At 46.1% G+C, this 118411-nt stretch overlaps 1 long non-coding RNA gene across 1 annotated transcript; it reads left to right on the top strand.

Moving 5' to 3' along the window:
- The first annotated feature begins 44844 nt into the window (after positions 1–44844).
- Positions 44845–97100, top strand: LOC120369769. The gene is made up of 3 exons (XR_005583388.1): positions 44845–44907; positions 45834–45915; positions 95021–97100. It is a non-coding gene; the product is annotated as an uncharacterized LOC120369769 (long non-coding RNA).
- Positions 97101–118411: the final 21311 nt, after the last annotated feature.

Genomic DNA, 118411 nt, shown 5'->3' with positions numbered 1-118411 from the left:
GCATTGAAAACCCGGTTTGGCAGATCTTGCTTAAGGATCTGCTCATACTGTTCTGCATGAGGTATTTGGGAATCTGTGCCTGGACGAGAGGTCGCAGTCTCTGAGTTACAGGTTGCAGACCGGTCATTGAATAGCTGTCCTGAGGCTTCCACCAGTTGCTGATTGAGTAGAACAATGATGGTTTCAAACACGCTAGTGTGCACACACCCCACCCCCTTACAAACTTCTGTTAGATTGAAATCACCTTTTTGTGGCTGGCATTTTGTGGTGTTCACCCATCCCTCCCCCTTCCGCTCCCATCAAGTGAGAATACCTGTTTGTTACTCTGTGGCCATGAATGAAACTTACCAGGAAAGGTAACCAATTTTTTTATTATTATTTATTTTAATCCTAGCCAAAATGCTGTCAAACCTGCTTCATTGGCTTGTCTCGTTTGCATTGCAGCCTGAAACTGCGTCGTGGTGGGTTGATTTTTATTTTATTTTTGGCTCGGCGGTTCTCTAGGCCTAAATATGAGTATAGTATTTAGACACGAATATTGTATGACGCGTGGGCTGGTTAATCCATAATAACGACCAAATGGATCCCCTCATTTTGATATGTGTCTGGGGAGGGGAGAAGGGGTTCGGATTCCGCTGAACCCCAGGTTTTGTCTGATCTAAGGGCCTTCAATTCCACCCCCAAACCTTGCCAAGGCGGCGGGGTTAACAGCGAAATATAGAAGAACGTTAACTCTAGAGGGGGTGGTATTTAAAGGCACCGCGGATAATGGCCTCTAATTACGGGGCTGGCTGACTCGGTAGGCTTGATCTTCACGGGGCATTATTTTTAAGCGGTCGTTGAGGATCGTTTTTCACGCCTCTCTGGGTAAAGGGGGGGTTATTTGTTTGTTTATTGGAGGGGGGCATTGGCAATAACCGATCACTGAACATTGTTCGCATTCAGGGAGAATGATTAGCTGTCCCAGCAAGTATCTTCCCCTCTTGCCAAAATCCTGTTATGAATTTGTTTGTTTGGAAAACTGCAGTTTAAAAAAAATGGGGGGTGGGGGGACGCTTTATAAACCTAGAAAGATTGAAGGCTGAATACATGTACAGGACACCACAGGGCCCGATCCTGTAGCTCTTCCTCGCTAGGAGTTTTTTGTCTGAATAACGACTGCAGAATCCATCCAAAATATAACCCTACCCAGCTCCTGTCTATACATAAAATGCCAGATGGGTTCTCCCTTTTGCAAACGTTTCTTTGGTGGATTGTTTGGGGGCTGTGTTCTTTTTTTGGCAGGGGTGGTGAGTTAAATACCGTTCTGGGATGTCAGGTGAAGGGACTTTCCACCGCTGGCCGGAAGATACTGAATAGTGCGGATGTTTCGATTCGAAGTGGGTTCATTCAAGCGCACCCAAAAATGTGACCCGTGCGATGTTTTTGTGTGTGTGTAACTCCCCCCCCCCCCGGATATTGCTAGGGAAAACTGTCCTCAGCAACATTTCTGTTTGCTAAGGGGGAGGCTCCGGAGTAACTTAACTGAACAAGAAATGTTGTAACACGTTTCACAACACATCCAGTGTGGAGGAAAACCCCCCTTTCATTGTTAAATCACCCCCACCTCCAGTCCTTGGCTAAAATTGAGTGATCACGATTCTTGGGCTAGAGAAAGCAGCGTCAATTTCGATCTAGCTCTTAAATCCACACCGCGCATCCCCCTCCGAAACCTCAGGCTCCTGGAATCACATTAAAACTCTCCCCGGGCATCTCCTCCTTTGGCAGGTTCTGGTATCCATTATTGCGATCAGAAGCCCGCAGGAGCGTTTTAAACTGATTTGGGGAATTAGGAAGGTCAGAAACCCGTTCCCTTCTCCAATATTTTTGTCTTGATGGTTAAACGGAGCGCTGAAAAATTATCTGGATTATGGAAAACACCTTTTCTAAACGACACAGATTTCCAGTGGTTAAACCCTCCTCTGATGGCCGGGCCTCTTTGGTTTCCTATTTCTGAGAAGAAACCCCCCTCCATGTTCACGCTTGCTTTAAATCTTAATTAGAGTAGTCAGTTTACCCTTTCTTAATTCACTTTCTCTGACTTGTGAATTAAGACAAATATTTGCAAGGGAGTGGACTATTCCCCCCTCCTAATACACAACGTTTCTCCCCCCCCCCTTTGTTTTGGGAACGAAATTGTTACCTTTTAAATTTTCTTAAGTTTTAAAATCTCCAATGACTATTGCTTTTGGAACACACGCGGCAAGTTATTGAATGGAAAATGTGATCTTGCAGTGTTTATATATTTCACGCAAATATAGGAGCAGCTGAGGCTTCCAAGTGGGGACTTTCTGTACCATGGCCTGGCAAGATTAGAAAGACCCTATCCAAAGACCTTTGGATATTGCAAGGGGTTTATTAACCATGTTAATTTGTGTCTCGTCTTGTTAGTTTTCTGAACTTTTTTTTTGTATGGGCGACCACCCAGGGGCTGTAGTTATAGGAAAAAGCAGACGTGCAAAAAACATAGAAAACGTGTTTATTTCTCTAAAGTTTGAAGGCAGCAGAGCCTAGTCCCCCGGGAAAATAAATCTATTTATAACCCCCTTTTTATTTAGGGCTCAAATCTGGCATATTTAAATCTAGACCCAAAGGGTCATTTTATTGGCCACTTAATGAAGTTTAAAACTTTGTCCAGCTTAAGGGGCTTTGAAAGCCCATTTGTGACAGTGATGGGGAAGGATTGTTGGTAGCGACGAGAGAATAATAGACGTTGTCAGTTTTACTCAGTTTGCAAGGCGGTGGGGAGGATAACCCCTTGGAATTGTTGAAATGAAATAAAGATTTATTGTGGAGCTAAACTTTTTCAGGGTGGTATTTCAGATCTCAGACAGCACCTCTGCCCACTCAAGCCAGCTGGAGTGCGAATATTTAGATATTTGGTACTTAATACGCCCGAATGGATTGAGACACGGGACATTTCTTATATAGCCTCAATTCCACGCTTAAATATTAGGCTTTTGTGGCTCTTCCGAGCGCAAATCAGCCAAGCTGCAAACTCTGCTCCCTCTTTTCGTGTAGCCTTAATGCTGCCTTGTCTTATGCAGGTTAGGTCAGAAAATACTGCAGGTCACAAACAAATATGCTTCGTATTTACACATGCACTTTATATTTTATGTGCCAGCACAATTGCAGGCAGCATTCCCTGCTTGAAATCGGAAGCTCAAGTTACAATGAAATAAAATGTGACTGTTTGCAGGGAAGCCAATACATGGTTTTTCACTGTTTGTTTTATTAAAAAAATCACCTTTTTCAGAGTTTCAGAATATAATGAATTTTGTGGCCGTTTTTAAAATCCATTTTAGTCTAAACTCTGGAAGCCCTCGCTGACTCTTGCCTTCAGAGCTAATTATATCGTTGTTTTTTTTTTACATGACACTTAAACAACTAGTTGTAGTTCATATTAATTACTCCTCCTCCAAAGGATCTGTTACAACTTTAAAATAAAGATAAATTGCTATTACATATCCTTTGCATCGTAAACCTGAAATCAGTGTGGATTTGGTTTGTAAAGGGTTTGGTAGTTAAGGGAAGGAATCAAACGATATTTTAAATAAGCTTTCTCTCCAGTTTTCCTTAATTTCATCCTGCTTCCTTTTTTTCCTCTGTCCTCAACTTTTTTTTCTTTTATTAATCTGGTCCCTCCTTGATCTGAAACTGATTCCTTACCACAGTTGCCAAGTTTTCTTGAAGTGCTACTTGTCTGCTGTATTGACTGGTCCGGTTATGTTTCATTCACAGCGCAGTGAATAGGAAATAATTGTTGGGGTTCACTTTTAATGACTGATCCTCAGTTAGGTTCGACGAACACCTGGTAGGCGAGGATTCTTCTTCAATTATGTAGAATTCCAATTTTAAAAAGCGGAGAGAAATTTGACTTGAGACACACAGCTGGCAGAGTTCAAATAGTTCCAAGAACTTTGCATCAAAATTAGCAAGGCCATGAATCTAGACAGGGATATTTTGCATGATCTTTGCAATGCAGCTGTAGTGCAATCATTGAATTTAGCCACCTCGCCGCGATTTTTTTTGTCACGATAAACCTATTAGATTTTTTTGCTTCATTGCCGTGGAAGGTATTTAAGCGGCTAACGTTGCAGAAAGATGCCCAAATAAAATCATCAACATCTGCCTTGTATAGGTTCCAGATAGTCGAAAGACTGCAAAGGGATCTCTTGTGACACATTCAGCTTGAAGGCTGGAGAGACAACCAAGGTATTAATGAACCTTTTTAAAAAATATGTACACTCAACAGCTGATTGTTTAGCAGAGTTTAGAATTTACTGGCGCATGGGAATTAGAAATGGCTCTATACCGAGATACTGAAATGTGAGCTCTGCTTTATAAACCTTACTACTCGACACTACAGCCTGAAAACACCTTATGCCTCTAATAGAAGCCTCTTTTTCCATTTAGCTCCGGCTAGCATTTCTTGAGCATTTGTGCTATTTTTTTAATAAAAATAAAATTAACCTTTGTGTCTATGTAGTTCATAGCAACAGGTGTCAGGATGGCGCATAACAAGCACCGAAGTCTTTGATCTCGAGTTTCCATCTCCATCTTAATTCAAATGCTAATTTTAATGGCTCTTGATGCTCCTTTGATGATACCCAGGGATAAAATGTTGATAAACTAAATCAGTGTGTTGGCTGTCTGATTATTTTAAACCTATGGAACACTGAAATAGACTTATGTACCAATCGAAGGCGCCTGGTTAATATTTAATACTGTTTAATTCCAAAATTTGGTTTGAGGAAAAACATCTCATTTTTCCCAAATCAAAACCCATGATATTTTGCCTTATTTTATAAATGTCTCGTGTTTATTTTGGCGAGGCAAGCGGGGTCATTTTGGATGCCCAAATAAATACATAGATTTAAAAAAATCGCAAGTTATTAACATTCGTTTCCAACGAAAGTTCATATTCTCTATCTGCCAAAGATAGCCTTGTAAATCAAAATGAAAATCTGCACGGAAGACTGTATATGGGGAAAGGAATAGAGATGTAGTTTTTTTTCCTGTGTCCAGTCCTGCAAAGGATAACTTGTCTCTATTCAATGTTTCAGATTCTTGTTAATTACACCCTCCTCCCCACTATTTCCTGGTTAATGAGGATCAGATTTACAAGTCAGACTGTGCAAGGTAATTATACCAACCACTTAATATAATCAAAAAGGAAATGATATACACACGCACATTTTAAAAGTTGGGCTAAGACTCCATTGACTCCCGGCTGTAACCTCATTTTCAAGGAAAATGACATTCTTATCAGCTATTTCATTTTGCTACGCTTTGGGGCGGGGGATTTACACTGTGAAACTAACAGGGCCGCTTCCTGCAGTCCTTACTCACGCAAAACTCCCACTAAGAGTCGCCTCCCATTTTTCCTGGCTCAGCTTCCCTGCGCTCAAAAGATGAGCCGGGCGTGCTCTGAAATTTGCGCTCATGAAGTGAAAAGACTCCTCTGCCGCTGAATTAAAATTCATCACAGGAAACTTCGCTGGGAAGTAGGTGACTTTGCCGTGTAAAAAAGTGGTTTTAGGTGTAGCTGAAGTACCAGGCAAAGCTCCCCTGGAAAGTCAATGGGAGTCTTGCCCCAGCTGGTAAATTGCACCAGTTCTTGAGCATACTCATGAAGCAGGGCATGAACCAGTGTTTCATTCGGATCTAACAAGGTCTTTCACTATGGTGAACAGATCCCCGCACGGATTTTTTTTCCCCATAACCCACGGGTAATTTTCTCTTCTGTCCCTCCCCCTCCCATTTCAGACATTAATATAATAAAAGACTATTTTCACCTCTCTTTACTAATAGGTTCACAAGGTCACAAATATATACAAGTTAAGCATGTTCTTTAGAAGCAATGTTTTTTTTAAAGAATTGCTTGTAATTCATTCCTTGGAAAACTTAATTTTTTTAACCAGGAAAAACAACAACCCCCCCTCACTTCATTGCTAGTAGGACTGCGTGATTAATTGACAATGAATTTTATTCGGTGCATTTATCTCTGATTTTCTGGTTCAGGAAAACGAAAGGAAAATACCGCCCAAATTATTTGTTTAGGGGATGTTTGTATGAACAAATTACCCCAATCGGTCTTGCGCTCAATAGTTGATGGGCACCAGGGTTAGCTGCTGTGCATTCTATCGCCTGATTGGAGGACCAGGGCCTGCCCTAACACCGCTTCGGCCGAGGTACGTTTGGTTTTGGTCACAACATGAATGGGGTGTGAGGATCGGAGTGAATTTCTCAGTGGTCTCTCAACCTGCACCCCCAGGCCGGCAGATTAAAAGGAGTCCCACACGGCTGCAGCAAAAGTGGTTGTAGATCTCCCTCGCCCTCAGCGAAATGATCCTGACTATTCTCTTACACTGAGAGGCTTGAGGGCTGCTGTGTGCTCCCCGGGTCGCTGTGCTGTTGTGTGCCTTGGTTTTTGGTTTTACAGAAGAAACAAACCTTCCCACTTTTAATGTAGGATTTTGTCTGGTTGGGGTTGGGAGAGCGAAGCAGACATAGAGCCTCGTAAGCATATAGATGGGGCGGAAACAGACCTCTACGCTTTCTCTTTAAACTTCAGCGAATGCGTTAAGGAAAAGCGCTGTCCCTGCAAACACAATCTGGTCACATTTCAGCCTCGTCGGCTCATGTCAACTCCGTCTTTAGACTAAATTATAGTCGCTGTTCTTTTTAACTAAAATTTGTTTCACATCCTCAACCATATCAAAGAGATTCCGCGCATAGTCCCGTCTTCCTTTCTTTCTTTCTTCACAGGGGAAAGAAAAGTTACATTTCCTACATTATAATATTTTCCTCCCACATCTTACGTGGACTCGCTGGCTAAAACTTTCCTTTCTGATTTGTCTCTCCGCCGCCATCTGTTGTGTGGTTTCGCTCTGGTATCCCTTCTGCCCCGTCGGTGGCTGTTAAATAAATAAAAACACAGCAAACCCCAAAATGCAAACCAGCTTTTGGCTGAAGGGCCAGATCCTGTTCCCAGTCACGCCCGTGCCAAACACTCCTATTGATTTCCAGGGTAGCAAGAATCCGGTTCGGGATCGGCAGACACAGATCCCAGAGCGCTGATGCCTTCTCAAAGTCGGATATTGGGGGCATATCCTCAGGCTGGGGGCAATTGTCCATTGCCCTCGATGGAAATCTGCGCCACGGGGCATTGAGGTCCTTGGAAACCTGTTCCTTAAATTGCTAGCCGCACCCAGGTTCTCTGGATCAGCTGAGCGACCTGTGAACGATCGTGTTAGGAGCAGAGATTTAATGTCCCATTTCTGTTGGCCACTTAAGCACATTGTGTTCAGGGGAAATAACTTGCGGCCTAAAATTCTACTTTTGTTCCAGCGACCGGCGCCTTCGCAGGGCGTTTTCTGGGGTCGCTCTGACAACTGAACGGGTAGAATAATGCGATACCGGGAGTTGAAATCCGTGTCTCCTCTGTGACTTACAAAGTAAATCTCAGTCTCATGACCTTCTCCCTTCCCCGGTCATGTGGGACACCAGTAAATGTATCCAGCCTGATGGAAATCCTCATGTCAGCAGCACGGCAGAGAAGGCTGGCACATTTCACAGGGGAAATTATTTTTAACCTCATTTGATTGCCCCTTCTCTGAATATAGGATTAAATCTCCTGCTGGACAGGTTGGTTGGTGTATCCACCTAAATAAACCTGGGCTCAGAAGAACACTTCAGCATAAGCGTTCCTGGGGCTTTGTTTTAGCTCAAGTGTAAATCAAAGATGCAGGTTGGGCTGGCTCAAGCTTTGATAAACTTAGCCAAGGGTAGGTCCGGTATCTCTTGCTACACAAAGCTGGAGTGGGGGTGGGGTGGGGGGAATAGATGCGATTTTGATATTTAAACGCTGGTGCACTGGGAAAAGCTTCAGCAATACACAGCTGTAAATAACTCCATTAAAAAGAAAAGTCACCTAAAGATTTTAGGGCGAAAGTTTCCAAATACACCTTGGTGCTGGTAATCAAGGGATCATTATAGATCGCTCGATTAAAACGGGGTGTTCCACTGATGAGTTCCCTAAATCTGGGCTCCCCCAAAGAGAGAGAATTACTTGATTTAAGTAACATCAGGCCGGAGTTTCTTTGCAAATTGCGTCTCTCGCAAACGTTCCCCGTCTTGCGCTAGTTGCTTTGTTCCGGGGCTTGGGAGGGAGGCGGAACAGAGAGCTACTGCGAAAGTGCTGCGCTGCGCCATATCACACCTCGAAGCCGTGGTGATGACAGGCTAGACAAGAAGCGGCCCTACCCGCGGAAGAAATGGCTAATCCAGTGAACTGTAAAGGAAAAGCTTTTGGCTTGTGGCTGGGGCTTGGACCCAAACAGAGCGCAGGGGAGATGATTACAAGATGTGGAAGCAAACGCTGCATTTGGCGTTCAGTGTGCGGCTCCCCTCCCTGCCCCCCGCCCTTCACTGCCCAGCGAACGGGATCTGCTTGATCTTGGAAGTCAAAAAAGTGTCAGTCCGTTTCACTGGGAGACGGCTAAGCCCCCTCCCCCCCAGAACGTTAGTATCATATGGGAACCGGGCGAGTTCCGTGGGCCCGATCCTGCCGCCTTTATTGCAACGAGAACTGCAGGATCGGGCCCTAGGTGGGGGGACTGAATGGGCGTCACTCCAGCCCGTTGATGGTAATTCAAGCCAAACAAGGGGGCGGGACTCCGCTGGCTTGTTTTCACCGCCGGAGTCTTTTACCTGAGTCTGCTGTGAAGAAGACAAGGTGGGTGAGACTATCTTTTAGGGGGAGCAACTTCTGCTGGTGAACGAGCAGCTTTCCGGCTCCGTGTCTCCGAGGCTTGTCTCATGCACCCCCAGCAACGGGTCCAATACAATATCACCCCCCCACCCCGAGTCCCGTTAGCATCCGGGGCCCAACACTGCAAACATGGAACAGGGAGGGGAGGGAGAGTTCTTCCCGCCTGTCCATTTGGGCAGTTGCAGATCTGGATGGAGGCGGCTGCTTTTTTTTTTTTTATCCTCGTGCTACTTTATTCAATGCAGCTACAGTGGGTCCCATTGCGTACCCCTCCCCCGCTTTATGCTGTAAAAGGGGCCGACCACCTGGGCACAGATTCCAAGCTAACCTCCTGGCCCGACCCGACCTATCAGACAAGCGACCTGCCGCTCTCAAGTCCTTCCCGCGAGGCTTCTCCTATCCACGCCGGCAGCGGCGGCAGGAACTACGGCTCAGAGAACAGGCCCGGCCCTGGTTCTGCAGGAGGGACATGGCGAAGAGAGCCTTGGCCAGTAGGGCTGAATCCCCAGGCTTGGAGTAGTAATAACAAGCACCCTCATCGGCACCCCCACGCTGGAAATCGTTCCCGCATCCTTGGCCGGAGGCGCTGGAACGCGGGGCGCAGCTGCACCCCGTGCTTGGAAGCGGTTCTCCTCCTATCAAGGGTTTGTTCAATGGCTTTCACAGACACATGGTCCCAGCGCCTGTGTCCCGACCGTGTTCGTTGAGCCCCACAGGGGCTGGGAGCTTATCACAACCCCCCTTCACCTCACAGCCTAAACAAACCAGCCCCCGAGAAAGAACCAACCCGCTGGGTCTCTGTGCATGTGGCTTTAGGCAGGCGGGGACAGAGGCATTGAACTACAGAGCCAGCTTCTGCCCAGGGGTGGAAGTGGGAAAAGCGCCTCGGACCAGGCTGTGCTTAGCCGTTCATTCCAGTTTGTATTTATATTTCAGTAGCGCCTAACAGCTAGGAAGCAAAAACCATAGGAAGCAACCCCCCCTCGCCCCCCGCCAGTCTCCCAGCGTTGCTGGAGAGCGAGGGCTGCAGGATCCAGTGTTATGTTACAACTGGAGTCGGGGCTGGGCCTGCAGCTCCGGATCCGAAGTAGCTGCTGAGTCCTTAAGTACAAGAGCGGCTTAGCTGTGAAGTGGGGAAGGGAAGGGAAGGGTGGCAAACCACACCGAGGACTGGAGGGATCCAGGCAAGGAGCTCAGATGGGCGAACACGCCCAGCAAACGCTCATTCGAGCCCCAGAACACGTCTGCAGGATGGGGCTGAACCCGCCACGCCCTGAAAGTTACAAAGGCAGGAGAAGGAGAGATGGAGGGAGGGAGGCTTCCCCCCACCCCCCTTTGCAGCCATGGCTCCTGAGCCCAGACTGTGCAGGGACCAAATCACAGCTGAATTCTTCTCCCTCCCGTGAGAGTGGACCCCCCGCCCTCCGCTCTGTATTCTTAAAGCGCGACGAGCCCCACCCGCCCTGACTAGCTGGCAGGAAAGCCAGTCTTTGAGAGCTGCGGCCCAGCGAGCTTGGCGGGGCAGGTCTCTGCCAGCATCCACCCCTTAGACCGGGCAAGGGGTGGACGGAATCTACACCCAACCGCGCCTCAAATGCCGACAGAGAAAGCGCACGTTGATCCCACGTGGCAACGGGGGTGTGACCATTTTAGGGCCAGATCTTGCCCCCACTTCTGTTGATAGAAAAGCTCCCCTCGCGTTTATTTCTGAGCAGGATCGGGCCCAGCATCTTGAGTTTTGCAGTAATCCTTAGTTCACAAAAAAATCTTATCCCCCCCCACCCCACCCATCATCTGAAAACGAACCTGTGTCGATCCAGAGCAGATACAGACGCGAAGGGCTTTGGCTCTGAAAAGGGAGTGGTAGGGGGCATGGCAGAATATGCATTTAACTTGTAAATAATAATTAAAAAATTCCCTCCCATTTCTTGACGTCCCCGGTGTAATTGAAAGCAGACTCGCCCAGCGGTCTCCTTCTGTTCTCCTCCCATTCACGTATGACTTGCAAGTGAAAACATTTTCCTTGGAAAACATCCCTTTGGTTTGCCCGATATGGACCCGATCCTGAAAAGCTCTTACTAGAATCATTTGGATTAACGTCAACGGGACGAGAGAGGGCTGAGTAAGAACTACTCGCCTGAGTAAGAGCGCGCACCCCCTGGCCTGGCGCACCTCGATTTGTCAGATGAAAACGTTGAACGGCTGGATGTGAAGATGCGTTCCTTGCTTTAAAATAGTTTGAAGGTGCGTGTATACAATATGCATCTGTATAAACACACACAGTTGGGGGCCGGATCCTGCACCACTGAAGAACAAATCGCACGAGACCGGAGGGGAAGTGGGCAGAATTCTCACCTTTATTGCGGAAATAAAATAAAATAAAATGAAAAAAAAAAGCCCCTCACAGCCAAAGTAATAAGATGATGCCTGGTTTTCAATTACGCCAAACGGGAGAGATTAGATTACAAAATTATCGCTGCAGAAATTGCTCGCTCATGTAAATCCGATGCACAGAACTCGTATTGTCACCAAATCGAACCCACTTGGGAAACAGGCTTCTCCCCCCCCCCCAAGATAGGAAATTAAGAATCGTAGCTGATCCATCGATGCCCCTCACTCAGTGGTATTGCTAAATTCATTTCCATAAGTAGCATCCAGGTGGTCTCCTAGGATGTTTCTAGTTAGGAGTCAGAGTTTGAAATCTAGTTTAGAAAGCAACATATTTCTATGGAAATTCCTATCTAATCTACAGAGATCAGTATCTATTTTATATCTATTTATGTGACACCCCCCCATCACCGTTGTATGACAACCGACATTTTAAATGTATCAAATAATAAAAATCAACCACTTCTTCTAATGAGGTCCAGTCTATATTTACATCAGAGCTGCGCTGGCCAGAATTTCAGTATTACCGTAAAACTGTGTCCTTTGATCATTTAATAAAGTTTTACCTTTATGTGTCAACTGTGTAGCTGGAAGGGGATCTAACTGTGGATAGAATATTCAAAGCAAAAGTTTTCTTGTAACATTAAACACTTCTTTTAACCCTGTGTCATCCAATATTCAAGCAAACAACTTGGAAATTACCCTGCAAAGGGATATTATTTCGAAAAAAAATCGGATATAAAAAAGTAGTTCTTTTGAAAGTAAAGTGACAACGCGATGATTTTCATTGAAAAGGTAACAAACATCTGCTTCAATCGAACCGAAAAGGAGCCTGTCTCCCCATCCCTTAAAAACGAGGCGTATCTTTCTGGTTATAGCTCCAGGCATATTCTGGCTCTTATTTTTTTTAAATAATCGGATGTAATAATAATATTTACCCAATTGCATGCGGATAGATTTGCGAAGGCAATGCAAGAGCCAAATAGGTTCTCCCACTCATTAAACTAGGGGCCCAATTTTGCAAACCACCCCGCCACTTCTTTTCCTGGTTTTCAGCGCCGAGTTCCGTGTTTTGCATCACTGGATCTCCTAAAACGTGAAGTGTGTGTGTAAGGGGGAAGAACAACACCTGTTTCTCCCTCCCCTTTAGTCTTCTGGTTTTGAAACCAGTTTTAACATCTTTCCTAAATGCCACTGTCTATTATCCACAAGGCAACGTTCATGGGCTTGGAAATATGTGACGCCCCCATCTCCCCTGTTGGGGTGTTGTTTTACAAATATTCAATGAGAAAGGGGGTGATTATATATTGTTATTCGTTATTGTGAATGATTATTGCGTTTATTAGTGTTTAACTTTCTCCACTGCCTGAGTCTATTGGGGGGCTCCGAACGGAAACCACTTGCTTGTAGGGGGTGGGTTTTGCTGGATATGGACTGGCTTAACTTCACGTGATGGTGTTTAACAGTTGGCTGGGTGGGAGCTGCCAGATCTCTTCAGCACTAATTTCCCCTAGTACTTCTGCTCTATCCCCGCTGTTAAAAAACCACGCAAGCCGCCTGTGCGATCACAGATGCATCACACTTCGCACTGGTCTCCTCCTGCCTGGTTGGAGAGTGGGGGTGGGCTCTATTTTAATGTCATTATAGTTGCCGTGGCAACCCATTGGCTCGTTGTTCCTGGGGTGAACCTTGTGACAATGGTTGGTTTAAGAGAAATCAGTAAATGTGCAGCAGAGGGACACAGAGATATTAGCGGGAACAACAGCGAGGATTTAACATGTGACCCTTCCAATTAAACCGATGGTCCCTCTGCACAGCTGCCTCCGCAGCCCTGGTTCTGGGAGGCGGGAGCCCGGTGCTCATTTGGCAAATCCAGCCAGGCAGCCGGCTTTGGCTGGGCGAGGCAACGAGACATAACACGAGCAGCGTGAATGTAATAATCAACAGAGACCAAAGCAACCCTTGCATGCTGCGGAAAGGCCGATGGCTCTGTCCTTCCAATCCCTCCCCCCCACCCAGCGTCTGCGAAGTTGGCAGGAAAGAAAATAAGGCTCGGCACGGTGAAATAGAGACATCGATACTAGCTGCTGCAGGATCATGGTTACAGGAGTTACATAGAGGCAATCCACATTACTCAGCACTTCAGTGCTCATCTGAATTCCTCTTTGCTTGGAATAACCTGGGTTTTAGTTGCTCTCTCTGTGTGTAACAAATTTCCCCAAATCCCTGAAATACAAACAATGAAATGACCAAGAATTAATATTATGGCTCCCCCACTTTTTTTTAGGATCCCCCCAAATTTGGCACGGTCCATGGTTCGTTTCCACAGAAAACCAGCAGAGGCTTGTGGTTTTTGTAAAGTGAAACGGGGGGCGGGGGGGGAATACAGTGTAAAAGGAAGAAAACGTTGCACTCGATCACGCAGTTTTTGCTGTACCGTGTGCCGTGGGCAGATGCGGTTCGCTCCGATTGATTTAATCCGATTTGAAAAGCTAGAGCTGCGTAGCGTGGAAACAGTTCCCTTCAGTTGCGGTGCACCATGAACCGCCCCCTCCAATCCCCCAAAATAACGGAAAGCATCGAAGTGGATGTGTGTGTGTGTGACTCACATGAACCAAGAGGAGGCTCCCTCTATTCCCCCCTCCCTCCAAAAAGAATTTTTTTTCGAGGTCTTAAAATATGGTTCAGAGAATTACAAGTAATCAGATCTGCGGGGGGTCAATAGTGCAAACTTTTTAAGACTAATGTTTATTTAGAAAAGTGAGTGGTGTTTGTGTTGCTTTTCTTGTGCCCCGGTGCCAAAATCCTAATGGCTTTAACAGACTTCCCATCACAAACTCCTGCTCCCAGCATAGGGACCACCGGAGGGAAAAAAAATAGAGACCTAACTCAGAAACGATGCGTTTTAAGGGAGGGTCGGGTCTGGGGGGGGTTACATGTAATTATCACCCCCCCCCATAAATCATTCCCAAGCTTTGCCTGGTTTTGCGTTTGTTTAGGAGCAAGTATCATGTAACCCGACCCCATAAATAATAATAAAGAAATGACTCTCGTCTTGTGTAGGCGAAATAACCCGGGGGTGGGGGTTGGAATTTAAGGAGATTCCGGATCTTTCCATTTTCCAATGAAATCTTGAAGCAAAGCCGTCTCCGAAACCCTTCCCTGCACCGACACACGAGTGGGGCAGCCGTCTGTGAGCCCCGTTGACTTGACCCCATGAAAACAGTCACAGGGCAGCAAAGCTGGGTTTCTCCAAGCTCGCTTTCCTGGCTTTAATTTGTGCTGGCTAGAAGAGTCTTCTGTACAAAAAAATATCAATTAGACTGCTGGTAACTAAGCACCCGTTTGACTGTGTGTATCCTAAATGAGGACTTTTATGTTTGTTTTTCTAACTGGAAACCTCATCAGAATCTGGGGGGGGGGGGGGGCTTAAAGGGTTTTTTGGTCAGTATCTTCCAAGGAAGATCCAACTGGCAAATCAATTTCCAATCCTTGTTTCTGAAGGGATCCCTCCCTCCCCTCTTGCTTTATTGAGCGATTGAGCCGGGAATGAGAGGTGACACACGTGGCAGGGCTGACTTCGCGATCCCCATATGGATGCCCGGTGTGAGATGCAGCCTCGGGTAAGCTCTGGGACTGGAGGAATGAGAGGAAAGAGCCTCGAGTCGTGTTTGAAACACGGGAAGTGTCACAGACCCGCGTGGCACTAGCAGCAGGTTTGGGTTCGGCGAGCACCTGAGAGCTGCCCCGGGCGCGGCGTGTTTTCCAACCCACCGAGCTGCTCCCACGCGGGGCGGCGGGGGGGGGGGCGAGCCCCTGCGCGCCCCTGCGCGCCCCGATGGCTTTGACGAGCTCCCACCCGTTTGCCTTACGGGGAGCCAGCGGATCGTTGCATTCCCCGGTCCGGTAACCCCTGCCTGGCTTGGTTGACCCAAGCCAGACCTGCGGGTGGCCGCCGCTTTGTCCTCTCTTTCCTGCGGACACTGTGGCTCCTGCTCGGAGGGCTCATTTTACGCAGCAACCCGCGTCCCTGATGTGACAGACACGTGCATCCTTCCAAAGGAGTTGGGACGTAGTTTTATCAGGGGCGCGCGGAGCTACCTTCTCCCCCAGCAATTGCTTGCTGCATTAAAGACACCCCTTTAACAAACGGGGCCGAAGAGAGCTTTATCCACCTGACTCTCCTTTGTAACCCCGCTCCTCCATGCACCTGGTGTACTCCCCGGGGACGGGGGAATGAATCGCTCCTCTGCAGAACCGGTGAGACCCCAGTCCTGTCCCCGTTTGTGCAATTGATTCCAATGAGAGCCAGGTGGTGACATGGATTCACTCCCAGGATAGGGAAACTGAGTTCTCAACTCCCCCTAAGGGGTCTGATCCTGCCAGCGCTTACCCGGATGAGCCATTCTTGCCAGTCAAGGCTTTCAGGCTGGGGCCCAGTTGGTGAATCAGTGGGAGGGGAGGTACTATACTTTTGGCCTGGTCTCTTCATACCTCCTCTTGCACGGCCTTATGGACAATCAACTAACGTCTGGGGCCCTGTGTTTATGGGACATCTGCCAAGTCACTCTGATCACCTGACAGGCACTTCAAGGAACAAATCTGTGTGTTAAAAAACGAGGAGTCCCTGTGGCACCTTAGAGACTAACACATTTATTTGGGCATAAGCTTTTGTGGGCTAGAACCTACTTCATCCAAATACATTTGTTAATCTCTAAGGTGCCACAAGGACTCCTCGGGTTTTTTTGTGCTGATACAGACTAACAGGGCTACCAATGAAACCTGAAGAGTGTGTGTGTGTGTGAGAGAGAGACTAACTGTTAATTGCCTGATGCTTTCTCCCCACTATAAGGCAGATATTTGGAGTATGGATAACACTGACATCAACCGCTATAAAACCATCCCAAACAAATCACTCCAGTACAACGGTGGCACAATGACTGTCGGGGGGAGATGGAGTCAGAGTTCGACTAAAATCATCCTTTCTGTGCCTGTTTCTGCAATCAACCTGTCTCCAGTGCAAAAATAGTTTGCTCGCTGCACAGACAGGCTTGTGGTGTGCTCCAGCCCAAGGAGCGTGCCAGTATCTATCTATCTATCTATCTATCTATCTATCTATCTATCTATCTATCTGAGATATACATATTATAATATACAACGTGTGCATTGGAGGGGGCGAGGAGGCTGGGGGTGGGGGAGGGCAGGAAAGGGGAGAAAAGGAAAGATCTGACCTCTGGAACAGCAGCAGCCTGGGACCTGGATTAACAACGTGCTTGCCTGAAGTACTGGCAGAAGAAGAGTTCTTAGTTCCGTTTTATCCAGGGCAGGTTTGAAGAGGGTGCTGTGAGAGATCCCATGCTCTTACAATAAGGGTTTTTGCTTCGCTGATGACCCAGACCCTTGAAATTCACTACATGTGCACCTTCCATCTCTCTCTTGAAATGCAAGTGCATTTTTTTTTGTAACAAGGGTGAGCTAACTGAAAACAAAGGAAGGGATAGGCCATAATAGGCATTATGTAGGTTTGCTTCCTGTACAGACCTTGCAGAGTTGCAATAAAGACGCACGAACTACACACCACACACATTTTTTTAAAGTGCATGAAACCGACTCAGGAAAAGCTTGCGTTAAATCTTTGCCTTGCAGATTTGCCGAGTGGTGTTTTAAAGTAGGGTCTAAAAAGGCATGAGAAGTCTGACTCATTTTCCAGTTAGGGGAAATAACTACACGGAGCTATATTAGGGGAAATGTCTAAACTCCCGCCTTAGAAATAGTTAAAAAAACAACAACAAACAAACAAAAAAAAACAATAAAACCCCTTCAGTGTGCTGACAGTGAGACTTTCAGCTAATATGGACCTGATTGGACACAAAATGCAAGTGCCCAGTAATGGAAGGTACATATACAATTCTTTGTTTATTACAATGTTGTTTTACCTTTTTTTTGGGGGGGGGAGGGTTATTCAGCGATTTTTACCCTGCACACGTTTAACGTGTCAACTATAACCTCCCCACATATATTCAGGTATTATCAATTTTTCCAGTATTATGGCACAAAACCCCCTTAAACGCCTATTTATATAAATCCTATTTATTGTTTTAAGTAACATTTTAATTGTATTTGTTCCAAATTAAGCAATCGAAATGTTATTACTATAAAACGCTGATGATTGTGCATATATATATAGGATATAGCAAAATACACATATGCACAATCATCAGCGTTTTATAGTGTATCTATCTATCTATCTATAGACACATATCCCTCAAACCAAATACAATTTAAAAATGCAATTTAAAAAAAATACAGAATAATGCTAATTGATTGTAACTGCATTTTGATATCCATGTCAAACTATTTAGAGGTTTAATTTCTTTCCCAAGCCAAAAAACAAACAAAACAAAAAAAAAACCCCAAACCAAATCAAAACACATATTGACAGTGAATATTTGTGGCTGTAGAAATGCCTAAAAGACACTTTCTGGACAGGAAAATTTGATGCTAATGTATTCGCTCTTTCAAGGTAAATGAGAGCAATGCATAATTAAGATTGATTTAAACTAGCAGTACACAGCATTGTTAGGGGCATACAAGATACATTTTGAAATGCAGAGCCCTGGCGTATTTAAAACAACCTCATATTTCAGCTGTAAATCTTTCATTAAAAAAAATCTGCTAAATTCGGACAGTTCTTCATACTGTTTCGTTTGGAAACACTGAACTCCCGATCTAGTCCCAGGGAGGTGTAACCCAGCCGATGCTGCTTGATAGTCCCTGGCTTATTCCCTCTGTTGGAATTGTCCAGCATTTTGCAGCTGGCCTGTAGCCACTGGGGAATGCGGTCACGAGCCCGCTTCACCTACACCTCGCCCCACTAGCTCGTTTATGAAGCTGCATCTTTTGTCTTTTTTTTTTGGTTTTGGTAGCTGTACTGTTAAAGCGTTGTGCCTCCTGCTCCAAGAACCATGTGTGCAAAGAACCCTGACGAGGTTTATATTTACTCCGGCTATAAACACACGCTATTTTACTGGACTCCCACACAGCAGGGGCAAGGTGGTGTCGTGGCAAATCCTGCTGTTTCTTTATAATAATTATAACTACTCCAGCCTCCCCTTTCACCCAGTATATTATCTTCCACCCGCTTGTAACCCTTTTATGAGGGTTGGACACGTTACCTATTTATATACACATCTAAGGGCCCTCTTTGCCCCGCTGCCCCATACACATCCATGCATGGTCTCTTAACGATTTACAAATGCAGGCTATCTGGTCACTCCCCACAACCCCTGAAGTGAAAAACAAGCCAGAAAGAAAATGTCCAGGGTCAAAAGAATCTCTGTCCTCCCCCACCCCGCCCCACGTGCTTTATTATATAAAGTCTTCTGTCCTTAGCTGTGTAGCATGCATGACTGTACTGTAATGCGTTGCATCTGCTGGGATCCAAACAGTGCTGGGCTAAATCCTAGGGCACCTCCGTTAGATGTGAAAATAAACAGATAGCTGCTGAATTAAATGCACATTTTCCTCTGTGTTCGCATGTGTTCTTTGGAGACCGACTTCTGGCCTCTTCCGGCCACCTCCCTCTGTAGATCTGCACCCTCCTTTCCTCCGCCAGAGCACAGCTGAGGATAGGGGAAGTATGTACCAGTGGATATAGGATCTGGAACACTCTGGGATTACAGAGATCTTGGCATTAATACATTGAGTGGCGTGCAGAGTTCACAATCTATTCTGTGACTCAGGGGTTCTAGGAGGGTAAAGTCTCAGGACTTGCAATCGAAACGCTATATAGAGAATGAAATAAAAATACCATTGATTTGGAAGGTGTCACAAACGAAAGTTACACACCGCAACCCCGCCCTTCAGGGAGTTCATTTTCCTGATAAAATTTGCCCTGATATTTATATGCAGATAGCCAATCTTCAACCCCCAGCCACCAAAGGCACCCAGAGGAAGATTAGTCAATATGAAGCATTCTGCACTAAGCAGTGATGAATTTTATGTACACAGTAATACAGCTCCTAGATTAAAAAAAAAATCCTGTAATTAGGGCTTGCAATTAGGCCAATGCAACTCATCAGTCAACAAATCTTGAATGCAGCATCTGAAGTATGTACTCCTGTTAGGAGCCGTTAAAATATCCAGAATTATAGAGGTGAGATGCTGGGTTAAGGAGGTTATTGAAACACAAATACTCCAAAATCAAATGAAAATCACCATTACACGTTGCCCACAAGTGAGCCAGAATAATTAATCCTTGTTTTGCATTTGTGTATGTTAAGGATTTTTTGGGGGGCGGGGAGCGAGGGAGGAAGGTGGGCATAAGGCTTTGGAAATCCTCATCACTTTTTACACACTGCATAGCAATTTAGAACTGAATTCTGCCAGACAAGGGGAGAGTTGTTTGGGTTAGAGCAGTGGGATAGGGCCCAGAGTAAGAACGGCAAGTTATAACTCTTCATGAAGGAGATCCAATGTTTTCCTTTCCCTAGAATTTCCTCCAACAACCCTCAAATAAGTGTTATGAATAAGGAGGGGAGGGGAATTGGATTCTGCTCCCGTTGAAGTCAAATGGGCATTTCCTGTTGATGCCAATGGGAAAGCAGGATAAACTCACCCCAGGGTGTGTAAATCAGGGCAGAACTTGACCTCAGCTATATCCAGATCTAAAGGGAGAGGACAGAATCAACTATAAAAAGCTACAGAACAAAGCAGGCTTTGAAAGCAAGCACACTGTTTAAAGGCTCCGGGCTGGATTGTGTTTGGTGCTGAGCACCCAAGGGCAAGTCAATTGGAAGTGCTCGGCATTGGGAAGGTTTGGTATCCCCTTTCCATCCTGGTCTGGCAATAAATGGGATTGATGTTTCAAAAGGCGAGATAAAATTCACTTCTATTATTTAGGCAGGGCTGTGAATGTGCATGGGATGTCCCGGAGAGTAAAGATGCTCTCCTTGGGATGGGAGGCCACCCGGCAAGGACACGATATCACCTCTCGGGATTTTGCCTTGTGTTTAACAGGTGATAGACCATAACCAGCATGTGGAGTGGTGGTTGGGTAAATGGAGAATTGGAAGGGAAATGTTTACAAAAAATGATGACCCAAGTGTGGTTATATGGCTGGAAGATTCTGTAAAATATAGGTAGGAGATGTATAGACACAACTCAGGCAGCACAAAGGGGCCAGATTCTGACCTGAAATAGCCAGTGGTAAATTCCACTTGTGAAGGGAAACTGTCCACAGTTGTGACTCTATCAAAAGTGGTTCCTGCAGGAGCCAGCCCCCACCCCAGTGCAGGGGGGTCTGTTGGAGGGGTGAGGAGGTGAGGGGACGGTGGGCTAAATGATGTGGTGGGAATAAAACTCTTAATAAATTATCCAGGGAGGTTGTGGAATCTGTCACTGGAGATTTTTAAGAGCAGGTTGGACAGACACCTGTCAGGAGTGGTCTAGAGATCATGCTTGGCCCTGCCTGGAGTGCAGGAGACTGGATTTAGAAGACCCATTAAGGTCCCTTCCAGTCCTATGAGTCTATCGTCTGAGTGGGCCAGCCTAATGCTGGAGCAGGGATCTGTAACCAGGATACCAGCAGAGCTCAGATGCAGGGAGTTGTCCATTACGTTCCTAAACATGTTATGCATGACCAAGATTTTTTTGTTGGTGTGCTGAGGGGGAGGCTGGTGGGTGGAGATATGGTTTTTGGGTGACGGATTTGGCATAGGCCTTTCTTTTGATAATTGTCTTCTCCAGCTCTTTTTTCTAAGTGTTTCGTCTGTCTATTCTATTGTCCTTGTAAGGAGTAAAACCTAGTTCCTCTGATTGTGAGGTGCTTTTTTTGTATTACATCATGTAAACATTAATCAAGAAGTAACATTAAAGGAAAAATGAACCCTTTGAGATCCCCCGCTTTGGGTCTGATTGTTACACTTGGACCGGCCGTTCACATTCTGATCTCAGATTGGCTGGCTTGTAGCAACAGTTTTCTAGATTCCACAGCTCTCTCCAGCTGAGGGAAAACATTACATTTATTGAACCGTTCAGATTACTGGGGAAATACATATTTCTGCCTCCTTTCAAAACCCCAGCAATGTACTTTCTAAACTATCCACATATGGCAGCATCAGGATATGCATGTGGGCATGATCCTGCATTCCTTTCGTTCCCAATAGCCCCACTCAGCTCTGTGCAAATGTTGACTGTGCAAGCTAGGGGTGTTCCGTAAACCAGGGGTTCTCAAACTGGGGATTGGGACCCCTCAGGGGGTCACAAGGTTATTACATGGGGAGTCGCAAGCTGTCAGCCTCCACCTCAAACCCCGCTTTGTCTCCAGCATTTATAATGGCGTCATAAATGAAAAACACTTTTTAATATATTCAAGGGGAGGTCGCACTCAGAGGCTTGCTGTGTGAAAGGGGTCACCAGTACAAAAGTTTGAGAACCACTGCCGTAAACAAAGATGTACCTCACAGATAACCAGCTACCATAAATATGTATTTATAGACGTGATTAAGGCATGTTTACATGAGTTTTTCCAATAAACATGTAATATAGCAGGGCTTGTGGAGCTCTGTATAGGGTATTGATGTTGCAGTGAGTCCAGACTTGCCAGATGCGGCACATTCTTGATTTCCAATTGATTTCGCTGGGAGTTGAGGGTACTCAGCACCTCACAGGATCGGGCCCAGTGCACATACAGGCACCGACGGACACAATGTGCTGATTTTTAAAGGCCAGGAGTTTGATTATTTCAACTGTTTATGCTAACGGGCCTGATTCTCTGCTGTGTGGTCACTTACACCTGTTCAATGGAAGAACAAGGGGGTATAAAACCCTACCCTTTTGATTGCATAAGGCCCCCCAAAGTCTAGCGCACCCATTGAAGGCCTACATCACTTCCCCTGGTAAGTCAGAGTCCTAAGGGTGGGAAAGGCCACTGGAAGTGTACATGAAGAGCAGGTTGGGGCTTTTTCGATGCTTTTTCTTTGGTCAGAAAATGCTGATTTGTCACAGCTCGGGTGACCAGATGTCTCGATTTTATAAGGACAGTCCCGATATTTGGGGCTTTGTCATATGTAGGTGTCTATTCGCCCCCCATCCCCGGTCCCGATTTTTCACACTTGCTGTCCAGTCACCCTAGTCACAACTGAAGCTTTTAGCAGAGCCATGTTGGTTCTGGCAACACTCTCGTTGGGAAGGTTTCTCAGGGGTAGGCTCGGGGAGTGGGAGGAAGACACAGCGAGAAACCCCAGCACACCAAACCCCAGAACAGCCAGTGGGCAGGGTGCTCACGTAGCATGTGGGAGACCCAGATTCAAATTCCTGCTTGGAATCATGTATCATTACCGGTGCAGTTACCACATTTCCAGAAGAGACACCCCCCCAAAAAAAGACTTTTACAAGTGATGAGCCCAAGCCTGGTTTCAGTGGAGTCACTGACAAAACTCCCATTGACTTCAATGGGAGCAACATCAGGCCCCATACATCCGGCATCTCTGCAACGCAGGATCAGTCTCCTCTGGGGAGGAGGGCGACAGTAATCAGTACAGCTGCAATGGAAGTTGCTGGGTGCTCAGCATCTTTCAGCATTTAAAATCTGCTGGGCAGCACCTATTTATCTGTCTGTAAAGATCCATGCACACTTCCGGCACTGTATAAAATGACAATGGCCTGTGCAACTGAAGCCAGAGGCTACAAATAGCTCTGCTGCTAAATGGACTGTGTGATATACTGCCGGTTCCTCGTTCCCCAGAGCTAATCACGCCAGTTCACCATTCCAAAGTGCGCGCAGGACAGTACTATCATGACAGTTCACCATTCCAAAGTGCGCGCAGGACAGTACTATCATGACAGTTCACCATTCCAAAGTGCGCGCAGGACAGTACTATCACGACAGTTCACCATTCCAAAGTGCGCACAGGACACTACTATCTGCACATGTGGCTGTTGACTGTTGCATTATTCTGCTCAAGCACATTCTGTTCTGCTGAATTCTCTCGGACATGTGGTGTTTCGAAACCATGAAGTGCTGTGAAAAAATATAGAAGGAAGATTCAGTCTGATCCAGATGAAAACACTTTTTCTTTTTGGTAATCCATGCATTGCTTTATGGCCCTCAGGTGCTGCAGGAAGTTTCACCAATCTATAGATGACCCTGAGCGCTGAGTTTTGCGTTTGGATCTCTGAATTAGCTGAAAGATGCGAAAAAACACATGCCAGCAGAAAGCTCCCGACTGGCCCCACAAACGGAGAACTCTCACGTGTGTCAGTTATTTTGACAGAGGTCAGTTGTAATTTGCACTCAGTTAAGGCAACTGGAGATCTGACCCTTTCAGACTGGGGCATCCAAAGAAACGAAGGACTAAATTCGGCGTGGAGGCTCGTGGAAGTCACATGCACACACCCAAGGTACACCAAGGCCTGAAGTAGTTTGCTGAAGCCACCCATCTCTTGATCAAGCCATGTGTGTGTTAGGGGGAAACTAACCTCAGACGTGGTGCTGTGATTCCTGAAAGAAGGCAGGAATCCCGTGGGACAAAAGTGACTCCCAGGGGGCCGCTGTCAGCCCTTTGGGTGTACAACTCATTCCACATTTCTGAGATACAGCTGATAGATCGAAGGGTGGAGTTTAGTTCTTGGTGGTGGGAAACGCGTTCACGTATGCACCTTCATTGTAAGGAGTGGCTGTGATCCTTGGAAAATAACATCTAGCTCAGGTGTCAAGTATCAGAGTGGGAGCCGTGTTAGTCTGGATCTGTAAAAGCAGCAAAGAGTCTTGTGGCACCTTATAGACTAACAGACATTTTGGAGCAAGGCTCTTTGCTGCATCTAGCTCAGGGGTTCTCAAACATTTTTTGCTGGGACCCCCTTTGAAAATATTTCAGACTGTGGTGACCCCCCCACCCAAATACCATGCCACCCAGCTCTGAAGGCAGCAGCACCACTGTGTGGAAGTAAGGGTGGCAATACCACAACCTGCCTACAATAAGCTTGTGACCCGCTTTTGGGTCAGGACCCTCCGTTTGAGAAACGCTGGTCTAGATGGTCAGGGCATTAGCCTTGCCCTTGGGATATGGGGGTTCAATTCCCTGCTCTGTCACAGACTTCTTGTATGACCTTGGGCTAATCTTTTAACCTCCCTGAGCCTCAGTTCCCCATCCGTCCAGTGGGGATAGCAGCACCGCCCTACCTCACAGGGGTGTTGTGAGGATAAATCCATTAAAGAGTGTGAAGCGCTCAGATACTGTGGTGCTGGAGGCCACATAAGCACCGTAAACAGCTAGTTTCCCCTACCCCAGTTCCTCACTTTCCCTCTGCCATTATGGTGGCGAAACATAGTATTTCATTGGAATTACACACCACATTTGGAGGCAGGTTTTATAGCAAGTTGCTACACTTGTCGGCGCTTAAGTGTTGGAGCACATGGCCCTACGTGTAAGCAGTTGGCATTCCCTCCCTGATCTGAATAGAATCCACACCCATGCCAGAGGGTCAGCCATATCCCTTCCATGGGTCTGGCTCTACGGGCAACGAATCATTATAAACCTCAGCTCAAGCTTTTCCCACCCCCAGCCCTGGCTATTCTGAAGGTTTCCTGGAGAACTTCTGGTTCCCCTGACCAAGAGGTCACCCACCTTTTGTATTGTGGTGCACGTGATGAAGTGCGCCTGCCCCACATGAGTCAGCAGAAGTTACTCAGCTGACTCCTGATCCGTGGAAGGATTCTGCATCCCTGTGCCAGGCTGAGATCCTGTTACACCTTGTTTGCATTTAAAATCTAGTGTACTCATCGCCATAGCAACGGAGGCCTCACACACTTTAATCTATTTATCTTTACCACACCCCAGCCAGGTAGGGAAGTGCTATTATGGGGAACAGAGGCACAAAGAGACATAGTCACTAGAAACACTGCAGTGGCACCTTGTGTAACACCCACAGACCCAGTTGTCGGTGGGCGGGATTGAATTTGGGACTTCTGGAGCTAAATGCATGAGCTAAAAACTACATGGCTCTTAGCTAAGGCTGTAGCAGACTCATGAATCTCTCAGTGGTCTCAGTGCCACTAGAGGGGACAGAACATCACATTCAGGACGTGTGTGGGATACACATGCACTGCTGTAGCGCTTTAGTGTAGACACTCAGTACAACCCCAGGAGGGGTTCTCCTCTTGCTGTAGTTAATCCACTTCCCTGAGAGGCGGCAGCTGGGTTGATGGAAAAGTTCTTCCCTCATGCTGTCTACACCAAGGGTTAGGTCGGCTTAATTACTTCATTCAGGGATGTGGATTTTTCACGCCTCTGAGCAACATAGCTGGGTGGACCTAACACTTTTAGTATCAACCTGGCCTAAGGCTCAGATTTGCAAAAGCCCCAAAGCATCTAACCTGCCCTGATTTCAATGAGAGCTAGGTGCCTAAATATCTTCGAGGACGTGATCTTAAGTGATTTGCCCAAGGCCATAGAGAAAGTCAGTGGCAGAGCAGGGAATTGAACACAGTTCTTCCACAGCCCCAGCTAGCACCCTAACCACTGGGCAATCTTTCCCCTGGGAACAAAAGGTAACAGCGTATCACCAGCAAGACTGACCCAGGGCCATGAGACCAGGGGACCAGATCCTCATCTTGAATAACTGGGCAGAGTTCTGCTGACTTCAATGGAGACGTGCTAATTTACACAGCTGAAATTCTGGCCCCTCACATATCTAAACAGAGATATTATTTTCCAGGGCTTGCTCTCTGAAACCAGAGCTACCTTTCAGTGGTGGAGGTGGCTCACTGGCCTAGCGCGATTATTAAGCACTGCCAAGAAGAAGACCCAGATTTAACCCTCTATTCCATTCTCTTTCTCCTGGAGAAATAGCTATTAGTAATGTGGAGGCAGGTGGGATTTCCAAACACCAGCCAGGAGCACTATTCTGCAAGGACCTGCTAGTTGGATGATACGTGCGGTGACAGAAGGCTTAGAAACATATGATCTTGCTGCACCAGATTAGGTCCATCAGATCCAGCCCCCTGTCTCTGGCCATGCAGTTCCTTATAGATCTGACCACTCACTGCTCTGTAATAATGAGAGAAACTATGGAGTCATTAAACTGCTGCAGATTCATCTCAGAGACATGGTTCTCCGGGACCCAGATCTCAGAATCAAACAGTTTCCTTCAGCATTGGGAGGAATTTGCTATATTTGGGAAGGGTCAGGTGGTTTCTGTGTAGGGCTTTGGTGGACAAATATTGATTTCTAAGGGGCCTGGGAAACGTACAGCCATAAGGGGAATGGGGGAAAAGAGAGGAGTGGGGCACAAATGACGAATTACAGCAGATGACGTCATTAACACACTTTTAAAGTTGTGTGCCTGATTCTGGTCACGTACCAGGCACCTCTCAAATTGCAATTGTCCTTGCAGGCAGGGAGCTGTCATGTGGCTTCACTGAGAAGATGAATATCCCCTAAGGACAAGTGTGTTGCATTTCTGTAGCACTTTCCATCTCAGGATCACATGGTGCGTTACTAACAGGGATCAACTGCATCCAGATGGGGAAACCGAGGCACATGAAAAGCGAGGACTCAGCCAAAGTCACACACAGTCAGTCATCAATCCAGGAAGGCTCCATTTCACCTCGGTCTCACCAGCATGCAGCACTGCCTCCCTAACCAGTGAAAGCAGCAAAGATGGGGGGATGAAAGTGGATGCGTAGCTCCAGCCATTTTCTTTTTGTGACAGGACAGCCCATGTATTCCAGGGCAATTCAGCCGCCGTGAATTGTCTAAGATGGAGCTGTGAGATGGTTAGCTGAGCTTAAAAAAAAATCTAAGTGGTTATTGCTGTGCATCATCTCATGCCTTTAGAAAAAGATGCTCCGGATAGGTTTGAGTAACTGCAGCAATAACTAGGAGAGCAGAAGTAATAAAACCAGGCTCTGTTCGGACCAAAATTCGACGTGCATGGTTAAAACTTGTTGATCCTCCACTAGGCTTTCTTCGCTTGGGTGCTGTGGAGCTTAAGCCTGATTCAACAGCCAAGAAGCTTTTCCAGACAGCTCGGCATAAATCAGGCTTTCATAATGCCCCCCCTGACTGGTATGGAGCAAGAAATCCTGCTTGAGCTCCTGCTTGGGGTAGTGGGAAAACCCTGTTCTCTGACATAGACTATGTGTGTATCCAAACGGCTTTGCCTCAGAGCTTCGCTTTCCAAGAACGTTATGAGAAATGAGCTCCGAGATGGGACGCCTGGAGGAGCAAAGAGACAAGAATGCGTCTCCATTGCCATAGTACAACTCCTCGGATTGCCGGTGGGCCAGAGCCAGAGTGGTGTAAATCAGTGCAGCTCCATCGGTTTCAAGGTGCTGATTTACATCAAGTGAGGATCTGGTACACTCCTCCAAACTACAGTTCCAATATCTAGCTGTAATCACAGTGAGGTACTATTAATGGGCTCCCTTTGAACTCTTAAGGCCGGATTCTGTCCTCAGTTACCTTTGACTCCAGTGGCGTTACTGTGTCATGGGGCAGGCCTGCACCCTCCTGCAGCAGACCACACTGTGACAGGCACTCCTGCTTCGGTTCTCCCTCTCAGGTAACCCAATAACGCCATGCGCGGCTTATCCTCTAGTCCAGCCATATGGGTTAGTACCGGAACGTAGTTCAAGACAATCCGGAATAAAAGTCCCAACTATATAACCCATTCCTCACTCCAGTCCTTAAAATTCAAAGCATCTTGCCTCCCGTGCCCTACAACACACACACCGGTGCCTTCGGCCACATCCCGACACTCGCTCAGCCCTCTCCCGTCTCTGTACCAGGACCGCCACCCCAGTCCTTCCAGCTGGACTGCAATCCCTCCCTTCCCAGCGGGAACACCCATCACATCTCTGCTGGGGAGCAGCTTGCACTCCGGCCTGCCCCTCTCACAGTTCCTCTGGGCCTGGGGAGATCAGCGGGTAAACCCCTTCGCTTGTCCCCTGCCGTCTGCCTTCTCTGGCCCTTCTCTCCAGCTCTCTGGCTTAGATCCAGCAGGCAACTCCTTTTACTGCTCTTCCGGCCTTCAGCCCGCTGCAGCTGCTGCTCCACCCTCTCACCTGGCCAAAATGGGAACACGTGCTCTGGCATTGGGGTGCTGGACTTACGTCATTTACAGGGGCCAGCCAGAATCTGGTTGCTTTAGGCCACTGCTTCCCAGGCAATACACGTATTTTAGCCTTTTGTAACTGGTACTCTGCATGTCTCTTGAGGATAAACCTCCAGGCTGAGTTCTTGGTGAGACCTCTTCCCAATTCAGTTATAGGGGCCCTCGGCCTCAGCTTGTGCTTCTCTAAACTCCAGCCTTGCTACAGGGCTAGAACACTGAATGTTAGCGCATCAGCCCTTTGTCCGTCAGAACTGAGATCTGCTTAACTGGGCTCTGGGGTCCCCTAAAAGTTGGGCGCCGTTGCTTAGAATATGGACAGCAGCAGTATGCAAAGGGTTAAAACCATGCTGGAGCCATTCCCTTGCATTTTACTAAGATCTATATAGTACATTAAAGTTATGAGTCTTATTATTGGCCATATAAAAAGTAAAAAGGAAATTAGAACCTTATGAGAGGTTCTTTTGTGTACACATGGCAAGGGCATCTGAGTCCAAGAAGGCCTGCCAAATGCGCCTATATTTTTTCCAGACAAAGCCTCCTGCTTTCTCCGAGGTTCGGTTTGTTTCTTTTCTGTTTGTAAAAATATAGATTTATCTTTTCCCACTACATTGTGCGCTCTTCAGCACAAATGCAGCTTTCTTGGGTCAGCGAGAGCACACTCTGGGGCTTGTCCGTCCCTACAGGATGACTGGTTGGTGACTGGTTAATGATGGGCTGATCTGGGCCGTGTTCGGTGCACAAAGGCAGCGCTGTGGTCTCAGAACTAAGGCACTGGGCTGGGAGTCAGGAGGCTTCAGTTCACTGCCTAATTTTGTCACTTAGCTGCTTGGGCTGTTTCGGAACCACTTTATTTTTCCACCCATAAAATGGTGCTAGGAGTGTTTTCACCAAGTGCTCAGAGGTCCATGGATGAAAGCATTGTATGGGAGCTACATGTAATGAGACACCCATTGGATAGGTCATGGAGCGTGAGAAGGAAATGAATGCAGGACCTCTGGATTTAAGATTGTGAGCTTCACACTGCCAGAGCTAAAAGATTCAGGTGTGGTAACTCAAAGGCTATAGGGACTCAGGAGCAGCCACTAGAGGGAGACAGAGTGCCACACTGAGTAAGGGTGGGTTATATGAGCACTAGCATGAGATTTGAAGCCTCATTCTGCAAGGTGTGGAATGCCTGCAACTCCCATTGACGTCAGTGGGGTGCGGCCCAGGACAGGTACAGCCAGGGGAGCAGAAAAATTGCCGGTAGCAGAGTTGCTTAGTGGATAGAGCACTGGACTGTGACTCAGGAGACCTGGGTTGGCTACTGCCTTGTTGAGAGACCTTGGGCAAGTCGCTTCCCTCCCGGTGCCTCAGTTTCCACATATGTAAAATGGGAAAAATGATACTGATCTCCTTTGTAAAGTGCGTTGACATCGGCTGCTAAAGCCCCTCTATGCCACCTAGGGTTGTTTTTATTGTATACACTATTCCTGCCTTTGAACTGTAACACTCCACCCACCAAAATCAGTAATATAATCAAATATTCATAGATTTCGAGGCCAGAAGGGGCCATTCTGATCATCCAGTCTGACTTCCTGTATAGCACAAGCCATAAAACTACCCGAAAATATTCCTAGAGCAGATCTTTTAGAAAAACTTCGGGTCTTGATTTAAAAATGGTCAGGAATGGAGAATCCACCACAACCCCTGGCAAATTGTGTCGTGACTCTCACTCTTCTGTTATACACTTTCATCACATCTGCTGTTCTCAGAGCTGTTTCAGAACCACTGATTAAGACTCAGCAACATCAGCATGAGACCGATATCATTATTCTTTATTTTACCAATCGGTAAACTGCCCCTTGCATGTTGAAATGACTTGCCCCGCAAGTTAGTGGCAGCTTTACACAGATCTTGGGAATACTGCGCTTATGATTTATATTACAGCAGCTTTTGAAGGCTCTACCTGAGCTCTAGGCCGCATTGCGTTAGGCCCTGTGCACACAGTAAGAGACAGTCCCTGCCCCAAAGAGTTTGCAATTGAAATAGAACAAGACAAGCAAAGAGCTGGAGGGGAAGCAGGCGCAGGATGGGAAAATAGGGTGACCAGATGTCCCAATTTTTCGGTGTTTTTATTAAATAGGCTCCTATTACCCCCACCCTGTCCCGATTTTTCACATTTGCTGTCTAATCACCCTATGGGGAAATGAGCTGCCCAAGGTCACCCAGCAGGGCTGAGCACAGAACCCAGCTGCCCTGACTCCCAGTCCAGTGCTCTGTCCGCTAGCCTGCACTCTCCCCAAACCGAAAGACAATGCTGTGAACAGTGAAGTAACCCGCAGCTGCTCTGATACTATTCAGACATAAAAAGGCATGCGCCGATTTTCAGGGGCATGTGCCATCACTTATAGTTTTACAATGGAAGGCTTCCTGCAGATTCATTGGTACAGGGAGCTTTGAAGAGTATGTTTGTCTAGGGGCTGGGCCTAAGGAAGGCTTCCAGCAATCTGCAAGTGAGTGCCTTGCCATCCGAATACGAACAGTTGAGAGTCCATGCCCATACATCTTCATGTTCAGTCATGCATTTATTGCAAGTGTGAGACGGCCACGATTTTCCTTTCCTCCATGGCACCTTTATCCCATGATCCAAAATGCTTTATAATGAATTAATTCAGCTTTACACCACTCCTGGGAGGTAGGTAAAGAATTTTAGCCCCATTTTAGAGAGAAAACGCAGGTCTAGAGAGGCTCCCGGGACTGCCTGAGGCAGGCACTGAATCGTTAGTAGAGCCAGGCAGAAAACGCTCGATTCTTGCGCCCCACTGGCTTGCCCTAACCACTAGGTAACTCTTCCTACAGTGGGGAGTTCCCAAATTATTACCAGACAGCGTTACTGACACTGAAGTTGTTTAAGAGCCTCCTCGTTAGAGGCACCAGTTGTGACACCCAGCTCCTCTGACATTTAATTTGTCATCTTCCTGAAGGATACGAACCAATAATAGCGAGACCCAGAGAACAGCAGAACCGTCAAATGCAGGAATCCAGTTGGAATAATCTAGGGCCAGATCTTACTTCCCTGAGGGCTGGGCTGGGCTGTGTTAAGCTAAGTACAGCTCAAAGGATTGTGCCAAGGGGTTGCATTCTCATCCCTTGAGCACAGGGGATTTGCAGGCTCTGTCACAGTAGGGATTGTCCTCTTCTTTCCCCACACCCCCTTGGGCTGATTTGTGCCTTGTTGGGCGTACAGAGGAATGGGAGAGACTGTAATTGTTTCTGGCCCTCACAGAGGGTGGAGCATAGGTGCTGGAATGAGGGGTGCTGGGGGTGCTGCTGCACCCCCTGGCTTGAAGTGGTTTCCATCATATGCAGGGTTTACAGTTTGGTTCAATGGCTTGCAATACCCCCCTATAAAAATTGTTCCAGCACCGCTGGGTGTAAGGCACATTGCACCATCCTCAGCTGGTGTACAGTGGTGTAGCATCATCTGTGGTGCCTATATGGCCATCACTGAAATATCTGAGCACTTCACAGTGTCTCTCCTTCCACACCTTTGGACAGTAGAGAAGTACAATGATCCCCATTTTGCAGATGGGGAAACTGTGCCACGAACAAGTGAAATAACTTGACTGAGGTCGCCTAGGAAGTCTGTGGCGGAGAAGTGAGTTGAACCTGGGGTCCGCTGAGTTCCACGTGTGTGCTGTCAGCTGTCCTTCCTTATCAGAGCTATACTGCTACATGCTCGCTAATGATCTGGCCCATGCTTTCTCTGAGACTTGCTTACACAGCTTGTTCCCTTACTTTATTGTTCAGACTCTTTAAAGAAAACTTGTAAAGCTTCTAGCTAATAATCTCAGGCTTAATTTTCACTAATAAATCCCCATTTTCACATTCAGCTGCAGTGCCTTTTAAAACGTTAGCTCGGGCTCAGATTACACTCGCGATAAAAGCATACACGGCAATATTAGTTTTCATGGAAAAAGTAATGCCTTGCAGCCTGTATTATCCATTTAGAAGTTGATGCAAATGAAGTTTAAAAGGGAAAAAAAACCCAAACCCAAACAAACCCCAAATCCTAGGTGAAGTGGGGCTCTGTATTTCCACTTACTTGAAACTGTGTATTGTACAATGTGCACATCTACAGAATCATTTTTGAATGTATTAACTTTTGCTGGTTAATGACATTGGGGAATTTAACTCCTGCTTTGGAAGCCCAGTGTCGCTATCAAAATTGCTCAAGACCCAGTTTAGCGTGTCTGGTAACAAATCAGGGAGTCAGATTCTCTAGTGCCCATTGATTGCATTGCAGCATGAGAAGGGGCTGTAACAACGATGTACATGGCCCTGTATAGCTGTAGTGGTTCTATTCCACCTTCCTCAGCCCCTGCTGCAGGGGGTCTGGCAAGGGAAAAGGAGCTCTTCCTTGTATCTAACTAATCCCAGGCCCGTGTGAGCTGGTGTAAATCAGAGCAACCTCGAGGCTGCTTTAAACTGTGCCAACGAACTGGGTTGGTGCCTTTTGTCCCCTAGATCAGGGAGCCATACAGGTAGCTTAAAACAATTTTTGCCACCTCTTCTGGGCTTATACCAAGCACAACTTGGTCATTCCAGTGAATCTGGGCTAGTGAACGGTCAATAACCTCCTTTCTAAAGACACTACAGTATTCCGTATTCAGAGCAGAAGTAAAAAGACCTTTGGAATGAATTCCATGAGGATTTCAAACAGCACAAACACTGATCCCTGCAAGATCGACCTCTCTGCACCAGAGCAAATAGCATGGATGAAATTCAGATCTGGTGAAAGCTGAGGAAACATTTGACTAAGTGTCATTGTCCCTGTTCTACAGATGGTTAAACTGAGGCATAGATGGGTTAATGTGATTTGCCCAAGGTGTCACAGTGTGTCTGTGGGGCCTTTTTCAAAGCCCATTTATGTCCAGGGTAGACTTTCCATTGACTTTTTTTGGGAGAGGCCAGTATAGAACTCAGGAGTTCTAACCACTAGACAGCACTCTAAAGGCTCCCAGAAGTAGAGTTGGGTGACATTTTCTGTGCAAATTACTATTATTATTTTTTTGGCTGAAAAAATCAGATTTGGGGTAACTGAAAAAAATGCCAAGTTGGGTCAATTTTGGTGAATTGTTTTTGTTGAATAAAAACCAACTTTTGGAAGTGCTGATGTGATTCATTTTGGCATTCTTGAAACAATATTTCGACTTTTCACTTTGTAGAGAATTTTATTTAAAAAAGAAAAAGGTTTACAAAGCCCATGCCAAGGAAAGGAAATGTTTAGTTTGGGGTTGAACAAAACATTTCATTCAACCCCCAATTTCTTTTTCATATTGCTGGAAACACTGAAAAATGTTTGTTTTCAGGTTGACCCAAAGGAATTTTTTGTTGTTGGTTCAGCCATGGAATTAAAAAATTGGGTAGTTGTCCAGTTCTCTATTGGAGACGCAGAGAGACCCGAGTATAAGTGTGTATTAGAATTCTAAGCTTGGGGAATGTTAGGGGGACTGAAAAGTCCCATGTAAAATGGTCTATATATTTAAAAAAACAACCCAATGCTACAAAATTACCATTGTTTTCAGGATGTGGGACAAAGAAAGCAACATGGCCATTCAGTTGCTGTTCAGTTCTGCTACACAGTGTTGGTATTAATACCAGCATGTGTGTCAAAATAAATTTCCTCCCCTGAAAAAATGCTGACTACTCTGTCACTCCCAATAAAAACACAAACAGCTGTTGGAGAGATTCATGACTGGCTAACGCATGTGAGCTGCTCCATAACTCTATGAAACAACACGGGAGGCTATTGCCGCTGACTGCAGAGCAGCGGTGGAAGAGTGGCAGGTGACAGAAAAGCAGTCATTAGTAGAACAGATGGGCTAGGCATGACATTACATGTTAGAGCTATTATTTACTAAGCTCTCATGTTTGTCATGCCTGAAGATGATATCTTATTAAAAAGTCATGACACTGCTGGATTTTGTTTAAGTCCGAGGGCCAAGAAGGCTAATGAATAACGATAGCTCTGGGAATAGAAGGAGGGGTTCGTTTTCCGTTCACAAATAGAGCTGACTATTATTTCAGAAACTGAATTAAATAATAACTTACAAGAAAGAAACTGCTAAAGCCAAAAGACTTCAAAGCGACGGCTAGAACTCAGCCCGTACCTCATTCTCTCTCTCATGCCTACTAGCAGCGGGGTGCTGTAGCATGTATTATCTGATAATCACCTGTCTCTCTGGTAGTACAGGAGAACCTCAGAGTTACGAACACCTCGGGAATAAAGGTTCTTCACAACTCTGAAATATTTGTAACTCTGAACAAACCGTTATGGTTGTTCTCTCAAAAGCTTACAACTGAACATTGACTTTGCAACTCGATTATGCAAAAGAAAAAGGCTGCTTTTAACCATTTTCATGTAAATGAAACAAGCACGGAAACAGTTCCCTCACCTTGTCAAATCCTTTTTTTAAACTTTCCCTTTACGTTTTTAGCAGTTTGATGTTTAATACAGTACTGGGTTGTCTTTGCTTTTTTTTTTTTTTGGTCTCTGCTGGTGTCTGATTGTGTATTTCCGGTTCCAAATGAGGCGTGCGGTTGACTGGTCAGTTTGAAACTCTGAGATTCTACTGTACTGTTCCTGTGATATTTGGATGTAACTTTTCCCACTTCTTTTTCTTTAGGATTAGGGGGAAAACAACAACTAAATGCTAAAAGCCACAGGAAGGAACAGCCACACGCCACGCATGTTTTAACACATGAATGTATACATGACCATGCATGCACAGATATGATGGAACCAGGTTCTCTGGGTGGAATTTTTTGGGGCCCAGAGGACTGAATTGGCTCTGGAATGCCCTCTTACAAGAGTCCCATCTGAACCGTGCATCTTACATAAGAACATAAGAACGGCCGTACCGGGTCAGACCAAAGGTCCATCTAGCCCAGTATCTGTCTGCCGACAGTGGCCAATGCCAGGTGCCCCAGAGGGAGTGAACTTAACAGGCAATGATCAAGTGATCTCTCTCCTGCCATCCTTCTCCATCCTCTGACAAACAGAGGCTAGGGACACCATTCCTTACCCATCCTGGCTAATAGCCATTTATGGACGTAACCACCATGAATTTATCCAGTTCTCTTTTATCTTATAGCCGTTAGAGGCAAATCCTGCCCCGTCTCTCTGGAGGGCCCTTGGGCAGTGGCACCAATGTATATAAGGGGAAACACGTGGCAGGTCCTGCAATGGATGTGTACTCCTTGCCTGGCATGGAGGGCCAGGGGGGTTGGAGCAGAGGCAGGTCAGAAGAGGAAGAGGGGAGGACAAGAAGTTCTACCACTCTAGGGCAGCTTCAGTCCTCCCAGGCACACCACAGAGGGGATCAAGGAAGCACGTGGAGCAGCTCCCCTGCTACTCCGAAGGGCAGGTTGGGGGTTTCCTTTTTCCCTTTCCCCCATGGTGTTCCTCAGTACCTACTTGATCTCCTCAGGATGGCCAGGAGGGGGTGTATTCCCAGATTCTTCCCTTAATACGAACCTCCTCTTAACCGAGCTGTGGATTCACCTCCTCCCGAATGTAAACAAGCCCTTTACAGGCCTGAGAGCGAGAGGCTCTGAGCCCTCGCAGAGGCCGTTGGGCTGATTTCTGGCCTCCTCCCTTTGTTTTTAGCCAGGGCTCCACCAAAGCCAACTCTCCCTCCCAGGACTGTTCCTTAGCCTTCTCCAGAGCAGGCCCAGCGCCCGTGACCTGCGATCGGCACAAGTTCTCGAATAACATCTCCCCTGTTAAAGAAAAGCACTAGGCACATTCCAGCCACTGACCTCTGACTCGCTTCAATATTGGGACGAGATTGGCTTGAAACCTGCATCTGACAAAGCACCAAGCCGGCCTTCATCACACACCTGATGCGGCCACAGTCATCCCCTGCCCCACCGCGCGACCCGTGTCTGCTTAGGACTGGGCTTCCAACCCTAACCTGCCCTGTGCATCTGCCCGCATTCTCTCCCCAAGCTATCCACAATACGTGTGGCCCACGGGCAGAGGAAGGGGCAATCTAGTGTCTTGGAATAGCTGGCAGATGAAATAATTATTATCCCAGCACTGTGCCTGCCTCCCTCACATTCCTCTGTGCTAGCGGCTCAGCTTATTTGGTTTTCATGCACAAATATTGACTCACTTGATTCTTTTCCTCCCGTGCCTGTTAAAAAGACATCACTCCCATTGTTATTATTGTCTTTGTGCTGCAGCTTCAAGAAGCGTCGAACAGGGGGCCTGCTTCAATGCACTCCAGTGCCCTGATGAGCCAGCCAAATAGGTTTGCTCTGCGTGAGGAGGTTTGCCTGGATCAGCATATTGTTCCTCGAATGCTCTCTCCTCTGATTCACCCATTGGCTTGTCTGTCTTCTGCTTGATATACTCGTAGGGTATGGCCAGCTCAGCGGCAAATACGTTGTCAACGCTTAATAACAATGACAAGGCAGTATGGCCCAGTGGGTAGGGCATTGGCCTGGAGCAATGGGGGGGGGGTCTATTCCGCTCTCTGCTACTGATGTGGCCTGTGACCTTGGGCAACTCACCTCACCTCTCCGTGCCTCAGTTTCCACATATGTAGAATGACACCAACCTTATTTCGTAAAGTGTTCTGCAGTCTAAGGATGAAATGCGCTATTTAAACATGACATATTATTTATGAATGCCCCACAATATGAGCAGTTATTCCACTGGTACAGTCCAGTCCAGTTTCAAAATCAGGAAAAAGTAGGATTTTTAAGGATAACGTGAGTTGCATCCTGCAGCCCAGGTTGCCTGATTCCTGACCAGGACTTTAGGACAGAAAAAGCAAATCTATCCCTGCTTTGTACTGAGCCCAGTTCGTGCGGAGACAGAATAGTGAGAGGGTATCAAGCCCTGTGTGAATACTCATAAAGGACCCAGTCCTGAGCACCTTAGACTCTCATTGCAGTCACTGAGAGATACAGTGCACTAGGGGCTGGGTCACCCTCCCTTCTGTAGCAAAATCTGGGGCCAGGAGGAGGAAATCCCTCTGGGATCTCCTTGCAGAGATTTCTCTATGTAATTCCACTGGAGGGGCTGGGTAAATCCCCACCTCCACCCAGGGAACAGGCCATGAGACTCTATGACCAAAACCCACTGCTCCATTCACATGGAGGCCCAGTGCCCCCAGCAAATCCACTGGAATCTCTTTATCGGGGTCTCTACCCCGGGGACACCCTCAAAGGCAGATCCCTGCTCTGGACTGGCTCCCCGTGACAGCTCAGACAGCCCCCTTGTAAACTATACTGGGCCAGAGGGATGGGGAACAATGGACATCCCGCCAAGACCCATCCTCCACCAGTGTGATGCAGCTCCCTAGCCTGACCACTTCCCACATTCTCTCCCTTTGTAGGTCCTGGGAGGCCTCCAGCTGGTGCCATGCAGGTAACTGAACCCCACTTCTGTGCTGGGGATGGGACCTCCACCTGGGGGGGGCTCCAGTGCACAGATGTCAGGGGAGAGGCACAATCCCGCACTCAGGAGCTGAGAAGTTCCCTTTTCTTCTCTTCCCACGGGACTCCGAGATTTGCCAACTTCCCAATTTCTGGAAACTGGACACCCCTGCTCCATCGCCACCCCCAGGAGGCCCCCCCCACTTCACCACTCCCCCAAGGTTCCGCCCTCTGCTCACTCCTCTCCCCCTCCCTGCCCTGTGCCCAGCTGGGGAGCGCCACACTCTTCCCACCCCACCAGTTACCTGCAGGTGAGGGGGGGGGGTCTCCTCCTGCTGGATCTGCCCCCTGGCACATTCGACCCCCCTGTCTCCAGCAGCCGGTCCTGGGTGCGGGGTGGCCTGCCACCACCACATACCACAGCCACGCTCTCTCTCCGGCAGGCCAGCTGCTGTGCTGGGGGGCTGGGATCTGTGGCCAACCCAAGGTGGAGCGGATGCTGAGAGAAGCAGATGGTCCCACCCCTTCCACTCCCCGGCATGTTTCCGGCTCACTCAGCCTCTGATCCTGGCAGCTGGGCCCAGGCGGGGATGGAAAGGGTGGGACCACCTATTTCTCCTGCCGGCCACTCTGCTCTGGGTCGGCGGGAGAGAGTCTGGCTCCTTTCCCCACCCCGGCAGACCAATCTGGGGGTCACTTGCCCCTGCGTGTCCCCCCTACGCAGCACCCTGCTCCTGCAGGCAGCAACTGGATTTTTGGTGTCCAGTCAGCGTTTCTGACCGGACACTGTCAGATGTCATTTTTTATGGGACTTTCTGGTAAAAAACTGGACACCTGGCAACCCTAGAGACTCCCTGTTCGTCAGCTGTTTGGGGCAGGGACTGGCTTTTTGTTCTGTGTTAGTGCAGCACCTAGCACGACAGGGTCCTGGCTCATGACTAGGGCTCCTCAGTGCTACCACAGTGGAAATAATACATCGTCATAGTAACAGGTATCTGGACTCCCATGGACGTTAGTGCCAGAGTAAAGTCTGAATGAAAATGTAGCAGCAGACTTCAGGATCTGGCCCCCAGTACAGGCATATCCTCAGTACTCAGGGGTAGTGAGTTCCCTGCAGCCTGGGACGATACAATTAAGATGAAAGCTGCATTGTACAAACGGCTGGATCCTTGCTATAGAAATCCTACACCATTGGGTGCCCCAGTCTCGTGCTGTCAAGTGACTCACTGTCTGTTTGGAGCCGCATGCGCCGGGGGAGGAGGGGAGACCCTCAGCTGCGGTATGTTGGCATCGCTCTGTTGAAGCCACCTGAGCTGCGCCCCTTTAGGCCAGCTGAGGATCTGGGCCCTGGATACGCTCGTGCCGACTTTCAGTGAGACAAAAAGGAAAGCGCAGCTGACGTGATGAGCGTACTTCTGTACAGGGAAGTCCTCTGAGCAGCTCGAGTGGCAAAAATGACATTATAGAGAGAAGCGTATGGCATTTTGTGCTGTATCGAACGTGACCAGCTCACATGCCACACGGGGCTTTGGTTAACCAGGTGGCCCTAAAAGAGCGTTCCACCAAGGAAGCTGGGATCCTTCTGCCTTCCAGGCCGCTGCCAGCAAGAACGAAGTGGGGCAAAATCCCATGCGGATTTCTGCCTTGTGCAAACCTCTGGAAGTCATGGGGCCAAATTCTGATCCTTTTCACCGGTGCAACCTCAGCGTTGCCTGATGTTAATGATAGCAGAATTGGGCCCAGTGGGTTTGCATGAGAGGTAAGTAAAGGCAAAATCTGGCCCTCTGCAGTCATGACTGAACTGAGAATATCTGAGGCAGGACAGACTGCAGCTCCCTCTCCCATAGCTGTAGGGCCTGGGCAGGGTTAACAGAAGCAAACACTTGCTTTGATCAGTAAAGGGAGCATGTATATGACTGGAAAATACATAAGCTAAAGGTGGAGCCTGGGTGGCTGGTGAGCAGATGCCCCCGGAAGAGGAATCCTTCCCTATCGGTGACAGAACACAAGAATGGCCATACTGGGTCAGACCAAAGGTCCATCTTCCGACAGTGGCCAGTGCCAGGTGCCCCAGAGGGAATGAACAGAACAGGGAACCATCAAGTGATCCATCCCCCGTCGCCCATTCCCAGCTTCTGGCAAACAGAGGCCAGGGACACCATCGCTGCCCATCCTGGCTAATAGCCATTGATGGACAATTGCATTGCTGCTCTGGGGCTGGATTTTAGCCTCAGGGAGCAGGTATTTTGAGTAAGCAGAGGCCATTTTTACACTACTACTTCTGTGATCGTATCTGCCCTGGAATATTTCAACAAGCCCCAGCACTCTCTATGGGACTGGGACGAGGCTGTGAGCAGCGAGGACTCTGAGTAACAACAGCAGATCCCCATCATGGCTTCTTGGAAGGTCACAGAAGCAGCAGGGAGTAGAACCCAGAGCGTCCGGCTTTGAAACAGCACCAGTGCGGCTTGTTCCCCCGCATTGTCATCGCTTTGGGAATAACGGCACAACTGACTTTTCCTGCAGCGGACATTCGTGGATAGCAAATGTCAAAGTCACAGGCACATGCATCTACTTTGGCAACCGTTACAAGCCTAGCCAATCAGAGAACAGCAACAACACTAGGTGAATTATCTGACCAATCAAACTCTGTCAGGCAGCTCACACTGGATCTGATTCAGAGTCCACTGATGTCAGTGGGAATCATTGATTTCCGTGGCTTTTGGGTCAGGCCCAGAGTAAATATTAAATACCTGCAGAAAACTCCTGGTGCTCAATCCATAGAGCTAAACTGGGGGAAACCTTAATTGACTAACTCTGAGGAAAGTGTGATCGCCCTCAGTTGTCATGCGAACAGACAAAGAGGCTAAATTTGCTGGATAAACTTAGTTGCTGCTAATTATTCACATAGGCCGAGATGCCAAAATTTATTCCGCACGTGTTGGCGAATCATTTCTGCAAGAGGGGTGAGGTGGTGGGGGTAATGCAGCCTGAGAGCAGAGTCCTGTACTCCTGACCTTTGCTCTCAAGGTATTTAGGATCACACAGCATGAGGTAATAGACCTTGGCCAGTTTCACTGGGATGCCATTTGCCTCTCATCTCAGCTGTCGCTAGTAATTCATCTCTGGCTTACCGAGTCTCAGACTGAGAGCATGCTCCCACGCCATGGCGCGGATCCAGAAATCAGACAGTCGTGAGATCCTGTCATGTCCCATCTGTTAAGATTTCTTATTGATTTTCATCCTGGTTCTCATTTCATTTGTGTGTGTGTGTGTGTGTCGCTTCAATGAATGTGACACTTCAGATGCTTTAGGTTAGGATGAGTGCTCATCGACGGGGCTTTATGTGCAAAGAGAGAGATGCTGCAGCTCAAAATGGCATCCTCCGCATCGTGTGTCCTGGCATGCATTGTACATGTGCGGTCACGCTGCACGGAGGACGCTATTTTCTAGAACACAATGGGGTCTTTGGCCCAGCATGACCTGCGTGCTCCATACGTCCAAGGCCACAGCTTGAGCCGCTGGCAGACGAGGAGTCAGGGCCGTGCCCTGGCATGAAAAGAGGGGCTGCGGCTTAGCCCTGGCACAAAGGAAGCTCTGTTCATCACTAAAAAGTTGAAAGATGAATGTGCAAGGAAGGCGAGTCCCTGGCTGGCAAGCACTTGTGTCCACATCAGCAGGGCTTTATTTAACCTGGGTGCTGGGCTCCCAACCTAACAGCACCTTAAAAAATACAGTCGCCCTAGTCGTTGGGGCAGATTCTATGAGGCAGTTTGTACCTGTGCCTAGCTGGGAGAGGCCACTGGGCCGAGCTGGAGGAGAAAAGTAGGGTGGAATCCAAATTTTGACTCCATTGCAGACCAGGCATAGTGACAACACTCTGGAGGCTTCCCCCAACAGAAACTGTAGCCTGTTGTTCCATGGTTGCTGTCCATGTGACTGTGCTTGAGCCAAGCAATTCACATGACACAATCCCCAGCCCAGGAAACTAACCCCTGCTTCTGGCAACACTAATCTCTGTGGACCTCAGCTCAGTTACACTGGGAGAAATGAGGTGTAACACCAGGATCTTCAATGGATTAGCTACAAGTTTGCAGAAGTATAAAATTCATCTCCAAGACACATGGGCACCATGATACCTATAAGAGATCAGCCAACCAGCAACGGCTAAGCTGAGGCACTTACTTGACTTGTTTATGGTAAGAAAAAAATAGCAAATATAAACACACCTGCAAAAATAATATCTACTTGATTGTTTTTATCACTCGTTACCTTTCGAATGACACTTGTCTTCTTAGATTGTAAACTGGCAGGAACTATGTCTGCTTATGTGTTCGTATAACTGGTAGCACAATAAAGCCTTGATCCTGACTGGGACCTCTAGGCACTACTTTATGGCTCATCAAAATCAGGACCTGAACCTGGGAGCTGTGATCAGCCAGGCGACAGGTGTCTATGGTTGCTGGAGTTGCACCGTTCTTCTCTAGGAGACATTCAATATAGGGCCAGAATTTGGCCTGGTGTCAGCAAGAGCAAAATGTTGGCCCATCATCCTGGACTCAGGCCCAGCTAAAAGACGAGTAAATGAACTGGGTCATTTAGAGCCCTTTCTGGGTCTGGCTGTAGCTGGGCTCCCCTCAGTTTTCCCTGTATAGCACATCACACCTTGGAATACATCAGGAACAAACAGCTGCCCACATGTACCATCCCAACCAGGGAGGTAACAGCTGGCTTGGAATTTCCCGCTTCTCTCTGCTCCAACAATTGAAGGCCACTAATGACTTTGCAAGGCTGCAGAGGGGGTACTGGCTGCCTCTGACACCTGCTCCGTGGATACCGAGGGTAGTAGCATGCTGGGAACCTTTTGAGGAGACCACACAAGTAGCCTGGGCAATGAGGATTCTGGTCTGGGTAAGATCATGCCGCGCATTCAAGGAAAGAAACTGTCCAGGAGAGAGCTTTTTGAAGTGAACGGCATTGCAGCTGTAGTTCACTTAGCAGAGAGAATGTGCAGTGGATGAGAGTCTTGTGCAAAGTATATTAAGAAGGTGGAGTGACATTTTGCAACGGCCATTGTCAAAACTCCTGGGCTGATTGTCCTCTCACTCTGGATTTACTCTGGTGTACACTCATGGACTTCAACCTCATCACTCCTGATTTACGCTTGAGTAAGTGAAAAGAGGCTCAGACTCTCATTTATTATAAAATTTGCTCCAGCCTGTGTTACTGATAATTCCAACTGGGATGGATTCAGAGTTTTCAGTTCACAGGGGATTGGGCAAAAATGTGTCAATAGAGCTGGTTGACATGTTTTACATGTAAAATTAATTCCCCCTTTCTTCCCCCAAAATGAAACATTAAAAAACAACCCTAGATTCTTCAATTTTTCACCAAATTGTCCATGATTTTTTCCTGTCATTTTTTAAAGCCTTTGGGGGGAGGGATAGCTCAGTGGTTTGCACATTGGCCTGCTAAACTCAGGGTTGTGAGTTCAATCCTTGAGGGGGGCATTTAGGGATCTGGGGCAAAAATTAGTACTTGGTCCTGCTAGTGAAGACAGGGGGCTGGACTCAATGACCTTTCAAGGTCCCTTCCAGTTCTAGGAGATAGGTATATCTCCAATTCTTAAAGCTTTCATCAAGGAAAAAACACATTTTCTTACTAAAAGTCAGCTCTAACCCCAAGTGTAGACATGGCTACAGAGGTGCCAACTTCCTAATGAGCTGGGGAGTGCTTGACCCAGGCCTCATCCCCACCCCACCCTTTCCCCCAAGTCCCCACCCCTGCCCTGCCTCCATCCTGCTCCCAGCCCTGCTGCACCCCTGCCTCACCTCTTCCTGACCTGTTGCCCCCTCCCCCAAGCCCACCCTGCCCTCATTCCTTCCCCCCCAACATCTCCTGCACACTGCAGAACAGCTGATCTGCAGTGGGCGGGAGGCACTGGGGGGAGGGGAAGGAGCTGCTAGGGGGCTGCTGAGCACCCACCATTTTTCCCTGTGGGTGCTCCAGCACAAGAGCACCCATGGAGTTGGCGCCTCTGTACAGCTAGATCAGTGGAAGACCTCTTCTGTTGACTCTGCTACAGCCTCTCAAAGAAGTGAACTAACTACATCAGTGGAACAACCCCTTCACTTCCCTGATACAGGGGAGAGAGAAAGAGAGAGAGAGAGGACAAAAAACAAAACAAATAAAACACAAAGGCTGGGTTGGTTGGTGGAGCTCAAACAAAGAAAAACACACGTACTATGGAGACGTTATGTGATGGTTTGTCTTCGCTGCAGTGTTAACTCAAGGTATAATTTGAGCCTTGCCTCTAACCTGACTCCCATTGACACACACAAACATTTCTAGCTCTGGTGGGGCCTGGCAATAGGGGATGGATCACTCAATAATAGCCCTCTTCTGTTCATTCCTGCTGAAGCATCTGGCACCAGCCACGGTCAGAAGACAGAATAGTGGGCTAAACAGACCATTGGACTGACCCAGTATGGCTATTCTCATGTTCTTAAGTTAAGCAGTGCTTTAAATTCAAGCTAGCTGGCACGGGTGGGTTGAAGCTTGAGTGTTGCTGATGTTTGAGCCATCAATACAAGGGGAGAATGTCACTACAAGCTACTGCTCAAGTTAGCACAACTCATCAATTGCTAATCCAATCACTCTGCATAGCCTAAGTGGTGTTTTACAGTGTGACCGTTCTCACTTGAGCTATGTTAGCTCAAGTGATGTAACTTGCGTGTACCAACTTGAGCTAACTGTTGCAGTGAAGACAAGTGTTAAGCTGCTGAATGAACATGCCAGCATGCATTTTTTGTTTTAATACAGCAGAGAGCACAGGTGATTAATGTATACAACATGCTTACAGAACACATGGAAAAATGATACAGAGCACATGGAAGACAACATACAAAAAAAGTGACAATATTTCCCTAAAGAAAACTTAGTAGCTTAGAGCTATCCTGTTGCTCCCTCTTCTCTAGAATTCACCTAAACTAAATGCTATTGTGCACAGGGCTCTACTTATATAGGGACAAGCTCCACCCACTAACTGACATAATTGTGGGAGGGGCTTATTCTATAAATGGATTGTCCTCCATTTTGATTCTCTCTTCTCCTCCTCCTCCTCACATAGTTCCTGGCAGGGCATGCAGAAACAGGTAAGCTTTTAAACAAAAGTGAAATAAATAAAATAAAAGTGCATAAAACAGGATAAACAAGAGGGGATTGGGAGGTGGCAAATGCTGGGAGAGTATCTGACCTGCTCTCTCTCAAGGGAGACAGAGGGAGAAGCAAGATAAAACCTTTACTTCTTGGAGCTCTCTGAGGGAGGGACCATTCCACCCCATGCCCTATTACAAAGCAGGTCATGTGGTGTTAAAAGCAATCAGAAGCTGGATGGATTCATAGCTTTTAAGGCCAGAAAGAACCACTAGATCGTGTATTCTCACTTCAGATTAGCTGTGTATTTTTTTGGGACTCAAACCCAGCTCTTTCACACGGGAAGCAAGACTTCTGCTTCTTACCCTTCAGCGTTCTTAATGTTGGTTTGGGCTACACTTCTGGAGAAGTTCTCAATCTGGATCCCAATGTTAGGGAAATCCAGATAACAAAGAGGTACCTAGCTCTGGTCGACGCTTTCCAAATGCTACATTTTTTCCATTGAGAAATGGCCTTTTTTTCCAAACTGGAAATTTTTGCCAAAAAAGGGTGGGGTTTGTTTCAATTTGTTGTTTTTTTAAATAGAATTAGAAAAGAAAAAAAATCCTTTTTTCATTTGTTTTTCCTGGTTTTGACCTCCCCCCATTTTTCAGTGGCAAAATGGCAAAGAAAAAAAGAAAAGGGTTAGAGGGTAAAGGAAGAAAAGGGAAAAATGGGAAAACAAAAAAGCCCCCAAATTCAATACTGAACCAAAGTCGTCATTTCTCTAAACCCGCAGAACAAAAACAACTGCCATTTTTGGGGGGCGAGTGGGGGGGAATGCTTTAGTGTTAACAGTAAAACATCTAGAGTTGGAGGAAAGGTTCTGAAATCTCAGAAGTATCTTAACATCTTTCTAAAACAATGCCATCTATTTTGTATGCAGAGTGGCAAATAATCACGTTTAAACTTTGACGGAGAGATGAAACCAGTTACACGTCAGATGAGTTCTCAAGCTCTGCTGGACTGTAAGTAACCTATAGAAACAGCTATCGTTTGGCTAAAGGCTTTATACTGAACATGAAAGAACAACTTGGAGTCTCAAGACAGGGGTCGGTGAAGTCTAAAAAATGTATGGAACATTGTCTGAATTTTTACCGAGTAATATTAGCGGCGAAGGGAGGAGATTGTAGTAGACGCTCTGGGGGATTAGGGGATGGAGTCTGGGGATGGAGACTCAGATTTGATCCTGAGTCCACAAAGTTGAATTGCTAGGTGGGCTTGTTGCTCTTCCGTGCTCCCCCCCCCCGCAGCCGCCGGTGTGTGGGCTGGACCCTTTGCTCCAGCCAGTTGCCTGGCACTAGGCATGCCACTTCAGGTGTTAGGAGATGATGGTGGAGTTCAGGCACCTGGGTGGGGCCAGCCCAGCTGTGACAGACAAAGTAGGGCTGGTGGCAGCAATCCCATTCCCCAGGCCTCTACTGCCCCCTGCCTGGAAGCAGCACTCCCAAAGCCGGCTTGGCCCCTCTCCGCCCCCCTCTTGTGGTGCCCCTGGCTTCAGGTCCTTCCTTGGCTCAGAGAAGAAGATAATTTCATGGCATAGTTGTCATATACTGTGAGTCAGACTGGTCCCCAAATGAATGGCTTCTGATTTCAGCCTACATGAATTGGCTACGACTTGAGTTCATCCAGTAATTTTCTCTCTTAGAGTTTGTCTGTTTTATTGCTCGGGGCCCTGGTTAGGTGCAAGCGATATCTGACAGCACAGAGTGAGCAGAGCCAGCAAATCCATTTTGGGCTTAAGTTATGGTCTCCCAGGTGAAAAGCGTTAGCTAACAAAGCCTGCCCCAGCTGTCAACCCAGATCTGCGGTAGGCGTCTCCATCTGGCAAGTCACTTGAGATAAGGAGGAAAACCCGACCCGTGTTCCTTTGCCCATTGGAAATGGGGGTTTGGCTGCACCTTTAAAGCCTCGACCACAAGGGAACTGTGTCGTGCATGCCCCCACCAGGCCGTGGTTTTGGAATGGGAAAGGTGGGTGCCATGAGGGTCACATGACCAAAGAAGGGAGCCTCACAGGGATTTTACAAGCCAATGTGCTACTCTCTCCTGTTCCCCAGACCCTGCTGTGCTCCAAACTGGGGGATCAGCAGCAAGGCTGGCTGCGGTCCAGCAGTCCGATTGCAAGACTGTGTGAACAGTTAGTAAGGGCAATGCCAAGGCCATTATTTTTAATAAGAAAAGGGGAAAAAAACCCAATTTGAAGGGGGACAGATCACCCTCATTTCCTCCAGCGACTGCCTCAGTGATGGACGGCACCACTGGTAGCGCTCATGAATTCTGGGCAGCCAGTTGCAGAGTAAAATGGAGCCGGTCCTGACAACGCTGATGCATTGCAGCTGCGGAGGGCCTGGGGGTCGGGTGGCCCCTTGGTACCAGGGCTAGGATGAAATGCTAGCGTGATGTTCACGGCTCACACGCCCCAGGTGTGGGGGATTATGAGCTACTTTGTACTAAGCGAGAGCTCTAGGAGTGATGATAATGGGAACCCAGTATGGAATTAGGGAAGGTTCCCCCTCCATCAGAACCCTGCTGGGTCTCCTCATCACCTCTCCTGTTTTTAGCAGGAAAGCACCATCCCCAGTTCCCCAACCTCCTTCCACAAATGCGCACACTCATTCCTCCCCCATGTTGACCCTGTCTGGCACTGAATTCCCTCCCAGCTGGTCTGGGGCCCGTGGGGTGGAGAAGGTCACTCACTGTATCTTGGGCTTTCTAGTAGACATCCCCAACTGAACAACTTGTCTGGGGAGCCAAGCTTTGCTTGAACCAGCCCTGGGTGGGAGTAAGGGAGAAGGATGATTTAGACTGTTTATGAGACAGAGGCTGTTTTGTCTCCTCTCTTGTGTTTTATCCAATACCGCTTTCATAATACTGAGGTGGGACTTACTGGGGGTGAACCTCAAAAGTCTGGAGCTGAGAAGGGGATCTGGTACGCACTGGGGCAGTTTGCGTAAGCAACCAAAATTACCGAAACTTTGGTAAACTATCCCAAGCCTTTTGGGTCTGCAAAACTGGGATCAAAGTGCCCACCTTCCTCCTAGAAAAGATCGTATCCGGAGGATCAGTAGCTTGCTTCCTCATGAGATTTCTGGTAATTACATTTGCTGGTTGGGTTAGATTAACAGATTTTAAATCCAAGATGAGTCCTTCTGATCATCTAATCTGCCTCCTGCACAATACAGGCCATAGATTTCACCCAGTGACCCAGCATCGAGCCCAAGAACTTGGGGCTAAACAAGAGCGTATTGTTTAGAAAGAGGCCTAGTCTAAAGACTTCAAGTGAGATTCTACCACATCCTCTGGTAATTTGGTTACCCCCACCATTAAAAACTGCCCAGTATTGCTGTATTCTGGTATGTTCTTGTCCAGCTGAGGCCCAGAAGTATAAAGGATATCTGGGTGATGAGTGCAGGATACTTACTTACTTTGGAAAGGAGTGGAAAAATGTTAACTCACCTAGTGCAGACTTGACAGATATTTTGGGTTTGAGTTTTGGATGAAAGGTTTTCATCCTCTGCGGATTGGTTTGTTTGTTCTTAGAAATATGCTTGAGCCCAAAAAATCTGGATCCAAATCCAGACCTGAGTTTTCCCACAATTTAAAGGCATTTGAATTCAGGGTTTTGGTTTGGTCTGTTACAGGACAGAGGACACAGCTCTCCCCTGCATCCCATCTCCACTTGGCACAGGGTGTGGGGAGCTGGTTGTAACTTCCTAGTTCTGTATCGACCATGCCCTGCCATCAGTTAAAGCAGCCTAGGGGCCATTCTAACTTTTGCCACCGGCATAAGGTCCCACATCACTGGACGACTGGCGTAGTAAAGATCTGCTCTGACACTTCCCCTCCTTCTCCCCAACATGCCTCCTGTGCCAGGGTCGGGGAGGAGGGTGGGCAGCTGGGATTGAGCTACCAGAGCATTCTTCTCTGCCAGGGAAATTCTCTGCCAGCCATTTATGCCCAGAATCTGACCCACTTCTACAGCCTGAGTGTCCCAAAGGGGCCGGAACATCCCAGAGAGTCTGGCCGAAAGTTCAGCTCTGGATCCAAACTTCCCCAAAGTTCTAAATTGCCTGGATTAGGGGTTTAATTTGGGTCCATCTCAAGTTTTTTGTCCTCTTTTTGCATGCAAGCTTGTATGGTAACACTGGGAAAAAATGACAAAGCCCCTCCAATCCCCACAGGTTATCCCTGTTGAAATGTGGATGAAAAATCCAAGCAGACGTACATGAAAGATTTTCCACAGATTTCCCCTGACTGTGCTCCTTGCCCTTGTATCTGTTACATGTCTCTGGCATGCATCGAAGTGAGGTAGACCAGCATTGGAACGAGATGCTTTATAAAATGTACGATTGGTGTGTCTGACCTGCTGTTAATTATACATGTCAGTGATATTGAAGTGGCATACAGTAGATTGCTGTGCCAGAGTTTTAATGAGCCAGGGTTTTCTAGCAAAACTGGACACACTTTTCACAAAAATAATACTGTTCTTTGGCAGTTTTGGCTTTGCCGCCTAATACCAGAGTCCACAAAAATGGGCAGACACCACTAAAAATCCTTGTACGTGTTATCAAGAGGAAGAATCTGTTCGTCATTGTTGTGCAGCACTTAAGAGCAATTAAAGTGATGGTAGATGGGGGAGACTGGAGAGGTAGCAGCTAATGCCCGAGATATCAGTTTCAGAATGGGTGTGTGAAATGCTCCATGTCATAGGTCTCAGAGGGGGAGCCGTGTTAGTCTGGTTCTGTAGAAGCAGCAAAGAATCCTGTGGCACCTTATAGACTAACAGACATTTTGCAGCATGAGCTTTCGTGGGTGAATACCTGCTTCTTCGGATGCATGTCATAGGGTCGATTTTATTAGAATTTCGCTTCGGAAGAAAATCAGAAAATGCTGAAACACCCCTTTGGGGCATCTTCAGAATGAAAAGTTTTGATTTTTTTGTTCTGGAAGTTTTATACTATATTATAGATTAAAGTCAAAAGAGAAATGAAGCCTTTGAATCGACCCCAAACAAAACTGTATTCAGATTTTTCCTTCATGGAGAACTTTGTCATTTTCATTGTTCTGATTCGGAATGAGGCCAGATTTTGAAATCTCAAAAACCTTCCCCAAATGCAGTGTCTGTTTTCTGCACGGCTCTAATGGGGGATCTGTTGTGCTGGGCTTTGTACAGACGCAGATTCATTCATAGCTTCCTAGATTCCAAGGCCAGAAGGGACAGTTGTGGTCATCTTGCTTTACAACACAGGCCAGAGAACTTCTCCACAGTGGGTCCTAGAGCAATTACCTTGTCCTGAGGAGTTTACAGTCTAAACAGATGAGACCAAAGATGGGAGAAGGACGGTTTTATTAACCTCCTTCTACCCTTAAGGTTAAGTAACTGACCCAAGATCACTCAGGGACACCTGTAGCAGAGGGGAGACTTGAACCCAGATTTCATGAGTTAAGGTCCACTGCCTTAATCTTAAAACCATCCTTCCTCTTTTGGCTAGGCTTATATCTGCTGCATCTTTCCTCTCACTCATGAAAGAGGTTTTAGGCTCTGTGATTTGCCTGGCTAGTCCTAGCCTGTGTGGATGGTCTCGCAACATTTTAAAAACAGTTTGTTTGAGAACTGTTCTCAAGTCATTTTAGACAAGCTAAACCCACACTGGAAAAAGGTATTAGCCAGTTGTTAAATGCTAATGATTTGGCTTAAAGATCAAAGCTGCATTCAACCAAAAATGGAGGGGGAAGAGAAGTTTGCACTTTTCTCAGGGCTTTTGTTTGGACCTGTTTGCTTGCAGAATCAATGAACATGGTGCCTTGCTGTGAAGGCAACCAGAAGAGTTAGACACTTGATTGGACTTTTCAAATCAAAGCACTGATGTTGGAGAATACTCAAATCTTTGGAAAGTATTCAGGAACAAAGACTGTGAATGGCTTACCAATTACAGAACCAGTTTCTCCTCCCTTGGTTTTCACACCTCAGCTGCTGGAACAGGGCCCCATCCTCCCTGATTGATCTGATCTAACTCCTCTATCTTGCTTTTTTTTTTTTTTATATATACACACCTGCCCCTGGAATTTGCTTTTGCTTGCATCGTGGGTGTGAAGTGGGCTCATGCTACTACAAAACATCTGTTAGTCTATAAGGTGCCACAGGATTCTTTGCTGCTTATTCAGGAACAGTCTCCAAATTCTGGATTTCTGGTATCCTAGGTTATAGCACTTGGGAGGTTATTTCCTGCTATTCACATCAATGTGGCACAATGCTGTGAGCGGGGAACTTGCGAGGTAGTATCAGGGGCAGAGCTGCACCAATGCAATGTAACGTAGTAGAGAATTAACTTCCTGACAGTGAGATGATCAAGGAGGCAATGGAATTTGTCTCCATACTAAAACAAGCCCGGACAAAACACTGCAATATTAATACCCTAGAGAAGTCATTGGAGCTGAATTTGGCTGTGCGTGCACGTCTAGGTGTAATACGTGGTATGCACATTATATATGACTCCTGCTTAATTGATACAAAAATACGCATGTTTCTGCCTTGAGCGTGCAAACTAATTAATCATCAGAGGGGTAGCCGTGTTAGTCTGGATCTGTAAAAGCAGCAAAGAATCCTGTGGCACCTTATAGACTAACAGACGTTTTGCAGCATGAGCTTTCGTGGGTGAATACCCACTTCGTCGGATGCAAGTAATGGAAATTTCCAGGGGCAGGTATATATAAGCAAGCAAGAAGCAAGCTAGAGATAACGAGGTTAGTTCAATCAGGGAGGATGAGGCCCTGTTCTAGCAGTAGAGGTGTGAAAACCAAGGGAGGAGAAACTGGTTCTGTAGTTGGCAAGCCATTCACAGTCTTTGTTTAATCCTGAGCTGATGGTGTCAAATTTGCAGATGAACTGAAGCTCAGAAGTGTCTCTTTGAAGTCTGGTCCTGAAGTTTTTTTGCTGCAGGATGGCTACCTTTAAATCTGCTATTGTGTGGCCAGGGAGGTTGAAGTGTTCTCCTACAGGTTTTTGTATATTGCCATTCCTAATATCTGATTTGTGTCCATTTATCCTTTTCCTTAGAGACTGTCCAGTTTGGCCTATGTACATAGCAGAGGGGCATTGCTGGCACATGATGGCATATATTACATTGGTGGACGTGCAGGTGAATGAACCGGTGATGGTGTGGCTGATCTGGTTAGGTCTTGTGATGGTGTCGCTGGTGTAGAAACTAATTAATGATTCCTTTGTGCTAGCACTTGCCCATATACAGTCATAGGGCCTGATTCTCCTCTGACTTTGGTTTTACACCGTTTTACACTGAGCACTGTGCTTCAGTCGAGCTGTTCCTGGTTATGCTGAGAAGAGAATCAGGCTCATATTGTTTTAGGCCTGGGTCCTGCAGCAGCACGGGCAGGTGTCCGTCTGCATGGCTACGATTCCAGGATCGGAGCCTTTGAGTGCCCTCCGTCAGCAGTGATGTATTTGGGAGGGGCCAGCTTGAACCTTAAACCTACTGTCTCACCAGCTCTTTTGCTATCCCAGTGCAGTGCTGAGTCCACATTGTGTTTTATTTTTTTGCGTCAGTGCTGGCAAACTCACCTGGATCCCAGTTCTTCTAGGTCATTTTTTTGTCTCTCTGGAAGCCTCTATAGCAGAGGTGGGCAAAGATTTTGGCCTGAGGGCCGCATCTGGGTATGGAAACTGTATGGCGGGCCATGAATGCTCAGTGGGGAAGGGGGACTCTATGGGGTGTAGCATGGGGGGCTCTATAAGGGATGTTACCAAGGTGGGGGGAGTGGGGACTTATGGGGCTGTGTGTGTAGGGGGCTCTACGGGGTGGTACTGGGGACTCCTAGGGTCCCTGCCGGTAGTGATACCAGGGCAGCCGTACCAGGCACCGCCACAGGCGGAGGTACCCTACCTGGGACGGGTGCAACCCCTGGGTGGTTTCGAGGCTCTCGAGGGCGAGGTCAGAGAAGACCGGGAGGGGATTGGGCGCTCTGCTGTGTAGGGGAGGGCTGCCACGTAGGGGCACGGTTCTGATCCTGGAAACAGCGCGGTGGAGTCACACCTGCGCAGCGTGGCTCTGCATGCTGGACGATGGTGCTCATCAAGGGAATTGTGAGCCGGGGGCTGGGGAGCACCGGGCGGACGGAGCGGGGCAAGCCCCTGACCCCACTCCCGGGCGGGAGCGCAGGGCAGCCGGAGCGGGGCAAGCCCCTGACCCCACTCCTGGGTGGGAGCACCGGGCGGCCGGAGCGGGGCAAACCCCTGACCCCACTCCCGGGTGGGAGCACCGGGCGGCCGGAGCGGGGCAAACCCCTGACCCCACTCCCGGGCCGGAGCGCAAGGCGGCCGGAGTGGGGCAAACCCTGACCCCACTCCCCAGCAGGAGCTTGAGGGCCAGATAAAAACGTCTGATGGGCCAGAAGCAACCCACGGGCTGTAGTTTGCCCACCCCAGCTCTATAACACTGAGAAGCAGAGGGCTTACTACTAACTAGAGAGAAATAAAAGAAGATTCTTTGACTTAGCTGAGATCACTGCAGTAGCTGATGAGAGAGGATGACTGATTATCTGGCAGTATTTTAAACACAAAAGCAAACCCCTTACTCTCAGGGACAGAGAAGAGACCAACCATTAATGGACCCACTAATACAAAAAGCAAGCTAAGAGCAATATAAAGTTGTATTGAAATCAGCTATAGCATAAATAACCACTGGTCAGGTCACTGGAGTAGGACTCAGGACAGCTGGTGACTATTGCTGGCTCTGCTACTGACCTGCTGTATGGCCTTGAGCAAGTCACTTCACCTCTCTTTCCCTTCCTGCCATTTGTCTGCTTAGATTGCCAGCTTTTCAGGGACTGTGTCTGTGCAGTGCTTAGCACACCAGGGCTTCCATCTCCCCATGTGCTGCATCAATACAAACACTTAATAATAATACTGTGGATACGTTGGTTCTTCCTATTTACCCTCCACAAACTCAAGAGGAAAACAAGCATCTCCAGCCACCCACCAGCACAAGTATCCAGCGTTTGCAGCTGGAACGAATCATCACATTAGACAAACAACAAGGGTTCATTAAGACCAAAGGTGACTTTAATTTAATTGAAATATATTTGGCAACAAGAGAAGAGATCCAGTTTACAACACCTAATGGGAGGTCTGGGGTGTGTGTGTGTATATATATATATATATGGAAAAGTTAATGGCTGTAAAAATATCCAAACAACATATTTGTGCACGTGTTACAGTAATAAACGGTGCCAACTACTTTTAATTTTAATTTAACACTTTAGTTGTCAGCTATATATATATATAAATGTTCTTAAAACAAGAATATATATGAACTCATATAACATATAAACCTATAGATGACATTGCCCTCCTCCCGGGGAGTTGGCTGAGGGCATGGGGTGAGGGGAATGTCATCTAGTGGTTAGAGCACCAAGCAGCTGTCGGGATGTGAGTCATGTTCCTGCTTGAAGCCACTGATTCGCTTTGTGATTTCAGGCAAGTCATTTACGCTCTGTGCCTCAGTTTACCCATCTGGCTAATGGATTTTTACAATAACTATTTACCCCTCCTCGTGAGAGTGGGAGGATTAGTTTCTGTTTGTTTCTAAAATATATTGATGCTTGTATGAGGCGCAAGGTGCTAGTTACATGCAGAGCGGGGCCGTTTATTTTATTTGTTTAGATTTAATTAGCAATGAAAAATGCCCATGAAATAAGCTCTAATCAGCGCACCCACCATTAATTTGATGTAAAATCACAAATGAGGACCAGCCACCAGCAAAAAGTACTCCTCTTTAAATAGTGAATTAACTCGGCCAGCTAATAAATCAAGGCAACAAAACATCACCTTTAACCTCTCCTCTCCCCTGCAAAACATACCCTCAAACTTCCCTCAAAATGCCATCCAGTAAACGGCGTCTATATAAACTAGTATTTATATTTAAGTAGCATGTAAACACATGACAGTATGCACTAATGAGTGGGCAGTGACATCATGGTACCAGTGAAGTATGAAGTGGGTGTATATTTATACCCATTTTTCCCCTGGGTTGTGTTTCATGCAGAGAAGGACCCAAGCTACATTTTGAGGGGAGAGGGGTGGATCTGTGCTTTGAAGGAGGCCCTTGGAAATTAATCTAAAAACTGATCCACTCCGTGATTCTTCCCCGAGGCTTTTTGAAGTATGCTATGGCAGGGTCTATAACTTTATACTGAATTCCATAGGATGGCCCATAAAACCTTATTTTCGGTTGAATTGTCGAAGAAGGGCCAGCTGGGATGTATACAGCTGAGTGTCAGGAGAGTTCAGAGGTGTCTGGATGTGGGGGACTAAATCTGAGGGGAGAGGATGAGGAGGGAAAAAACAAACGGAATGTGACAGATGTTAGTCACCTCACTTAATGCATCATTGGCAAACACTCTGATATAGATGGATGAGGGTGGCGCAAGAACTGGCCTGGAATGGGGGCGGGAGGATGGGACTCAGAAGACCGTGGTTCAATTCCTCGCTTTGCTGCAGGTTTCCTGTGTGACCTTAGACGAGTCATTTGAAATCAATGGGAGGTAGGCACCCAAATACCTTTGAGAGCCTGGGTCTTAAGGCTTGCCTACAAAGGGAAGTCAGTAAACAGTGGACGTGTTATTCCTTGACTTTAGCAAAGCTTTTGATACAGTCTCCCACAGTATTCTTGCCAGCAAGTTAAAGTAGTATGGGCTGGATGAATGGACTATAAGGTGGATAGAAAACTGGCTAGATGGTCGGGCTCAATGGGTAGTGATCAATGGCTCCATGTCTAGTTGGCAGCCGGTTTCAAGCGAAGTGCCCCAAGGGTCGGTCCTGGGGCCGGTTTTGTTCAATATCTTCATTAATGATCTGGAGGATGGTGTGGACTGCACCCTTAGCAAGTTTGCAGATGACACTAAACTGGGAGGAGTGGAAGACATGCTGGAGGGTAGGGATAGGATACAGAGGGACTGAGACAAATTAGAGGACTGGGCCAAAAGAAATCTGATGAGGTTCAACAAGGACAAGTGCTGAGTCCTGCACTTAGGATGGAAGAATCCCATGCACTGTTACAGACTAGGGACCGAGTGGCTAGGCAGCAGTTCTGCAGAAAAGGACCTAGGGGTTACAGTGGATGAGAAGCTGGATATGAGTCAATAGTGTGCCCTTGTTGCCAAGAAGGCTAACGTCATTTTGGGCTGTATAAGTAGGGGCAGGCCAGCAGATCAAGGGACATGATCATTCCCCTCTAGTCAACATTGGTGAGGCCTCATCTGGAGTACTGTGTCCAGTTTTGGGCCCCACACTACAAGAAGGATGTGGATAAATTGGAGAGAGTCCAGTGGAGGGCAACAAAAATGATTAGTGGGCTGGAGCACATGACTTATGAGGAGAGGCTGAGGGAACTGGGATTGTTTAGTCTGCAGAAGAGAAGAATGAGGGCGGATTTGACAGCTGCTTTCAGCTACCTGAAAGGGGGTTCCAAAGAGGTAGGATCTAGACTGTTCTCAGTGGTAGCAGATGACAGAACAAGAAGCAATGGTCTCAAGTTGCAGTGGGGGAGGTTTAGGTTGGATATTAGGAAAAGCTTTTTCACTCAGAGGGTGGTGAAGCACTGGAATGGGTTACCTAGGGAGGTGGTGAAATCTCCTTCCTTTGAGGTTTTTAAGGTCAGGCTTGACAAAGCCCTGCCTGGGATGATTTAGTTGGGAATTGGTCCTGCTTTGAGTAGGGGGTGGGACTAGATGACCTCCTGAGGTCTCTTCCAGCCCGGATATTTTATGATTCTATGATGATTCTATAAGCGAGGGGGTGGATTTAAAGTGCACTAGGGACTCCCAGACCGCACACTAAGGCAATGTCCACACTTATGGCAGTGTGTAGGACACAGGCGCTACACGCTGCAGTGAAAGGCTCCGGCAGTGGAGAGGCAGGGGAACACTACATACAAATAGCAGTGTGGACGTGTGAGGCACTGCTTTAGTGTGTAGGGCAGGGGTGGCCAACCTGAGCCTGAGAAGGAGCCAGAATTGACCAGTGTACATTACCAAAGAGCCACAGTAATACGTCAGCAGCTCCGCCCCCACTCCCAGCAGCCCCGCCGATCAGCACCTCTCCCTGTGCCTCCCGATCAGCTGTTTTGTGGCGTGCAGGAGGCTCTGGGAGGGAGGGGGGAGGAGCGAGGGCACAGCCAGCTGAGTGGGGGGGGGGCGGGAAGGGGGGGAGTGGGGGCAGGGCCTGTGGCAGAGCCAGGGGTTGAGCAGTGAGCACCCCCGGGCACATTGGAAATTTGGCCCCTGTAGCTCCAGTCCCAGAGTCGGTGCCTGTACAAGGAGCCGCATATTAACTTCTGAAGAGCCGCATGTGGCTCCGGAGCCACAGGTTGGCCACCGCTGGTGTAGGGGATAGCACAGTAATGGGGCAAATAGAACAGACTCTCATCTCTTGGTGGATCACCCAAGATTTTACTGAGACCCTCTGTTTCAGTGCCCTCCTCCTAGTCAGTTTTTCTTCTTTCCTGTTCCAGCAGCTACTCTGAGGGCTCCAGATTCCTCTGCCCCCTCCCCCAAACCAGCCCCCGAGAGACACTAACATTCCACCAGCTGACAGCTGCCTTCCGCAGCGCTTACCTGGTGGCCGTGCGGGCTTGAATCAGTCCCTCTTTGGGAAAGAAGCTGAGTCAGGAGCTTTTCACAGCCCACAATTTACCTGTTGAAAAGAAATAAAATCAAATAACTGTATGCTGGTGCGCCGGGCAGAAGGCAGCGAACGTTGGAGCCCCAGGGGAAAGTGAGAGTGGGTAATGCGATTGCCTGCTAATAGTGAAAGCCTTTCATTAGCTCCACAGACCAGATGGGAGATAAGGGCAGAAATGACTGCTAACCTCTGTTTCAACATGGAAATGTGCCTTCCTGACAGAGGCTTCTCCTGTCTGAGCACCACATTGGCGCTGTCTCCAGTGGACCTCTGCCCCAAAAGGAGGAGCCTTTTGCTCACTGCACCACTGAGTACAGGCCCTGATGAAGCAGAGACCATGCTGGGCAGAAAATACAGTCCACCTTTGGTCTGCCGACATCAAGCACTGTGGTGATCATGTGTCCTGGCTTGGCTGGGCCAGTCATAGTTTTTCATAGCGTAATTATTGTTGGCTCTTATTTATGCAAGAGCTCTTTTCACCCATATAGGGTGACCAGATAGCACGGATGAAAAATCGGGACGGGGGGTGGGAGGTAATAGGTGCCTATATAAGAAAAATCCCCAAATATCAGGACTGTCCCTATAAAATTGAGACATCTGGTCACCCTACACCAATAGATCTCAAAGCACTTTATAAAGGAGGTCAGGATCTTTGTCACTGTTACAAATGGGGAAACTGAGGCACGGGGAAGAGAAGTGACTTTCCCAAGGTCACTCAGTAGCAGAGCTGGGACTAGATCCCAGGTCTCCTGACTCCCAGGCCTGTGCACTATCCACTAGGCCAGCAGTTCTCAACCAGGGCCCCCTGGGGGGCCATGTGCAGGTTTCGGGAGTGGGGGGGGCGCCAAGCAGGGCCGGCGCTAGACTCACTGGGACTCAGGGCAGAAAGCGAAAGCCCCACTGTGCAGACTGCAGCCCAGGGCTCCAAGCCCCAGCACCTGAGGCTGATTCCACAACGTAGCTTCACAGGGCCCCCTGTGGCGTGGGGCCCCAGGCAATTGCCCTGCTTTCTACCCCCCTCACGCTGGCCCTGGCTTGTATATGCAGAAAGACAGTTGTGGCACAGGTGCGCCATGGAGTTTTATAGCATGTTGCGGGGGCCTCGGAAAGAAAAAGGTTTCGAACCCCTGCACTGCCAGTGTTTTACTCTCGCTGGTCTCTCCAGCACTGGAGTGCCCCCGGGGGCTTATTCTTCTAAACAGGACTGAAGGTAAAAATGTTTTTCAATCAGTAATGATGCCGGGCACTCACCTCGCTCGGCCCAGCCGTGAGTCTGAATGCAGGGTTAGAATACAGTGTAGACATTCCAGCCCAGGGTTCCCTAGCCCAGAGTCCCACTAACCCTGGGCTTGCACTGCAGTGTAGACAGCCTTTGCCTAACAACCCATCTCTTCTGATTCCCAGACCTGTGCTTGCAACCACTGTCCTCCCTGGCAAAGGGATCACCCCTGGACAAGATCGTCACAACCACAGCTTTGCCTCACAGGGGAGGTGAGGAGAAACCAACCCCTTTCTGCTCTGGATTTTGTGTCCGGCTACAGACAATGAGGGGTGGGCAATAGGAGGAGTGGGACTAGACAGCAGGCTGGGTCGCTCCATGGAAAGGGGTGAAGTAACTTACTCCCGCTCTGCTCAGAGCAGGGGCAAAATCTAGGCTGTCTGAATCCCAGTTCATTCTTCGCTCTGCTCCTGGGGCAGTGCAGATTGGAAAGTTACAACCAAGCCCCAGTGAATGATCTCGAATTGGGATTTATTGTCTCTTCGTTCCTTGCGCACACACAGTCTTGGTAATAACAAGCCACACTTCCCTTTCACTTACTAAAAGGCCATAAACGCCATTTGTTATACAGGATTTTACTGGATCTGCTTGGGGTGGGGAGAACAAATCCAGGCATAAACGTTCATGGAAAATTGATAGCTTTATGCCAGAAAGAGACAGTTCCATCAGAGCCACTTCTTGGGCTGTCTGAAAATATTTGAAACCTTGCGATATGTAATGTTTTTCAGATGGCGATAAATCTGCAATAGCGCGGGATCGCTCGGGCTTAGTGAGAGATGAAGTGAGATAGGAGAAAACACATGGGCCTGTATGGGAGACGTTTGTAGGTCACACGTCCGCAAGTATCAGGACAGGCCGTCTGAGTGCTGCTTCTCTCCTCCACTTCGCTGGGCCAGAAGGAAATGTGCAAAATGGGCTTTCAGGTCATTTCATGCACAGTTGTGATCTGAATTGGGGAGGTGGTATTTTTTTTTTTTTTTTTGCTACTTGACATCATACAAAATATGAATGTGCAGCTAGGGGAGGGGAAATGTCCCTGGCTGAGAGCTTTGTGCATCTGGCAAGCCCGATGCATCACTCGGGATTTGTTTATTTAACCTTTTGTTTGCTGGGAGGTTGCAGCGCTGGCTCCAGCTACAGGTAAACTGGAAAACATTTGCTTCTCCCATGGTCTGATGGTCACTCACTCTGTTAAGCCGCTGCACATCTGTGTCCCTGATATCCTGCTGCACCTGATCTGCCCTGAAAGCAGGTGTATGGACCAGGAAGGAAGTCTCACTTAGAACATACGTATTACCCAGATGGAGACTGAGTTAGTGAGGGCCTGGCTGCATCAGATGATCTCTCCTCACAACAGTCTTTGGCAGGAGAGCCTCGTAGAATGAAAGATGCCTGAGCCTCTGCCGGCCTGTGTCTTGTGTAATGATTTTCGCTGGTGCAAAGTGGCTGTAAAACCTGCCTACCCTGATTCGGCAGTGTTTGGTACTGGTGTCAATGGCTGCAGAAGGAGTGCCGGGGGCAGTGGGGAAAGAGAGTCAGGGCCTTAGTCCGTATCTAAGCTGGGGTTTTCCGCTTGCAGCCTGCCAGCGCTAACATGAATCCCCTAGATGCAGCTGTGATTAGCTGATGGGGTGGGGTTTTTTCCCTCATCCAACTGTCTGTTTATGGAATTTGAAAGAGAGACAGAAACACCTCAGCAATTTGATTTTGGCAAACAGCTGTGAGCCAAGTGTGGAACTAAAAAAATCCCTGTAAAAATCAGGGAAAATGCCTGCAAATTTCCACACATTTCACAGAGGCAGTGTGGTCTCCGAGCTAGCCGGGTGGTCTGGATGACAGCAGGAACTCCTGAGTTCTGTCCCGCCTCCGCCACTGATTTGCTATGTGGCCGTGGGTATGTCACTTGACCTTTCTCTGTCTGAGTTCCCACCCCGCCTCCCAACCCCCTGGGTCTAAAATGAGACTAGAGGCCTCAGTTCTGGGCTTCTAGCCAAACTGAGCTTGGCAGAGCCCAGGAAGGTGGGGCAAAGGTTGGCTGTGCTCCCAGATTCTGGAAGCTGCCAGGGACCGGAGAAATTCCAGGAGTAAAGAGACTCATTTAACTGTCTGTTGACCCCAATCCCGCATCAGGATCGGCTGGTGCTGCCCTCATTAAAGTCAACGGGCTTTAGCGCAGGCACAGGGATCTGCACTAGCAGCACTGTAATACTAGAGCAGGTGCAGCGTAGTTTTGGCCAAACATACTCAGTTGCAACCCCTTACTTTCACATGGACACACGTTTTCAAAACCCCCTTCTTCTGGGCAGGACTTTCTTTTGCTTGGTCTCTGATCCGGGGTGAATACTTTCCGAGAGGGTGATTTGAAGAAGAGATTGAAAATATTCTAACTGCACGTCGGACGGGGCTGCAGCAGTGATGTGGCTGAAACTGACATTGGGTGGAAGGGGAAATAATCACAGAGAAGTGAAGTGAATCGCCTAAGGTCACGCAGCTCAGGGGCAGAAGTCTCCTAACTCAATGCTGTATCCGCTAGGCAATATGACCTCCTGCTTAATGATAGGTAAACTGAATATACCTGATTCAACCCTTACTGGAATGAATGGAAGGACTCCAATGGGAGTGGGTTCTAGCCTGACGTTTGTGTTCCAAGTACATCGAAGTTCTGCAGGCAAGGGCAGTAAAGCTTCTAAACTGTGCAGATCAGTCACCTTCAGATTTTATTTTCGTTTGTTTCCTTTGATCTTCTTTTCTGGTCTTAGGAAAAAGAGGCGGTGGCACAGAAGTGAAACAATCCATGAAACCTCCCCCTCCTGAATTATTGCAAGCACCCAAAAGGCAGAAAATTCCCAAATTTTAATGGGCTCCAGTGACTTTGTTTGCTCTTCCTCTTTCCCTTCTTCGCTGAGAACCTTAACACAACGCTTTCTGTGGCCTTCCACTTGTAGGGGCCATGCAGGATCCACCAGGTGCTAGGGGAGAGCTCCCTAGATATAGGGATTCTGGCCTGCTGTGATCCAGAGGGAGCCCTGCCTGCTGAGATTGCTGGAACGGAAGTTAGAGCAGCCCCAGAGCTACTCTAATTTATTCCAGGGGCCATTTCAGCCCCTGCGGCTGCCCAGAGGACACAAAGGAGGCATAAAGTCACCTTTGCCCCGCCTCCTCGTGCACTTGCCCCTATTAATGATGATCATAAAATACTCGGGATGTACGTGTGGCTGAGATAAAGCTGCTGAATAGCTTTGGAATCCCCTGATAGGCTTGATCCTGTAACCTGAACACCGCATTCATGCTGTGTTTGGTTTTTATTCTAATGCCGTTCAGCCTATTTCTGAGCCGAATTTCCCCTCCCTCCCCAAAGTTGGGGCAAGGGGGGTACAACTCACACATCAACCAGCGTCTGCCTCAGTGCAGACTCATGCCAAGTTTGTATCATAAACTAAATAACATGATTGTCACCTAACAGGATGTCCCATTATTATTGTGTATAGCTCTTTTGAAAGCAAACATTCTGTACCCATGGACTCCATACAAATGGCTTTGCTGCATCATTGATTTAAAATTAATTACTCAAAGCGTTTTCCAAAATATCGCGGACAGTTTCTCACCTTCACCATAGACGTCTTGTGTCTTTCTTATGCATTTATATCATGACCCGCATTTCCTGAGTCGAAATAATCATCCTCGCAATGTGAAAAAGGCACGTTCCTTTCTGACTTTTGACTATCCTATAGCTCTTTGTAGCCGACTTAATGCACTTAAAATGTGACTAGTAATTCGCAGCTTCTTGTAACTAGCTCCGATAATACAGTCGAGCCTTGCCCTGTAGTTTTTGCACAGCAATGGCTGCGTCTTGCAGTTTGTTAGTGAAGATTTAAGATCAGAGAGCTGGAGTGAAGTCCCATTAGTAAGACTATATTCTTCTTACAAAATATGCTGCGGTGCATTTACTGGCATGGTATGAAATCTGATTGTAAACCATTGTAGCGCACAGTCAACTTGTGGAACTCCTTACCTGAGGAGGTTGTGAAGGCTAGGACTATAACAATGTTTAAAAGGGGACTGGATAAATTCATGGTGGCTAAGTCCATAAATGGCTATTAGCCAGAATGGGTAAGAATGGTGTCCCTAGCCTCTGTTCGTCAGAGGATGGAGATGGATGGCAGGAGAGAGATCACTTGATCATTGCCTGTTAGGTTCACTCCCTCTGGGGCACCTGGCATTGGCCACTGTCGGTAGACAGATACTGGGCTAGATGGACCTTTCGTCTGACCCGGTACGGCCGTTCTTATGTTCTTATGTTCATTAGAACTAAAATACCTTTGCCAGATAACCAAACTGAACAGTGCATTGCCCTCAGGGCTGCCTTGGGGGGGGGGGCAAGTGGGGCAATTTGCCCCAAGCCCCGGGCCCTGCAGGGACCCCACAAGCCCTGACCCGGCAGCGGTCCAGGTCTTCGGAGGCATTTCGGTGGCAGGGGCCCTTCAGTGCTGCCGAAGACGTGGAGCGACTGAAGGGCCCCCCGCCACCGAAATGCTGCCGAAGACCCAGACCGCTGCCGGGTGAGTACAAGCGCCGCAGCTCCCCTGCTTTGCCCCAGGCCCCCTGAATCCTCTGGGTGACCCTGATTGCCCTTGCTTTTCCCTTTGCGTTAATTCATTTACACCTGGATCCAGCAGCACACTTCAGTAAATGCTTACCTGGAAGCACACGAATAGTTGCATTGAAGCAAGGCTCGATCCAGCGAAGCACTTAAGCACATGCTTAACTTTAAGCGGTCAGTGGGACTGCTCACGTGGTTAAAACTGAGCATGTGCTTCAGTCCAGATCAGGGCCAGACTCCCTAATTGGCAAAACTCCCAAGATCTGTTGTAGCTGGGTCCAGCGACATGATAGCTGTTGATAAAATAGATCTGGAATGGGGCCGGATTTGTAAAGGCATTTAGGTACTTAACTCCCATTGGTTTTAATGGGTGCTAGGCAGCAACAGTCCTTTAAACATCTGTCCCTCAGGACCTGTCCTCAGTGCTGTTGAAAATGTGCTGGCAGTGACTCTGTTTATGCTGTTCATACATCCTGTATCTACGTGACCCGCTGGTACCTGCTAAGAGAGGTTCTGCTGCTCCCAATACATAGCCCAGGCTTTCCGTTAGCCAGAAAACCTTTGTGAATCAACCTCGGGGAAACAAGGCCTGGATTTAATTTCATGACTGGTTTTGTGATTATGATGAGGCATATGGTAGCACCGTGGAGCTCCACTCGAGAATCCGGACCCTGTTCTGCTAGGTGCTGGGGACCCAAAAATAGAAAGAAGACAGTCGCTGCCCCAGGTTCCTCACATCTGTTTGATGCCTCCTCCCTCTCTGCAGATATTCACAGGGGTTGCGAAACGTCAGTGCGCTTCCCCTTCTTCTAAATTAATCTGCTAAGGTGGCTCGATTGAAAAGGCCCAACATGTTTTGACAGTTTGTAATGATCAGACTGTAATTTCTTAGTGCTGTGACAAAGTACTGAAGTCATTCGTTTTGGAGGAGCTGTTCCTTCCCCTCTTAATGCTTACTCTGATCCCTGGCCTAAATTCAATATAGGCCAGCTGGAGTCACCCCAAAGGTGGATTCGGCCCAGCGTGTTCAGAGCTGCAATAGGCTGTTCATAAGAGAGTCTGGTAACCAGGTTTGTCCAAGCTCGCTTGTGAAATGAGCTCTCAGCTCTCTGCCCGTTTGGCCTGGGATGAAAGATGAGCCTCAAAGGTGTCAGTGGTTCAGACTGGATATGTGGAGATCCACTGGTATTATTTACGGTGGAGGTGAGTTGGGGAGAGAGAGGAGGACAACGTTTGTGAGTCAGAACAAAAATAGCTCTTCTCTCTAGCTCAGACATGATGATTTGTTGGCGTTGGCTTTAATGACGTTCTTGCAAGGGTAGAATGGTAAAATGTACCATTGATGGTTGTATTCAACTGACCCATGCTCCCTGTGGCCCCTCCATCATGAAGGCGCTGTCGTGCGTGCCCGCACAAGGGAGCTGGCTGGGGGAGGTGTGGCCAGGTGCCCTGAGGGGAGAAGGGGGCAGACATGAGGGGGTTTAGTTGTGTGTGTACCATGTGAAAAATTTCTGGGGCTGCCAGGATTTCGTCCAGAGCCCATTGAGGTCAATAGGAGTCTTTCTATTGACTTAAATGGATTTTAGCTCAGACCATATTTGAGAAGCCACCTCCTGATATAAACGGGAAACAGGCTGGCTGTATGTGTCCTTTTGATTAGGAGATCACTTCCTTTCTCCGTCTGCATGAGCCTGAATGTAGTGGTCTCCAGGACAAGCCAGACACCCTGCCTCTTTTCCTGGGAAGATGCAGAGATTAGGGCTTTGGTCTGGGATGAGAAGATGGTGTTGAGATCAGTGGCCAAGATCTTCAATAGTGACTGGTCATTGTGGCTGCCCAACATGGGAGACCTAAAAGGGGGCTGATTTTCCGAAACTGCTGGGCATCTGACCTCTGAAAATCAGACCTCTCTAAGGTGTATCCTGTTGGCAGTGAGTTTGAATGCCCAGTTCAGATGTTTTGTTGGGTCTCCATTGCCTTAGCATTGCAGTGGCATTTACGCTTGTGCAAAGTAGATTTAAACTTATTATTTATTTGTTATTTGTACTGTATTAGCACCTAGGAGCCCTAGTCATGGACCATGACCTCATTATGCTAGGTGCTGTACAAACAACTAAAAGATAGTCCCCCCAGTAGCGAGACACTGGCTGACAGAGGATTTAGCTTCTGGTCTCCTGCTCTGTGTCTCTGTTTGACCATCTGTGGGTTTTATAATGCATCCATGCGCCATAGCATCTGAGCTCCTGGGGTCAGATATGATGTCCCGCCCCGGTACAGGCTCATTTCTATGCTAAGTACCCATTATTGTTTGGAAGTAGTGAGTAATAATATTTATTCTATGCTATGGGTTCACAAAATAGGCAACATCAGGGTGTTGGGGTGAAGAACTAGTCAGATTACTAGACATGTCCAACAATCCTAATCTTGCAGCTATGCCCATACATCTTGTCTCCTGCTATGCCATTTTTTTTTACATTGTTCCTTTGTGACTTTCAAACTGCCCCAGTTTAAGGCTAAAGTGAGGGAGATAAAATGTTATTAATTTTAATTAGAACAAACTTTACGGTGTTATTTCATTAGCTCGTTTGTTATTTCAGGGCTTGACAGTAAAGTTATATGGTACCCTGTGGGTACCTCTACTTGGGTTGTGGGGTTTCTTATTCACAGTTTGTCATGGACACTCGCACTTGACTGAACGTCGCCGTTCTGTAGCCCAGAACAGTAAATGAAAAATGCTATCATTGGGAAAAGGTACTATTAATGTTACTGCTTGGCAAATATACTGCAGCTTTAAGAGCCTAGTACCAAAGTTACTGATAGGCAGAGACTAATAATTGGGGAAGTAAGTTAAGAAGATAAAACCTAACTGGAGGACACAGGAAATACTCTCCATCAGAAAATGTAAGTGTCTAGGAATTGCCAGAGTGGATCAGACCCCCGGTCTCTAGCCTTCTATCCTGTCTCTGATAGTGGGCAGCACCAGATGCTTAAGAGGGAGGTGTAAGATCCCCAAAGTAGGCAGTTATGGGATAAGCTGCCCCCCATGGTACATCTCATCCTGACCTCTGACTTAAACCCTGGTGCATGAGGCTTGCTGTCCGGGCAAAGGGAGTACAGAGGGCATGTAAACTGCTATCCCTGGGGTAAGTGAGTAGAGAATGATTCTGATTCAGAAGGATTTTATACAGGTTACTGTCTTTATACCAGCGTCACCATATTCAGCTTGGGTGTAACTCCACTGATTTCAGTCGAATTACCTCAGGGAAAGCTGTGGTACACGGAGCCGATCCGCCGGTGGGGCACTCTCACAATTCTTTAGCCTCAAATCCATGTTGTCACTGAATGTTCAGAACCAAAAGTTTCAGACTTGGGGGCCTAACTCCGTATTCAAGAATGTAAAGACTAGACGGATGGTCCGGTGGTTAAGGTGGTAATCTGGGCTCTGTAAGGCTCTGCTCTGCCATAGCCTTCCTGTGTGACTATAGGCAAATCGCATTGATTTCAGTGCAAGTGAGGTGCCTAAATACCTTTTGAGTATCTGTGCCTCAGTTCTGTCTCTGTAAAACAGGGATAATAACGCTTCCCTGCCTCAAGTGTGGCTAAATGCATTAAAGATTATGAGATGACGTGGTGAGAGGGACTGTGTAGTACTCGTGATATCTAGACCGAGTGAAATATCTGGCCATTTATTTGGAGGTGCTGATCACTCGTTGCCCCCTTGGAAGCCAACAGGAAGATGCAAGTGCTCATCTGGTGATTAACTTTAGGCACCCGAGTGTGAAAATTTTGGCCTAGGATTCTTACGTGACTTTTGAGAATAAGGATCTTAGAAATGGCGAGATTGGCTCTCTATACCACAGGACAAAAAAAGTAACCTTTTTTTTTTTTCATCTTGGCCTTTTTTTTATGTAGTCTAGCTAATATTCTTCTCAGATTCTGTTGCTAGGTTAACATTATTGTTCACATCACTTCATAGGTATGTACAAATCTGAACTTCTTTTATGTTATTTTATCCAGTGCTTGGATTTCCACCAGGATTGCACTGTACTTAACCTTCAATATGTTATTGTTTGAGTAGTTTTGTCCAGTTTGAATAACACCTTACAACATAACATTCCTAGTCGGTATACAAAGATCTTCCAGAATGAATTTAAAAGGGCTCCAGGAAAGTCTAGCTATATGGCTTGTTTCATTTTCTGCTTAACCTATCAAAGTAGCAAAAGGGAAGGAGCGGAATAAAAACATTACAAATGATATATTGCTGGATAAAAGATATTCCATTACAAAACCTGTCCATGTTCATAACTCATATCTATTATACAACTCACTGAGTTGTCAATAAGAAACAGGAATGAACCAAGATAAAAACAATCTGTCAGAAAGCAGATTGTACTAGGAAGATAAGAGTCAAATTAATTTATGGCGCAGAGCTTTCAGAACAGACAACGAAGCAGCACTGAAAACCACAGTCCGATGTAATCCCTTTGAAAAAACGTTGTACTTATTACAGCTGTGGTGGTTACAAATGTTTGGTTTAAAAGGCTGTTTTGCAGCCTGGAAAAAAATAGTCTATTTATGGTGTCCAGATTTTGAAGGTGGGAGTTGAAAAAAAAGTCTGTAGACATATAACGCACGACTTAATATTTCCATTGTCCACTGAAGTAGCGCTGCTTAGAAAATGGAATTTTCATCCTGCAGGAAATGCTGATGTTTCAACATTTGGTTTTGTCCCAGATCAGGATGAAAAATTCAAACAATTGTGCATTTTTGTGAAAAGTTCCCAAGAATTTTGATTTGGAAATGTCATATTTTAGTTTTGATGTCTTCTAAATGTTCTGACTTGTTCTAAATGAACATTTTCATTGTTGAAGTTGACTTAAAATGACATGCAGATGTGTCATTTTAAATCAAAATGTCAGTCTGAGATGAAATCTTTCATTTCAAGTTGACATTTGAAACAAAAAAAGGGTCTTGTTTCATATTGAGATGTTTTGAATTTCCCAATAGAAAATCAAAATATTTAATCAAAATTGACATTTTCCCCTTGAAAATTTTGATTGTGATTAAACCTCCTTTTTTGTGAGAAAATGTTTGTGCAAAAAATATTGGCCTACTCTACAATAAAGTTTGTATGAACTGACTACACTGACCTAGTAGCTCATGCACTGTGGATGGGTGAAATATCTGAGATACGATACCCGATCTGAACTCCTGTGCCATACTTGAAATGAACCTGAACCGAACCTCTTGCAGGTTGGAAATATTTGGACAACTCTTTCATTCCTCAAAGTCTCTCCTCTTTTGTATGTGTTTGGGGCTTCTTTGTTCTGGCAAAGACCAGGAGTGAAAATGCACCACACTGTTCTGTGCCTGATCCAAAGAGGATAGCAGTCTTCTATAGCTACCAGCTAGGAGACTTAAGTGCCAGAGTTTTAAAGGCAGATAGGTGCCTAATGAGATTTTCAAAAGGGCTAGGTCAGGGTTTCTCAAACAGGGGTCGCTGCTTGTGTAGGGAAAGCCCCTGGCGGGCCAGGCCGGTGTATTTACCTGCCCCGTCCGCAGGTCCGGCTGATCGCGGCTCCCACTGGCCTTGGATCGCTGATCCGGGCCAATGGGAGCTGCTGGCAGCAGAGGCCAGTAAGTCCCTCGGCCCGCATCACTTCCCGCAGCCCCTGTTGGCTTGGAGCAGTGATCCGCGGCCACTGGGAGCCGCGATCAGCCGGACCTGTGGACGGGGCAGGTAAACAAATCGGCTCGGCCCACCAGGGGCTTTCCCTACACAAGAGGCGACCCCTGTTTGAGAAACCCTGGGCTAGGTGTCTACTAGCAATAGGAGAGGAGTTAGATCCGTTTGAAAATCTCACAAAACCTTTATCTGCATCGGTAGGGATCTAATGTCGGCTTTTGTGGCTTGTGGTGGATAATTAGCTCCCAGTGTGATGCTGTGGTCAAAAGAGCTAATTCAATCCTGGGATGCATAAACAAGGGGATCTTGAATAGGAGTAGAGAGGTTATTTTACCTTATATTATCTGGCACTGGTGCGACTGCGGCTGGAATACTGTGTCCAATTCTAGTGCCCTCTATTCAAGAAGGGTGGTGAGAGGGTTCAGAGAAGAACCAAGAGAATGATTGATTAGAAAACCTGCCTTATAGTGATAGACTCAGAGTGCTCAGTCTATTTATCTTAAGAAAGGTTAATGATTGACTTGTTGACAGTCTATAACTATGTAGATGGGGAACAAATATTTAATAATGGGCTCTTCACTCTAGCAGAGAAAGATATAACAGGATATAATGGCTGGAAACTGAAGCAAGACGCATTCAGACTGGAAATAAGGCGTACATTTTTAATGGGGAGCGTAATTAACCGTTGGAACAATTTACCAAAGGTTGTGGTGGATTCTCCATCACTGACAGTTTTAAAATCAAGATTGGATGTTTTTCTCAAAGATCTTCTCTAGGAATTACTTTGGGGAAATTCTCGGGCCTAGATTCAGGAGCTCAGACTAGATGATCACCATGGTCCCTTTTGGCCTTAGAATCTATGAACTCCCTTTAAAAATCTGGTCCTTAGTTCTTTGAGGTCTGGAGGACCCTATGTTCAGTCCCCAGCGATGGCCATCATCATAGTCATTGTGAAAGAAGATAAAAATGGAACACAGAAATTTATGGGCTTTAGTTAATACAGACAAATATAATTGAAATCTGAGAAAAATTAATATGCATAAATATAAGAATTAGATAAGTAAAATGGTTTCCGGCACTTTTTACACTTATAGTCTTATATTGCGCAGACCACTAGGAAGGAAAAGTAAGTGGAGCAAATCAGAGAGCTGGTCCTGATTCAGACACTATCTTGGGAACTTGAGGAACCCAAAAGTTAGGGAACTAGACTGGCTCTGTTATACCTCTTCTCTAAGTAGCTATTTAAATATACAACCATATCTGATCTTCTTCCATAACCATAATAAGATTAGTACCTACCCATTATCCATATCTGGCATTCCTGATATCGCTAATGAAGCGTCTAATAATTGATATTAATAACTTGGGTCAATCATTTCTTGACTTCCATACGTCACAGTGGTCTGACTGCCTAGTTACAATATTGCAAAAAGTCTCCAAGCCCCCTCTAGTTCGTGCTGCTTGCAGTCACTTGCTTACTTGCACAGGCATAAGGATCAGTTCTGGGTCTGGTTCTGTTCAATATCTTCATCAATGATTTAGATAATGGCATAGAGAGTACACTTATAAAGTTTGTGGATGATACCAAGCTGGGAAGGGTTGCAAGTGCTTTGAAGAATAGGATTAAAATTCAAAATGATCTGGACAAACTGGAGAAATGGTCTGAAGTAAATAGGATGAAATTCAATAAGGACAAATGCAAAGTACTCCATTTAGGAAGCAAAAATTGGTTGCACACGTACAAAATGGGAAATGACTGCCTGGGAAGGAGTAGTGGAGAAAGGGATCTGGGGGTCATAGCGGATTACAAGCTAAATATGAGTCAACAGTGTAACACTGTTGCAAAAAAAGTGAACATAATTCTGGGATGCATTAGCAGGAGTATTTTAAGCAAGACACGAGAAGTAATTCTTTCACTCTGATCAGGACCGGCTCTACAGTTTTTGCTGCCCCAAGCAGCGCACCGAATTGCCGCCGCGGGCGGCGGGGGCAGTCCGTGTGCCCTTAGGGCAGCAGGTGCGTTTCGGCGGCGGCGGCAATTCGGTGGCAGCTTCTGTTTAGCTGAAGCCGCCGCGGACAGCTAAATATAGAAGCTGCTGCCAAATTGCTGCCACCACAGAAATGCATGTGCCGCCCTAAGGGCACATGGACTGCCCCTGCCATCCGCAGCGGCAATTTGGCGTGCTGCTGGGGGCAAAACAACTGGGACTGCCGCCCCTTGAAGACTGCCGCCCCAAGCACCAGCTTGGAATGCTGGTGCCTGGAGCCGGCCCTGGCTCTGATTAGGCCTCAACTGGAGTATTGTGTCCAGTTCTGGGGGCCACATTTCAGGAAAGATGGGGACAACTGGAGAAAGTCCAGAGAAGAGCAACAAAAATGATTAAAGGTCTAGAAAACATGACCTGTGAGGGAAGATTGAAAAAACTGGGTTTGTTTAGTCTGGAAAAGAGAAGATCGAGAGGGGACATGATAACAGTTTTCAGGTACATAAAAAGTTGTTACAAGGAGGAGAACTGTGGCCTGTGGGAGCTGCGGGGGGCCGTGCCTGCAGATGGTCAACGTCAGCAAAATGTCTGGCGGCCCGCAATCAGATTACCCTGATGAGTGCCCACCACTGCTCTGATCTAACTGACCAAGATTCCAGTGCCCCTTGGACGTACTGACCTGCAGGGTGGTGTATAGTCACGTTGTCCATCTGAGAGCTCTGGCTTTGAGCGTCAGGGAAAGACAATGCCTCTGAGAGCTTCCCGATGCAGACAGTCCCTGCCTTCTCCCTCCCCCCTTCAGAATGGCCGGCATCATTAGTGGCATGTGCCTCATGCAGTCTAGGGTAAATGTACAGCGTGTATCTATTCAGCGGTCCTGAATGGATGAGACAAGTGGGTGGAGTCTGGAGAAGTATTCAGCGGTCCTGAATGGATGAGACAAGTGGGTGGAGTCTGGAGAAGTATTTTGATGGGCATTTTCCCATCCTTGTGCTCCTGAGCAATGATCCGATGCAATCTGGCTCCAAGTATTGCTTAGGGCTGCGTTTCCCAGACTTTTGAAAGCTGGGCCCCACAGCCTTCCCCTTGGATGATAGTGTAAAATCAAAATTAACATGGCATTGCATGGGCCAAAATGGTACAGCCCAGCTGAATCCAGTTCTGACTCATGCTTTTTGCTACACCCTAAAAAGGTCACTTCCATTGGAGAAAATCCACTCCTTGAGCAGTAAAGGTGAACCCCCCCCCTTCAATTTGGACGTCTGTTCAGGCTACAATATATAATAGCCCTGACTCCCATTTGCACTTTGCTCTAGCAATGTAAAGGTAGAGTGACCAGACAGCAAGTGTGAAAAATCGGGACTGGGGTTGGGGGCTAATAGAAGCCTACATAAGAAAAAGACCCAAAAATCGGGACTGTCCCTATAAAATCAGGACATCTGGTCACCCTATGTAAAGGTGCCTTAAAATGAGGGTAAATTGTGAGAATCAGTCCCTGTAGTTTATCATCATGTTCATTGCTATGGCACTCATCCTTGCAGTATCTGACCCTTTAAGTGGACTGGAAATCTATCAGGGTCCCACCAAGAGAACACCATCTTCTCCTTGCTAGGTCACGGACACAGGGCAAAGGTCAGCCCAGGTTTGCGTAGATGCTGGTGGGGCGTTGCCCACACTGGAAGAGCCTTTGGGGGAATAAGTTGCATTGACAGAAAGTGCGTTAGATCTTCCCGCTACCCCATTTGAAGATGAGGTTGGAGGGGACCCGGACCACCCAAAAAGTGGGTAGTGCTGGCTGGGTAGGCAACATGACCCAGGTGGTCAGGCTTTGTGTGTGCCATCTGCCTTAGATACTTCTATGACCTCCATTGCCAAAGTCACCGAGCACCGCAGAATCTTGAAGGTGTTTATCCTTACAACTCTTCTGTGAGTTAGGGAAGACCGATTGTCCCCATTTTACAGATGGAGACTGAGGTATAAGAGAAACTGATTGACTTGTCCAAGGTCACACAGGAAGTCTGTGGTACAGCAGGAAGTTGAACCCTGGTCTCCCAGGTTACCAGCCGCACCACTGGACCACGTTGCCACTTCTCGCTAGCCTAAATGACTCTCTTTTTTTTTATGGCTCCCATAGCTCATTCTTCCAGTAACTGCTGCCTGTCACAATGTTACCGCAAAATATTGTATCTAACTTCCACTTATGCACAGGGCATCATGGAAAGTGCCACTACAAGCAAAATCCACAACAGTATCTCAGGTAGTCACAAGTTTCCGCTTCATTTTTGTGTTGTTTTCTTCTGACCTAACTGATATTTAATTCTGCCTTGTCCAGTCAAATATAATCCCTGAACCTGAAGGTGAGAAAATGCAGCTCTGTGTCTGTTGGCTTTATTGTGCGCCACTCAAGTAAGGTGTTGGCTGTCATTCTCTGGAGATAACATGCCAGAAAATCGTCCCATGATTTAATAAAAAGAAGGAAAACACCCCAGTGGAGATTTTCAATTCCTGTAAGGTTTGCCAGTGGCTGTGGTTAATTTGCTTCATGGAGCAGGGGGTTGCCTAACCCAGCTACCACCACCTCTGAGAAATGCGGGTCAGTCTCCTTCCCAGCCATCTCTGCCTGCCTCTCCCCTGTACTTCAGGGACTCTTTTATCCACCCGAAAATTCTTTGGTCCAGTTTGCAGCCTGGATTTCCCCCTTCCACATGTGCCAGGCCAGGGTGTTGAACTCAGCAGGGTCAGAGGTAAAGTCAAGAGCAAATGACTCCTGCACTGCTGTCCATTAGGCATCTGTAAATGGGGTCACCTGAGATTATTGCCTGCCTTCCGGCCTATGTGCTGTGAGCTCCTGTTGGAATTAACCCCTTGTACTCCTATGGCAAACAACACAACAACAATCAAGCAAACGGATGATATTATAGGCAACTCCCAATTCCTTCTCAGTTGGAATTTTGGATTATCCATATGCCAGTCTCTCAGGTTAATGATGGTGAATTCTATAACTTCTTGTGATCTGCCATTTATTATTTATTTGTGGTATCGTAGTGCCTAGGAGGCCCTGTCATGGACCAGGACCCTGTTACGCCAGGTGCTGTACAAACAGCGCATGGGCCCACATATTCCTTTATAACACCTGCTATCTTCATGTATTCCCTTTAATCTCTTGTGCTCATCACAGTGGTGCAACATACAAGGAAGTCAGTGGATAGATACTGGTGGAGACAATGCTGTGGGGGGCCTAAGAGTTACAGAAAGACATGCTGTGGGGTGAATAGGGGTAGTAAAAACCCTGCTTTCATACGATATGTCTACACTACAGTAAAACAGCCGTGGCTGGCCTATGTCAGCTGACTAGGGCTGTGGGGCTACAAAATTGCTCATCATAGATCTCTGCCCTCCAGCCCGAGCTACACTATAATTGTATAGCCCGGCAGACGAAGCCCGAGTCAGCTGCCGTGGGCCAGCCACAGGTGTTTTATTGCAGGGTGGCCATACCCTTAGGGCAGTGGTTCTCAAAGTCGGGCTGCTGCTTGTTCAGGGAAAGCCGCTGGCAGGCCGGGCCGGTTTGTTTACCTGCCACGTCTGCAGGTTCGGCCGATTGTGGCTCCCACTGGCCGCGGTTCACTGCTCCAGGCCAATGGGAGCTGCGGAAAGGGGGGCCAGCACACCCCTCGGCCTGCGCCACTTCCCGCCGCCCCCATTGGCCTGGAGCAGCGAACCGCGGCCAGTGGGAGCCGCGATCGGCCAGACCTGCGGACGCAGCAGGTAAACAAACCGGCCTGGCCCACTGAACAAGCGGCAGACCGGCTTTGAGAACCACTGCCCTAAGGGCTATGCAGCAGGCCAGATCCTGTCCTCATTTTTATCCACATAACCATTTAATGGCACACAGCTTTGAGCTCATTGATTTAAGACGCAACAAATCCTGCATCTTGGCAGGGAGTTAGACTAGATGACCTTTTCGGTCCCTTCTAACCCTGTGATCCTGTGATTAAATACACAATGAGACGAAAGGAGACGTGGCTTCTAACTAGATCGGGTCAGAATGTTTCCCCACCAGACAATGCTGATTTGGCCAAAGAAAAATGCATGGAGGAAATGTTTTCTGTTTTGCAACAGAAGAAATATTTCAAAATCAACGCATTGCCTGCAAAAAATGGAAACCATGGTTCCAATTCCAACACTGATGCTTTTGTTAACTTGCTGCTTGGCTTTGGGCAAGTCATCTAATCTCTTTGGACCTGATTTTCTACATGTGTAGTCATTTACATCAGTCCAAAGGACGGGCCAAGTGCAGTCACTTATGTGAGTTGAGGATCCGAATTGGGTAGCATTTTACAGCCATCTTGTATGGGTGGGAGTAATGACACCAGGTGCAGGCCCACAGAGAATGAGATGAGAGCTGCTGTCCGTGCCTGCCTTCCTGCAGGGGGATGTTCTTGCTTGCTAAGCTTGGTAAAGTACTGAGATAGCTATTCACATGCTATCCTACTGCAAAGTATTATTATGTTAGTGAGGTTGCCAGATTACAGCTGAGAGCAGAAATTGGCCCATCGTGTGTCCCCTGTAGGGTGCTCATGCTCGTATATATTTTATATCCGGACATTTCATGCTATTTTCAAAAATATTTCTAACCATGATTTACATACAAAAAGTTCCCCAAACTCTCTTCCCTATTAGTATTGAGAGATGCTCCTTTCCCGGTGCCCCATGGATTTTAGCTGCTCCTATAGCACTGCACACTTCCCCCATGTGTCTCAGAGGCTGGATGATGTCCATATCACATCGATACTGAATTTCATTATATACAAACATCAACCTGGCTCCGTGCTGCCTTTTCAAACAGTCATTCAGTCGCGGCGGTGTTCAGTTTCTGTTTAGCTCTGACCGTGAAAAAGCATCGGTTCAAAGCTTGTTCCCCATAAAATTCAGATCAAAACAGTTCCTCTCTGTGTTTATAATAAAAATATATTTTCATCAGCTCTTGGGAGCGTTCATGTTTACATCAAGGCAATTTTCTATGGCCTCAATCAAGCTCAACATCTAAACACGTGAGTAGTCCCATTGACTCCAGAGTTAAGCATGTGCTAAAGTCCTGTGCTGTATTGGGGCCTGGAAGTGGGTGTGGGGATTGCTGATGAAAAGGTACATTAGTTCCTGCTTTGCGGTTTGATGGTGAAGCAGGGACGTTAGGAGGCTTCAAAGATTAAAATGTGTATGTTTGGAGAAAATCTGTTTGTACTTTTTTTTTTCCTTATAAAGAGGCCCTACCGTAAACAAAATCCTTGCAAACATGTGCCACGGGTTCACTGAAGACCAAATTCCGCCCATTAATGGGGGTTGCACTGAGTGTAAACTGAAGGTAGACTTTGTCTCCAAGAGATCTAAATAGCTATTTTCATGCTTATGAACTTAACATGCTTTCAGCTCCATCTTAATGAAAGACACGCTCAGTTCGCAGTTAAAAGAGGCACTTAAAAGATATTAGAGGCATAAGTCCAGCTGTTACAAACTCCAATAAATTTGGATTAGGTCTCCACTGTTTGAATTGTGTGTGTGGGTACCCTGACCTCAAAGAAAGTTGTTGGTTTTTTTAACTTATTGATATATTACATTACATCAGGTTAATTACACGTTGCTGTATTTCATGTCGTCTAGGCATAAGCCTGCATGCATCACGGAACAGGATTCGATAGAACGAGAACGTTGAAAGTTTCAGAAGTTTTGAGTTTTGGCTGACCTCCCACCACCAGGCCCTCCCCAGAGATGAATGTTACAAGTTATTATGGGTTGTTGCTTAGTTTTGTATCCTATGCTTGCTGAATAGGCTGCTCTGCACCCACCTTCCATATTTCCCAGTGTAACCTCCTGTCTCTCACCCCCATCCCCACCCCGGTAGCTTTGCAATAATAGTTGGTTTTGGGTTTTTTTTTTTCTTTTTTTGGACTGGAGAAAACCTACAAACCCATTTTACCAGGAGCAGAATCAAAACCCAACCAGATCTGAGTTCAGTGCAAACTTTGTCCCACAAACTCAGGTGGTGTTCGGATGTGAATTCCTGACCATTTGAGAGACAAACACATAAAGATTGGGCAAATTTTAATCTATCAAGGCCTGAGTGCATGTATGTGTGGATCAGATAGTGAAAAATCTTTGCTCCAAAAAGGCCCGTTAAGATATTTCAGCTGCAACCCACAGAAATCGCCTAAAATCACGTTTCCATTTGAAGCAACACCAAATGCCACTTCACCTCCGGCCATGTGAAGTATAGATAAGCCTCTCAGAGAGCAAAGGAGGGTTGGGGGGGGGGGAGGAGGGGAGAGTCTGGGTAGCAAGTAACTTAAAATAGATGAAGTGGAACAGTTTGGAATATCAGCTTGAGTGACAAGGAAGAAAGGAGAGATCCCAAGTCCAGGAGCAGATGACTTCAGTCTCACATCCCATCTTCTCCCTGGCTCCGTTTACAAACCGCTGCCTCCCCCAGGCTGCTTTCCCAGCTAAAGGAAAGAAAAAACCAGAACGTCTTTTCCAGATTGGGGGCTGGTGGCCTCACATGTTGACACAGCAATAATTTTTAATGAGAAATTTTTAGTATTTGTGGGGGAGGCGTGAGCATTGTGTACACAGATGCTTCACCGGCCACCATGCTGAGGGCTGGGGGCCCACTCTCACCTCCCTCCAGCCTGGTGCACTGGGTCCCAAGACAGATTCCTTTCAGGCTAAGGGAAACATTTAGGCTCGCTCACCTTTGAACTGAATGCGATGATGTTTACCTTGGCAAGGCAAAGTGGCAGTTTTACAGATATTAAATACAGTCCTAAGGGGAATCTGGAGGCCTTCCTATATTTTAATCACCCAATTTAGCCAGCCTGAGGAGTCAGCTGAAGGGAAAACCTGTGGCGGGGTGGGAGGGAGGAGGAATTATCAGAAAATAAACCAGAGCTGAAACAAGGGCTGAGGAAAAAAAAGGAAAAAGCTATTTTTGATTTTCAATGTTAAAAAAAAAACACAACAACCTAAGAAGTGAAATTTCACAAATTAATCTCTAGCACCTCCATGCCACGTATGGTTTCTTGTCAGGTATTTCCTGCTTCTCCGTATTCCACCTCAGCTCCCCTTCTCTCTTTCTTTCTGCAGGCTCCATTCAGCTTCTAGTTTGATTTTACCTGTCAAGGAATATTGTTGCCAACAAGTTTTGCACATCTTGCAGCAAGATTCCACCTCCCCTTCGCTCCCCCCCGGTGCGTGTGTATGTATATTTAAAAAGAAAAGAGAGAGATACAAAGAGGTTGTGAATGATGCCTGAAGTTATGCCAGGGTCAAGGCCTTGTTTATTGATTTTCTAACATAGCAGAACAGCGTACAAAAGGAAAAGAGACAAAAAAAAAATACTTCTGCAGCCTGGTAAATCTGGCTGTAAGCAGTTAGGCTTCAGCTAGGCTGTCAGAAGACTCCCTGCAGGAACACAATCCATGTTGATTTTACAGAGAAGGTTGTTATCCACATTTCACTGCTGATTTATTGTTTTTTAACCAGCTCCTTATGCTAGACTTAAAAAAAAGAGTCATCTTGCGCTTTGCAAGGAGGAGACTTGCTGACTGCTGGTAAAATGACAATGCTGATTACCACCCCAGGAAAGAAAGAGACCCACAATGGAGTTCCAAGAGCCAGAGCCGTGCAGGGTAATGAGCTGCCATCTGCCGGGCCCAGTTGTTGACCACCTGCAATGTTAGTTTAAGATTTGTCAGAATGTATGAAGACCACAGCTAATGTGGAAGAACATCAATGGGTACGTGTCCCTCACGAGGGCTGAGTCAATCCGAGCAGCTACACGCTCGCTGCCGATCCGGGGGAAGCCAGACTCAAAGAGTAAGATGGGGACACTGAAGAGAAGTTTGATAAAGCCCAGCAGAATTGGAACAGCCGAATGAGGCCTGTAGCCTACATCTGCAGAATTCATTAGCCTGGCTTGATTGGCCTCTGTTAAACAAATATGGGATAAGGTTTCATACTTTTTCTGGGGGAGTGGAGCTAAAGTTTCAGGCTGATGATTTAGTCAGGTGTAAGCATGAAGTTTCCAATTTAGAGAAATAAATCTAAAGTGATTTTATTATCCTCTGTTTTACCCTGACACCCTGCTTCACCCCAACTCCTTGTCAGAATTCACATGATGTGTTTATATAGGCCGCACTGTAATTGATTGGCATGCAATATAACATGACACATAAAATGCATCTTCCCCAGACTACAGAGTTCAGTAGCTTCCATATTTCATCATGCGCTCTTTCCATTCCTCAGCAGTCAACTTTTCCTCTCTCTAAATTCTTTGAATTCTGTGTTGTAAAGACCATGTGTTCTAAATACAGCTGGTGAGCCCGGCAGTCTGCAGAGCAAGCCTCTACGATGAAATGGAACATTTTGATTTGCTATTTAATGTGCGACTTAATTTTGCTTTAAGCCATTCATTTACCGAGAAGATCCTTGCCAGTGGTTAGAGAAAGACACTTTGTCACCTTCATATTAGATCTGGTGGAATTTTTTGGAAGAAAAACTGTTTTAATTGAAAAATCCTTTTTTTCCCATTGATTTTTTTTTCATAAAAAATATTGTTTTTTAAAAAAAGTTGATAAAGTTTTTATAAATATTTGTAAACAGAAAAAATCCAGTGTCTTCTCTTTATTGTTTAGTCTTTCTGTCTTTGGGATAAAAATTCTTTAAGAAATGTATGTTTTAAATTTTAAAATAATGATTTTCAGGGGAAAAAAATCTCTTTATGTGATTAAACTGACCAAAAATTAATTTTAAAGGGTTTTATTTTTGCATACAGAAAACAATAAAAAAAATTAGGTAATTAAAAAATAATTACAAAAAATGTTGAAAAGAATTTCAACTTTTTTTGATTTTTTTTTCTGACCGCCTCTGAAGACTAAACGTTGTTTGCTTTTAATTAAAGCAGCTATCAATAAGAACACAGAGACATGCAATCCATTAGGCCAAATTCATCTCTTTCTTCCCTAGCATAACCCCATTCATCCGTTAGTGACGAATTTGTCCTGCTGACTCAAAGATAAAAGGAGAAATTATTTTTGTTTAATATTTCAACAAGGCAAAGAAGTTAGCCAGGGAATTAAGTTTGCACAAGTCGTGTTCTTCCCTGACTTTTACCAAGGGTAGCCACCACGTTCCCAGCTACACTATATGTTTGTCGTCTCTAAGGCTGAGTGCTTTCTGTACACTCTCCCAAACTGTGGCAAGCCACTTTTAGATGGATGCAACCCAGAAAGTGGAGTTGATGTGATGATTGTTCATGCACCTGAGAGCAGCAATTGAAGGAGTGATTCAGTTCCTACATCTGTCAGTTCCTAATAGCAGAAGTCCAGGGAAGAGATACATTCTTTCTAGTCTACGTAGGCTCTTATACTGAAGTGGTGAGGGGCAGTAGCTGAGTGCGCTCCAATAGTGAATTAAGTAGGGTTGCCAATGATGTATTTAAAAAATAAGGGACTTTTTTCTTAGCACCCATGCCTCCTCCCATAATAATAATAATAATAAATTAATAAATAATAAGCAGCACTCACCTACATTCACCTATTTCTTGCTGCTTTTTGCAGCACTCAGCAACTCCTGATCTTGTTGTACAGAGTTGAAAAAATAAGGGATGTCCCTTGTAATAAGGGACTGTTGGCAACCCTAAAAATGACATAAATAATATCTGACAGATGTTGTTCATCTTCTGCCATTGGGGGTGGGGGAGATTTGTTCACAGTGTGGTGTTTTGGTAGGGTTTATATATACACACAAACACACTGCTCTGTATTTGTTTGAGAAGGCAAGTCAGAGAAGTGCTTCATGCACTTAGAGCGCAAGTTGCGGAGATCTGAGATGGTCCTTAGTTCCTGGCGGAATTCATTCCACAATTTCAAACCATCTCCCAAGAAAGCTCCCTCTCCTGCTTCGACTTGTGTTGGGGGAGCAGAGTTGTTGACTAGGTCTTTGTCGCGGGGCTGCAGGCAGTCTTTTAGATATGCTAAGAGTAAATCTTTCACAGACTGTTACTATTGCTTTTTAAGCTCAAAAACCAGAATATCTATTTCAAGAGTGAGGAAAAAAATAACCCCTTTCTACTCCTTCTGTTATTATCTAATATAACAATGTCTTAAAGTGTGTTGTGTATGATTATTCAATTACTCAGAGGAGTAGTAATAGCTAGCTCTTATCATCCGTTTATCTCAGAGTGCTTTACTGAGAAAATTCTCAGCCTTACATATGGGGAAACTGAGGCACAGATAAGTGTAGTGACCAACTCGGGAATAAAATCCAGTTCTCTCAAAGGAAGCAGGTGCTTAAAAGCTAATAGAGTTTCAGCATAGATTTCCCCCCCCTTGATTAAAGGATACCCTTGAGAAAATATTTTATTCATTATTACAGCTGTTTTCATTCTCCTTTTTCACTACCTTACATACCAGGCTGTGAAAAGGGTCACTGAATCCACGTCAAGGTGTCAACATGGGCGGCGAGTGTGTTGTCAGTGCACAACACCAGTGCTGTTAGCGTGCAGACTGGTGCTTACGGGGCTATCCAAAGGAAAGCAAGGGAGGAAGCGTTGAAAGGAAATTGAAATTGGGAATCAGATGAAACAATACAGTTCATAGATTCAAAGGCAGAAGGGACCACTGTGGTCGTCTAGCATCTGATCTCCTGCATAACGCAGGCCACAGAACTTCTCTGAATTAATTCCTGTTTGAACCAGAGCACGACTGTAAGGAAATCATCCAATCTTGACTGAAAAATTGCCAGTGCTGGAGACTCCAGCCCAGCCCTTGCTAAACTGTTCTAATGGTTAATGATCTTTCACTGTTAAAAATGTGCACCTTATTGCCGGTCTGAGTTTTTCTAGTTTCAACATAATTCAGCTCAGTGGGCAAACAAGCCAGTGATACATACAGAAGAGGCTCTGTCTGGTGTCCATTGTGCTTCATGTCTCCATTACGTTTTTCTAGGGACCTACCAAGTGTGTGGGCTCTTTTGCAAATACATGCATATACGCAAAGGCTTCAGGGCCCTGATTCAGGAAGAGACTTCGGCACATGCCTAACTTTAAGCACATGAGTAGTGCCATTGAAATCAACGGCACTATTCATATGTGGGAAGTTAGCCACGTGCTTTGGAAAGTTGCTGAATTTGGACCTGGGTGAGGTGGTGATGGGCAGACTGCGGAAAAGTGTGGCTATTTAGTTCAGACGAATACCCACAATTCACATGCAAATCCAGATGTCTTAGCCAGCAAAACCAAGACGTCAGTCTTACTAAAACATGCTTTCTCACTAGAGCCCTGCAACAGGCCGGGAATCTCCCCACAACAGCCTTTCGTGCTATGTTGTTGCCGCGTCTCCGTCTGACGCATCCAGAAGCAGGAAGTGCGAGGGACCCCAAGATGGAAAATAAGAAAATAATTAACCCCACTTTTTTTCAACTTTCAAAAGATTCAATTTGTATAGGGAATGAAGGTTCAGGTTATTATACTGACCTCCTTTGCAGGGTGCTTTGCAATCTATTGGCAAAAAGGGCTATACAAGAGCTATGGATTATGATTATTAGGAGGAGTGATATTCATGTTTTATTTATTTGTTATAAATGCAGCAGCACCAAGAAGTCCAGGCATGGTAGCAGAGGCAACATGGGGGGTGGGGAGATTGTGGGACCATGTGCCCCCCACATTTTTGCCAGAGTTTGCTGGCCCTGCTCGGTCACTTGGTGCAGCCAGGCACTCGCCCTGGATGGCAGCTGCTGGAGCCAGGAAGCTGGGAGCTACAGGCGTGGGTAGAGGCAGCAGCAAACAGCTGGGAGCTGCAGGGAGATGCCACTGAGGTAAGGGGGGGTGGGTGACTCAAGCAGTTTGGAGGGGAGGTGACCCTATGAATTGTGCCCCCCAGACACACACTATCAGCAGGCACCTGTCGTCTCTGCATGGTAGAGGTCCCATTGGTGAAGGTGCTGCACAAACATAAAGGTAGACATGATCCTTAGAGTTTCCAATATTCGTCTATAGTCCTGCATCCCTGTGCTTCCCTTTGATTTCAGTGGGATTGCTTATGTGTGCAGCATTCTCAACAACTTGCAACAGGGGCACGAGGGCGGAAGTGGGTAATAAAAATACACCCATGTATCTATTTACAGCCAAGCAACAATATTTCCTTCTAAAGCAGAAATCTAACCACTTTTTGTTATCAATTAATGTACTTCTGTGACCTCTAAAACGTGCGGTGCATTTTTAATATACATTGGGAACCTTTTCTGCTTCTTCTATCTTGCCCTTTTCCTTTTCCCCAAGACCAAGTAGATCAAACAAGTGCCTGTGTGCTTTCTACCAAGCTGCACCTCCTGCTGGGGAGGAGTTCCCTGTGAACATCCCCAAAATGAATGCTTTATCCTTCCTCAAATCCCTCCTTAAAACTCTCCTTGATGCCGACAAACACCTGACAACGGTTAGGCTGCTGGTGTGATGAGACCACAACCTATCAGGCTGACCAAGTGTCTTGGTGGATACAATGGGATTTGTATTAGGTTTATATGCCGATCCTTTTTCTCCACGATGTCCCCGTTCTCTTAGGGATTATAAACAAAGCAGCAGGGTGCATCTCAAGAAACAGAACATCATCTTTAGCCGCATGAAAAGAAAATGAAGGCATTTGGGATATTGCAAAAGGATCTTTCCGAGCATCCTTTTGTTGTGGGTTCTCCCAGTTTTTATAAAATACACTGACTGGGACAGCTGATGATGCTATCCTACAAAATGCAATTATTAAACGTTAAATGTTTGATGGGCAATTATGTGGTTAGGTCATTTCCTGGACATCTGAAACTGTTTTAATTATTTTAAACTATACATAGCCATTTAGAAGACCCACTAAAACAATAATCTCCCATACTTTTGTTGCCTCAAGGTAAGTATGACGTGCCATTTTCACAAATGCTTGGCTTCATTTAAAAACGTTATAATTTGATGGAATGCCTCACTCATTCTTAACATCTAGGAGCACAGGGTGGGGCTTTGAAAGCCCTCTAGGCCACATGAATGGCAGCATCCAAATCTTTTAGGGAGCTTTGAAAATCTCTGTGCCAGTATAAAAGGTTTTCGTGCAAAAGAGTGCACGCTCTTTTGCATGGGCATGAATTGCACACACAAAACATTGACTTCGGTAAGGCCAGGCTTTCGCCCTCAATGTGCGTATGCAAGAAACCAATTTGCAGGCAAAGATACCTTTGCATCCATGCAGTCCCCATTTGTACCCACGCATCTTGTGTTTTTTGTATGCCACTTGTGTACATGCAAAAGTACATGTGCCCTTTTTGTACATGGGCTTTTAAAAATAGGGGCCTTGCTTCTTAAGGCCATCGCTCGGTAGCAAAAGAATTTAAAAAAATCTGTAATAGCCACAGTGTCTTAGGTTCTGAGATTCTAAAGTCAAGGGACAAATAAAACAAAATCTGTCACCTAGAACTCTACTGCTGTTATATTACTATTGATGCTACAGAAAAAGCAAGTAAATAGAACAGGGTCATTGTACCCCATAACTTATGGACCACAAGAAACATAAGGGGGAAAAAACAGCCGCTATCAATGGTTGCAGTTCCACTGAAATCCATGAAGCTATGCCAATTTACCAGTTTAGGTTCTGACCTTGAATGCTTTGCAGATGGAAGAGGATCAAAATAAGTCAGACAAGACAATTGGGGCCAGAATCACTGCTGGTATAACTACATTGAATTCAGTGGAATTATGGCAGCAGATGAATTTAAGAATAGTGCTTACGTAGAGTTTAAACTCACTTGTGGTCAAATGACCCTCTAGTATGGTTTGGTCAATGACTATGCATGGGGTTAACCTGTCTGAGAACACCAGTGTAATGTAGGAACCGAAGATACAGCACTGGGTTTGAATACCATCCTCACATGCTGTGGGCCATCCGTGCCGATTGGCCAACCCATGTTCGACCCCTGTTTAATCACAACCGACTTTCAACTGTTCTCAAGCAAAGTTCTTAAACATAGTTGTTCCAGTGTGTGGGGACAGAGCATCAAGCCAAATTTAGCATGCCAGGAGATAATGTTATAACAGAGCAGTGTCCCAAGCATCTTATACCCTGGTCCAGTGGTTCCCAAACTTGGGACGCTGCTTGTGCAGGGAAAGCCCCTGGTGGGCCGGGCCGGTTTGTGTACCTGCCGCGTCCGCAGGTTCAGCCGATCGCGGCTCTCAGTGGCCGCGGTTCGCTGCTCCAGGCCAATGGGAGCTGCTGGAAGTGGTGCGGGCCGAGGGACATACTGGCCACTGCTTCCAGGAGCTCCCATTGGCCTGGAGCAGTGAACCACGGCCACTGGGAGCCGCGATCGGCCAAACCTGCGGACGCGGCAGGTACTCAAACCGGCCCGGCCCGCCAGGGGCTTTCCCTGCACAAGTGGTGGAACAATTTTGGGAACCACTGCCCTGGTCAGAGCAGAACTGTGATCCTGTCAACACTATAAATGTCATGTCGCAGAACCTGGTTACAACATGATTGTTCACTAACCTGGTTACGGACCTGAAGAAGAGCTCTGCGTGATTCGAAAGCTTGTCTCTCTCACCAACAGAAGATATTGCCTCCCCCACCTTGTCTCTTTAAATGGCATTGGAATTTTGGATGATTACTTACAAAACATGGCCAAGTCTGCCCTATATTGGAACTCTGCTTGTAACCAGAGTAGGGGAAAGCCAAGTTATAGCGTCTCCTGTGATATGTTTGTATCCATAGGGCCAGACCTCATCTTTCGTAAACTGTTTGACTCCAGTTGAAGACCTAGCCATAGTGTAGACATGCCCTGTGTTTCAATATAGTCCTGGACCATCATAAATCTACCTGTGCAGATGGCTCCCTGGGGGGAAATTAAAAATAAAAGGCAAAATATACTTGTAAGGGACTCTAAATCTTTATGCAACCTTCACTAGCACAAGCAGCTTTGCTATTACCTTGAATAATCCAGCTAACTGCAACAGCGAAAGCTTTCAACCCTTTTCAGGGGGAAAGTCTTTAAAATATTTATTATTACAGTAAATTGCACCATTTAAGGTCAAAACAGAAGCATATTTTTGGACTCAAGGTTGTTTTGTTACCTGCCGAGGCTGAGTCCTGTTGGAATGGTCTGCGTTTCCAATTTCCCCATGCTATTTTGTTACTATGAGATGATGGGAACACCACTATGCTTTTATAGTTTCTATTTTTTTCTTAATTGGTTGTTCATACACATGCCTGGCTGGAGTTGAAAATCTCAGCAAAAAGTCATTAATACCTGCATGTTTGACCTGCAGTTTATAAATCAGAACATGTGTTTTCATATTTCAACTTAAACAAATGAACGTTACCAGAACTTGACAGCAAAGTATTGTCTTTTCACAATCAAGGGGCCAGATTCGCCACTGGGGTAAATCTGCATTGCTACATACACTTCCCCTGACTTCTAGTCCCGAACGTGTCATCCTTTATTTTCTGAAGCAACTTTTATACAAGGAATTATTGGGGTGAAGATAGCATGTGTACAAGTTTCCATCTGTTCACGTGAGAGTGGAAGCTGCCTTCTTTCTGTAATGTGGAATCAGAGTTCCACAATGGATTTCTCCCTATCATGTATATATAATAATATTTAGGTATATAAGCTTTGATTCAGCAAAGCACTTATGCTTGAAATCAATGGGACTTAAGCACATGCTTGCAATTAAATACAATTTAACTGAATAGAGTCATTAACGAAGTGTGTGGGAGGCAGCTTATATTGGTACATCTGTGCATAAATAGAGGGGGAAATGGTGCCAAATCTTTCAGTGACCCCAAACCAAAACTATCTATCTATACAATGATCCATCCATCCACTGATCCTCCCACTAGTTATTTATGCTGTATTTATCATCATAGCATCTGGGCATCAAACCTCTGACTGCCAGAAGCTGGGGCTGGATGTCAGAGGATGGATCACTCGATACATTGCCCTGTTCTGTTCATTCCTTCTGAACCAACTGGCCACTGTCGGAAGACAGGCTACTGGGCTAGATTGACCATTGGTCTGACCCAGTATAGTTGTTCTTATGTTCTTTTATATTTCTTCCAATTTTTTTTTCAGATACAGAGATTCTGACCTCATTTACACTGAAGTCAGTTTCTATGATTTTTATTCATATTGCAGTAGTGCCGAAAATGTGCAAGGTGCTGTACAGATAGGGTGACCAGATGTCCCATTTTTTCTTATATAGGCGCCTATTGTCCCCCTGTCCCGTTTTTTCACACTTGCTATTTGGTAACCCTATGTACAGACGTATTCGTTAAGAAGACCCCTTCCTCATTCTATGTCCCCTGATCCTTCAAACATTCTGACATTTACATGCTTAACTCTATGCACTCGCCAAAAGAACATGAGTAAGTGTCTTCAGTTATCAGTGGCCTAAAAAGCCAGTGGAGTTATTCTAGATTTGTACCATTGCAACTGAAGTCAGAATGTGGTCAAATGGGTTGAATCAGACCTGAACTAAAGTCAGTGCCAAAGCTCTCATTGACTTTGACCAGAGCAGAACTGAGCCCAAGTCCATTCCTCTCTTGCAAACTTTTGGTTGAGAGAAAACAATAATCAGTTTGTGCACAACTGTGCCGTCTTTTATTTGTATTTAAGCCACATATCTAAAAAACAGCTGGATTAACTCAGCTGTGTAAAGCTGATGAGCATGGAAAAATGTATACGAAGGAAAAAACAATCAGCGTCTCCCATTTGGAGTATTCATTATTTAAAAATCTCCTTTCCCCAAATCTCCTTTTCCTTTAGGTGAGGAAAATTTATTTGCTTTTTGGGTCAGAACAGAGAAGAAAAGAAAAAAAGAGACTTTTTTTTCTTTCCTAGAGTAACACAATTTAATTAGAAACCGTTTTAATGGTTACCTTACCCTCTAAGGCTGAAAGATCTAACTCGCCTCAATGTACTTAGCTCAAAATCCCTGTAGAGGTTCAGATTTCTAGCTGCAGTTGCCAGGAACGGTGAATTCAGGCCTTTATAGCGTCCGTGTGATTGTCAGCTAGGAGAGCATTAACAGTGTATTACAAAAATGGAGAGTTCCCTCACCTCCTTTTGGCCGGTTGTTTCTACATGGTGGGAAGGAAAACATTTTCCCAGTCAGCCCTTTACTGTGCAACTGGGAGAAACTGTCACTTTGTTATGAGCAAGCCCTGCAAGATAAGTCAAAATGATTTACCCTGTAAATAAAGTGGGCTGTTTTCTTTAACTGGAAGAATTGCCCATGTGGTGAGACTTCCTATGGGAGGGGATGTGGCTGGCCCTCTACATTTATCCACTGTGTTTGTCTTTTTTTGAAAAAGCAACATTGGAAAGATTAACAAGTCTGTCACTGAAGGAACTGATCTATCAAAGCTGCGGATACAAAGCAGACCATTCATTCCTTGCGTTTCTGAAATCTCACTTCCAGTGCAACCCGGGTCTTCCCATGTAGGTTCTGATTAAAGGAGGGATTTCCCGCCCTCCCCTCTGGGCATATAATCCCTTTTCAGATGAAGGATTTCTGTATATATTCTGTACCTTGTAATTTGACCCCTTCCAACACAGGCTGGCTGGTTTGCCTATAGAAATTTGGAGAGGAGTTTTGTTTGTGTGTATAATAGGGAAGGGGTGCTGCAGATAAGACAAGTGTGAGCTAATGGCCTGAGCACAGAACTGGGCACCAGGAATTCCTGAGCTCTAATACCTACTCTGACATTGGTTCCCTCTGAGGTTTTGGACAAATCACTTACCCTCTCTGCCTCTGTTTTTCCATCTGTAAAAGGGGGATAGTAATACTGACCTACCTCACAGTGGTATTAGGAAGATTATTTCATGGTTCTAAACTGTTTTGCAAATAATATAATCAAATAACATTATTTTAAAAGTCTCTCTCTCTAGCTAGCTACTTGGATGGCTCCCATCCCCATAGTATCTGACCCACCTGTATACTCATATGATTTTTTCTGTGGTAAAGAAAGACCTAGCAGTTTGCTGCTCACAGTCCACCATGCTTTGCTTTAAATTCTCCTGGACAGACACAGCCAGTTCCCAGTTAAGGATCCTGGGGAATGTAGCCCAATGGATATTTCTAAGGAAGGACTGTAATCAGAGCCCCACCACTAGAGGGCATTCCAGCGGACATTCCTCCCCTGAAGAAAGGAGAATGGCACCCAAGGATGCATTTGGACCTATAGGCATATATTGCTACAATGGTATGCAAATTTTGCAGCCCTCCTTTCCCTCAAGGCTCCTCCCACCCTAACTAGTAAATGACAGGCATCACCATGCACTGCTCCCAGAGCAGTCTGCTTTACTGAATGTTAAGCAATGGCCATTTTGGGGGGATTCTGAAGGCTGCTCAGTCAGTTACCACCTCTCTCTGTGGAGACTGTTAGTGGTTCATTGGCTTTTCCTCGACCCAGCCAGGCTGTATCCTTGTGTATCTTGTGGAAGGAGGTCAGCGGCAGCATATGCCAAAGGGAACCAGCTGCCTTGGGACCTGGTGCAATTTAAGAACAACCTGCTTCCTGCGAACCTTGTGCTTTGATCTCGCCTGCCCAAAGGCAACCTCTCACCTTGGTGTCTCAGGCATGGGACTTGCACAAGGGAACCAGACGGCGCCTAACCTGGGGCTTGCCTCTGTCAAAAGAGGGCATGGCTCCCAGAAGCCTCAGAGCGAGGATAAAGCCAATCTGTCCCCTCAGACACAAACAAACCAAAGGGAAATCTGTCCCTTTGGCTAGGAAACCCATATGATTCCCAGGTGGAGGCAAAATGTTCCTCTGAGTTGAAACTTATAAGGATGACGGTCGCTTATGCCAGTATCATCTTGCTACATTTAAAACCCCTACCTCTTCAATCCATAAAATATTTCCTCTTAATATACTTCTCAGTGAGTTGCAGTAGAAAATGAAATAGCTATGGAATGTTATCTGCAGGTATTGGGGTAGGTCTAACTATCTGGCCATCTCAGGGGTATCTACACTGCAGTTAATGGAGTTCTCCCAAGGGGTAATGAATTTGGCTCTTATGTTCACTGATTTCTGGGATGCCACACACTTAACAATGACGCTCGTTAAGGGCCTGATCCCTGAAAGATGCCAAAAACCCTCCACTCCCATGGACTGGCCCAGTGGCGAAAGGTGATCGGTGCCTCCTAGCCCCATTGGCTACACCCAGAGTTGAAAGTGTTTAACAGCTCACAGGATCAGGACCTATTTTACTCCATTTTCAAATTGGTCTGGAGAGATTTAGCAGCTCAACTCCCGTTAATCTCAATGGAAGAGAGCCAGCTCATGCATCACTATTAATCATCCATAATGATTCAAATAGCCAAAGGCCATGAGATCTGTGCTGCTTTATTGTAGACGCCCCACATCTGAGAGTAAATAAAGGCACGTGTAAACCTTATTAGCAGCTAAGAAATTAATTATGACATTGACATATGACACATTTGGAAATAATTGACACGTGTAAATCATCCTTGTAATTTAAAAGCATCAGACAAAAGCTTTCAAAATACTTTACTAACACTCTTCTAGCACTTCTGGCTGGTATGTAAGTAAATATATTGACTTCCCCATTTTACTCCTGGGGAAACTGAGGCAGGAAGCCAACTTGACCAAGGCTTTATGGCGAGTCAGTGTCAGAGCTCGGATTAGAACTCAAGAGTTTCTGGCTCTCCTGTCCTAGGCTCAGATCAATTTTAATCCCTATATCTTTGACTTTCTTTAAATACCTTTTAGGGATGGTGAGACTATTTGGCACTAATAGCTTTTTCCTCTTGCATCTTCTACCCTCCCCCGACTTTTAAATCTTTAAAAGAAAATGAGGGTTGACTCAGTGATTAACCAGGATTAATCTCAGCAGGATATTTCCATTTTGCTAACCACTGATTCTATTGAGAAGAGAAGGCTGCTGCTGTGGATTTCCTTCATGTCAGTCTCTGCCAGCCTGGGATGCTATTCCAAGACAAAACTAATGTGATTTATGCAAATTATTTACTTCCAGCCCTGGTAGGAATCCATCTAATGTACTTACCCGGCTCCATCACCACAGTATCTAAGCCTGACAGTCTTAAATGTATCCAGTACCCCCATGAATAGGGAAGTGCAATTTATTCCCATTTTACAGGAGAGGACCATGCCTACCTTGCAGTCACAGGGTGAGAGTACAGCCTGGGTAGGCATACCCGAGCGAGCTTTAATTTAGTCAGCTTGGGTACTGCTAGCAGTGAAGCCATGGCAGAGCGCGTTGGTTCCCAGCCTGCTAGGAACCCTGGTTAATTACTTGCAAAGGCCACGCTGCTGCAGCTTCATTCATCCTGAACCTGAGCTGGCTAAATTGACTTGGGTGTGTCCACACCAGCTGCAGTTCCACACTGTGACCTACCCTAAGTGACTCCCCTCTGAGGTTGCCCAGGGAGTTTGTGGCAGAACAGGGAACTCTAAGCCCAGGTCTTTCAAGTCCAAAGCAAGCGGTCTAACCACTGGGCCAGCCATCTTTGAGGATGACCTTTCCAAACACACTAGTTCTAGTCAACAGTCTATCGCTGCTCAGATTCCTGAGCTGGGGCCAAGCATGTCTGTCCCAGCGACGCTACCGCTGATCAGATAACCTCTCCAGTGGGAGCTGGAGTCCATTACCTGTGCTTGCAGAATCAGGGCCCAAAGGACCCCGCTAAAGCCAAATTCACCCCCTGCTGCGGGTGGGAGTCGAAGGCACTCAGTAGCTCATCAGCCTGGCCCTTTTCGTTTATTGCGCCGCAGTGCAAACTTCAGAGATATTATTTTATTTGACCTTGGGATCCATTCAAAGCTGAATAAAGTGTTTTTCTTCTGAAGACCTGGGCTGTATTTTGTGTAAGATATGTACGTTCTGGAGGAAACAGTAAACGTGGCCGTGACCTGCTGAGCTCAGATTTCTTCATCAAATACCCACCATTCCCCAAGGTAAAATTCCCCGAAAGTGTTGAAGCTTCATTGCACCAATGACAATAAAATATGTTTGCTAGCCACCATTCTGTCAGGTTTTACAACAATTGCTTTTGAGCTGTTAAGTATGCTGTTCTTTAGTCAAGGATCACTGCTTTTGTGCACACACTTCCTGTTGGGTGACATTGAACCATTACACATAGATACTGATTATTCAAAAACCACACACAACCATATAGATAGGTCCCCCCCATAAAGCCATTTTACATTTATACGGTGGAATGTTGTCTGTTGTCAAAACTAAGTCTCTCTCTGCTTTTGCTGCAGCTCTCCTCTGGGGAGGGAGGGGGCAGGGGCGGCTCTAGGCCCCAGCATGCCAAGCGCGTGCTTGGGGCGGCACGCCACGGGGGGCGCTCTGCAGGTCGCCGGGAGGGCGGCAGGCGGCTCCGGTGGACCTCCCGCAGGCGTGCCTGCGGAGGGTCCGCTGGTCCCGCGGCTTCGGTGGAGCATCCGCAGGCGTGCCTGCGGGAGGTCCACCAAAGCCGCGAGACCAGCGGACCCTCCGCAGGCACGTCTGCAGGAGGTCCACTGGAGCCGCGGGACCGGCGACCGGCAGAGTGCCCCCCGCGGCGTGCCGCCGTGCTTGGGGCGGCGAAATTGCTAGAGCCACCCCTGGGAGGGGGGTTGGTAGTGAAGGCCTGATGATAAGGCCTTTCGGGGTAATGTTGGCCACCGGGTAGTAAAAATGGGAGCTGCTTGAGGTGCTGGCAAAGAAATGGAAGACTCCGGCAGGGGAAAGAATGAGGAGTACTTGTGGCACCTTTGAGACTAACAAATTTTTTTGGGCAGCCAGGGGAGAGATTGGTCCCTCTATTGGAGAGCGATAAGACGCATTGCTAGCTGAATGGCGTTACAATTCCGTTAGCTCAAGTACAATCACTTGACTCACCGAGGCCCCGATCCTGCATGGATGTAAGCTTACCCAGATGAGTCGTTCCACTAAAGTTAAAGTCCCTAGTTGAATCAATTTCATTTTCCAGCAGTAACAAAACACTGGCAGTGTGAGCTGGGTGACTATATTGTCTTGCCAGTGTCTCACATTCTCCATAGCAATCTCTGAATGCCACAGCTTTCGCTTGCAAGCATCTATTTTTTTTTAATCTTGGATTTCTTCCCCTAGGATCTTTTCTCTTCTGTCTGGATTTGGCATTTTGGCCTCCCATACTCAACAGCCGATTTCTAAGCCCAGGAATAGAGTTGTCCAGTTGTGACAGCCGCTGTCTTCGCCAACATACCTTCCTACACAGTCTAATCAATCAAAAGGGAGGAAATGTGTGTTATTTTTGATAAATGGGCTCCAAGATTTGCTGATTGTGTTACAGGGAGGACCAGATTAACTCAGGTCTGAATGAAGTGACAAGGCATTGCAGTCCATTCTTTTTAAAGGGCAGAGCTGTGTCAGAGAGCAAGGGGTGGGGGTGGAGGGGTGAGGCTGCTTCTTACCCCCAGGCACAGATTAGCCACATCCCAGGGTGAGGTGTAGGAAGGAGGGCAGCCTCTCCCGTGCAAGGGGACGGAGAGCAGGCAGAGTCTTGACTCCAGTCTCCAACACACTGGTCAGTGCAGCTGAGCGGGTGTGGGTGGGCAAGTCGTCTGTGCCCAATTTAGGGCTGGCCAAGATCACGTCCCCTTGGAGCAAGTGGGGCGCAAAGGATTGTCCTGCAGTACGGCCAACGCCGTGTATTCAACCCCTGCAAAAACACATCACCACAAACACCTTGTCAGCTCCCCCCTCCCCGCAAAAAGATCATGAAATTGGCTTGAAGATCATGACATTTAAATGAACCCCCCCCACCCAATTTTTTCTCCTGGTTTCCAAGCCTTCAAGTTGCACTCGGGTCCCATTTTCAAGTTTTTCTTTGCAACCCTAAGGGCTAGAAACTTACTTTAAAAAAGTGTGTGTGTGTGGGGGGGGGGGGTGTGGAATTGAGACACACATGTAATCAGCTGGCCCCAGGAGCTAGGGCTTTAAAGGAAAGCCTCAGCTTTCACCAGACTGGTGATAAAATGGTGAGAGTGTGCCCCACTGATACTGTGGCTCGCTGAGACCCGATTCTGTCCTTGATCCCCTCTGGGCAGCACGCCCGCTTGCTGCTCCTTGCTCAGGCTTTGTGGGAAAGCTGCAATCTAGCCCACAACGTTCCAAAAAAGAGCATTTTAATGAGCATGATTAAATGAACTGCTTAGCAAAGAATTAGCAGACATGAGGAACTGATTTTTTTTTTTAATTTCTTTGTCCTTAAGCTTTTAAAGGTCACTTTTTCTCGGATGTGGGCTTCAGAGCTTATATTTGCCATTATTTAAATTCCACGGTGCACTAGTCTAACTAAATTACACAAAAGCTGCTGGCTGCTTCAAATAACTCAGTCCTCCATCACTTCCCAGCGAAGAGGGTTGCGTGATACAATGGAGGCTGTCAGTGATTACAAAGAGAATAGCAATTTGATGTAGAAAAAAAAATACACAAGCAAGGTTTGATATGTTCTTCTTTCTCTCAAATTTTAAGGAAGAATTAAAATATCAACATGGGCTTATAGGATAAACTCATGAGAAGGTTCCAGAGCTTGTCTACATGGGGGAGATTGACCACCATAGATACAGTGGAGTAACGAAGCTTTGGAAACAGAGTAATTATTGCAGAATAAAAATTCACTTTTATTCTTGAATAGTGTCTCCATGGTGGGGATTTATACTGGAATAGCTAAATTATACCAGGATAGCTGTAGCGGAATAGTTATTCTTCTCTGACATGTCTCCCCATATAGAAAAGGCGGAACTCATGACCTATGCCCAAGTCCTGCAAAGACATGCTTATCTTTGGAGAAGTCCTTTTGATGTCAGTGGGACTATTCATCGAGTGTAAAGTTAACCACATGCTTATGCCTCTGGAGAATCAAGGCCTGGGTGAAAGATTTCCTGGTGGAATTTCTGTCCTTCCTGCTCAGAAAGGACACATTGTAAGAACAGTCTCTCTCGTGTCATTGAGGGATGTCCACTTCTGATCCCAGCTAGTACCCAGACGCATGAAAGAAGGGGGAAAAGAGCAATTAAAGGCAATGTTAAGCTAATGTTTACAAATCTAGAAATGGCTGAGTTTGGTTCTGGTTCTGGGCACAGGTTTGGATCAGTTCTTCTTGTATCTGGATACATTTGTTTACCCCTAAAAGATGTGCTTAAAACCTAATTAAAAAAGCATTTCCAATCTTCCTCTTCCATAACCCCTATAATTAATATACTCACGTGGAAGCACACACATATCAGAGCAAAGTTTTAGCTGATCCAGTGTGGCTCCTTGAAATCAATCAAGCTTCGTCAATTTACAGCAGTTAAGAATCTGTCCCGTTTTATCTAATATTGATGACTTCTATTCTGAAGTATGTCTTTGCGGTTACCTTGTCATCCACCCTTGCTTATCAGTTTTTGCCATTTATCCTTTCATTCTCTGGGGCAGGGACTGTCTTTGCATGATTGGTCTATACAACAACTAGCTTAATGGGACCTTGATTCCTAGCTGGGGCCTTAGGAGCTACCCCAGGGTAAATAAAATATTTCTATCTATTAACAGATAGGCCTGAGCATGAAATTTGAATCCAGGGGAATTGGTTTGGCCCACTACAAAGCTAGGAAGAAGCTGCAAAGTTCAAATCCAGCTCTACATGCCATTGACGCACAGTGCAGCTCTCCTCGTTTGTGCAGAGCGGTGTATTGCAAGAAGGGGTTAAAATAATCTTGGCAAAAATCAGCTGTCTTTTAACCTTGTTGCAAAATCTAGACAACCCAAGGATGTTTGCTTTTCTCCCTGAAGGTTAAGTTGTCCTAACAGGTGCTAATTTTGTGTTTTCTTATGGAGATCTGCCCATATTAGAAGCAACTCTGTGCAAACAAAAAAGCCAATTAGAGTGCAAGGGTATTTTTCATCCTTCCTATTTCCATGTAGTCCCCAGCTATCTCTATCAGTCATGTTAAGCCATAGACTTATCCTTTCTTGAGAACTGGTAGACTTGTGCCCTCTTTGGGGAAAATTGCTCTTCTAATGTCATGGGAAAAATATTGTCCTGGGGAAGTGGCTGATCCATGCTAACTGGGATTTGTCATCAGCTTTGGCAATCTACGGAGCAGGGGTTGAGATTAATGGAGCCAAAGACTTTAAGCAAATATTGTTGGCGTGCTGTTAAACTGTCAAGAGAGCAAGAAAAAAAGCTCACTCTGCAGCCCGCAACTAAAGATTTGTATTCACTGAGCGCGGCAAACCTTGTATTAGGAATTCTTTGCAGCTAACTACTTGCCAAAAAGGAAACAACCAGGTGTAACTTATTGTCCAAGGTTTATTTGCTGTATTTTTGTTAGATTTACATTTAGATGGTTGAATCTGAGCAGGGAATAGGTCTGCCAAATCCACTTTTAAATACACTATGCTGAAACCTCAGCTGGTGTAAATCAGCACTGATCATTGTCTACAATGGTTCTACACGGATTGGCACCTGTTGAGAATCTGGCCCAGGATTTCTACATTTTTTGTATAGACCATAAATAAAAAACAGTGAAATTCCTGAAATCCAAATAGTTGGTATTTAGTTATTGCAAAAATGCCGACATAAGAGCCAACATTTTCTCTATCCATGTATTCAGCTATCTAGCTTGCAAGCTGTAATAAACCAAAGTTGTACATCAATTACACTATTTTATGATTATTTTATACTCTTGGCAAAATACTCAGTGTTATCTTGAACTCTATTAAGGCTCAACTGATTAAAGGTTGAAGTTTTTCGTAAGTTATTGATGTTATTTCTTTTATTCAAACATTTTCATAACAAACTAGCTATGATAATATTTTTCTTGGCCAGAGACTCAAGACCAAAGACTTATGTTGTAGGTAACAATATACAACTGTTTATTTGGTTTAAGGACACTGAATAAATATGTTGATCCTGTATGTGCATCTTAGAAATAATTCTACGAGTCACATTTTGATTTGCCACTGTTTAACGTTAAAGTGGAACTGATTTTCATTTGCAAGGTGGTTATGCTCAGAAAATGGGCTACGTAAAAATAACCCGTATCTGTGCCCTGTGACTGATTTTGTCATCTGATATTAACAAAAATAAATCATGTCTGGTCATTTATCTGTCTATCCATCCATCCGTCCCGATGAGCTTCTGATATATCCACCACCATAGTATCCAGGGATCCTATTCTTTCCCGAAAAGGATTAGGATAACGCTCATTAATCTCACTGGAAATTATTCATACACAGATGGGATGGGATGGGGTGAAGAATGCTAATGTGTTAGCCAAAGGCCCTGATTCAACAAAGCACTTACGCATGTGTTTAAGCCTCATTGAAGTCAATGGGATTTGAATATATTCTTAAATCCTATACTGAATTGGGGCTTAAAGGGTATACCTTCACCTCAGAGTCAACTCTAGTGATCTGCATGTGAATTATTTATCTGATGTTAGCCTAGTTCGAGTGAGAGGAGTCACACTGCAAAATAACACTCGACTTGTTGCATCTTCACTGGTGCTGTACTTGAGTGTGGTGCAAAGACTTCTGGGGGCATATCCCATAGTTCTTAGCACTGCAGTGTGCTGATTATCTCTATGCATTCTTTCAGTGCGTTATGAGAGAACTTGTCTGTCCCCGGAGTAATTGAGTGTCTTTGGATGACTAGCCGTTAGCGTGTGGCACTAGCCAGCGTCCACATTGTAGAGTGACTAGCAGCTGATTGGATGAGCTCATTCAAGCTTTAGCCATCTCAAGTTCATAGCACCACCACATTCAAATGAGGGGTTTTTCTGTGTGGATGGGACTTGGGTTAAGGGCAACCCTCAAGCTATAATACTAGTTAGCTTTGTAGTGAACACAATTCCACAGGGAGTGTGTTTGGATGCAAAGTTTTGCATTATAGAGTTTGTGGACCAGCTTGCATCTGGACAGAAACCTCCCCAAAGCTTGTAAGGGATGTTTTGATTCTGGTCCATCACAAGTTGAAGCCATCAAGCTTCATGCGGCTTTGAAGTGAAACCTTTTGTTAGGTCACGTTTGTTTGAAACAAGGTCCAGATTCACAAAGCATTTGGCAAACTTGGATGGAGTTTCAAACTGGTAATGACCCCCTCCCTGGTTTCAGGTTTTATGGCTAACCATGTGCACATTTAGCTCCATTGGAAATAATCGGGGACAATAAAACATTAATTTGTCAAGTTTTGAAGAAGATGTTTAATCAACGTAAAGAATACGAATGGGAAGAAGTGTTGACTGATGGAATCCTTATTTTTTACCTTAGTGCTTGAGAAAGATACCAAATTGTATTATAAGAATAAAGGTGAGTAACAGTACTTTGCACTTATATGGCACCAAGAATCTCAGAAGGTTTTACAGACATGAATAGATAAAGTCTCACCACACTGTATGGTAGCATTAGGGCATGGATCTCCCCATCCAAGGTTTGCCAGGGCCGAGTTAAGCAAGCAAATAACCCGTGCAACTGTTGCAGAGACCAGCATGGGCCATTATTGGGATGAAGACTTGCTAGGGCAGTGTTTCTCAACCATTTTGATACCAGGGACGAGCTTGCTGCCTTCCTAAACTGTGTCAGGGAGATCTCAAGGACTGGCACCGGTCCATGGACCAGTCATTGAGAAGTACTGATTTAGGGTGTAAGAATTCCCTGGCCACACCACCTCCCACCCGCAATCTACATCCTCCTTCTGTACCCCTCAGCATGCCCTGGAGTGCCCCCTATAAATGTTTTGCATTGGCATGTGAACTTTTTGAGTGAAACAGGCTAATTTTTTAGCAGAACTGTTTGAAAAAGTAGTAAAACATTCACAAAACTATTTGTCACTGCTTTTTTTTTTTTTTTACTATTTCATTTTTCAAAATGTTGATGAAATTTTCCAAAAAAAATTGATACATTTTGACCAGCTCTACAGCTGGTCAGAATCCTCCCTCACCCCAAATTATATGAAAACATTCTTTGACCTTTTTTTTTTTTGGTCAACATTTGATATTTTTGGCAAAACCAAACATTGAAAATGTTCATCATCTCCGTTCATTAGTAAAAATGGGTGCATTTTTCAACACAAGAATGGATTTCTTTCTGGACACACCTGAGGCTAGTTTTGCATAAAGATGGCTGTGCATCACAAACATCAGAATGCATGTGTTTGTCACTGTTCTGAAGCTGCTGATGGGTGCCTGCTACTGGAAAGGCACTGAAAAGTCCCACCTGCCTGAGTAGGCGTCCCGATCACAGATTGTGTTAGATGGTCTTTTTAGGTTGATGCAGGGGGAGAGGAGGTTGCTTTTGGCTCCATCTGCCATAGTCCCTTTGGTCTTCTCAGGTTTTCTAACCCCCAAATGAGTAGAGGATGGTGGCACTGATCACCTTGGCTTGACTTGGGGATTACAAAACCTATCTTACTGCCCAGAATACCATTGTCTCTTTGTAGGCCCGGAGGGGCTAGTAAATAGCCTTCCTGAGGGCAGTTCCTCTGAAGGCTTTCAGAAGTCTTCTTTGGTAGCTGTAGAGCCACTCTCTGCTCTCTCCCGGAGCTACCCAGCAACTGCTGGGAACTTCCTGTTTTTAAGCCCTTATTCCACCCTTCATGTGACTGACAGGGCCAAAGGGGAGGGGCCAGCCTTGCCCACAGCAGCTCACACTCCTGAATGTATTTATCCTCACAATGCCCCTGGGAGGCAGGGGAGTGCTAGTATCCCTCTTTTACAGATGGGCAACCGAGGCACAGAGGCCTGTGTCAGCTGACTCAGGCTTCGGCTACAGGCCTGTTTAATTGTGGTGTAGATGTTTGGGCTTGGGCTGGAGCCCAGGCACTGGGACTTTGGGCGGGGGGTGGGTCTCAGAACCCAGTACAAGCTGAAATGTATGTCTACCCTGCAGTTCATTAGCCCCATAGCTCGAGACCCACAAACTCGACACTGGCCAGCCACAGGTGCCTAATTGCCGTGTAGACATTTCCAGAGAGGCTCAGGACCAGATTTTTACAGGCATTTACACAGCAAAAGATGTAGATCAGGGCCTAATTCCCATTAGGTGCTGTTGAAAATCCCACCAGGCACCTAAATACCTGGCCCTAAGTGACTGGTGCAAGGTCCTGTAGGAAGTTTGGTGCAGAGTAGGGAATTGAACCTTGGTCTCCGCAGTACCCAGCCAGCACCTTCACTACAGGACCTTTCACTAATGCTTATCTGGGCTCTGCTCCTAGAATTGATAATGCAAAGATATACTGCTGCGCCCCTGGAGTGCCCCATTACCTTCAATGCGCCCATACTATCCAGGGCTTCACAAAGACAGAAGGTACTTCCCCTGGATCAGATCTTGAAGGCCTCAACCAGAAGGAACACCCATTGGAGGATTTGGGTCCATGCGTGTGTGTTCTTTTGTATTACATGGTCCTGGCACCCTCCAGGGAGGAAATCTGCCGACAGTTTATAACAAAAATGCCACTTCTTTCCCTCGGCTCTTTTGACACGGGAAATGCACATCTGATGGAGGCTATTTGTTTTCATATGCCATGTGCTAAGAAAGTTTATGCATTGCAAGTATTACCAATCTAAACAACACTGGCTAATTGGAGGCCTTGTAAAAATAAAACAACATGGTTGTTTGAAGGATTGTCATGTGCTCTAGTTATAAAAATGTGTTTAAATGTCAAAAATACTCAGTGTCTGGGATCTAACTTTTTAATCCACATTAAACCTTTAAAAGGACCCACGGATGCTTCGGCCTCAAGGTTGGCCCTGATGCAAGAGCTTGCTCTGTCCTGAATCACGGATCCTGCAGATTTAAACCACATAATTAAACACACAAAGGCCCCTTGTGTAATGGCTGGGCCAGGTTAATGGCCCCACTTGCAGAAATATTGATGTGTACAAGGGAACAAGCTTGTGATAAATGAGAAGATATTTGAGGAGTGTTTCTCAACTTTCCAAGGAGAACTACAGCAACACAAGCTAGAGAGAAGGTTCTGGAAATTCAAAGGGTGACGACTGTGTATAACTGGTTCGATGGTGTGTACTGCACTGGTACATGTCCTCACAATCTTGCCAGGTGTTGAACAACACCTAAGAGGTGCTGAATACTCAAGGGCTAAATTCTCAGGGGTGTCTTCTGCTCTTGGCATCATAGCAAGACCCTGATTGATTGCACTGGAGCCTATGGGCTTATCTACATTGCTTTAATTACCTCAGTGTATTTAAAGCAGTACAACCTCCTTTTACCAAGATAACTATGGGTAGACAACATCATACTGGAATAAAAGTGCTTATATCACTATAGAATACTCCTGTACAGGAAGGGGAATAAATATACTGGTATAAGGCACCTTTATACTGGTATAACTGCATTCACTCTAGGAGTACGTCCACACTACCTGCCAGATCGGTGGGTAGCAACTGAGCTATCGGGGATTGATTTATCGCATCTCGTCTAGACACGATAGATCGATCTATCAGGGATCGTTTTATCATGTCTCATCTAGACACGATAAATCGATCCCAAACATGCTCCCCGTCAACTCCGTAATTCCACCAGGGCAAGAGGCAGAAGCGGAGTCGACGGGGGAGCCGCAGCCGTCGATCCCGCACCGTGAGGATGGGTGGTAAGTCGATCTAAGATACGGCGTCTTCAGCTATGTTATTCTTGTAGCTGAAGTTGCGTATCTTAGATCGATCCCCCCCCTCTAGTGCAGACCAGTTTTAACCAGTATAGCTATTCTGTTTTTTTAAAAAAAGTCCCATCCCCCCAAATGAAATGCTTAACTCGTAAAGCTTTTAAGTGTAGAGCAGGCCTTCCCCTAGAGATTATCCTACAGGTGATTGCAACATATATGAGATGGCCAGCAAAGAGGGGATGGGTGAGGGAAACACCCACTCAGGGCTTGTCTTCACTACTACACTAAATCGGTGCCACTGCGATTGATGCAGCAGCATTGATTTAGCGGGTCTGGTGAAGACATGATAAGTCGACGGGAGAGCGTCTCCTGCCGACACTGCATGGGGTAGACACTGCTTTCAGTTGATGTAACTCATGTTGCTCAGGGGGGTGGTTTTTTGACACCTCTGAGCAACGTAAGTTACATTGACTTAAGCAGTAGTGTAGACCAGCCCAGAGTGTGAATGAGAACTATTACCAAAGCTAGCTGGTACTCGTGGAAAAAAGTGCTAGCCTCATTCTCTGCTTCTCCCTTCTCTCTATGCTGCCCTACAAACAGGTCATTGTTGTGTTGCCATACCAGATGAGACTGGGTCCTGCCAGACCCATTTTCTGTCCCAAACAGTGGCCAGTACCAGCTGTTTCAGGGGAAAGTTCAGGAAACACTGAAGTGAGCAATTATGGAACAGTCTGCCCATAGTTCAGGTTACTTCCTGACCCCTTTCTGTCAGCAGTGGTTTATTCCTTGAAGCATGAGAATTTATATTTATTTATAATCATGTTGAATGTAATGGTGGCTGCTCTTGTTAGCCATATAAATGTCTAATCCTTCTTTGAATCCAGCTAAACTCTTGGCCTCAACAGTATCTTGTGGCAATGAGCTCTACAGGGGTAATCATGCATTGTGTAAAACAGTTGTGCCATCAGAGGTTCATCAACCATTAGACGGTGCAGCGGCATTTTGAGTGGTGGATTGACTTCAGAGATAAGAAGGTGGCACAATAGGTGAGGCTCGAAGTAGACAAACAAGGCTGTGATAGTTTACATCCGACATAGACAGAGGGATGGAGAAGTTTACCTTGCCCTGGCCTTGGAGAAATCTCCACCCATTTATTGCCATTAAATAGGCTCTGAGATGAAGAGGGGGGAGCTCTAGATGCATAAGCTGTTCCGGCCCCGTCCTGTGGGTCTCTTGTTTAGATACGCGTTTCCATTTACCTTGCAGTGTGTTTGCCAGAGGGCAGCTAACCCTTCTTTTTTATGCCTTCTCTGTTTACTTCCTTTTAACTCCCCTCCCTGCTTTATCTGTCTTTCCTTTCCTCCTCCTCTCGTTGTAGTACCTTTAGGCCCATTTCTCTTCACTCTTTTTTTCTTTGTTTCCTTCTTTACACCTTTCTGGTTTCCATCATCCTTATCTCCTCTCTTTCTCAGCTGTCTTTTCCCCTTCCCTTCTTCCTCACTTCCCCTCATCCTTTTTTCCTGCTCTTTTCTCCTGCCCTCCTCCTCAGTATCCTTAGGCATACTCAGAACAAGCAGCTACCTAAATGTAAGGAGCGCCCTCATCTCTGGTCCTGTAAGTCTGGCCCCTGTCTAATCTAATCTCACTAGAGGCATCTCTTCCTCCTTTCCCCTCTTCCATAGTGCCTTGAAACTAGCACGAATCCCCTGCTTCCTTCTCCCAGCTGATTAAGGCACTTCACAGAACCTCAATGATAGGCAAGAGATGACTTCAATGGAATTATTCCACTTTATGCCAGCTGAGGATCTGGCCCTAGGACTGAATTTCTTCCGCTCTTTGAGGAAACTGTTTGCAACATTTTTGAAGATTGTGTGTGCACTTTAACTGGACTGTCAGTGTTTTCTAGAGAGCTTGATTCCTGATCTCACATAATAATGCCTTCTCTCTCTACATCTCAGCATTTAGGCCAATGTCTGTGTTAGAAACTTTTGCCAGTATCTGAATGTCTGTTAGGAGGGATGGTTCTTGTGTGAATTTTTTATACTGGCAAAAGCCCCTAGTGTAGACACAGTTTATATTGGGGAAAAGTGCTTTTTCCAGTATAGCTTCTTTCATTTGGGAAACTGACATAGCCTCTACAGTACTGATAAAAGCACTCTTTTGCTGATGTAAGCTGTATCCAGGCAAGGAGGGTTTGCAGGTACAGCTACGCTGGCAAACCTTTTCTACTGCAGACTATGCCTTAAAGTCAAATCTATAATGTACAAAATATTTCAATAATATAGCTTAGGTCAAAGATGCATTGTGTAGGTTGACGGGCCTAAAGTTTGAGCTGTCCTTTCTCATACTCATGTGAAAAGTCCATGCATTTCTTTTTGTGAGTGTCTTTGTCAAACAAATGCTTCTTTCTTTCTTTCTTTCTTTCTTTCTTTCTTTCTTTCTTTCTTTCTTTCTTTTCTAGAAAACAATTTTAGCCCTCATGAGCAACCCTATAATACCAAACTGTTCATTTAGGGCCAAATGACAGAAGCCTTTTTGATAAGGGAAAAGATTTCAGTTCCAAACTTCTAATGAATAATTACAAATAAGTATAACAAAAAACAACAACCCCCTTCAACAGCCCCCCTCCCCATAATTTTAAGTGCTTCAACTTCTTGTCATTTTGGGGAAAAAATAAATGAATTTGGTGATGATTCTGAGCATAGATTCGGTCAAGATTTTCAGAAGTGGCTGGTGATTTGGGGTGAGCAACTAGAGTTAATTAACAGATGCTTGTGGAGAAGCTCCTCATCTGGTGAATACTGCCGTAGCTCCACTGAAGTAATACATGTTGGGTGCTTATTATTTGTCTTACAGTTTTTGACCTTTAGGGTCATGTTTTCAAACTTGACTTTGCAACCGTGAGGGCTACAAATGTAGTTTATTTTAAAAAAAACAACAACCAAAGCTGAGATTCTCCTGCCTTCACGTGACTCCTGGAGTTGGGACTTGAAACAAAACATCAGCTACCACAAGTCTCACGGCAGCTGGCAACTCTATGGCAATGTAACTGTAGCTGTCATTGTTATATAAGGATTGTTATGTGTGGGTGGTGACTACAGAGACTAAAGATTATCCTTTACCTTGGAAGGTGGAATTTTGGAGTTAGGGAGCTGCAGGTTGCACCAAGCTGCAGGTTGCTGTTGTGTTAGTTACATAAACATTAAATAAAAATAATTTTTAGTTGCTCAGTACAAGCTCTTGTGCCTTAATAAGGAGAACAACATATCATCCACTTGTCATTCTTTGAAATTAAAGTTATAAAGTCATAAAAGGGAATTTTTATGGTCTTCTAGGTAGACAACAGCTCCCCGAGCAAAGTCAGAAGTGTATTTTGGAGCATTCGGTCAAAGTCTGATGTACATAAAATAAGCATTACTCAGCATTCCAGGTTATACTAAATGTCAGCTAATTAACTTGGTCCCCGATTCGGCAAACACCTTCACATGTGCTTAACTTTATTCTAATTCTTATTCTAAATGTAAGGATATAAGAACTGCAACACTGGGTCAGAACAATAGTCCGTCTAGCCCAGTATGCTGTCTCCAACAGTGGCCAGTGCCAGATCTTCAGGACAAGGCAATTTTGGGAGATCCACCCCATCTTTGCTTCCCGGGTTTTGGCAGTCAGAGATTTAGGGTCTCCCTGAGCATGGGGTCACATCCCTGACCACCTTGGCTAATAGTCATTGATGTATCTATCCCCTATGAACTTAAGTACTTTTCTGAACCCAGTAATACTTTTGGATCCCCTGGCAATGAGTTCCACTGGTTAATTGTGCATAAATGCTTCCATGATCACAGCCTATGCAACATGAGATCTTTTCTATCATCTTCAGTAACGCTGGACAGGAACTGGAATTTCTGTTCTGCAGAACAAAAAGCTGAAATTCTGAAATTGCTTCTGAAACATTTTTTTTTGAAAAAACCTAATTTTTCATAAAATGTATTTTTTCAATACATCAAAGCATTTTATTTTGTAATTTTTATAATATAAAATAAAATAACAAAAGGGCATTTTCCAACAGAAAAATGATCTGTTGGAAAATTTGGAACCAGCTCTAATATTCAGCAGAGCCCGTCAAAAAATGCTAACCCATTTTCATGAAAAATAATTGAAATTTCAAAGTTGCTTTCAGTGTATGAAATGGACTCATTACAGGTATTTTTAATTTTTTTTTAAAAGTTGTTTGTTGAAATTGTTATCGACATGTTTATTGAGATTGGGGCAGTTGGGTAAATGAAAAAAAATCTTAACCATTTTGATAACCTTTTTTGTGACCATTTTCAATAAAAATACAGAAGGAAAGATGTTTGTGAAACAGTCCATTTTTGGCTTGGAAAAAAAAAGGTTTGTTGCAAAAATTCCAGACCAGAGATCGGCAACCTTTGGCACACGGCTCACCAGGGTAAGGACCCTGGCGGGCCAGACCGGTTTGTTTACCTGCCGCGTCCGCAGGTTTGGCCGATGGCGGCTCCCACTGGCCGCGGTTCACTGTCCCAGGCCGAGGGATGTGCTGGCTGCTACTTCCTGCTTACCCTGGCGAGCCGTATGCCAAAGGTTCCCAATCCCTGTTCCAGACAGTTCTCATTTGCAGACTTTATAGTTTCCCTCCCTCAATAGCCTTCAGTGGAGTGAAGGCTGTGGTTGCTATTATTATTACTATTTATATGCATTTCAAAAGTGCCTCAAAACCCCAGTTACAGAGGAGGACTCTGTTGTGCTAGGTGCTGTACAAACAGAACAGAAGGCTGCCCCAAAGAACTTACAGTTGACTATAATACAAATAAGTTACTTATTTGTATTATCGTAGTGCTTATGGGCTCCTGCTGAGACTGGGGCCCAGTTGTGCTGGGCACTGGATAAACAAACATATGGTAAGTCTACTCTGCAGCTAGGGGGGTAATTTCCAGCCTAGACATGCTACGTTTAATAGACAGTGCGCTAAAAATAGCAGGGTAGCCTCAGTGGTACAGATGGTGGCCCAGACTCTCTACCCCAAGTACTTATTTAGGGTCTCGGATGGGAATAGCTGCACAGCTATTTTTATCAAGCTACCTCGAACAAACCTAGCATGTCTAAGCTGGAAATTACACCTTCCATTGGGCTTTTGATGTACCCATAGAGTAATAGCATGGCTGGGCAAGGAATAATAGTGACATGGAGCACTGATCCCCCAGTCTGCATGCTGCATATCATTCCTTCCACTTGCTGAAGTGGAGGGTAGGAGCTGGGCCCAGGGTAATACAGGGTTCTGCTTGCACAATACTGATCGCCTGTCGTAAGAGAGGGCGGAAGAATCATTGCACTTGTGAATCCGAGCGCTCCCACTCTTCCATGGTGCACTGTGCTGAGTCGCATGAAGCCAGTGGTTTCTATCTCTGGTGTTATGTGATAGTGAGGGCACCTTCATTCATATCAGCAATGATCTAAATTTAACCTGCTCATGGCTTTTTTCCTTGTACCGAAGGAGGAGCAAAGCAGAACATAAGGATGCTCCTGGGGAGAGGCTGGGGTTGAAACCTCTCATCTTGTTATTTTATTTTTGTCTGGTCTAGCACTTTTCTGGCCTCGATAGCTGTTTGTTTTAACAATTTGAATAATAGCTTGTAGGGGAAAGAAGGAAAGGGAAGACCATTGATCCAAATGGTATTTTTTCCTGCTGGGTATTGAAAAGGTACCCTGGCTTGTGGGTTGAGATAGGTGGCATCGCCCACTGCTTGGAAAAAATATACACTTTATTTTAAGTATTTTAAGCACTGGGAGGGCTGTGTCATTCAAAAGTTTCCCCAAAGGGAAGGATAGCTCAGTGGTTTGAGCATTGGCCTGCTAAGCCCAGGGTTGTGAGTTTAATCCTTGAGGGGGCCATTTAGACAACTGGGGTAAAAACCTGTCTGGGGATTGGTCCTGCTTTAAGCAGGGGGTTGGACTAGATGATCTCCTGAGGTCCCTTCCAACCCTGAGATTCTATGATTCCTCCCACCGTGGGTGCTTGTATTTGCTTGTGGGTTGGTATAGAAAGAAGTGTGTGTTTATTGTGGGATATGCCATGGATGTGAGGTGGAAATGAAAGAAGTATGGCAATCAGGGAAATAAACAGAGCACTCCTGCAGGGTGGAATCAAAGGGTTCAAAGTGCATCTTCCACTCATGCAATAGAACAGGGGTTTTCAACCTTTTTTCATTTGTGGACCCCTACAACATTCTGAAGGAGGTGCGGACCCCTTTGGAAATCTTAGACATAGTCTGCGGGCCCCAGGTTGAAAACCACTGTTCTATGGTAATGACAGTCTTTCGTGAACCCCTTAGACATATTCTGTGGACCCCCAGGGGTCCGCGGGTATCAGGTTGAAAACCACCACATGAGAATAACCATGGGTGGCAGGTGAACCAGCAGTTGGGAGAGGCTAGCCCGAGGCCCCTTCCCACTAGGGTGACCAAATAGCAAGTGTGAAAAATTGGGATGGGGGGTGGGGGTTAATAGGTGCCTATGTAAGAAAAAGCTCCAAAAATCGAGACTGTCCCTATAAAATCGGGACATCTGGTCACCCTACTCCCCACCCCTCCCCTTCTGCCCCCACCCCCTCTGGAGCCCAGAGCCGTACCACAGCGGCTGGGCTCCCCACCCCAGGCAAGCGCCTCCCCACCGACCCCAGCCCCAGAACACCGGGCGCCACCAACCCCAACCCTGGAGCGAGGTGCCCCCAACCTCAGCCCCAGAGCACCCCCAGAGCACCAGCAGCCCCAGCCCTGGAGCGTGGAGCCTGCAGCCACCCCAACCCCAGCCCGGAGTGCGGGGCTGGCAGCACCCCCGACCGGAGTGCCAGGCAAGCATCAGCCCAAGCCTCCCCAAATCCCCGGGGCAGGCCGCCCAGCCCCAGCCTGGGCCCCAATAGAGCGGGAACTCACAGGCTCGCCACTGGGGGCGGAGCGTGGGCGGGACCATGCCGGGCTTCTTGGGACGGCCCAGCCTATGATACCCGCCGTCCATGACAGAAGCCAAAAACCATCCCATCAACACAACTAAGCTTTGTTCCTTGCTCAGTATTTCTAGAAGCGACTTGACACCGACAAAGGCCAGTCTAACAACAGACAATTGCCAAACACACCTCTTTCTTGTTTTGCTTTTGCTGAATGGTTTTACAGGCTGTGGACTCAGTAATGTTGTGGCAAAGTGTCATTTCCTTTTTTATTGGGATTACTCAAGTATATAAATAAATGGTGGAGGTCAATCCTTTTATGAAGTTTGCACTGTGGTTAATCAGTAGGAGCTGAGATCTGCTTGGAAGTGTTAAAGAGTTTGCTGCGTTTTTATTCATGGCTGTTGAAAAACCTTCAGATAACAAAGTACTTGTCTGGAGCATGTTGCGGTGGAAGACCCCAGTCCTGCAATGAGGTCCATGTAGTCAGACCCCCGAGTGTCCATCCAGCCCCATTAAAGTCAATGGGGCTCGGCATGGATGGGGAGTCAGTTTGCATGGCACTTATTGCAGGCTTGGGGCCTTGGCTGGCAATGTGCGGCAGCTGGAGGCAGTGGGGTTCAATGGATATCAGTGGGCATAAGAGGCCAGGGGAGGCTAAGCCTCCCCAAACAGCAGGCCCGTCGCCTTTGGAGCACGCCACGGCCAAAAGGGTACCCCGGCTTTGGCTCTGCCCCGAGTTCCCACTCCAGTTTGTCCAATTCCCCCTAAAGCCCCGCCCTCCCTCCGCCTCGTCCCATCCTTGCTCTGCCCACATGGGGACGGGGAAGAGGCGCAAGTGGTGGGTAGGGAGGGGGCGTGAGGAGTGGGTGGGTGGGTGGGTGGGTGAGGCCTCAGGGAAGGGGGCCGAACAGGGCTGGGGGTGGAGCTTCAGGGGGAGAAGGCTAAGTGAGGGTGAGGCCATGGTCTGGGCGTGCCCAGTCTCCCCAAATGGAAGAGTCACATGCTGTCCCTAGATAGTGCATTGCACTGGCAGTTCGGAAACCTGGGTTCTGTTCCCGCTCTCTGCCAATGACATTCTGTGACTAGGCAAGTAATTGCCTCTGTTTGTCCTCTCACCCTTTCTCTGTCATGTCTATTTATAATGTGAGCTCTGCAGAGCAGGGACTGTCTTCCCCACTGTTTGTGCAGTGCCTGATCTCAGTGGGGACTGTTAGAAGACAGAGAATTTAGGAAAATACAGACAGTTAAAAGAACAGAGTGAGTGGGAAGGGAAAACAGATTTTTTAACTGACAATAGGGCAGTAAAGTTAATAAAACTTATAAAACACAAGCTGCTTCTAAATTTAGGGCATCGTTTCAATGAAACCTTTATATTTTGATATTAATTTAACTGAAGGCCAGTCTTGGGACCAGCATTTGTCCTATATTTTATGGCCTTCATCCTGCCATCATACCTGTGCAGGTGGACTCCTGGGCTAAGCAGAGCTCCACTGAATTCAGTAGGGCTCCAGGCGGGGGTAAGAGTTTGCTTGCGCAGATACGATTGCAGGATCAAGTCTATGTTTGCAAGCCACTTGTAATTTTTTTTAAAGCATCAGTTTTATTTTGCTAGAACGACACCAAGGTTATCAACCTAGCGCTGATCACAAGCAGCCCTAGGAAACAGCAATCATGGGATCCAATAGTAGCAAATCAGCCCAGCAGCCACGAGTGGTCTGATGATAACAATAATGTATTTGCAGGATGAAAAAAGCTTGGCCGTGAAACAGATTTGAGTGTCAAGCACCTGGAAAGTTAGTAGACATGCGTAGATTCTATGCGGACGGGCAGTATACAATATCCCAAGACACAACGAAACCCAGAATTATTGAAAAGCTATTATGATGATGCCTTTTAAATCATAGAATCATAGAATCTCAGGGTTGGAAGGGACCTCAGGAAGTCATCTAGTCCAACCCCCTGCTCAAAGCAGGACCAAACCCAACTAAATTAATAACATAAGAATGGCCGTGCTGGGTCAGACCAAAGGTCCATCAAGCACAGTATCTTGTCTTCCAACAGTGGCCAATGGGAATGAACAGAACAGGTTATGATCAAGTGATCCATGCCCTGTCACCCAATCCCAGCTTCTGGCAAACAGAGATTAGGGACACCACTCCAGTGATCCTGGCTAATAGCCATTAATGGACCTGTCTTCCATGAATCTATCTAGCTCCCTTTTGAACTCCGTTATAGTATTGTCCTTCACATCACCCTCTGGCAAGGAGTTCCAGAGGTTGACAGTGTGTTGCGTGAAAAATACTTTCTTGTGTTTGTTTTAAACCTGCTACCTCTTAATTTCATTTGGTGGCCCCTTGTTCTTGTATTACGAGAAGGAGTAAATAACACTTCCTTATTTACTTTCTCTATACCACTCATGGTTTTATAGACCTCTATTATATCCCCCCTTGGTTGCCTTTTTTCCAAGCTGAAAAGTCCCAGTCTTATTAATCTCTCCTCATACGGTAGCCATTCCATACCCCTAATGGCATCCTGTGTGCAGACGAAGCAATTCAGAGACGGGGTACCGACAGAGGCGAATGCACACCATGGATTTGTGCTCTGTACTGCTCCTCCGAACCCAGAACGCAGCGGTTTGAGGAGAAAGAGTCCATCAGAAGGCAAGATATTTTGATCCCATCTGACCCAGCTTGGAATCCTATGAAATTCTGATGGCATTTGAATGATGCAAAACTAATATTTGCACAAGCACTGCCTGTCTCATTCAAAGACTTCTGCAGCCTTGCTGGCCAAATTCAGCTCTCGATTATGCTAGTGGAAAATCTAGAATGTGGCCCTAAAACTGGTTAATCTCCATCAAAACAAAAGTAGTTAAAATATTTACTCTTTCTAATGAAACATGCAAGGTAGTAACTTTTATAGTCAAGTAATATTCAGCGTTCAAGCTGGCTAAATATATAGTGAAAGAATTTATAGGCCTGGCATGAGGTAGTAAAATGTGTGCTCTAAGGACTCTGGTTAATCTTTAATTTCAGGCCACTGTTATTATGACTGCAGCGTCAGACAAAAAAGGGGTATAGGGCCTGTTTTAAGGTAATATTCTTGCCTTATTCTCAGGACAACACTGCACATTCTGAGGGACAGCTGAAAAGACGGACTGAATGTGAGGCGGGGCCCACAAACTAAGATGTTTTAGGCTTTCGACTCAGACTAAGCTAGCAGACGATGGGCCTATCAGTATGCAGATCCAATCCACTAGGTTGATCAGAGAGCAGGGTATCATGTGACAGTAATAAAGAATTATGGGAAGACTTTGTTCTTTACGTGTGAAATCCCCGCCTGCTTGGTGTAACACTCTGTCGCTATCTACTGGTGGCTAGACCAGCTAGAGCAGGGATCGGCAACCTGTGGCACATGGCCCACCAGGGTAAGCACCCTGGCGGGCCGGGCCGGTTTGTTTACCTGCCAGGTCCACAGGTTTGGATGATCACGGCTCTGGGCCAATGGGGGCTGCGGGAAGCGGTGCGGGCTGAGGGATGCTTCTTCTCGCCACCCCCATTGGCCTGGAACGGTGAACCACGGCCAGTGGGAGCCACGATTGGCCAAACCTGCAGACGTGGCAGGTAAACAAACTGACCCGGCCCACCAGGATGCTTACCCTGGCGAGCTGCGTGCCAAAAATTGTCGATCCCTGAGCTAGAGATTGATGAGCCTATTACGGCCTTGGATAAGAAACATCTTTCTTTTTGCTCAGGCAATAGAGGGCCACAATTTAAGCTCAAGAGGTCCCAGGTGTGATCCCTATGGCCAATGATATACACAGGGGTATCAGTGTTACAGGCTGATCAAAGAAATTTATTAGGTTAAGGAAAATGGTATTAATCTGGAGCTGGTTGAAAAATGAAAATTTTCATGGAAAAATGTTAGTGTTGTTTCCGTTTCACAGGGTTCAAACCAGACCCATTATTTGTTTTCCACAAAGTTTTTTAACCAATTTTTTACATTGAAAATCTTATCAAAATAAGTCCAGAAAAATGTTCATTTTCTGAAAACCATAAACCAAAAATATCCATGCTCATTTCAGTAAAGGTGGGCACTAAAATGTCAGTTAAAATATCGATCAAAGACGTTGCAAAAAATGTGATGAAATTTTACAAAACTTTTTCAAGGCAAGGCCATTTTTGTTGACGTACCCCACTGGGTTCTAAAAATTGCAAGCAGCTCTAGTATTATCTGATTAACTTTCTGTCCGTTTCTTTCTGTTTTCCTATAGAGTTTCTGCCTAGAATCTTGCCCACCCCTTCCTGCTTGGCTTCCTGCTACGGATTTAAAGAAATAGTAGCTATATCCTCACAGGACACACCCCTATAACTCTGCAAAGGAGACTGTTTTGTAAACCCATCTTAGTTCATCTCTCCATGCCACAACAACTCTGCAGGGTTATGGATGCCCTGAGGGTGCCCCCACAATCACAATACAAGGAAAGCTGGGTAGCAGGAGCACCCATCCGGTTGGCAGAGACTTCATGCCTTTAGAATCATCACAGCAGTGGTGGATCTTCCTGGGGGACTTGAATAAGTAGAGGGGAGTAGCCTTTTGGAAGGGTGATTATTACATGGGAGGTAGCCTGGGAAAAAGCACAGACATGTTTGCATGAGAAACAAATCAACAGAACTGACATTGGCTCGACTATATTAAGGCTCCCTCTTCATGATAAACTGTTGGTAGAGCACAGAGATGTCAGCATTTGGCTGCGGTCACCCTGAAGTTTTTCTCATCCTTTAATGCCATTTTTGATTTATAGAGGCACTTAGTGGCCAGATGTGAGGGAACAGCCCACAGTCAAGAAGGATGTTAACAGAGTGTCGTCTTGATCTGTTTCCAATGAACGCCTGGCTATTTAGTCTCACTTTCTTGGCCATATATTTTGAGCCCGGGTTAAATAAATCACTGATTGGTCAATGATGATTCACAACACATGAATACCCCCCGCCCCCATGTTCCAGTCATGTTAAGATTGTGATGCAACCATCAAAAGGAAGGAAATGAAAAGTGAAAGCAAACACCTTCCCGACTTAACTCGTTCAGTTAGAGAAGGGGAATACCTGAAAACACAAAAGACCTTGGCATGATAGTGAACAGGAAATTGGATTGTAGCTTTTAACAGAGTGCCAAAGGGGAAACAAATTAGCCGTTGTGATGCAGAATTAGAAGCATCACATCACGAAGCGGGGGAGGTGATCATACTCTGTATGTCACTGTTGTGATTAGAAGTATGTCTACACTGGAGGTGTAATTTCCAACTCAGGCAGACATACCTGGGTTAGCTCTGATTGGGCTAGTGGGCAAAAAATAGCAGTGTTGACACAGTGTGTGTGGAGAGTGGCAGGATGGGCTAGGGTCATAGAATCATAGAACTTAAGATCAGAAGGGACCATTATGATCATCTAGTCTGACCTCCCGCAAGATGCAGGCCACAAAAGCTGACCCACCCACTCCTGAAATAATTCTCTCCCTTGACTCAGCTGTTGAAGTCCCCAAATCCTGATTTAAAGACTTCAAGTAGCAGATAATCCTCCAGCAAGCGACCCCTGCTCCATGCTGCAGAGGAAGGCGAAAAACCTCCAGGGCCACTGCCAATCTACCCTGGAGGAAAATTCCTTCCCAACCCCAAATATGGCGATCAGCTGAACCCCGAGCATGCGGGCAAGACTCTCCAGCCAGACACTCAGGAAAAAGACTTTCAATATCCCAACATTGACCCTCGGTACTAATTACCAGTGGTCGCACGTTATTGACCTATTGACTAAATCACGTTATCCTATCAAACCATTCCCTCCATAAACTTATCAAGCTTAATCTTAAAGCCAGAGAGGTCCTTCGCCCCCACTGTTTCCCTCGGTAGGCTGTTCCAGAATTTCACTCCCCTGATGGTTAGAAACCTTTGTCTAATTTCAAGCCTAAACTTTTGTTCTCGTGTCCACATTAGCACTGAGCTGAAATAATTCCTCTCCCTCCCTGGTATTTATCCCTCTGATATATTTAAAGAGAGCAATCATATCTCCTCTCAACCTTCTTTTGGTTAAGGAAAACAAACCGAGCTCCTCAAGTCTCCTTTCATACGACAGGCTTTCCATTCCTCGGATCATTCTAGTGGCCCTTCTTTGTACCCGTTCCAGTTTGAATTCATCCTTCTTAAACATGGGAGACCAAAACTGCACACAGTACTCCAAATGAGGTCTCACCAACGCCTTGTATAACGGGACTAGAACCTTCTTATCTCTACTAGAAATACCTCGCCTAATGCATCCCAAGACCGCATTAGCTTTTTTAACGGCCACATCACATTGCCGACTCATAGTCATCCTGCGATCAACCAGGACTCCGAGGTCCTTCTCCTCTTCCGTTACTTCCAGCTGGTGCGTCCCCAGCTTATAACTAAAATTCCTATTAGTCATCCCTAAATGCATAACCTTACACTTCTCACTATTGAATTTCATCCTATTACTAATACTCCAGTTTACAAATCTCCCTGGAGGATATCCCGATCCTTCTCTGAATTGGAAATACCTCCCAACTTCGTGTCATCTGCAGACTTTATCAGCCCACTCCTACTTTTCGTTCCAAGGTCAGTGATAAATAGATTGAATAAGATCGGACCCAAAACCGAACCTTGAGGAACTCCACTGGTAACCTCCCTCCAACCCGACAGATCACCTTTCAATACGACCCGCTGCAGTCTCCCCTTTAACCAGTTCCTTATCCACCTCTGGATTTTCATTTCGATCCCCATCTTTTCCAATTTAACCAGTAATTCTTCATGCGGTACCGTATCAAACGCCTTACTGAAATCAAGATATATTAGATCCACCGCATTTCCCTTGTCTAAAAAATCTGTTACTTTCTCAAAGAAGGAGATCAGGTTGGTTTGGCATGATCTACCTTTCGTAAAACCATGTTGTAATTTGTCCCAATTGCCATTGACCTCAAGGTCCGTAACTACTCTCTCCTTTAATATTTTTTCCATGACTTTACATACTACAGATGTTAAACTAACAGGCCTGTAGTTACCCGGGTCACTTTTTTTCCCCTTCTTGAAAATAGGAACTATATTAGCTAATCTCCAGTCAAACGGTACAACCCCCGAGTATAGAGATTTGTTAAAAATTATCGCTAACGGGCTTGCAATTTCACTCGCCAATTCCTTTAATATTCTAGGATGAAGATTATCCGGGCCGCCTGATTTACTACCGTTAAGCTGTTCAAGTTTGGCTTCTACATCGGATACTGTAATTTCCAACCCCGCACCTTCATTCCCATCAGTCACTCTGCCACTATTCCTAAGCCCTTCATTAGCCTCATTAAAGACCGAGGCAAAATATTCGTTTAGATATTGTGCCATGCCTAGCTTATCCTTAATCTCCACTCCGTTTACAGTTTTAAGCGGTACCACTTCTTCTTTCTTGGTTTTCTTCCTATTTATATGGCTAAAAAACCTTTTACTATTGGTTTTAATTCCCTTCGCAAGGTCCATCTCTACCCGGCTTTTGGCCTTTCTCACTGCATCCCTACACCCTCTGACCTCAATAAGGTAGGTTTCTTTGCTGATCCCTCCCATCTTCCACTCCTTGTACGCTTTCTGTTTTTTCTTAATCACCCCTCTGAGACGCTTGCTCATCCAGCTCGGTCTAAAACTGCTACCTACGGATCATTTTCCCTTTCTCGGGATACAGGCCTCTGACAGCTCCTGCAACTTCAACCTGAAGTAACCCCAGGCGTCTTCCGCCTTTAGATCCCTAAATATGTTAGTCCAATCCACTTCCCTAACTAGTCGCCTTAATTTAGTAAAGTTAGCCCTTTTGAAATCGTAAACCTTAGTCTCAGATGCAATTTTGTTTATCCTTCCATTTATTTTGAACCGAATTAGCTCATGATCACTCGAGCCAAGGTTGTCCCCTACAACCATTTCCTCAACAAGGTCCTCCTTACTCACCAAAACCAAATCTAAAATGGCATCCCCCCTCGTCGGTTCAGGTACTACTTGATGAAGGAATTCATCAGCTATCACGTCTAGGAAAAGCTGAGCCCTATTATTATTACTAGCATTTGTTCCCCAATCTATATCCGGGAAGTTAAAGTCTCCCATGATCATACAGTTCCTATTAGTATTTACCTTCTTAAAAACATTAAAGAGCTCTCTATCCATATCCAGGCTAGATCCCGGCGGTCTATAGCACACCCCAATCACTATCTCAGGGGAGGCTTTAGTAGTTTTCTTCCCTAATGTGACCATTGCCCAAACAGACTCTGTATTATCCATTCCATTACTAGTTATTTCATTACAGTTTACCTCATTATTGACATACAATCCCTCGAGCATGGTCCTGTCTGAAACCCTAGTACCCATGCAGTCCCCTGGATATTACACCTCCAGCTCCAGTGTAGACAGACCCTACATCTACACGTTCAGTTCTGCGCACCTTAGTACCACCATTGGTGAGAATGTAGAGAAAAACAACAAATGTGCTTAAGTAGCTGGAAAGACTGAAATACAAGAAAAGATTAAAGTCACTAAATATAAAGAGAGCTTGTTTAAAGGGTGACTAATATGGTGGGGATAATGATAGGCTTCTAAAAGCGTTTGAAGTGTGTAGATACAAAGGAGGGAGAAGAATTATTTAGGGTGATCCTAGGAGCAGAATTAGGGGATGACCTTATGCAGAAGTAAATTAAAGCTGCATAGCAGTACAGAGAGAAAGCTGTGGGTGTATGGAATAGTCCAAGTGGAGATGAACCTGAATTGGGAAATGAGGTTAAAACCATCGCCAGCCACCTGAACTTTGGAAAAGTTTGGCTCAAGATTCCATTACTCTCTGGGGCTTTCTGCATAATGGAAACAAGATGCCAAACCTGAATTTTGGGGAAGTTCAGAATTGTTTCTGAACCTGGCTAAGAGGTCTGCAGCTCTGGCCCATCTCTGTTAAAAACAACAACTGGACAAAAGCATTTGAAGATGAGAATATACAGCAGGGGAAAACAGGAGCAGAGAGAAATTCTATAAACTGTACATAGGACACTCACATGTGCCAGCCAGTGGTTCCTTTCTTCTCTCCCTCAGACATACCATAGGCTTTCTTTTTTGCTAGAAAAATGCTTGTCCCTTTAATAACGGAATCACCCTTGGTGGTCACTGGGGGAGAACATGCCTTTTGAATTACAGGAAAAAGTACTTCACAAAAATTGTCCCAGTTTTGCAAACCCAACAAAGAGTCTGAGAGCCTTGAAGAGCCTCCAACACCAGGAGGTTTGCCTATCCCAACTTCTTTTCATTATTGTCATTTTCTTGCACCTCTCTGCGTCTGGACCCCAGCTGAGAATAGAACGAGCAGTGCCAAAGTACTGTGAGAAAGACTGTTTGTGTGGTCAGCCCAGCCCAGTCAGAAGCAGAAAGTACCAGATTTATTATGGGAAAGCCTGTTGTTGTTACTGATTTCTAGCCTATGTTAGCTCTGCAGGCTTAAGGTATCTACATAGGCTTCCTCGATACATCTAGACACTGA

The sequence above is a fragment of the Mauremys reevesii genome, linkage group 8, assembly GCF_016161935.1.
Source record: "Mauremys reevesii isolate NIE-2019 linkage group 8, ASM1616193v1, whole genome shotgun sequence".
NCBI classification, from domain to species: domain Eukaryota; kingdom Metazoa; phylum Chordata; order Testudines; family Geoemydidae; genus Mauremys; species Mauremys reevesii.
Note: the sequence above shows the minus strand (reverse complement) of the source record. Positions and strands in the feature narration are given on the sequence as shown.